This window comes from Hyperolius riggenbachi, chromosome 9 (genome assembly GCF_040937935.1).
Source record: "Hyperolius riggenbachi isolate aHypRig1 chromosome 9, aHypRig1.pri, whole genome shotgun sequence".
In the NCBI taxonomy this organism is placed as follows: domain Eukaryota; kingdom Metazoa; phylum Chordata; class Amphibia; order Anura; family Hyperoliidae; genus Hyperolius; species Hyperolius riggenbachi.
This window is the reverse complement of record NC_090654.1, coordinates 141,487,328-141,631,506: the sequence shown is the minus strand read 5'-3', so window position 1 is coordinate 141,631,506 and position 144,179 is coordinate 141,487,328. Positions and strand designations below refer to the sequence as shown.

Below are 144,179 nucleotides of genomic sequence, written 5' to 3'. Positions count from 1 at the left end.
TGAGGGAAGGGGGGGAGATGTCCACCCTTCCCCACTGTGCCCATAGCTCTCCCTCTTCTCTGCGCTGCTCCCCTCCTGCTGGCCGCAGGGGCACGCGGCCAGGGGGGGGGGGGGGGCAGCAGGCGACCAGGGTTGGGCAGATGCCCGAATTTGCCGTATGTGCGGACGCCCATGACTGCGTACTCTGTAAAGTGCTGCAGGAGATTTCGAGGAGGAAGGGGGTGGGCAATGGAAATAAATGCGGCCACTGATGGTACAATTTCCTGAATCAATCTCCAAAAATCGGCCGAGAACAATGGGAATGTGATGCGGAATGTGTCACACACATCCTACAAACTACCTTTTTAAGGGAGGTACAACAAGTGAGGGAGAGAGGGGGTTAAAGAAGCAGCAGAGTGAGTTGGGGAAATGGAGGACAGTAAGAAGTGTGGGAAAGGCAGGAGGTGGACACAAGAGAGGGCCAAAAAAAAAAGAGAGAAGGACGGGTGGGAGATAAAGAGGTGGAGGAACAGACTGTGAGGAAAGGCAGAAATCACACCAGGGCAATCTTCACCAGCCCCGTTTGGCAGGAACATCACAAACACAATTATGCTGCACAGTACAGGAGAAAGGGGGGCAGAGCACATGCTGGAAGCAGAGAGAGGACAGGAAGTATTCAGTGTAATAATCTTATCTCTATGTTGTCCAGAGCTGCCTCTCTCTGCTCTGGGAACTTCACACACACGGCTATCAGCTTCCCCACAGCTGTGCTCATCTCCTGCTTCTCTGTGTCACTCGGCTGCAGCAGCTATGCAGACTCTTGTTCTCCTCTCCCACCCCCATCAGCCCCAGCGGCAGCAGCAGGGCTCCTCAAGCCAATCAGGAGGGAGATGTGAGCATTGCCTACCTGGCGACGTAAGCAGCAGAGAGGTGAATGGGACGCAACAAGCGTCTCCTACTACTGTATGCGCTGGCGACCAGCTAAATCATCGCCATGGGAAGGAGCCAGGACGTGCTCAGACCTGGCTGGGAGGGAGAGGGATTTTCTAAATTATGCGCCCCCTGGGAGGTGAGTGACAAAGGGCGCCTATAGCAGCTGCCCTATGTGCACGCCTCCAGATCCGCCTCTGCACACTGACACTCAGAGTCAGCAGCACAGCAGAAATGCAGTAATCTGACACACAGACAGTACTACTCTAACAACACTGCAGTACTAAATAACTACACAATAAATCCCTATGCCCTTAACTATACTGTGTAGCTAAGGCAATAGCATAGGCCTGGCCTATGTGCACAAACAGCACACACAGACACAGACACCTAACTAGCAGAGCCAGTGGCGTAGCTAAAGAGGTGTGGGCCCCGGTGCAAGTTTTACATGGGGCCCCCCCAAGCACTCTATACATAACAATTTATACGGCGCACCAAAATCTGCCAAGGACAACCCCAGTGTCAGAGGTGCAAGTAGGGGATGGGGAACAGTGTGTTAAGGATTACTACTATTCAAAGCATCTATAGAAGTGATTTTTACCAGCACAGGACCAATAAAGAGCTAATACTGTGATAGAGGTTGGACCCTTCGGGGCCCCTCTGGCCCAAGGGCCCCGATGCGGTCGCTACCTCTGCACCCCCTATTGCTACGCCCCTGAGCAGAGCTGCTGCAGGCTGCAGCAGAGACTGTCACAGCTCACAGACAGCAGAGACTGTCACAGCTCACAGACACACACACTAACTACAATCACAATACAACACACTACTACTAGCTAAACAACAATCAAACAGTTTTATAGTACAGGTGGTAAGGTGTAAAAACGCTGGGTTTAACACAGTAATGCACTTGCTTCAGCCAAACACACTGGAGTGTCTCTCTCAGTGGCAGTCAAGCAAAGACAAGATTCTCATCATGGCCCCCTCCTTATATACAGGAGGGACTGGCCAAGGTTCCCGTCTGTGACACTACTATTTCAGTCTTGTCCATAATTAGTTTTAGGAAAAGGGAGGACATGAAAGAGGCGATTGCATTGAGACAGTCAGGGACACGAGCTGTTAAGGTGTCCAAGTCAGGTGCTGAAATGTAGATCTGGGTATCACCAGCGTATAGGTGATATTGGAAACCAAAGGAGCTGATGAGTTGACCAAGACCATATGTGTAGATTGAGAAAAGGAGAGGTCCGAGGACTGAGCCTTGGGGAACTCCAAAGTGGAGAGGAGGTGGTGCCAGAGTAGGCAACTCTGAAGATCCTATCTGAAAAGTAGGAGGAAATTCAGGAGAGAGCAAGACCCTGAATGCCCATGGATGAGAGGATTTGGAGAAGTAGGGGTGGTCCACTGTGTCAAAAGCAGAAGAGAGATCTTGGAGGATAAGAATAGAGTAGAGGCCTTCAGATTCAGCAGTCGCCAGGTCATTGGTTAGTTTAAGTAGGGCAGTTTCAGTTGAGTGACTAGGGCGGAATCCAGATTAGAGGTTATCAAATTGGCAGTGTGGTGACGGACTAAGTCAGTATAGACGTGACGCTCAAGTAGTTTTGAAGAGAAGGGGAGGAGAGAAATAGGTTGGTAGTTGGGCAAAGAAGAGGGGTCAAGAGAAGGTTTTTTGAGTATAGGTGTAATAAGGGCATGTTTGAAGGAGGATGGAACGATGCCTCTGGTGAGAGAAAGGTTGAAGAGGGAGGTTAAGGCAGGTGAGATGGTAGAGGATAAGTGAGTAATGAGGTGAGAGGGCATGGGGTCAAGAGGGCATGTAGTGGGACGTGATTTCGAGATGAGAGAGGAGACAATGAGTTTGGTTAGTGGTGAGAAGGTTGTCAGGGAGGATGTAAGGTTTGGGGAATGTATGGAAAGAGGAAGCTGCTGGTTAAAGTTTTTTCGAATGTTGGTGATTTTATCACTAAAGAAGGAGACAAAGTCCTGGGCTGAGATGCAGGGAGTGGAAGGTGTAGGTCGGAGGAGGGAGTTGAATGTAGCAAAGAGTAGATTAGGGTTGTGGGAGTGTGAGGAGATTAGTGAGGAGAAGTATGAATGTTTGGCTGCTGTAAGGGCCTGTCTGAGTGTGTGCAAAGCCTCTTTGTAACCGTGAAAATGCTCTGGCAAGTTATTTTTCCGTTCAACTATCCGGGAGTGATGTTTTAGTAGTTTGAGCTCCTCGTTAAGCCAGGGTTTTTGAAGGGCCCGGCGTCGGTAGACCGTGGAAGAGGGAGCCACAGAGTCAATGGCTGCAGTTAAGGTGATGTTATAATGATCTGCTGCTAGTTTGGGTCAGTAAAAGAGGATAGAGTAAGTAGAGGATGCAGAGAGGATGATAGTGATTGCGGAACTTGTGTACAGAAGTGTGTCGTGGGGATATGTAGGGACTGGATGTAAGGATGTTGAATTTGAGTAAGTTATGAGCAGACAGTGGGAGGGAAGAGTTGATGAGTTTGGATAGGGAACAGCAACTAGTGAAGATTAGGTCGAGTGTGTGGCCGTATCTATGGGTTGCAGTGGTGGGCCAAAGTGTGAGATCAAGGCAGGTGGTAAGTGACAGGAACAAGTGGTCAAGGTAAAGACTGGTTAGAACAGGGGCGCGATAAATTACAGCAATTTGGAGGTGAAAGGGGGAGTAGACATGGACTGAGTGGGCTTCAAAGGATGAGAAGCAGAAAGAAGGGGCAACAGGGAGGGGGCTGCATGAACAGTTTTGAGAAAGGATGATGCCTACACCTCCACCATGTTTGTTACCAGATCTGGGGGTGTGGCTGAACTGTAGACCTCCATATGACAGTGCAGCAGGTGAGATAGTGTCTGAGGGGAGTAACCATGTTTCAGTAATTCCAAAAAAGGTAAGGCCATTTGAGATAAAAGGGTCATGGATGTGTTCCAGATTATTACAAACAGAACAGGCATTCCATAAGGCACCTGCTATGGGAGGGGGATGACTGGGGGTGCAACATATGTGAATAAAGTTAGTTGTAGGAGAAGAGCTGTGGGGTGTGCGAGGCAGGTGGGGAGTAGAGGTTTGTCTGTGGAGAGGCTGTGGCCCAGGGTTAGGTGATATATCACCAGTTGCAAGTAGGAGGAGAAGAGAAAGTGTCAGCAAATGAGAGTGGGATTTAAATGTTGCCTGGGAATGTTTGGAGGTGCAGGGAGGAGAAAGAGTTTTTAGGAGAGAAAGAAATTCATTAGAGGCTAAGAAAGGTGAGGAGAGCAGGGAGGGTGAGATGCAGGGGCGTAGCAATAGGGGTTGCAGCGGTAGCGACCGCATCGGGGCCCTTGGGCCAGAGGGGCCCCAAAGGGCCCTCCCTCAAATGCAGTATTAGCTCTCTATTGGTCCTGTGCTCATAATAATCACTTCTATAGATACTTTGAATAGTGGTAATCATTAACAAACTGTTCCCCATCCCCTTCTTGCACCTCTGACACTGTAGTTGCCATTGGCAGGTTTTGGTGCGTCGTATCAATTGTTATGTATAGAGTGCTTGGGGGGCCCCAATGTAAAACTTGCATCGGGGCCCACAGCTCCAAAGCTACGCCACTGGTGAGATGAGTATGTTGTGTGCTTGTAATAGATAGTGGAGATGCCGCCGCAGCGGTGAGCAGCATGTCGGCTGCCTCCGCGTCTCAGACGGCGGCCTTAGCCGCGCAGTTACATGGTGGGGTTTTGCCTGGTCCATCAGTTGCACATAGACTGAGGGCTACGCGCGCGCACGCGCGCCAGGACCTTTATGCGATTAGAAGGGGAGTCAGCTGATCGGCCGGTCAGCTGACTCCAGCAGTGCTCCTGATTGGTTGAGTGACTGGGGCGGCGCTCTGGGGCGCTCTCAGTATATATAGGACATGTCTGTCAGTAGCTCCTCGTCTGCTGTTGCAAATGCTACGTGTTAGCACTCAGACCTTAGTCAGATCCCAAAGTGTGCTAGAACCAGCAGGAGCTGGGGATCCACACTTAGTCAGATTCTGTTGATAGCTAAAGTACTAATTGAATTGTATTATTTGTTATGACCTTCTGCTAGCCTTGACTACTCTTCTGCTTACTGATTCTGTGCTTCTGCCTATCTGATCCTTTTGCCGACTCAGCCTGAACAGTACTCTGATTTAAGCCTTCTATCTTTGTACCGTATCTGTCCGTTTGTTGCCGAATCTGCTTGTTTGACTCTCCTGCCCTCACCAGTGAGCCTAGTCCCTGGTGAGGGATTCTCTGTACAGCTTAATCACCTGCTCCTCAGGTGACCAGTAGCTGCAGTACAGTCTTAATCACCTGCTCCTCAGGTGACTGGTAACTACGGTACTGTCCTCATTACCTGCTCCTCAGGTGATTAGGAGTTGCAGTACAGTCTTGATCTCCTGCCCCTCAGGTGATCACCTGCTGCAGTACAGTCTGAATCACCCGCTCCACGGGTGATCAGTATATGTTCTTACTGTGCACCACCCGCTCCTCGGGTGAACTGATTACTAGTTCATCTGCATCTCCAGCTTGCTGGAGTGCTTATCCCTGTGTTCTATAGACAGGGCCGGCGCTACCATTAAGGCAAAGGAGGCAGCTGCCCCAGGGCCCCAGAGCTTGTAGGGGCCCCCAGTGGCTACAAGAGGAAAAATTTTTTTTCAAATTGGCCTTATAGTTTGAGAAAATCGATTTTAAAGTTTCAAAGGAAAAAAAACACATTTAAAAACCTGTTGACTTTAATGGTTAATAGCAAATGCACCTTAAAGCGGACCCAAACTAAAACATTTTTTTAATAAAAAATATTTAGTTGCACCACTCTGACACAATCACAGATAAATAAACACTCCATCAAACCTATGATAATTTCAGTGCATGCTTTTCACCCTTCTCTTTTCATAGCTAGGGTTATACTGGGGGCAGCCATTAGCAATTCCTCCATTGCCGGACACCATCTACTCCACCAGTTTGCCGGAAAAATCCCGGCAATTTGAAAGGAAGGGAGGGGTTCCTCCAACAAATGTAAAATATTTAATATTTGTCATCATGCAGCTGAAAAAAAGCTGCTATTTATTATTATAATTTAGAAAATAGATTTTATTTCTGAAATCTTGTATTTTTAATTTGGGTCCACTTTAAATGCTAGAAACCCATAATTTGCAGGATATGTTAAGGAGATCATTAGGAATAAGAGGAAAAAACAATTTTTCAAAAAGACCTTATAGTTTTTGAGAAAATCGATTTTAAAGTTTAGAAGGAAAAAAGTATAGTTTTAAATGCGGTAAATGTAACTTTTAGTAGCAAACCTAACGGTAGTGTAATTTTACATGCATCAAACGAAAGCGCAATAAATTTTCTGACGGGGTTTTCAGGGGGTCTATACGCAGCCGCAGCGCTTTGGCCAGGGATCGCTATACAGCCGCAATATGGCTGTATGAAGATCCCTGGCATTTTTTCCTATTTTCCCAATTTTTTTTTATGTTTAGAGTGTTGGAATTTTTTTTTTTTTTAATTATGTGGGGTCCTCCCTCCTGAAACTTTTTAACCCCTTGTCCCCCATGCAGGCTGGGATAGCCAGAATGTGGAGCTCCGACCGATTGGGACTTCACACCCTGACTATACCAGCTGCAAAAAAGGTCCCCTAATGCCGATTTTTGTTCCGGGCCGGGTATATGTTGGGGGGGCCCCCCAGGTTTATTTTGCCCTGGGGCCCCATTGTTGCTTAAACCGGCCCTGTCTATAGAGATATCTCCCTCTACCAGCTTCCCTGGGGGAGTTGGTATCTCTATCTGTATTACTGTTGCACCAAACACCTATCTTTACATCTGGTTGTCCTGTGCCTCGCTATACTCGCATTATTGGTGATTCTGCAGATCACCACATAATCAGGTATAGTATCTGTATTATTGGTGATACTGCAGATCACCAATAATCAGAAAATCTGTTCTTGCTGACACCAATCGTTACAGTGCTACATGGGGAGGGTGCATATAGCTATGCTGCTTACATATGTAAGCCAGAATTCAGAACAAGGAAAAGAGCAGGTTAAACATGCTTGGAGTTCAGATGCTGTTTAAAAATATCAATTATTCCTACCTTGGGTGTAAGCTGTTAGTGTTGTGGCTGGAGAAATCTGGAGAATTTCTGGTGAATTTTGGCTCGAAGACACTTTGAAACAACACTTCAAGCAGACACTGAGGCCTGACACATCAGTGGCCTGACTGAGTGTGTGCTTACATATAGTCTGACCTACTGAGTTGATCACCACACCTCTATCAGTTGGGCCTCATTAAGGAAATTAACACAGCAGGGGAGACTTACTAACATGCAAATTGAACAAATGTCTTTCTGCCAGCCAAACTTACAACCCAGCAAGGAATAAAAGATGTCTGAACAGTATATTTCAATGTGAGACTAATATTTAAACTAGCGTTGTAATTTGCTGCTAACATATAAGAGAGGAAAAAGACACAGGATAGAGATCGAGAGTCATACCAATTAAAAAGAGAGAATGCAGCCTAATACAGGAAATGCATGGAGTTTTCAATCAATAAAATATTGATAATAGATGAAACACCATGCCAGCAACAGTAGCAGTTACTGGTTATCAGTTGCCACTGTACCAGCACCAGTAGCAGCTACTGATTAGCAGCTGTCACTGTGTCAGTAGAAGCAGCCACTCATTTGCTGCTACCACTATGCCAACAGCAACAGCCACTCATTTGCAGCCACTACTATGCAAACCAGCAGCACTCATTAGCAGCTGGTATTTTGATGTCAGCAGTAACAGCAACTCATTAGCAACTGCCACTATGCCAGCAGCAGCCACTTATTGGCAGCCACCACTATGCCAGCTGCAGCCCCACAATAGCAGCCGCCCCAATGACACCAGTGGTAGCAGTAGCCACTCACTAGCATATGAAACTATGCCAAAAAACACTCATTAGCAGCCACCACTATGCCAGCAGCAGTAACAGGCACTGGTTCTCACCTGACACTGAACCAGCAGCAGTAGCAGCCACTGAATAGCGTCCGCACTGTGTCAGCAGCAGTATGCCTGCACATGGAAGGGGACATGCTAACTGGACATGGTATATCGTTTATTTCTTATGGAAGTGTTTTATTTGACAAAATGTAATAGGCATAGTGTAACTAGGGGCAATCAGCAAAAATTGTCTTTCGCCTTAAAGAGAGTCTGAAGCCTATTAACCTTCCTGGCGGTAACCCCTTTGCTAGCTGCGTGTGCACTCCGATCTCCGCTGCTCCATGCCGATTAGCGCCCGCTCCGCGCCGATTAGCCGCCGCTCGCCACGCCGCCCCCCCCCCCCCCCAACCCCGTGCGCTGCCTGACCAATCAGTGCCAGGCAGCACTGAGGGGTGGATCGGGATTCCCAATGACGTCACGACGTCGATGATGTCGGTGACGTCATCCCGCCCGTCGCCATGACGGGGGAAGCCCTCCAGGAAATCTTGTTCTTTGAACGGGATTTCCTGATCGGAGATCGCCGGAGGCGATCGAATCGGGTGGGGGGATGCCGCTGCACAGCGGCTATCATGTAGCGAGCCCTGGGCTCGCTACATGATTTAATTTAAAAAAAAAAAAAAACTGCTGCGCTGCCCCCTGGTGGTTTTTAATAGACCGCCAGGAGGTTTAAAATACTTATTTTTACCTGCTATTTATGTTAAGCAATGTTAGCAGTGCTGAAACGCTGCATTCCTGTGGGCTTTATACCCCCCAAATACCGGGGCAAAATTGTGTGACTTTCCAGGTGCTTTATGCTGTAGCTCTGCCTGTACTGGAGTCTCTTTAAAGAGTTTGGACACCCCTGACATTAGCAGCCACCACTATGCCAGACGCAGCCACCACTTTTCCAGCAGCAGCCTCTCGTTAGCTGCCCCCACTATGCCAGTTGTAGCAGCCACCACTATTCCAGCAGCAGTAAAATCAACTCATTAGCAGCCACCACTATGACATCAGCAGTAGCCCCAGCTACTACTATACCAGCAGCAGCAGCCATCACCATGATGCATGAAGTAGCAGCAGCCACTCACTAGCAGCCAACACTATGCCAGCAGCAGTAGAAGCCACTCAATAGTATAGCCAGGTGGAGAGAGACTGTACATTTTTTTTTTATTATTTATTTGTTTATTGCCTGGTCAGCAGCTGCGAGATGAAGGCGCTGCTGACACAGGTTTACAGGGAGGAGTGTTTGGCGTTGTGTGTGTGGGTGGTGGACGGGCAGGCTTGCTGGCTGCGGGGAGGAGAAGGAGAGAGTGCACGCGTATTTGTTGCCACGTGCACTCCTTCTGGTTGCTCGACAACCATGACGCGAGGCGCAGGGGAGCCGTTAGAGCGGAGGTGATTACCCGCTCTGAGGGAGAGGAAGTGCGCAGTTGTTTTTCGGCGGTGAGGGGAGCAGGACAGGGTATCATGAGGCGGCTGCCTAATGTATAAAAATCTGGCAGCACAGGAGAGAATTCTTTTGTTTAACTCCTCCGCATGCAGCCATCAAGCAATGCAGAATTGACAGGATGGGAGGAAGACGAAAAAAAGGCTTAGGCAGACGTTTATAAGGCAGTAAGATAGATGAAAGACAACCAGTGACGCAGCGGTTATGAAAAGATTCTTTAAATGAGACAAGTATAAAATATAATTACTGTTGTCACTGGGTCAGCCTGACTCAAGAAAAGAGCATAGGCAGTATATTTACAGTGAAGCAACTTAAGTGGTGTTCCTAATCTTGGAGTCTGATGGTGGTGTAAACAGTGGAATGAGTAACTGACTGACCTGTCTATCACTGCCTACTTACCGTATTTTTTGGACTATAAGACGCTCCGGACTATAAGACGCACCTAGGTTTAGAGGGCAAAAATCTGAAAAAAAAACTACTAAATTTGGGGCGTCTATGGTCCAGGGGCATTTTATGGGTCCTTTTCTTTCCAAACTGTCTCTAGCTAAGCTACACTGACCCCTGCTGCTCCAGTAACTACCCTACATTAACCCTTATTGCCCCACCAGCTACACTAACTACTCTACACTTACTCCTGCTGCCCCATTACCTACATTATACTAACTACTGCTGCCTCCCAAAACCTACACTAAGCTACAATGCCCCTACTACCTACACTAAGCCACAATACCCCCACTACCTTCACTAAGCTACAATGCCCACACTACCTACGCTAAACTACAATGTCATCCAACCTACACTAAACTACAATGTCATCCAACCTACACTAAACTACAATGCCTGCCCCCACTACCTACACTAAGCTACAATAACCTCCACTACCTACACCACTAAGTCACAATGCCTGCCCCCAACATGTACACAAATGCATGTTTCATACTCACCAATCCTAGGGGAAAGGCATGCTGCTGGGCTGCTTTTGATCCTGGGCTAATGGTGATGGCGTCCCGGGTCCCCTGCAGTCCGGTCTGTCCGTGCTGTGCTGGCATCTGTGGCAAGTATGCCTCCTGGAGCTGGAGCTGCTGAAAGAACTGGTGTCACGTGGGCAACTCCAGCTGATGGCCCACGTGACTCAGAGCTGCTAATGTCCTCCGCTGCTGATGTCTTCCAGAGGGGCGATAGTGACACAGACCCACCGATGTCCTCCACCGCCGATGTCCTCCACTTTCCTGATGGTGGTAGAGAAGCAGGGACATCGCTGGTGCCACATGCCATTCCGAAGCCGTAGCAAGTACAGGAGTCACGTGGGCAGCTCCAGCTGATGGCCCACATGATTTCGAGCCACCGCTGATGTCCTCTGCCGCTGATTTCCTCCTGCCCAAGCCACTGATTTCTTCCGACGTCCTCTGCGGGCGGTAAAAAAGCAGGAACATCGCTGATGCCAAATGCCTGCCGCCTGCCGAAGCTGCTACAAGTTTCGGAGTCACATGGGCAGCTCAGCTAAAAGACCACGTGACTCGGAGCTACCGATTGCCGCCCCTGCTGATGTCCTCCACCGCTGATTTCCTCTTGCCTGACCCTCCCAAGAACTTGAAGATGCCAGTCAATGCCACTCCACACCAGCCAGCAACACAGGGCACACAGGGATCAAGAGTGCCTGCCGCTCAGCTGTATGGGAGCAGAGCGAACGGGAGGACGTCCTCTGCTGGTGGTAGCAAAGCAGGAACATCGCTGATGCCAAATGCCTGCCGCCTGCCGAAGCTGCTACAAGTTTCGGAGTCACGTGGGCAGCTCAGCTGATAGACCACGTGACTCGGAGCTACCGATGGCCGCCGCCGCCACTGCTGATGTCCTCCACCGCTTATTTCCTCTTGCCTGACCCTCCCAAGAACTTGAAGACGCCAGTCAATGCCACTCCACACCAGCCAGCAACACAGGGCACACAGGGATCAAGAGTGCCTACCGCTCAGCTGTATGGGAGCAGAGCGAACGGGAGGAGGAGAGCCGATACATTGTGCACATGGAAGCATCTGGGGGACCTAATGCTTCACATTCGGACCATAAGACGCAGTGACTTTCCCCCCCCCCCACTTTTGGGGGAGAAAAAGTGCGTCTTATAGTCCGAAAAATACGGTATTTCACACGGGTCCTTTTGAGACTGTGTGAGAAGGAGGAGGATATTTTCTTGTATTTTTACTGTTTTTGAGTCTAAGCATTGCATATAGCCTATGAACTGTGTATGGAACTCTGAAATGATTATTTTGAGGAATAAGTGTGAGTAGATGACCGCTGTATCAGTATTTCACACTTAGGAAGCCCTGAGAGAAAGGGACTGCTGAACCATTCTTTTGTATGATATTTACCTGTCTAATGAACTAATCCGATGCCCTGTCCGCTAAATGCATGTGTATTTTTCCCCTATGGCCTGTATTGTATATTATTATACATTTCAAAGAAAGAAAAGTTTTTTTTCATGCTGTGGAAAAAATGGTTGAAAGTTCCACTTAAAGAAATACTCACCTTCAGAGAGAGTCGTCCAGCTGGGTTCCTGAAAGAAAGAGGAGAAACAATTAATATGGAATACTAACCAGTAGAAATACAGGAGCTTAAGGCCATGGACATAAGAACTATAAATAATGTTTTTTTTCTCTCTTTTTCATTTTGGGAAGGATCTATTGAGTAGTTTTACCTGCAGGAACAAGTGATGGAGTCATTCACTCAATTTTTGTGGTTCCAGCGAATGAATTCATTTACAATTTTTTTTTTTTATTTATTTATTTAGTAACCTTATTAACTTTCTAAATTATTTATTAACTTATTAATTTAGTTTTTTATTTAATTTATTCTCAATAATTTATTAACGTATTAATTATTTTTTTTATTTCACGTATTCTACTTTATTAACTTACTAATTAATTTATTTATTTATCTAACTTATTTCTTAAGAATCTGGATGGAAGACTGAACTAAAAGAGTGAATATTCAGATTTATATACCAGGACAGTATCAAAAAGTGGGATTGCTTACTCTACTATTGGGTATATAAGAGATTTTTGCTGATCAGCAAAATTAGAGGTTTTTTTTTAAGATTTATTTGTGTTAGAGGGGTGTTTTAGAATTGATCTACACTTTATAAATCTTGTACCAGAGTTTATTTAAGCTGGAAGAAGGGTCTAGTTTTGACCTATGTAGTTCAGAGTAAAAAGTGGGTGGGAATTCTGATTAGATACTTAGCAGGTTTTGAGGGTTGGTGTTTGGATATAACTTGTTTTTTAGCTCCAAGAAGCATACCTAGAAGGAAGAAAAGAAGATATTAAGAAGACTGTTGTATTAGAGATTCCATATTGTATAATTTTCATTGGTTGCGAGAAGTAGTTATTTTATCTCTCAAATTTCTTTTTGAATAAAATCTCTTGCTTTTATTGATACTGCATTGGTGTCTGTTGGATTCCTCCAAGGTAGCACTCATTAAACTGGTTACATAATTTTGCCTTAGTCGGCAGGATGGAGGCGGAGTTACAGTCAGAGGGCCAAAGCCCTACTCCAGGAACCAGTGCAGCCGCGGGGGAAAGATCTCATTTAACCCCTTCTGCTTATCATATGATACCTGTCGGACTTTTGGCCACTTATTTACCCAAATTCAACGGCCACAATATGCTGCTGAAAGATTGGATTGAACGGATTCGTAGTGCTGTTAAGGCTTATAAGGTCCCTGTCGAGATTCAACGAGAAATAGCCATCCTAGCTTTGGAAGGGGATGCACGGAAAACCGTAGTGACATCTGAACTTCCTGAACCTGCTGAATTGAAGGCTATTATTGAGATACTAGAAGAAATATATGGAGATCCAGCTGACCTACATATAATGCGTAAGAGATTTATTGATCGTACACAAAGGAGAGAAGAAACTATTCCACAATTCGCTAATGCTCTAAAAGATTTGATGAATGCCTTGACCCAGAAGGAAGTGGAAGAGGAGGAAATTTCTATCGTTGATGCAGAAGCTTCGTTAGTACATCAGTTTTTGCTGGGATTGAGGAGCGAAACTATTAGACAGCACGTTAAGCTCAAATTGGAGAGAAACCGTAAAATTGGATTTCACAAGTTACAGAGTCTTGCGGTGAAATATCAGCAAGAAGAGGAAGCTATACAGGCTACTCCTTTCCAGAGAAATGTTCAAGTACCTAATCTACCAGTCCGGGATCGGAAGGAACTTTGTAAAGGGGAAATAGAGACTTTGACTAGGGTTGTTCAACAATTGACTGAGGAAATACAGAGATTAAGACAAGAAAGGCAATCCTCGTCTAAGAGGGATCCACCTTCAAGAACAACCTACTAGAGAGAATTTCTGTTTATTTGTTGGAATTGTGGAAGATTGTGGAAGAGAAGGTCACATTACAAAGAATTGCTCTTATTACCGTCCTCCCGACCATAGGTATGAGTTAAACTGAATGATCCTGCAGCAGAGGGTCAGACTGTGTAATGGTTAAGGGCTCTGCCTCTGACATGGGAGACCAGGGTTCGAATCTCGGCTCTGCCTGTTCAGTAAGCCAGCACCTATTCAGCAGGAGACATTAGGCAAGTCTCCCTAACACTGCTACTGCCTATAGAGCACATCCTAGTGGCTGCAGCTCTGGCACTTTGAGTCCGCCAGGAGAAAAGCGCTATATAAGTGTTTGTCTTTGTCTTTTGACTGCAGGATACACCAAACAGACCCCAGATAAATGTAAATCACCCTTGGTGAAAGGTATAAGGGCGAAGACTCACAGAAAGTTCCGGAGAAATTGGAATAATGATCCTTTAGCCTTCTGCCTCCCACGTCACGCCAATGGGCGTGGCCGCAGCATCAGCCCCAGGACCGCCTAACGCCAATTGGCGTAAAGTCCTGGGGCTCTGTTTTGCATGAGATTGCGCGCATAGTGCGCGCTCATCTCATGCTCGGAGGGCGGAGCTCCGCCCCGCCCCGCCTTCAGTCTCCGAGCGGCTATTGCCGCTCGGGAGACTGTTAGATGACGATCACGCCGTCTATTTACTAGGTGCAGCGCTGCGATGAGCATCAGCGCTGCACTGGGGACAGCCGTGTGACACGGCTGTTCCCATGGGGGACAAGAGAGCGATCGGCTCTCATAGGCAGAAGCCTATGACAGCCGATTGCCATAATTGGCTGGCTATGGGGAGGGAGGGAGGGAAGACATTTAAAGAAACAGGGGTTTAAAAAAAAAAAAAAAAACAATAATATTTATTTTAACAAAATAAACATGGGAGGAGCGATCAGACCCCACCAACAGAGAGCTCTGTTGGTGGGGAGAAAAGGGGGGGGGGAATCACTTGTGTGCTGAGTTGTGCGACCCTGCAGCTTGGCCTTAAAGCTGCAGTGGCCAATTTTGCTAAAAATGGCCTGGTCACTAGGGGGGTTTAGCCCTGCAGTCCTCAAGTGGTTAAAGATAATTACGAAAGCTTTCATTAAAAAGATAGTGGGTGTAGTGAACTGGTTCAATTGTCAAAGAGGATACAGGTTTATATCCCGAGGTGGCAAGAAAAAAGATGTGTTTGTACACTGGACGGCCATAAGAAAGAACAACTCCAGGAACCGGTTTCGCAGTTTGAGGAATGGGGAGACGGTCTAATTTGATGTTGTAGAAGGAAATAAAGGTATAGAGGCTACCAATGTAACTGGTCTGAATGGTACTCCAGTACAAGGCAGCTAATATGTAAGATATCAAAGACCGTACAGATTCCCCAGGAAGAATGGCGATAACTACTCCAGAATTTTTGTGTGTTATCCGTAGATGATGAATTATGATTCTACAAAAAAACTTAACACATCTACTCGGGAAAACCCTGAAAACAGCTTAGACTCCCAGAAAATTGAAAGATACGGGCAAATTCAAAAGCCCAGTGAAATATCAGAATATAGCCAAAGCGCTTTGAAGAATAGAATTGGAAATGGATTGAAAACCAGTTCCCTTACCCCAACGGCACAAGTGGTGTAAAGAGAAACAGTATTCTGCAGAAACTTTCCAATCAACTAAAGAACTTACAGAAGCTGAAGTAGCTCTGGAAGAGAATGTACTTAACAAATGGCTTAGTTTTGAAAATAATACCGGACAAGAAAAAGTAACCTCTGCTTTGACTGGGGAGGGATCCACAGACACTAATGTAGAGGGGATGGGAGATTTTGAATTTGTTCGAAAATCTACTCGAAGCAACCAAGGAAAATTACATGACAGGTATAAGCAGGATGAATTTCTTTGGTATTAAGAGACGGGTTTGAACAATGATTGTATTGTAGAGGATTACAATCCTTAAGGGGGGGGGGGGGGTTGTAGCCAGGTGGAGAGACACTGTAAATATTTTTTTTATTATTTATTTGTTTATTGCCTGGTCAGCAACTGCGAGATAAAGGCGCTGCTGACACAGGTTTACAGGGAGGAGTGTGTGGCGTTGTGTGTGTGGGTGGTGGACGGGCAGGAGGAGAGAGTGCACGCGTATTTGTTGGTGCGTGCACTCCTCCTGGTTGGTCGGCAACCATGACGCGAGGCGCATGGGGAGCCGTTAGAGCAGAGGTGATTACCTGCTCTGAGGGAGAGGAAGTGTGCAGTTGTTTTTCGGTGGTGAGAGGAGCAGGACAGGGCATCGTGAGCTGGCTGCCTAATGTATAAAAATCCGGCAGCACAGGAGAGAATTCTTTTTTTTTAACTCCTCCGCATGCAGCCATCAAGCAATGCAGAATAGACAGGATGGGAGGAAGACGAAAAAAAAAGGCTTAGGCAGACGTTTATGAGGCAGTAAGTGAACCAGTGACGCAGCGGTTATGAAAAGATTCTTCAAATCAGACAAGTATAAAATATAATTACTGTTGTCACTGGGTCAGCCTGACTCAAGAAAAGAGCATAGGCAGTATATTTACAGTATACTTACAGTGATGAAGTGGTGTTACTAATCTTGGAGTCTGATGGTGGTGAAACAGTGGAATGAGTAACTGCCTGTCTATCGCTGCCTACTTATTTCAAACGGGTCCTGTTGAGACTGTGTGAGAAGGAGAAAGATATTTTCTTGTATGTTTACTGTTTTTGAGTCTAGGCACTGCATATAGCCTATGAACTATGTATGGAACTCTGAAATGATTATTTTGAGGAATAAGTGTGAGTAGATGACCGCTGTATCAGTATTTCACACTTAGGAAGCCCTGAGAGAAAGGGACTGCTGAACCATTCTTTTGTATGATATTTACCAGTCTAATGAACTAATCCGGTGCCCTGTCCGCTAAATGCATGTGTATTTTTCCCCTATGGCCTGTATTGTATATTATTATATATTTTATAGAAAGAAAAGGGTTTTTTTTTAATGCTGTGGATAAAATAGTTGAAAGTTCCACTTAATGAAATACTCACCTTCAGAGAGAGTCGTCCAGCTGGGTTCCTGAAAGAAAGAGGAGAAATAATTAATATGGAATACTAACCAGTAGAAATAGATGATCTGGAATAATTATCTGTTAATTGACTGTTCCTTGATGTTGGGATGATCCTGAAAGAAAAAATGTTACTGACTACAGGAGCTTAAGGCCGTGGACATAAGAACTATAAGTAATTTTTTTTTCTCTCTTGTTCATTTTTGGAAAGTATCCATTGAGTAATTTTACCTGCAGGAACAAGTGACGGAGTCATTCACTCAATTTTTGTTGTTCCAGCCAATGAATTCATTTATTATTATTTTTTATTTATTTATTTATTTAGTAACCTTATTAACTTTCTAAATTATTTATTAATTTATTAATTTAGTTATTTATTTAATTTATTCTTAATAATGTATTAACTTATTAATGTATTTATTTATTTAATTTATTCTACTTTATTTAATAACTTACTAATTAATTTATTTATTTATCTAACTTATTTCTTAAGAATCTGGATGGAAGACTGAAGTAAAAAAGTTAATATTTAAGATGTATATACCAGGACAGTATCAAAAAGTGGGATTGCTCACTCTACTATTGGGTATATAAGAGATTTTTGCTGATCAGCAAAATTAGAGGGTTTTTTTTAGATTTATTTGTGTTAGAGGGGTGTTTTAGAATTGATCTACACTTTATAAATCTTGTACCAGAGTTTATTTAATCTGGAAGAAGGGTCTAGTTTTGACCTATGTAGTTCAGAGTAAAAAGTGGGTGGGAATTCTGATTAGAAACTTATCAGGTTTGAGGGTTGGTGTTTGGATATAACTTGTTTTTTTTTTTTTTTTTTTTTTTTTTTAGCTCCAAGAAGCATACCTAGGAAGAAGAAAAGAAGAAGGTGGTGTTTTCTGAAATACTGCCAGTGCCACGTGCTACATCTGAGAGACAGAGGGAGCTTAGGGAGTTAAATAAGTGGCTGAGAAATTGGTGTAGGAAGGAAGGGTTTGGGTTCCTGGAGAACTGGGCAGACTTTGCAGTCGGCTACAGGTTCTACAGCAGGGATGGGCTGCACCTTAATGGGGAGGGTGCAGCTGCATTGGGGGAGAAGATGGCTAAACGGTTGGAGGAGATTTTAAACTAGGATCTGGGGGGAGGCGGGAGGATAAAGTCTCAATACATAGACAAGATGAGGTAAAAAGACAGTGGGAACCTATCATTATGGAGGGTGGAGAGGGGGGTGGGGACAGTGTAAAGATTAAGGAGGTTGGTAAAAATTCAAGTAGCCAATTTCATGTAAACAAAATTGGTAAATGTGGTGGTAAAAATATAAAGTGCATGGTAACCAATGCTCGGAGCCTTGCAAATAAAATAGACGAACTAGAGTTCATTCTGAATGACAAAGGCTATGACATTGTGGGAATAACCGAGACATGGATGGATGAAAGCCATGACTGGATAGCTAATTTAAAAGGATACAATGTGTTTAGGAGGGATAGAACAGGGAAAAAAGGTGGAGGGGTTTGTCTCTTTGTTAAGAATTCTCTTACAGCTGTCCTCAACGATGAGATGGAGGAAGATTGCGAAGATGTGGAGTCCGTTTGGGTAAATATTCATGGTGGAAATAAAAGTTGCCAATTGCTTATTGGGGTATGCTACAGGCCACCTCTTATTAATGAAGCTGCAGAACTGCGATTACTACAGCAGATTGAAAAAGCTGCAGGTAAAAATGAGGTCATAATTATGGGCGACTTCAACTTTCCAGACATTGACTGGAGTATTGAGGCTACCCATTCTGGTAAAAGCAGCAGATTTCTGGTAGCACTACAGGACAATTACTTGACTCAAATGGTAACTGAACCAACTAGGGGGAATGCGTTACTGGATCTGATCATTTCTAATAGACCAGATAATGTATCAAATGTGCAGGTTCAAGAACATTTGGGAAATAGTGATCACAACATGATAACGTTTGAGCTGGTGACTGATAGGCCACGGGGCAGCGGGACCACTAAAACTATGAACTTTAGAAAAGCAAAGTTCACTCAAATTAGGCAGGCACTAAGTTTGGTGAACTGGGATAATGTACTACAAGGGGAAGACACTGAAGGGAAATGGCAAGCTTTTAAACTTATACTCAATCAATACTGTAGTATGTATATCCCATATGGAAACAAAATGTCTAGGAATAAAAAAAGGCCTCTATGGATGAATAGAAAGGTTAAAGATAAAATGAAGAGGAAAAAGAATGCCTATAAGGTCTTAAAACAGGAGGGGACCGAGGCTGCACTAAGCAATTATAAGGAGTGCAATAAAAATTGTAAAAAAGAAATTAGGCAGGCAAAGATTGAAGCTGAAAAACAAATCGCTAAGGATATCAAATCTAACCCAAAAAAGTTTTACAAGTACATTAACTCTAAAAAAAGAAAGGTTGACTGTATAGGACTCCTAAAGGATGAGGATGGGAACTCAATGGTGGATGACCAAGGTAAGGCAGAGTTATTAAATGCTTTCTTTGCTTCTGTCTTCACAAAAGAAACAGCACTGTTGCAAACTACAGAGGCGGAAGAGTCTCAATCTTCTAACTGTAATATTAAATACTTAACGCAGGAAGAAGTGAAGGCAAGACTAAATAAATTAAAAATAGACAAGGCACCTGGCCCGGATGGCATGCATCCTCGGGTCCTAAGGGAATTAAGTTCAGTTATAGATAAACCCCTTTATCTTATCTTTTGTGACTCTCTTGCAACTGGCAGAGTCCCAGTGGATTGGCGTACAGCCCACGTTTTCCCATTATTTAAGAAGGGCAAAAAATCTGATCCAGGAAATTATAGACCTGTAAGTTTAACATCAGTTGTATGCAAACTATTTGAGGGGTTACTAAGAGATACTATACATGACTTCATAGTAGAAAATAATCTTATTTCTCAGCATCAACATGGGTTTACTAAAGACAGGTCCTGTTTGACTAACATGCTCAGCTTTTATGAGGTAGTGAATGCTAATATGGATATTGGGAATGCTGTAGATGTGATATACTTGGACTTTGCAAAGGCCTTCGACACTGTTCCCCACAAAAGTCTGGTGCAAAAGTTGAGGATGCAAGGACTGGGGAAGAGTCTGTGTTCATGGATAGGGAACTGGCTAATGGACAGAAAACAAAGAGTTGTGGTCAATGGATCATACTCAAAATGGGAGACTGTTAGCAGTGGGGTCCCACAGGGGTCTGTTCTGGGTCCAGTGCTCTTCAATTTATTTATTAATGACCTAGTAGATGCAGTAGTGAGCAATGTTGCTATTTTTGCAGATGATACAAAATTGTGCAGAATCATTAACTCTCAGGAAGATAGTGTCATATTGCAACAGGATCTGGATAGGATGGCTATATGGGCACATACATGGCAGATGAAATTCAATGTTGACAAATGTAAGGTCATGCATTTTGGACGTACTAATGGTCTAGCACCATACAAAATAAATGGGATACAGTTGGGGACATCAAACTTGGAGAAGGACTTAGGAGTACTCATTGACAACAAGTTAAATAATCGTACTCAATGCCAAGCAGCTGCAGCTAAAGCTAACAAAATTTTGGGATGCATTAAAAGGGAAATAAAAACTCGAGATGCTAGCATAATATTGCCCCTGTTTAACTCTCTAGTAAGGCCACATCTGGAATATGGAATTCAGTTCTGGGCACCACATTACAAAAAAGATATTGCAGTTTTAGAGCAGGTGCAGAGACGAGCAACAAAATTGATGCGTGGGATGGAAGGTCTCACTTATCGAGAAAGGTTAGATAAACTGGGTTTATTTAGTCTAGAGAAAAGACGCCTTAGAGGGGATCTAATTAACATGTATAAATACATCAGAGGGCAATATAATACCTTGGCGGATGAGCTTTTTGTCCCTAGGCCTTCTCAAAGGACTAGAGGACATGATCTGCGCATGGAGGAAAAATGTTTTAGCCATTTATTTAGGAAAGGGTTCTTTACAGTAAGAGTGATTAAGATGTGGAATGCATTGCCACAGGAAGTCGTTATGGCAAACTCTATACCTGCATTTAAAGGGGGCTTAGATGCTTTCCTTGCGTTGAAAGACATCCATGGCTACAATTACTAGGTAATGCCTAATGATGTTGATCCAGGGATTTTATCTGATTGCCATCTGGAGTCGGGAAGGAATTTTTCCCTTTAGGGGCTAATTGGACCATGCCTTGTAAGGGTTTTTTCGCCTTCCTCTGGATCAACAGGGATGTGTGAGGGAGCAGGCTGGTGTTGTACTTTATACTGGTTGAACTCGATGGACGTATGTCTTTTTTCAACCAAAATAACTATGTAACTATGTAACTATGTTAGACTGTTGTATTAGAGATTCCATATTGTATAATTTTCATTGGTTGCGAGAAGTAGTTATTTTATCTCTCAAATGTCTTTTTGAATAAAATGTCTTGCTTTTATTGATACTGCATTGGTGTCTGTTGGATTCCTCCTAGTTGGCACTCATTAAACTGGTTACACTAGCAGCCACACTATGCCAGCAGCAGACACCACTATGAAACCAGCACTTTCAGCCGACATTATGCCAGCAGTAGCCACCACTATGATGCCAGCAGTAGCAGCTGCCACTCACTAGCCACCGACACTATGCCAGCAGCAGTAACAGCCACTCACTAGCATCTGCCACGATGCCAGTAGCAGCAACCACCAATATGATGCCAGCAGAAGAAGCCACCCATTACACACTATGACAGCAGCATCCACTCATTTAAAACCACTACTATTCCAGAAACAGACGCTCATAAGCAGCTGCCACTATGCCAATAGCAGTAGCAGCCACTAATTAGCAGCCGCTAGTATAACAGCAGCATTAACAGCCACTTATTAGTAAGGAGACAAAAATAGAGATGGGAGCCCCCAATAGTGTATTACTGACGATGAGTGATGATATTAAGTAATTGAGAGATATATACTCACAAGTATGGGTTGCCGAGGTTCAGGCAACCACTATAAACGCATATGGGGATGTTAGACCTGTCCCCACTCAGGTTTAAGAAGTCGCTCTCTGTAGCAGGAAAAAAGAGTGGGTGTCCACACCCATCCACCAGGTGGATAACAATATGTAGACAACACTACTTGTGTTTAACACTATCACCCCCGGTTTTTTTTACACTAGGGGTCATTAACGCAGAAATTTATAGGGGAGGCATTGAGATTATACTATGTCATTAATCAATAGGAATACCTTCTTCCCCTTATCCATTTGGATAGATATAGTCAGCATATGGGGAAACACATGCTCCCTCTTTTGTTTCTCTCTTTATCTTTGTATGGTTATCGTGTACTCACATAAGATCCATGTTACACCTGAGCTGGATATGGTTGATATGCATATGTTTGCAGCTATGTTTACCATATTTTACTTTATTTTACCTTATCCGTTTTTTTATGTGGAAACCATTGCGATTTCTGTTGCACGATGTGTACTGTATATGCTATTGCATATGCCTTTACTGCATGTATTTCTTTTATTATTTTTATTGCATACGTTTTTATTTCTGTTTGTTACAGCTGCTCCTTGTTTTTTGTATTTTTGCCTGAGGAAGCGGGCTGCGGACCCGTGAAACGCGTTGCAATTTTTTGTCTCGGAGTTCAGATTAAATGTCTTTTGCAATTTGACCACATTGGTTGTGTTGATACTGGGGAGGTAAGTCCACCCTTGCCCCCCATGTTTTATCATTTTTAATATACGGGTCTCCTTTTATCCTGTTGGCGCCTCTGTTACTTCTACACAGCCACTTATTAGTAGCCATCACTATCACTATGACGCCAGCAGCATCCACTGATTAGCAGCTGCCACTATGCTAGCAGCTGCTGCTGCTCATTAGCAGCCACCACTATGCTAGCAGCAGTAGCAGCCACTGGTTATCCGCTGCCACTGAACTAGCAGCAGTAGCAGCCACTGATTAGTAGCTGCCACTGTGCCAGCAGAAACAGACACTCATTTGCAGCTACCACTATGCCAGCAGCAGTAGCCCCACATTAGTCGCCAGTGGTGTAACTAAGGAGCTTGGGGCCTCAGTCTGGATTTAACACAGGGCCCCAAGAATTCTATTGATATGGAGCCCCAAAACCTACCAAGACAGCTGCAGTGTCAGAGAGGTGTAATAAGATTAAGGAAACAGTTTGTTAAGGATTACCACTGTGCAATGCACATATAGAGGTGTTCATTACCAGCATAGCGCCAAAGAAAAGCGAACAAGATGGATCAAGGAGGGTCCCTCTAATCCAGGGGCCCTGGTGCAGTCGCAACCTCTGCATCCCTTATTGCTACATCATTGGCAGTCGCCCGTATGATGCCAGTGGTAGCAGCAGCTACTCACTAGCAGATGTACAAAAGTTTTGTTCTGGGAATCAGTGATTTTTGCTTACCGGTACTCCCCTGCTTGTATTTTTTTATTTCTCTGTAGATTATGTAGACCACAAGACCTCCACTTGGTGTAGCTCAGATTGTTTTTCTTTTTACAAACCCATATAGTAAGGTTGCTGTTAAAAATCAACTTCTGTACATGACCAATCATTAATTTATGTAAGGAGAACAAAACCTAAAACTTGGGCAATGATCTGCAAACTCAGATGGAAGGACGCTGCTCTGCTCATTCCATCTTCTGTGGGGTGTGTACATTCAGGAAAGTCTACCTCAATCTCAATGTAACACAAAAACTTCCACACACCAGAAGAATATGCTGATTAGAAAAATTACTGTATGGAATACAATTAATAGCCTGGTCATTATAATTTCACGCTACTACTGCTTGCTCATTGGATAACAAATATAGAATACAAACTAAATGTTGGTTAGACATTTATGAAGGAGCTGGTGGCCCATCAGTCAATAACACTAATTAGCTGAGTCACACTCCCTTCTAAATGTCTACATATGTAATAAGCATATACATAGCAAAACCATTATGAAATATAACACATCCATGCACAACCACCTTACCCTATACTGCAAAGAGATGTACAGTTAAACAATTGCATGGCTTTAAGTGCAATAAACAGTGTATCAGCAACATAAGTCAATCATAGAAATAAGGTACATGTCATTCCATATTCATATCATAAGGCATTCTGATGCATAATCGAAATGATTTATTGTCAATATAACATCTTGACTCTATCATCTCCTCTTAATGAGGTCATAATCTGTATAGAAGAATACTACAAACTACTATTGTAGTTGTCTTACTACATTAGTGATCCTTGCATATTCGATACTAGCTGATGGCCCGGTGTTGCCTGGGTATGTATTTGGATGGTGTTGGCTCCGCCCACTTTTGTAACCCTAACAATAATTACTCAATGACCTAGTTTTTAAGTTTTGCAGTGTTTGGCATCAATAATTTGCATTGAAATGAAATAAGTCTGATTGGCTGCGACTCCACTCTCTTTTCTGAATTTGAACCTCAGTCACCCAATGACTAACTGTACCCGGTTTGGGGCTTGTGCCATTAACAGTGCAAGAATGGTAGCAATTAAATATTCCCCTTGAAAATAAATAGGTGCATTTTGATTGGCTTTTGTAGGCTCCACCCACTTTTATGAATATTAATTCCAGTCACCCAGTGACCAACTGTGCAAAGTTTGAGAACTGTCAGAATCCGCTCTGATGGCCTTGATTTCTTGAACTGTGTTGTTTCCTATACAACTTGCATAGTGCAGTCCAGGGAAAAGAGGCCTTTCTGTCAGTTTGCAAGGCTGACTGATTTGCATCCACTTATCTTGCAGATCTGCTTGTCTGCTTCCTTTGAAGGTCTAGTATAAATGTCACTTCCTCCCAGAATTCCTGGCTCGGCATAGTTTCTGATTAGGGAAACTTACCTTGGAGCCTCAGCCTCTTTTGTATCTTGTGGCGAATATTCTAGTGTAGTTAATTATTGGGGAGTGCACTTTGCACTTCCTATAGTGCAGTCAGGTTCTGTTTTATTTGTACTGTTTATTCCGGTTCTGTCTTGTCCTGTCCTTGCGATTGTAATGTCACCTGCGGTGGCTGACAGTGAATCGTTTGGTCTCGCTCCTAGATCGCATTCGCCCTAGCGGTAGAGGCGATGGATCTCCCTTGCCTGACTCTTGGAGTATAACCTTATCTGCGGTTGCTACTGGTTACTCCTTCAGTCTGTCTTGTCTAGCACGAACGCTTGCAGTTGTCTGGGGTGAGGCAACCGATTAGCAAGCGTTCGCATTATTTGTCTGAAACAATAAGAGTTGTGTCTGGGCACACCATTCCAAGGTAGGGTGCCTGGTATTGTGGTATAGGCAAACCACCAAAGCATAAGTCCAAAATTCAAATATACCAGCACTCCAGTTTTCTCAAAGAATCACGCTCTTTTATTGAGCTAGCATGTCCACAAACATGACCGACAATTGTTTCGGGGCCTCGCAGGGTCCCCCTTTTTCAAGGCGTATGTGGTTACAATCAAACTTCCAAATGCAACTAATATATATAACACTAATCCCCTATGTCCCCACCCCAAACCATGGTGAAAAGGTGATGTCATCTCCTCTGCTCAAAACAACAACACATATACATTATGTCAAATGTTCCCTCATCTATGCCATTAGTGATTCTACTTTAAACTTCAGTGTACACAGTGCTACTGAGTTATATATATCTACCTGTCCCAGCATCTCCTCGCGGTGCCCCTGCTGTAATCCATGCTGACTGATACCACCATTCAAATGTAAATAACCGTCGGGGAGCCGTTGCCCGTCATGACTGGCAGCTTCACTTGAAACTAATCCCGTATCAGGCTCCGTTCGCGCTGCTGGCCACGCCCATCTGCTCCGTGACTGGTTGATATCATCAAACCAATCACTATGTGGCATTCCATCGCTGCCCGGCAACTGGGGCCGCAAGGAGTCCTGGGATTGACTCCAGCGTTTCTCCCCGTTGCTAGGCTACACTAATGTAGCTCACGTGGGACTGTATACTACGGTGTCTCGTTTGCCTCATGCTGAGGCTACAGCAGTGACACCCAGTGGTAGGAAATATGCATACACCCATAAAGGGAAAACATGTATGTCATAAGTACGTCACACCAACAACGGCAAAAGACTAAAACAACTACAATGTGTCGTTTCAATCAACCTGCCATCTAGTGGGCAAAAATAATTATACACCTGAATGTGGTAAAATCACCTTACCTCAGCAGCACCGTCTTGCCAAATGGCTCAGAGGAAAGCTGGGACAGTAGATGATAATCCTGCAAGGCAGATAAGTACATATAGACAAAGTTATAAGCTGTTGAGAACATTGAAAGGCAAGACATATATTAAAAGGCAAGACATATTAAAAACATTACATCTCCTGTGGACAAAAAACATACTTATTATTACTTTGTGGTGACACCATACACATTTTTATCTTTTTTTTTTTTTTTTTTATCATCATCTTTCTTTCAGGAAACACGTGAGGGGGTTATTTTTGTTCAGACCACCTGGATAGACAGTTCCTAGTTCATGTATCCAGTAGGCCTCTCTTTGTAACAGATGTTTGTCCCTGTCTCCCCCTCTCCTGGGGCACTTTACATGTTCAATGACCTGTCCCTTCAGTTGATAAGCTTTATGGTTATTTTCAATGCAATGGATTGCTACTGGTTTAGTGTAGTCCAATTCTTTCTTCTCTAATGTGGCCTTCCAGGCCACATTCACGTCGCTACGGTGTTTCTGAAACCTTTTCTTAAAGGGCGAAGTTGTCTTGCCCACATATGCCAGTCCGCATGGGCATTTCAGCATGTACACACAGTTGTCTGTATTACAGTTGTAATATTCTTTTATCTGATATTTTTTACCACTTCTTGGGTGCACGAATACTGGTCCAGTTGTGATCGAATTACATATATTACAGTTCATACACTTGTAGCATCCTTTCTTTTGAGATATTTTAAATTCTTTACCATATTTGTTGTATGGATCTGCTTGTATCAAGAGATTTCTCAAACTGAGATTCGACTTGTATGCGAATAGTGGTTTTTCTTTTACCGCCCTAGTGAGTTCAGGATCAGCTTGCAATATATCCATGTTTTTGATTACCGCCTGTTTTACACAGCCTGATGCTTCACTAAAGGTTTGAACAAATGGAATCCCCTCCTTCGTCTTCTTGGATGTTTTCCCAGCATGAATTTCTGTGGCTCTTTCCATGGCCTTTTTTAAGATATGAGCTGGGTAACCTCTCTCATGAAAGCGTTCATACATTTCCTTTAGATGTATATCTCTCTGTTCCTGATTGCTACAGATACGCAGGACCCTAAGAAATTGTGACACTGGAAGTCCATCCTTAAGATGTTTTGGATGTGAGCTTGTGTAGTGCAACAATGTATTTCTATCCGTTGGTTTCCGGTACAATGATGTGCTGAGTTTATTGTCAACGCTGTACACCATGACATCAAGAAATGCAATGTGGGTTTCAGAGGTCTCCGGGTTGAATACTATTCCCTCGTGGATGCTATTAAGAAATTTAACGAAATCATTAAACTCTGTAGAGGACCCCTGCCACAAAACGAAGATATCATCAATGAACCTTGTCCACCATTTTACATGTTCTCTATACATTCGGGATGGATACACAAATTTTTCTTCAATGGCCCCCATGAATAAGTTAGCGAGGGATGGAGCAGCCGAGCTGCCCATAGCCGTACCCCTACATTGTTGGTACCATCGTGATTCAAATTTGAAGCAATTAGAGGTAAGTATCAGTTCAAGTCCATTCACAATGAATTCTGTGGGTACTGTAGAATCTTCCCGTCTCTCCAGAAAAGATTTAACCGCTTGGATACCTGCTTCATTTGGGAAGCAAAAAAAAAAAAAAAAAAAAAAAAAAAAAAAAGATAAAAATGTGTATGGTGTCACCACAAAGTAATAATAACATTGTATGTTTTTTGTCCACAGGAGATGTAATGTTTTTAATATGTCTTGCCTTTTAATATATGTCTTGCCTTTCAATGTTCTCAACAGCTTATAACTTTGTCTATATGTACTTATCTGCCTTGCAGGATTATCATCTACTGTCCCAGCTTTCCTCTGAGCCATTTGGTAAGACGGTGCTGCTGAGGTAAGGTGATTTTACCACATTCAGGTGTATAATTATTTTTGCCCACTAGATGGCAGGTTGATTGAAACGACACATTGTAGTTGTTTTAGTCTTTTGCCGTTGTTGGTGTGACGTACTTATGACATACATGTTTTCCCTTTATGGGTGTATGCATATTTCCTACCACTGGGTGTCACTGCTGTAGCCTCAGCATGGGGCAAACGAGACACCGTAGTATACAGTCCCACGTGAGCTACATTAGTGTAGCCTAGCAACGGGGAGAAACGCTGGAGTCAATCCCAGGACTCCTTGCGGCCCCAGTTGCCGGGCAGCGATGGAATGCCACATAGTGATTGGTTTGATGATATCAACCAGTCACGGAGCAGATGGGCGTGGCCAGCAGCGCGAACGGAGCCTGATACGGGATTAGTTTCAAGTGAAGCTGCCAGTCATGACGGGCAACGGCTCCCCGACGGTTATTTACATTTGAATGGTGGTATCAGTCAGCATGGATTACAGCAGGGGCACCGCGAGGAGATGCTGGGACAGGTAGATATATATAACTCAGTAGCACTGTGTACACTGAAGTTTAAAGTAGAATCACTAATGGCATAGATGAGGGAACATTTGACATAATGTATATGTGTTGTTGTTTTGAGCAGAGGAGATGACATCACCTTTTCACCATGGTTTGGGGTGGGGACATAGGGGATTAGTGTTATATATATTAGTTGCATTTGGAAGTTTGATTGTAACCACATACGCCTTGAAAAAGGGGGACCCTGCGAGGCCCCGAAACAATTGTCGGTCATGTTTGTGGACATGCTAGCTCAATAAAAGAGCGTGATTCTTTGAGAAAACTGGAGTGCTGGTATATTTGAATTTTGGACTTATGCTTTGGTGGTTTGCCTATACCACAATACCAGGCACCCTACCTTGGAATGGTGTGCCCAGACACAACTCTTATTGTTTCAGTATTACTGATAGGCATGTGCATGGAGCACCCACACCTTACCCGACAACCGTATTGAAAAGGATTGTTTATACCTCATTGACGGTCTGCGATTGGGATCGTTCATTTGGCGGAGTGATATATTTATTTGCCACACTGAGTACAGTCTGTGCAATTGGATCATACATTCCTGTGAAGAAAAGGATATATCCCTTATCCAGGATGGAAAGTGAGGGACTTCCTTGTGATTATACACCAGAAGATATAAGTGACATATTATTTCCCAGGAAACCGGGAGGAGGATTTGGTTCAGAGAGCACCAATGATTTAAACAAAGAACTGAAACGACTGAGGAAAAGGAAAATAGACCTTGAATTACATGGAGAGACATTATCAGAGTATTATAGGGAAAAGAAAATTCCAAAAGGTTTTCGCATACCGTTACAACCAACAATCAGCAGGAATAAAAAAGAGTTCTGCGAAAGATGGTGTGCTATGTCCACTCAACACTCCTTAAACTATATGGTCATGATCATTGAAGAAATACGTGTCCTATTGGTTGATATCGAGAAGGAATTGTCACCAATAGAGTTGAAAATTGAGATTGTATCAGCTAGTGATGATAACTTTAAGAAGGATCTTGTGAAATTGGATAAAGACATTGACGACTATACTAGATTCATCCAACAAAAGAAAAGGGACAAGTATAGATTAGTCTGTCTGGATTACAAGGAAGGTCGGGTATACCCATGGTTGTATGGAACACCATATCAAGGCAGGAGAAACCGACCATATCAAAGACCTCAGAAACCTAAAAAACCTAATCCAAGACCGAAACCACAGCATAAACCAAGGGAACCTGACAGTGATATATACACGGAGAATCCGAGTACTGATAGTGATTCAGGAGCAGGTCCCTCACGCCCTTTTCAGGATGCAGGAGGATCAGAAGACCCAGGAGGAGCAGACATAAGAAAGAGACATCCAATGGAAACGAGGACCGGGAACAAATCTGCCCGGTGGTAAATTTGTCCCAGAGAAATCTCCAAGTGAATGAAATAAGTCTATTGTCAAGGGGCCTGTCGTTTTGTCCAACTATGAAGTTTAATGATTTCCAGCTTGAGGTTGATACCTTTAAGTTGGAGAGGACACTCAAAATAAAACAATTCTTTGAGAAACAACCGAAAAAACCAATAAAAGAAAAACCTAATACCAGTCCCTTCAGATTAAAAAGCAAGTTTGTTCCACCGGGCAATTACTCCAGCATTGAAAAATTTACTAATATGATAAAGTATGATACACACAAAAAGATAAAAAATCGTAAAAATCGTCTAAACTTAACGAAGGGGGAAAGGGAAGCCATCAAGTCTCTTAAAGATGACAGCAGTATAATTATCAAACCTGCTGACAAAGGCGGAGCCATAGTGGTGATGGACTATGAGAAATACCGTGAAGGTATGATGATGATGTTGGACGATATTTCAACCTATAGACCTCTACAACAGGACCCTACTGCTCAAATAGCTAATAAATTGAAGGATCTTCTTAAAATTGGAGTATTAAATGACTGGATCACAGATGACGAATTTGAATATATTGATATACAACATCCGAGGAAACCGGTGATCTACGGTCTACCAAAAATCCATAAGGGAACGGAACCATTGAAGTACAGACCAATAGTATCAGGAACAGAATCAATAACTCAACCACTAGCCCAATACATTGATTTTTTACTGCAACCCTTGGTGAAAGATTTACAAGCATATCTCAAAGACACCAATGATTTTCTTGCAAAAATCGACAAGATTGATATCTCAGGAGGTAATATTATGCTATGCACCATGGATATTGGAGCTTTATATACATCCATCCCAAATGAAGCAGGTATCCAAGCGGTTAAATCTTTTCTGGAGAGACGGGAAGATTCTACAGTACCCACAGAATTCATTGTGAATGGACTTGAACTGATACTTACCTCTAATTGCTTCAAATTTGAATCACGATGGTACCAACAATGTAGGGGTACGGCTATGGGCAGCTCGGCTGCTCCATCCCTCGCTAACTTATTCATGGGGGCCATCGAAGAAAAATTTGTGTATCCATCCCGAATGTATAGAGAACATGTAAAATGGTGGACAAGGTTCATTGATGATATCTTCGTTTTGTGGCAGGGGTCCTCTACAGAGTTTAATGATTTCGTTAAATTTCTTAATAGCATCCACGAAAGAATAGTATTCAACCCGGAGACCTCTGAAACCCACATTGCATTTCTTGATGTCATGGTGTACAGCGTTGACAATAAACTCAGCACATCATTGTACCGGAAACCAACGGATAGAAATACATTGTTGCACTACACAAGCTCACATCCAAAACATCTTAAGGATGGACTTCCAGTGTCACAATTTCTTAGGGTCCTGCGTATCTGTAGCAATCAGGAACAGAGAGATATACATCTAAAGGAAATGTATGAACGCTTTCATGAGAGAGGTTACCCAGCTCATATCTTAAAAAAGGCCATGGAAAGAGCCACAGAAATTCATGCTGGGAAAACATCCAAGAAGACGAAGGAGGGGATTCCATTTGTTCAAACCTTTAGTGAAGCATCAGGCTGTGTAAAACAGGCGGTAATCAAAAACATGGATATATTGCAAGCTGATCCTGAACTCACTAGGGCGGTAAAAGAAAAACCACTATTCGCATACAAGTCGAATCTCAGTTTGAGAAATCTCTTGATACAAGCAGATCCATACAACAAATATAGTAAAGAATTTAAAATATCTCAAAAGAAAGGATGCTACAAGTGTATGAACTGTAATATATGTAATTCGATCACAACTGGACCAGTATTCGTGCACCCAAGAAGTGGTAAAAAATATCAGATAAAAGAATATTACAACTGTAATACAGACAACTGTGTGTACATGCTGAAATGCCCATGCGGACTGGCATATGTGGGCAAGACAACTTCGCCCTTTAAGAAAAGGTTTCAGAAACACCGTAGCGACGTGAATGTGGCCTGGAAGGCCACATTAGAGAAGAAAGAATTGGACTACACTAAACCAGTAGCAATCCATTGCATTGAAAATAACCATAAAGCTTATCAACTGAAGGGACAGGTCATTGAACATGTAAAGTGCCCCAGGAGAGGGGGAGACAGGGACAAACATCTGTTACAAAGAGAGGCCTACTGGATACATGAACTAGGAACTGTCTATCCAGGTGGTCTGAACAAAAATAACCCCCTCACGTGTTTCCTGAAAGAAAGATGATGATAAAAAAAAAAAAAAAAAGATAAAAATGTGTATGGTGTCACCACAAAGTAATAATAACATTGTATGTTTTTTGTCCACAGGAGATGTAATGTTTTTAATATGTCTTGCCTTTTAATATATGTCTTGCCTTTCAATGTTCTCAACAGCTTATAACTTTGTCTATATGTACTTATCTGCCTTGCAGGATTATCATCTACTGTCCCAGCTTTCCTCTGAGCCATTTGGTAAGACGGTGCTGCTGAGGTAAGGTGATTTTACCACATTCAGGTGTATAATTATTTTTGCCCACTAGATGGCAGGTTGATTGAAACGACACATTGTAGTTGTTTTAGTCTTTTGCCGTTGTTGGTGTGACGTACTTATGACATACATGTTTTCCCTTTATGGGTGTATGCATATTTCCTACCACTGGGTGTCACTGCTGTAGCCTCAGCATGGGGCAAACGAGACACCGTAGTATACAGTCCCACGTGAGCTACATTAGTGTAGCCTAGCAATGGGGAGAAACGCTGGAGTCAATCCCAGGACTCCTTGCGGCCCCAGTTGCCGGGCAGCGATGGAATGCCACATAGTGATTGGTTTGATGATATCAACCAGTCACGGAGCAGATGGGCGTGGAAAGCAGCGCGAACGGAGCCTGATACGGGATTAGTTTCAAGTGAAGCTGCCAGTCATGACGGGCAACGGCTCCCCGACGGTTATTTACATTTGAATGGTGGTATCAGTCAGCATGGATTACAGCAGGGGCACCGCGAGGAGATGCTGGGACAGGTAGATATATATAACTCAGTAGCACTGTGTACACTGAAGTTTAAAGTAGAATCACTAATGGCATAGATGAGGGAACATTTGACATAATGTATATGTGTTGTTGTTTTGAGCAGAGGAGATGACATCACCTTTTCACCATGGTTTGGGGTGGGGACATAGGGGATTAGTGTTATATATATTAGTTGCATTTGGAAGTTTGATTGTAACCACATACGCCTTGAAAAAGGGGGACCCTGCGAGGCCCCGAAACAATTGTCGGTCATGTTTGTGGACATGCTAGCTCAATAAAAGAGCGTGATTCTTTGAGAAAACTGGAGTGCTGGTATATTTGAATTTCGCATTATTTGTCTGTCGTAATTTTTTCTGTGTTCATTTGTTAGTCAGGGTTGGTACGCTTTGCCACTGTTGCGCTTAACGTGCAGTGGCCGTACCGTTAACGCGCTTGTCTCTGTTGCGCATATTGTGCAGGGACCGCGTTTAGCTAGTTCTTTTGTTATTTTCATTGGCGTTCAGATTGTGGTTATTTGCTGTGTCTTCCTTACTCAGTTCACGCTCTGCCTTTACTCAGTCTTGTGTTTCTGATAGCTAGCTATTGCCTCTCTTGCGATTAGATTTCTTACTCTGGTCTGTTCTGATGTGATATGTCTACCGTCGCTGGGTGGCAACTAGATTGGTAGACATTCACATAGTCTGTCTCTGTTCTTGCTTTCTTCTGAGTTGTTACTTTATATTGCTCAGTGTTGCTCAATCGTGCAATTTCAATCTGGCATCTGTGGCTGTGCAGAGGACTTGTTCTCTGTACTCCACAGCTCCATCTGCTGGTTGGAATTCTCCTCTACAAATCTATACTGGGTGCTTTGCTTCTGTAACTGTGGCAATTTCCTTCTGCTTCAGCGCACATGGGGCTTGATTCACAAAGCGGTGCTAACTGTTAGCACGCCTGTGAAAACCCCCTTAGCACGTCTAAACAAGCTTTTCGCACATAAAACTTTACGCGCGCAAAACTTTATGCGCGTAAAACTTTACGCGCGTACTGCACAGAGCGCAAGGCGCACCACGCGAAGTGCCCATTAAAGCCTATGGGACTTAGCGCGCGTAAAACTTTGCGCGCGTAAAACTTTGCGCGCGCAAAGTTAGCGCGCGATCTGATTGAGAAATCCGATGCTAACCTACTTAGCACCCTGGTTAGCGCGTCTAAAGACTTTAGACGTGCTAAGTAGGTTAGCACCGCTTTGTGAATCAAGCCCATGGTGTGCGCTGACTGGAAATCGCCTGCAGATCATTACAAGAACCCTACCAGTGTAAGAATGGCTGCAGTTTACATTTTCCCAGTGAAATTTGTATTTGTCTCCTCCCACCAATGACCCGGAGTTGCCCGGGTATGTATTTGGCTGGCGTTGGCTGCACCCAATTTTTATAACCCTAGCACAAAATTGCTCAATGACCAAGTTTGCGAGCTTTGTGGGCTTTGACATCAATTTGCGTTGAAATGAAACAAATCTGATTGGCTGTGACTCCACTCTCTTTTCTGAATTTGAACCTCAGTCACCCAATGGCCAACTGTACCCTGTTTGGGACTTGTGCCATTAACAGTGCAAGAATGGCAGCAATGACATTTTCCCCTTTGAAAATCAATAGGTGAATTTTGATTGGCTTTTGTAGGCTCCACCTACTTTTCTGAATATTAATCTCAGTCACCCAGTGACCAACTGTGCAAAGTTTGAGAACCCTACCATTAACAGTGTAAGAATGGCTGCTATTTGTATTTGTCTCCGCCCACTTTTTGGCTATAGGAATAAAAAGTATCCTGTATGTTATTCCAGGTTATGTACTATTTGTGTGCCAAATGTCATTCAAATCTGTTCAGCCGTTTTTGCGTGATCGAGTAACAAACAACCAAATATCCAAACTTTCCCATTTATAATATTAGTAGGATTTTGTATGTTCTTTAGCCCAATCCTTAAAACATCTTGTTTATTTCATGTAAAATACCTGATAGATATCTCTGAATAGGAACTATTTAGCCTTTATTTTTAACATAGAAGCAAAGGACTCCTTAGCAACCATCAAGTGTTTACAGCGCCTATATCACTCCACATTTTTAACAACCTCTATCTTATAACCAATTAAGAAAAAGAGAGAACACCAAGAGCCCAATAGTGTAGTATGTACTGGTAATGTATAATTGGAAGAGTAATAATATTAATTTAATACTCACAAACCAGGGTTACCAATTAGGCAACCACTGTCAAAGCAGGTGGGGAGATTGTCCTCACTCAGGATTAAAAAGTCGCTCTCTGTAGTAGAAGAAGGAAGGTTACAACCTTCCTCCAAGGGTGGACTTGATGTAGATAATAGGATAACAGAGGTGCCAACAGGATTAAAAAAACACTAAAAGAACTTAAAAACCCATCTTGGTAATAGAGGAGGTAGTGGTGGACTTACCTCCTCCAAGCAGAACATATGACTGTGGATTTTCAGTCAAAACAATTTTATTGGATACTCCAAATAAAGTGCAATGCGTTTTGCGGGGGTACAAATCCGCTTCATCAGGCAATAACAGATAGGAGTAAACAGCATCTGCCAGTATCACCAACGCTGAGCGCCTCAGAGGAGCTCAGTGTTGATGATACTGGCAGATGCTGTTTACTCCTATCTGTTATTGCCTGATGAAGCGGGTTTGTACCCCCGCAAAACGCATTGCACTTTATTTGGAGTATCCAATAAAATTGTTTTGACTGAAAATCCAAAGTCATATGTTCTGCTTGGAGGAGGTAAGTCCACCACTACCTCCTCTATTACCAAGATGGGTTTTTAAGTTATTTTAGTGTTTTTTATCCTGTTGGCGCCTCTGTTATCCTATTATCTTATAATCAATTAAACTTAGCTTTATTTTATTCTGAAAATAAACTAGAAGATAAGCTTAAAAACAAGGAACACCAAGAGCCCCAATAGTGTAATATGTACTGGTAAATGGTTACTAGATAGTAAAGATTAATACTTATAAACCAGGGTTACCATTAGGCAACCACTGTAAAGGCAGGTGGGGAGATTTTCCTGACCCCACTCAGGAATAAGAAGTCGCTCTCTGTAGATGAGAAAAAGGGGGTTCAACCCTCCACCCAGGATGGACTCAATATTATGCAGGAGAACAGAGGCGCCAAAAGGATAAAACTAAGCTAAATGAGCTTAAAAACCAAATTCTTGGTAAATAGAGGATGTAGTGGTGGACTTACCTCCTCCAAGTAGACACACAACGACTGTAGTAAAGACAGTCAATATATTTTATTTATGAACTCCAAATATGCAACACATTTTTCAGGTTTGATCCCGCTTCATCAGGCAATAACAAGGGAGCAATAGCATATGTGGTCAGTAGAAGAGCCAGGCACCTCTGTCTGTGCCTGGCTCTTCTACTGACCACATATGCTATTGCTCCGTTGTTATTGCCTGATGAAGCGGGATCAAACCTGTGAAACGCGTTGCATATTTGGAGTTCATAAATAAAACATATATTGACTGTCTTTACTACAGTCGTTGTGTGTCTACTTGGAGGAGGTAATGCAGTTTCTTAACTCTTCCTGCACTGGAAATAATATGAGACACATATCTCTGCTAATGTTCTATTTCTTAGCTGTGCTACACATATAATTCATTATATCATAAGTTTATGATTCCCTTTAAGCCACTAGCAAATAGAACGGGGTTCGCGAACCGAAAATCGGAGGTTCGCGAACCTTCGCGGAAGGTTCGGTTCGCGGAAAAGTTCGCGAACCGCAATAGACTTCAATGGGGATGCGAACTTTGAAAAATAGAAAAAATTATGCTGGCCACAAAAGTGATGGAAAAGATGTTTCAGGGGGTCTAACACCTGGAGGGGGGCATGGTGGAGTGGGATACATGCCCAAAGTCCCAGGGAAAAATCTGGATTTGACGCAAAGCAGCATTTTAAGTGCAGAAATCACATTGAATGCTAAATTGCAGGCCTAAAGTGCTTTCAAACATCTTGCATGGGTATACATCAATCAGGGAGTGTAATTAGAGTTCTGCTTCACAATGACACACCAAACTCACTGTGTAACGCAACGCAAACAGCTGTTTGCATAGTGACGGCCGTGCTGGACTGGTGCGCACCGTGGCCAGAGTGTAGGCCGTGGCGTTTTTCAAGGCCATATGGTCGCCGGGCTGTGGTAGCTCAATGATAGAACAACAGTGACTGTCCAGCTGATCAAATTTGGTCTGACCACAATGAAGCAACGACCTTATTATCTTTACTGTCCCACCCCCACCCGAGACACTCAAATAGCCGGCAGTCATTGCTTCATTGTGATACGCAAGCCCCTTCACCGCGGCAAGGTAATGATCACGAAGGGGGATGGTCACATGTACATGCCTTTTGTTTATTTGTTGCAGCTGCCCGCAGTGCAGCCAGAAAAATTAGGCAGGCATGTACACGCACCAGAAAAATTAGTGTAGTGGCCGCTGCTAGCAGCGGCCTTAAAAATTCAGGAATCCGCCTAGTATCCTGGACTCTGTTGGTGGTGGCGGAGAAGGCAAGCGGCCTGCAGGCAGAGATGCTGTGTGTGGGGACTGACTTAGTCTTCGGTCGTGCAGTAGCCCCCCGTGATCCATTCCTCATTCATTTTGATAAAGGTCAGGTACTGAACACTGTCGTGACTTAGGCGACTTCTCAGTAACTATGCCTCCAGCTGCACTGAAGGTCCTTTCTGACAGGACACTTGCGGCAGGGCAAGAGAGAAGTTGTATGGCAAATTGGGACAGCTCTGGCCACAGGTCAAGCCTGCGCAACCAGTAGTCCAAGGGTTCATCGTTGCTTTTCGCAGTGTCTACATCCACACTCAAGGCCAGGTAGTCGGCTACCTGCCGGTCCAGGCCTTGGTGGAGGGTGGATCCGGAAGGACTATGGCGAGGAGTTGGACTAAAGAATGTCTGCATGTCCGACATCACCCTGAGATCGCTGGAGCGTCCTGTCCTTGCCTGCGTGGACTTGGGAGGAGGAGGGTTACTGCCAGTGATACCTTGATTACGTTGTGCAGCCACATCACCCTTAAATGCATTGTAAAGCATCATCGACAGCTTGTTCTGCAAGTGCTGCATCCTTTCCGCCTTCTGTTGAGTTGTTAACAGGTCCTCCACTTTGTGCCTGTACTGAGGGTCTAGTAGCGTGGCCACCCAGTACAGGTCATTCGCCTTGAGTTTTTTGATACGGGGGTCCCTCAACAGGCTGGACAACATGAAAGAGGACATCTGCACAAAGCTGGATGCAGACGTACTCTCCATCTCCTCTTGCTCTTCCTCAGTGATGGAACGCAACTCCTCTTCCTCCCCCCAGCCACGAACAATACCACGGGAATGTGGAGGAGCAGAAGCCCCCTGTGACGGCTGCCGCGGTTGTTCTTCTTCCGCCGCCTCTTCCTCCTCCACAGAAACACCTTCCTCATCATCACCATCATTAGAGTCTGACTCCTCTCCTTCCCCACACGACTCCTCTTCTTCCTCCTCCTCCTCCTCCCCCCTCTGTGCTGCCAAAGGTGTTGTGGAAACATCGGGTTCGAATGTAAATCGCTCCCACGACTCCTGCTGCTGTAACTGTTCTCGTTCACGCTCCTCCACAGCTGTATCCACCACTCTACGCACAGCACGCTCCAGGAAGTAGGCATAGGGGATCAAGTCGCTGATGGTGCCCTCATCGCGACTCACCAGTTTGGTCACCTCCTCAAAGGGCTCCATGACCCTGCATGCATTTCGCATCAGTGTCCAGTTGTTGGGCCACAACATCCCCATCCTCCCAGATTGTGTCCTTGTACTGTAATGATACAGGTACTGGGTGACGGCTTTCTCCTGGTCTAGCAGGCGAGAGAACATCAGCAGGGTGGAATTCCAGCGAGTCGGGCTATCGCAAATCAGGCATCTCACCGGCAAGTTGTTTCTACGCAAAGTGTGCCATGGCCTTGTAAGAGCGCCTGAAATGCCCACACAACTTCCTGGCCTGCTTCAGGACGTCCTCTAAGCCTGGGTACTTGGACACAAATCTTTGCACGACCAGATTCAGCACATGTGCCATACAGGGTATGTGTGTCAGCTTTCCCGAATTCAACGCAGCAATGAGATTGCTGCCGTTGTCACACACCACGTTTCCGATCTCAAGCTTGTGCGGGGTCAGCCATTGCTCCACCTGTTTGTTAAGAGAAGCCAGGAGCGCTGCTCCAGTGTGACTCTCCGCTTTCAGGCAAGACATGTCTAACACTGCGTGACACTGTCGTACCTGGCATGCAGCATAGGCCCTGGGGTGCTGGGGCTGTGTAGCTGGAGAGGAGATCGCAGCACCAGCCAAGGAGGAGGAGGAGGATGACGACAGCAAAGCGGTGGTAGCAGGTGGAGAGGAGGTGGCTGGAGGCCTGCCTGCAAGCCGTGGAGGTGTGACATGTCGGTCCGCTGCGCAGCCACATACTCCCTGCTTGCTGCCATCGGTCACCAGGTTGACCCAATGGGCTGTGTATGTAATGTAGTGGCCCTGCCCGTGCTTGGCAGACCAGGCATCCGTGGTCAGGTGGACCCTTGACCCAACGCTGTGTGCCAGAGATGACACCACTTGCCTCTCAACTGCACGGTACAGTTTGGGTATGGCCTTTTGTGAAAAATAATTGCGGCCTGGTATCTTCCACTGCGGTGTACCAATGGCCACAAACTTACGGAAAGCCTCCGACTCCACCAGCTTGTATGGTAATAGCTGGCGAGCTAATAGTTCCGCCACGCCAGCTGTCAGACGCCGGGCAAGAGGGTGACTGGCAGACATTTGCTTCTTACGCTCAAATACTTCCTTCATGGACAGCTGGGTACTGCTGTGGGCAGAGGAGAAGGAACCGCTCAAGGGAAGAGGCGGTGTGGAGGAGGGTGGCTGTGAAGGTGCACGGGAGAAAGTGGATGAAGACGATGCACCTGAAGGAGGAAGAGGAGAAGGAGGGTGGCTTGTCTTTTGAGGGGTGCTGCTTTTCCTCAGGTGTTCTTGCCATAGCTGTTTGTGCCTTCTCTCCAGATGCCTTCGTAAGGCACTTGTCCCTACATGAGAGTTGGCCTTTCCACGGCTCAATTTTTGCTGGCAGGGACAACAGATGGCTTTGCTCCGATCTGAGACACACACATGAAAAAATTTCCAAACCGCTGAGCTCCCCTGGGGTGATGGCGCTACGGTGGCATCAGCAGCTGACGTTGAAGGGCATGTTGGCTGGCTGGCCATAGCTGGCGATACATGGCGCCGGACACTGCCCCCAGCTGTTTTGGAGGACGAGCTCCCTCTGCTTCTATCATGGAGTCGTCTCCTCCTACTCCTCTCTGACTCACCCTCTGAACTGTCCCCCTGGTCATCTCCTCTACCGGAAACATATGTGATATCCGTATAATCGTCTTCATAATCCTCCTGGCCAGCTTCGCTTTCCTCAGACACCTCCTCAACTGCACCAACTTTAGGTGGTTCATCATCCCCCTCCTCACACGATACGTCCATACTATCGCCACCTAACTCAGACGTATGAGGTCGTGTACCTGCGCCTTCTTCTTGTTGTTGCAGTAGTGGCTGTGAATCAGTGATTTTACCACCACCACCAAATAACTCCTGCGAAGTGTCAAATGCAGCGGATGTGGTGCTTGTACTAGCGCTGGTGGCACTGGCTGCGGGAGATGAGGTCTTCTGTGTTAAATACTCAACCACGTCCTCACAATTTTGAGAAGTGATGGCACGTGCCTTCTTCTGAGCACTGTATTTTGGGACAGGTCCACATTAAATCACAGCAACACCACCTCGCACAGACCTGCCGGTGCCTGGTGGCCTTCCTCTGGGTCTGCCTCTACCTCTTCCTCTACCTGGTTTGTCCATTTTGTCCATCTCGGGTGGATGCTAGGTATATGCAGTGAGCTGGGTTTACTCAACACAACAGGTAGTAGGATGCAGTGAGCTGGGTTCACTGAACAGTAAAGGTACTTAGATGCAGTGAGGTGGGTTCACTCAACACAACAGGTAGTAGGATGCAGTGAGCTGGGCTCACTGAACAGTAAAGGTACTTAGATGCAGTGAGGTGGGTTCATTTAACACAACAGGTAGTAAGATGCAGTGAGCTGGGTTCACTGAACAGTAAAGGTACTTAGATGAAGTGAGGTGGGTTCACTCAACACAACAGGTAGAAAGATGCAGTGAGCTGGGTTCACTGACCAGTAAAGGTACTTAGATGCAGTGAGGTGGGTTCACTCAACACAACAGGTAGTAGGATGCAGTGATCTGGGCTCACTGAACAGTAAAGGTACTTAGATGCAGTGAGGTGAGTTCACTCAACACAGCAGGTAGTAGGATGCAGTGAGCTGGGTTAACTGAACAGTAAAGGTACTTAGATGCAGTGAGGTGGGTTCACTCAACACAACAGGTAGTAAGATGCAGTGAGCTGGGTTCACTGAACAGTAAAGGTACTTAGATGCAGTGAGGTGGGTTCACTCAACACAACAGGTAGTAGGATGCAGTGAGCTGGGTTCACTGAACAGTAAAGGTACTTAGATGCAGTGAGGTGGGTTCACTCAACACAACAGGTAGTAAGATGCAGTGAGCTGGGTTCACTGAACAGTAAAGGTACTTAGATGCAGTGAGGTGGGTTCACTCAACACAACAGGTAGTAGGATGCAGTGATCTGGGCTCACTGAACAGTAAAGGTACTTAGATGCAGTGAGGTGGGTTCACTCAACACAACAGGTAGCAAGGCTGCAGTGAGCTGGGCTCACTGAACAGTAAAGGTACTTAGATGCAGTGAGGTGGGTTCACTCAACACAACAAGTAGTAGGATGCAGTGAGCTGGGTTTACTGAACAGTAAAGGTACTTAGATGCAGTGAGGTGGGTTCACTCAACACAACAGGTAGTAGGATGCAGTGAGCTGGGTTCACTGAACAGTAAAGGTACTTAGATGCAGTGAGGTGGGTTCACTCAACACAACAGGTAGTAGGATGCAGTGAGCTGGGTTCACTGAACAGTAAAGGTACTTAGATGCAGTGAGGTGGGTTCACTCAACACAACAGGTAGTAGGATGCGTGAGCTGGGGTCACTGAACAGTAAAGGTACTTAGATGCAGTGAGGTGGGTTCACTCAACACAACAGGTAGTAGGCTGCAGTGAGCTGGGCTCACTGAACAGTAAAGGTACTTAGATGCAGTGAGGTGGGTTCACTCAACACAACAGGTAGTAGGATGCAGTGAGCTGGGTTCACTGAACAGTAAAGGTACTTAAATGCAGTGAGGTGGGTTAACTCAACACAACAGGTAGTAAGATGCAGTGAGCTGGGTTCACTGAACAGTAAAGGTACTTAGATGCAGTGAGGTGGGTTCACTCAACACAACAGGTAGTAGGATGCAGTGAGCTGGGTTCACTGAACAGTAAAGGTACTTAGATGCAGTGAGGTGGGTTCACTCAACACAACAGGTAGTAGGATGCAGTGAGCTGGGTTCACTGAACAGTAAAGGTACTTAGATGCAGTGAGGTGGGTTCACTCAACACAACAGGTAGTAGGATGCAGTGAGCTGGGTTCACTGAACAGTAAAGGTACTTAGATGCAGTGAGGTGGGTTCACTCAACACAACAGGTAGTAGGATGCAGTGAGCTGGGTTCACTGAACAGTAAAGGTACTTAGATGCAGTGAGGTGGGTTCACTCAACACAACAGGTAGTAAGATGCAATGAGCTGGGTTCACTGAACAGTAAAGGTACTTAGATGCAGTGAGGTGGGTTCACTCAACACAACAGGTAGTAGGATGCAGTGAGCTGGGTTCACTGAACAGTAAAGGTACTTAGATGCAGTGAGGTGAGTTCACTCAACACAACAGGTAGTAGGATGCAGTGAGCTGGGCTCACTGAACAGTAAAGGTACTTAGATGCAGTGAGGTGAGTTCACTCAACACAAAGCTAGGTATATGCAGTGATGAGGTGGGTAAGTAAACACAACAGGTACTGCAGTATATGCAGTACTGGGTAGTACAATGTGCAGCTCCCTGTCACACACACAGGTAGTCACTGAATGTGCTGGGCTGCTGGCAGTGGTACACACACTATCAATTGCAAGCAACAAAAGTGTCAGTTTGACACACAGAAAAAAAAAAGTACAGCATGAGCTCTGAAAAGAGCTATTGAGGGGTGCTATAAAAGCAATAACAATCAGCCAGGAGCAAGATAAGCAGCCAAGAGCCTAACTAATCTGTCCCTAGAAGAACAAGTCTGCAGCAGCTGTCCCTACTCTGTCTCTAGCAGGCACACGAATGAGGCTAATGGCCGCCGGAGCCTGCCTTATATAAGGGGGAGTGGGGCTCCAGGGCTTAGTGTAGCCTGAATGGCTACAATGTGCCTGCTGACTGTGATGCAGAGGGTCAAAGTTGACCCTCATAGTGCATTATGGGGCGAATCGAACTTACGCAAAAGTTCGCCTGTTGCAGGCGAACGCGAACCCCCAAAGTTCGCCTGGAACCGTTCGCCGGCGAACCGTTCTCTACATCTCTACCAGCAAACAACAAAATAGAAGAGGAATTTTGACAGTACATTCTCACATATTTTTATGTATTTCTTTTTTGTACTTATTTTAAACAGAAGATGAAAAATTATCTCCTAGCAGAAAGCTTAGGAGAAAAAGTGAATTGAATAAGAGCTACTGAGCTTGATGCACAAAATCATGGTAATACTGCCATGCGCAGACAGTGCACAACAATATACTGCCAGCAGCAAGTAGCACGAGTTACGCTATTAGCCCAATCTGCGGTACTGGAGTAGCACAACCGGTGCTATGTTAACGAGCTTTACTGATGGTAATGCTCGTAAGTAACATGGATAACCATAGCAACTGTCATGCTACTTGAATACTGTAGATTGCGCTAATAGCTCCTATTAAGCTCGACATCCAAACACCATTTTACTGCTATAAAAAGAAAAAGTAAAGGTGAGTGTAACAAACACACCAATATTATTTTAATCTAGGACTGCCTAACGCCAATGGGCATCAAGTCCTGGGGCTGGGATATGCAGGAGATCACGTGCAGGCTGCAAGCGCATTTCCTGCTCGGGGGGTGGAGCTCCGCCCCGCCTTCAGTCTCCGAGCGGCAATTGCAGCTCGGGTGACTGTTAGACGGCGAAACTATTTACACAGTACAGCGCTGTGACACGGCTGTCCCCCTGGGACATTAGAGAGCAATCGGCTCTCATAGGCAGAAGCCTATGACAGCTGATCGCCAGGATTGGCTGGCTGGGGGGAGGGAGGGGTGTTCAAAAAAAAAAAGAAAGAAAGAAATAGTGTAAAATAATATAAAAAAAATTAACATAAATATTTATTTAAAAAAAAAATAAACAGGGGCGATTAGACCCCTCCAACAGAGAGCTCTGTGGGGGGAAAAGGGGGGGGGGGGGGAATCACTTGTGTGCTGTATTGTGCGGCCTGCAGCTTTGCCTTAAAGCTGCAGTGGCCATTTTATTAAAAATGTGCCTGGACTTTAGGGGGGTTTACCACTGTGGTCCTCAAGTGGTTAAACAGAATTAATGCCTGCGGGTGATTGGCTGTTGTGTGCATGTGGCCAGCCACTGATTTGATGCTGTCAGTATTTAAACCTTGGTCTGACACTTGCATCTTGCCCGTGATAGCTCTAGCGTGCTAGTTGCTGGGTGCTCTATATTCCTGCTCTTGTTATATTGGATTATCTGGATATTGACCTCTGCCTGTTTACTGGATCTCCCTTGTTTGCTGCCTCAACCGACCTATTGCTTGGATTATCGATAAGACTGTTTGCTGCCTGGTTTTGACCTCGGATACGTTATTGACCTCCCTTCTGCCTTGCCCTCCTGTACTGCGATATATCTGATTACCCGTGTATGACCCTGGACTGTTGCTAGACTTTGCTACTTGTGTTCTTGTTTAGGTCTAAAAACAAGGAACACCAAGAGCCACAATAGTGTAATATGTACTGGTAAATGGTTACTAGATAGAGTAAATATTCATTCTCACAAACCAGGGTTACCATTAGGCAATTACTGTAAAGGCATGTGGGGAGATTTTCCTGACCCCACTCAGGAATAAGAAGTCGCTCTCTGTAGATGAGAAAAAAGGGGGTTCAACCCTCCACCCCGGAATATTATGCAGGAGAACAGAGGCGCCAAATGGATAAAAGGAAGCTAAATGAGCTTAAAAACCAAATTCTTGATAAATAGAGGAGGTAGTGGTGTACTTACCTCCTCCAAGTAGACACACAACGACTGTAGTAAAGACAGTCAATATATTTTATTTATGAACTCCAAATATGCAACGCGTTTTGCAGGTTTGATCCCGCTTCATCAGGCAATAACAACGGAGCAATAGCATATGTGGTCAGTAGAAGAGCCAGGTACCTCTTGTTTAGGTCTGGAAGTTTATTTGCTCACACTGCATTCAGCTACAATACCTTGCACACTTAAAAGGGAATCTGAAGTGAGTAAAATTATTTAAAATAAACACATGACATACTGTAGCTGCAAATGAATATTACATACTAACCTCACTGTCGGTTCCTCTCAGAAGCTCACCATTTTCTTCATACAGTGATCCCTTCCAGTTCTGACAATATTTTGTCAGGACTGAAATATACCAGTTGCTGTCAGTTATATATCAGCAGCTGTCAGTTACAACTGAATGTGCAAGGTAATGTACATGTTTCCCCAAGGTTCAAGTGGTTGATATTACAGTTTACCAGTGTGCTGACCTGGAAGCTGCTATGGGGTACTGGCCATTTTTATAATGGAGGATAGAGAATTCCATTGATCACAGTGCACACATGGGATGCAGGAGAGGAGAAAGAGATTGATGATCAGGCTACATAGGAGGTAAGTATGACCTGTTTATGGTTATTTTGACTTTTTATTTTCAGCTCAGGTTCTCTTAAAGGCCTGGGTGTAACCAAAGTCGGGTAGGTGTTGTCTTCTCACCTCTCGTTCAAGCGGGGACGCGCCACATAGGGTGAAGCGTGTGGAGGGAGATTGGGGCATTGGAGCTGATTCGTGAGTGGATATTCCTACAGGCCTGACATTAATCAACACAGTCCATAAGAATGCTGCTCTAATTGTATGTGCATGTAATATAAACAGCAATAAATAAAACAACAAATCTTTTTAAATGGCTTTTGCAAAATGTATTTTAGTCTTTCCTCTCAGCAGCACAATGTATTACAGCCTACCAGCTCCCATGGCGTTTATATTGCGGTAATAGAGTAGAGAGCTTTTACAAATGATTTATTTTATCTTGAAGAGATATTCATCAGACAGTGAAACAATGAGATTAGGGACATTTAGAGTCATTTCAAATAATTAAAAAGGCATTATTACTAAAATTGATAAACACAAGAGCTTGTTTTTAAGAAGATGGGCGCACTTCATAATTTAACAAAAAATCTTGTGGATCAGCTTCAAGTAGGCGCCCAAACATTGACTCATCCACTAAGGTCTTTTACCTTTCTGAGGTCTGGTGGCAAGCGAGCCCGGATTTACATTGCAGGTGCCTGCCTTAAGGCACAAATGTCCTGGCACCCTAGACTTCGCCCTTCACAAACCTATAAACCCCCGCCGAACTGCACCACATGTATGTTGGCTGTTCCAGCTGTCACTTCTCCCTTAGTTGCCTTTGCTCGTCATAGCTACAGGTGTCCCCTAGTATAGCCAGAGGTGCCCTCAATATTAAGTAGCTAGTGGTGCCCCCAACTGAATAGAGTTCTGGTCAGTGGAACTCCGAGAGCCAGGTGCAGCCCTGTTTCTAGGGGCGTGTGGCATGTGCGGCTGCCCTTAGGGGGGGTACTGTGATGGAGGGGGAGCCGCAGCTGTGGGGAGGGTGGCCTGACCTCTCCCTCCCTTCCTCTCCCCGGCCGCCCTGTTTTAGGAGGAAGTAGAGTGTGTATAAGCGGCTATGCAGAGGTGGAGACCAGCGGCAATTGGAACGCAGGGAGGTGAGTTGTTCTATAGGAAAGGCTTCCTTGCGTTAACTCTGCAGTGGAGGGGTGAGCACGGAGGGTGGCCAGGGAGAGGAAGGGAGGGAGAGGTCGGGCCACCCTCCCCACAGCCACAGCTCCCCCTCTATTATGGGGGAGGACACCTACCTACCGATCTAACCTATATTGTGGGAACCTACCTATCTAACCTACACTGGGGGCATCTACCTATCTAACCTATACTGGGGGAACCTACCTATCTAACCTATATTGCAAGCACCTACCTATCTAACCTATACCAGGGGCACCTACCTATCTAACCTATACTGGGGGCACTTACCTATCTAACCTGTACTGGGGGAACCTTCTTATCTAACCTATACTTGGGGCTCCTACCTATCTATCTTATACTGGGGGTATCTACCTATGTAACCTATACTCGGGCACCTACCTATCTAGCCTATACTGGGGGCACCTACCTTTCTAACTTATACTGGGGGCATCTACCTATCTAACTTATACTGGGGGCACCTACCTATCTAACCTATATTGGGGGTGCCTACCTAGCAAGCCTATACTGGTGGCAACTATACTGGCTACCTATATTGGAGGCACCTACCTAACTAGCCTATACTGGGGGCAACTACCAATCTAACCTATGCTGGGAGCAACTATACTGGCTATCTATATTGGAGGCACCCACCTAGCTAACCTGTACTGGGGGCACCTAGCTATGTAACCTATACTGGGGGCAACTATTCTGGCTACCTATACCGGAGGCACCTACCTGGCTAACCTATACTGGGGGCAATTATACTGGGGCACCTATGTCTGGCTACCTATGCTGGGGGGACCATTAGCTGGCTACCTATACTGGAGCACCTATAGCTGGCTGGCTATCTACACTGGGGGGTACTATAGCTGGCTACCTATACTGGGGCACCTATGCCTGGCTACCTATACTGGGGGGACCTATAGCTGGCTACCAATACTGAGTGCAAATAGACCTGGCTAACCTATACTGGGGGCACCTATACCTGGCTCCTTGGGGGGTGCAATTTTTTACACCCTCGGCCTGGGTACATTTTAGCCTAGAAGCTGCCCTGGCTGGGTGACTCATTTTTACTTTACTTTATACATTTATACTTTGCTCGGGACTCTGCATAGGGAAGGAGGGAGGGAGGCACTTGGGGGGAGGAGTGAACTGCCTTTCCATCATCAGGCGCCTGTATGATTCCGATGCCGTAATTACTCAAATCGGCCAGTAATTACAGGATAGCCGTAATTATGAGCACCACTGCGGGCACACATTGAGAGTGCATGTGCAGAGGAATTTGGCTTCTTGGGGAATATATTCATCTTGCTGCCAGTCAGATTTAAAACAGAGAGTTAAATGGGTAATTGAAGGGAAAGCAAGGCCTGGAGGAGCGTAGCTGAGGAGGGCCACCCATGATAGGGCTAGCCATAAGGACGGGGAGTTAGGGGTTAAGTTTAGAAAAGGGCAGGGTTTTTCCCGGGGGCCTCTGCTAGAAGGGAGGAGCTGGAGTGAGTGGCCTGAGCAGGAACAGGAAGGGAGGAGCTTAGCCCGGGGCTGAAAGAGAAGAGGAGAGGCAGCCATTAGGAGGAAGCTTTGGAAGAAGTGCCTGCCTTACCCGACGAGATGGAGGACGTGGAGAGACTCCTGCAGTTCGTGCGGAGTGAAGCAGCGGCTCAGGGCCCGCAGTGGATCGCGGATGGCGGGATGGCGGGAGGCGGATCCGGCGGGAGGCGGATCGGCGATCCCGCAGGTCGCAGCAGCGCCTGCGTGTCCAGGCCTCCGGATCGGCTGAGCCCAGCCACATCCCCCCGCCGGCGCAGAAGAAGCGGCAGTCCGCCGCTGACTCCGCCTGCGCCCCCAGCAAAAAAGGAAGAGGTCAGAGCGGCAAGGGGGCGAGCGGCGAGCGGGGAGCAGGGAAGTCAGCAGCTGCAGGCACCAGCGCAGCACAGGACGCCAATGGGGAATCCCCAGCTCCAGGGAGCCCAGAGCAGCAGCATGTGGCAGCCCCAGCGGTGAGCCACACGGCCAGCACGAGGTCCCAGTCAGCTCGAGAGGCAGGCCACTCGGGGGAAAACCCAGCGGCTGCCGCAGGGAAGAGGCAACAGAAGACTCAGCAGCCGGCCAAGCGTACAGGTACAGCCGCAAAGGGGAAATCGGCACCTGGGAAGGGCAAGCCCAGCTCTGGGCAGGGTCGTGGGGGAACGGCTGCCAGTAACGGCAGGCAACCCTCTATATCACTCCCACGCCAACGAAGACGGGATGACGAGATGGGGACACGCGGTCAACGTCACGGCAGGCCGGCCGAGGCGGAAAGGCCAGGAACGAGTCACAGCCAGGGGAGTCGAGCGCATGTCAGCCGCAGGGATGCCAGGCGATCCGCTTCACCTGTGGAGTCGGCTTCAGGGGGATCCGAAGGAGATAGAGATCAAGGCACGGCAGCGAGATCAGAGGTTCCGGCTGATCGGGATCGCCATCCGGTGCAGCCAGGTGAGACAGTCTGTGTTCGTGCGTCCAATGTTCTATCTTGCAGTGGTGCTTGTTCGGGATGCAGGGCGGCTCAGGGCACTGGGGTTGGGGGTGGGGGATTAACGCAAGGGGGGCTAGCTCCACCGGGGGCTTCCCAGCCCACGCCGGTTATCGATCCCAATATGGTGGCCCTGATGTCAGCATTTATGCAGACTTTTAGAGATGCGCTGCATCCACCTACACAAAATGCAGCATCAGCGGGGTCGCCTGCCCAAGCTTGGACGGGTGCGGGGGGAATGGCGCAGGCAGTTGCTGCGGTAGAACCTCAGGTAAGCGCAGTGAGCGCACAGTCAGCAGCAGCTAGTGTAACAACGGGAACTGCGTCAGTACAGGTTGGAGCAAGCGAGAATGAGACGGAGTTAGTCCGGCTAGCGGATACGGCAAAGGGGGAGTCATATCTGTGCGTGGGCGGACCACTGGGTTCGCATCTTAAGCAGGAGACTCGTGAGAGGATTTGGAGGGGTGAGTATGGGGAAATATTCTCCCTCCTCCGCTTGAGTAAATTTAATCTAGACCGCGTTAAGCCAGATGAGAGTAAGAAGGAGGAGGAAGAGAGGAGGAGATATAGATTGATTCTGAGGAATTTCGAGAATTGGAGGCAAGCATTTTCGATATTTGCAAGCGTCTTGGGTGAGAAACAGTCGGAGTGTTGCTCGGCGCTGTTTTGTTATCTAGACACAATTGGCGAGGCGCACAGGATGTACGGGGGAAACGCGTGGTTGCGTTATGATGAACATTTTAGGCAGTCGAAAGCATGTCACCCTGCAATAAAATGGAATCATAAAGACATCAACCTATGGATGAGTCTGATGATCCCGGGAACCAGGACTAGCCAGTCCTTTCAAGGGGGGGCCGGTGGTTCAGGAGCATCGGGGCAGCCGGCCAGCAGACGACCAGGAGTGTGCTGGAAATACAATGAAGGAGCATGTAAGTTCGGAAGCTCGTGCAGATTCAAACATGAGTGTTCCTCCTGTGGCGGGAGCCATACAGTCTCCAGGTGCTACCGCCATGGGAAGAGTCGCTCATCAGATGCTGCTGGGAAAAGGGAGGAGTCCGGTGAGGGTGGAAAGGATGGAACAGTTCCTAAGTAAGTATCCGGATGTCGCCATAGCTGAATTTCTTCACCGAGGGTTTTCTGAAGGTTTTGTCATTCCCAGTTTTGGGGTAAGTGGTTCCCATCCCCCGCATCGTAATCTAAAATCCTTTGCAAGTTTCCCAGAGGTGGTATCGGCAAAATTGGACAAGGAGGTAAGTCTGGGTCGCATGGCGGGCCCCTTTTTGCAACCTCCGGTTGAGAATTTAGTCGTGTCACCGTTAGGTTTAGTTCCAAAAAAAGAGCCAAATTCCTTTCGGCTCATACACAACCTTTCACACCCGAAGGGAGCGTCAGTCAATGATGGCATTGACCCGGAGGCAACTTCGGTTTTATATGCGTCATTTGACTCGGCGGTGCGATTAGTAAAGCGGGCTGGCCAGGGGGCATTAATGGCTAAGACGGATGTTGAAGCCGCGTTCAGGTTGCTTCCGGTACACCCAAACAGTTTTCGTTTGCTGGGTTGCTTTTGGGAAGGTCGGTATTACGTCGATTGTTGTCTGCCAATGGGGTGTTCCATCTCGTGTTCATATTTTGAACGCTTTAGTTCTTTCCTCGAGTGGGTGGTCAAGGAGGTTTCGGGTGTGCAGACGGTCATCCATTACTTGGATGACTTTCTGTTCATCAGCGGGAGGGAGTCGGCAGATTGCGCTTATCTTTTGGCAACCATGCGACAAGTTTGCGAGAAATTCGGCATTCCTTTGGCGGAAAAAAAGACTGAGGGCCCGCAGCCGGTAATGAAGTTCTTAGGGATTATGATTGATTCATTGGCCATGGAATGCAGGTTGCCACAGGATAAAGTGGATGATTTACGGTCCCATATCGGTTTGGTGCTGGCCAAGAAAAAGGTGACCCTCCGGGAGTTACAGTCCCTTCTTGGGAAACTGAATTTTGCCTGCAGGATTATGCCAATGGGGGTTATTTTCTGCAGGCGCTTGGCTAAGGCCACGGCAGGAGCACAGCTACCACACCACCGGATTCGGTTGGTGGCGGAGCATAAGGAGGATTTACGCATGTGGCTCTTTTTCTTGGCTGGCTACAATGGTCGTTCAATGTGGATGGAAGATTGCGTAGGTAACCACGACTTGGAGCTGTTCACAGATGCAGCAGGGTCCTGTGGTTTTGGAGCCTACTTCGCAGGTAAGTGGTGCGCGGAACGATGGCCAGACAATTGGGATCAGTTAGGTTTCACTAAAAATTTGCTATTATTGGAGCTGTTCCCGATTTTGGTAGCAGTGGAGTTGTGGGGACCCTTATTGCAGAACAAACGCATTCACTTTAACTGCGACAATCTCGGGGTGGTAACGGCAGTGAATCAATTATCGGCTTCATCCCCACCGGTGATACGGGTGTTGCGGCGACTAGTTCTCAGCTGCTTAAAGTTCAACATGTTTGTTTTCACTGTGCATTTGCCTGGGGTTGAGAATGAGGTGGCTGAGGCTCTCTCTCGATTCCAATGGCAGAGATTTTGGAGCATCGTGCCGGAAGCGGATCAGCAAGGGGCTCTCTGCCCCCGGGCCTTATGGGACATACCCCTCAATGTATAGAAGACTGGATATCCAGAGCGTTGTCAGCTTCTACATGGGCAGCATACGCGGCTGTATGGGGACAATGGAACGAATTGTCCTGGCAGGCTGGAGGCTGCAATAACGACGAGGAGCGGTTGTATCTTTTATTTAATTTTATGGCTTTAAAAGGGGCTTCAGGCATATCAGCAGCAGCGCTTGCAAAATGCTTAGCAGCATTGGCTTTTTGTTTTAAGATGCAGGGTAGTACAGACATTACGAAGGATTTCCGGGTGCGTATGGCCATGAGGGGTTTTAGATCGCAAGTCAGGGTTGCGCAGGACACTAGACGCCCAGTCACTTTCCAGTTGTTAGTTGCGGTGATGGGTACGCTGAAAGGACTTTGTACCTCCCAGTACGAGGTGCGTTTATTTAGTGCTGCATTTGCATTGGCTTTCTTCGGGGCGTTCAGAATCAGCGAATTAGTGAGCAGGAATAGGAAGCACGATGGGGGGTTGACACGCAGCGAGGTGCACCGCACCTCGGAAGGGTTGCAGGTGTTCCTGCGCAGATCGAAAACGGATCGGCAAGGGGAGGGAAGACTGATATCATTGTTTCCTTTGGCTGATTTTACGGCATGCCCGGTGCGTACGGTGGAGAATTTCATGGAAGTTCGGGCAGGAGCCGAGGGGGCATTTCTATGTCATGCGGATGGTACTTCGCTTTCGAAGTTCCAATTCACAGCGGTCTTTAGAAAAGCTTTAGCACGTTTGAGATACATTCCAGCGGAATATGCCTCTCATTCATTTAGGATTGGGGCGGCTACGGAGGCAGCTAGGTGGGGCCTGGGTAACGAGCAGATCAAGCGAATAGGGAGATGGGAGTCATCTAGGTTTTTGCTATATGTTAGGCCGCACCTAGCGTTGTAGAATGAAAATTTTAGTTTGTTCATGATCGAGGTTGTAGGGGTGGTTACCGTTACTTTCCCCAGCACAGTGATTGTATGGTCAGAGATCATCGGCCGGATGACATGGAGACTCGCACGGTCTGTTGACAAGATCAACAGGGCCAGGAGGAAGCTGAATCGAGAGGTTTCAAGATTCATAGTTAATCACGGGGGAGTGGCGGTGAGGCACGTAGAGCTAGAGGAGGATACTTGGCTGTTCTTGAGTGGGGATGGAGTTCACTTAAACGCCATAGGCACCGATTTATGGAATATGGCTTTGAGGAAGGCATCCAGAGGGCTTTTTCGTTGCATGCAGCGCAAGGGTGAGGCATCTCCCTTGCTTGCAGGTGGCGGGGCAAGGTTTCCGGAGAAGGGAGGTAGAACCGGTTAGAGGAATTCACACGGGTGAGTTCCTCATATTAAGAGGCGTCATAACAAAAGGTTTAAAAAGGGGCATGCCGCTGTCCCCGAGTCGTGTTGCGGCTGGGGGCCAGAATATGGCTGCATGCCCGAAGTTTTTCCTGATGGATCTGTTCATCGGTTTAGTTACCTCCGGAACTCCTTGCCTTGCAACGGTTAAAAAGTTTTCTTGTTATACGAAGCATTATGGTTATATTGTTTTACATTAAAATAAGGTTGTAAATTTAAATAAACTCAGGCTGCATTGGCCTAAATTATCCAATGTCAACAGCAGTCCAGAGTGGTTATTGTAGAGTTAAGTAAGGGGGGAGGTAAAAAAGGTATCAGGCCATTATTGGTTATGCACCTATCAAGCAAGGCCTGGAGGAGCGTAGCTGAGGAGGGCCACCCATGATAGGGCTAGCCATAGGGACGGGGAGTTAGGGGTTAAGTTTAGAAAAGGGCAGGGTTTTTCCCGGGGGCCTCTGCTAGAAGGGAGGAGCTGGAGTGAGTGGCCTGGGCAGGAACAGGAAGGGAGGAGCTTAGCCCGGGGCTGAAAGAGAAGAGGAGAGGCAGCCATTAGGAGGAAGCTTTGGAAGAAGTGCCCACCCACCCGCCCTCTTCTTATTGTTTGGAGTTCTTGTCATTGCAGCTGGCGGGGCAAGGTTTCCGGAGAAGGGAGGTAGAACCGGTTAGAGGAATTCACACGGGTGAGTTCCTCATATTAAGAGGCGTCATAACAAAAGGTTTAAAAAGGGGCATGCCGCTGTCCCCGAGTTGTGTTGCGGCTGGGGGCTAGAATATGGCTGCATGCCCGAAGTTTTTCCTGATGGATCTGTTCATCGGTTTAGTTACCTCCGGAACTCCTTGCCTTGCAACGGTTAAAAAGTTTTCTTGGTATACGAAGTATTATGGTTATATTGTTTTACATTAAAATAAGGTTGTAAATTTAAATAAACTCAGGCTGCATTGGCCCAAATTATCCAATGTCAACAGCAGTCCAGAGTGGTTATTGTAGAGTTAAGTAAGGGGGGAGGTAAAAAAGGTATCAGGCCATTATTGGTTATGCACCTATCATGACAGTGAGTTGAACAACTCTAAACAGCAGCATTGTGGAAATGAATAAAGCCACAAGGATAAAAGTTAACTTTTTAAAAAATGGGGGAGGCAGTGGTGGATTTACCTCTTCCAAGCAGATACAAAAATAGGTTGATATTATATCGACAGGCACATTTATTTATATATACACTCCAAAGGGTCAAAGCAACACGTTTCGCAGGTGTGGACCTACTTCATCAGGCAATGGGGATGGAGCATACAGCAACAAGTTTCTATGACTCAGCCTAGCGCTAGTTAGGCTTTTGTCACCTCTACCACCCATAGTGGAAGGGTGCTAACCCCCTTGATTCCACATCTACAGAGAGCGACTTAATCCTGAGTGGGGACAGGTCTAATCTCTCCACCTGCATCTACATTGATTGCCTTATTGGTAACCCATGTTTGTGAGTATAACTTTACATACTTGCCTCTCATTACCCAAATCAATCCAGCACATACTGCACTATATTGGGCTCCCCGTGTTCTCTCTCTTTAGGCGCGTACACACGCACTACAAAAGGAAACGACCCTCCCGCTGGACGGTCTTTAGCCGACAGTATGTGCGTGTGTACGTACTGTCGGCGGACTGATAAGGCTGTCTCTGAACGATCCGCTCAGCGGATCGTTCAGAAACAGCCTTATCAGTCCGCCGACAGCGCGTACACACGCACATTCTGTCGGCTAAAGTCCGCCCAGCGGGAGGGTCAGGCGGATCCGTCGTTTCCTTCTGTAGTGCGTGTGTATGCACCGTTTGTCTCTAAGCAGCAGCGTGTTCTTGAACAATGTGCTATGTTTATTTTATCTTTGGACTTACTTCAGGTACGCTTCAAAGGAGAAACAGCCAGCCTGGAGAATCTCCGACCTCCCAAAGTTGAATTTTCAGTATTCGCTAGTGTGCCACAACTCCAACATAGTAGTGTCTGAACTAGATGAAAACCACAGTAGGTTCAGGTTTCTTTACTCTAGTACCTGTATTGTATCCCTTTGGAACAAATAGAATAATGCTTGAAATATTTAAAAAGTGGAGGTGGCAGCGAGTGATTATCCAATTGTTTGACAACTCAAACCTTTTTTTGACTGTGAACTGTGAAACTCCCTGTTCTCATGAAATGGATTACATGCCATCCATAATTGAAATGGATGATGTGAATGCCACCTTAGATTGTGGCGGTTCTGGTTGGTGTCTCGTTGTCAGCTCAGCTTAGTAGCAGCAGACTGGCCTCTGACAAGCACCAGACATGGAGACCCAATTGCTAGCTTGCAGCATGCACCTGAATGACATGAATCCCTCCCACAAATCTAATTATAAGTACTGGAAACATGATAAAGCTAGGAACATGAGGGGGAGGGCCCTACTATAGGATTACAATCTAAAGGTTGAGTTACAGATAAAGTAGGTGTGGCTGAAGGGGGGGGGGGTGAGATGGGGCTCAGCAGAATGTCTTATGCCGGGTACACACTGAGATTTTCTGGCCGATTTACTGTCAGATCGATTATTTCCAACATGTCCGATCTGCTTTCTGATCGATTTCCAGCATTTTCCAATCAATTTCCTATTAAAGTGAATGGAAATCGATCGGAAAGCAGATCGGACATGTTGGAAATAATCGATCTGTCAGTAAATCGGCCAGAAAATCTCATAGTGTGTACCTAGCATTAGTGCGCTGATGTGGGGAGGATGGGTGGTCCTGAACAGTTCGTTTTTAGATAAAAGGAAGCTAAATGAGCTTAAAAACCAAATTCTTGGTAAATAGAGGAGGTAGTGGTGGACCCACCTCCTCCAAGTAGACACACAACGACTGTAGTAAAGACAGTCAATATATTTTATCTATGAACTCCAAATATGCAACGCGTTTCGCAGGTCTGATCCCGCTTCACCAGGCAACAACAACGGAGCAACAGCACATGTGGTCAGTAGAAGAGCCAGGCACCTCTGACAGAGGTGCCTGGCTCTTCTACTGACCACATGTGCTGTTGCTCCGTTGTTGTTGCCTGGTGAAGCGGGATCAGACCTGCGAAACGCGTTGCATATTTGGAGTTCATAGATAAAATATATTGACTGTCTTTACTACAGTCGTTGTGTGTCTACTTGGAGGAGGTGGGTCCACCACTACCTCCTCTATTTACCAAGAATTTGGTTTTTAAGCTCATTTAGCTTCCTTTTATCCTTTTGGCGCCTCTGTTCTCCTGCATAATATTGAGTCCACCCTGGGTGGAGGATTGAACCCCCTTTTTCTCATCTACAGAGAGCGACTTCTTATTCCTGAGTGGGGTCAGGAAAATCTCCCCACCTGCCTTTACAGTGGTTGCCTAATGGTAACCCTGGTTTGTGAGTATTAATATTTACTCTATCTAGTAACCATTTACCAGTACATATTACACTATTGGGGCTCTTGGTGTTCCTTGTTTTTAGTTCGTTTTTAGGGCTTGCTTAAAGGAAGTAAAGGAAGTAAAGGAGGGGGGCGAGCCTAGTGGCTGGTGGGAGTATCAGAGAGTAGGGGCAGCCCTAAAAAAGTCTTGTAGTTGCGCATGGGAATGAGAAGTGCAGGGAGCTGACCGGCGCAGGTTATGGAGGATCGGAGAGGCAGGCAGCAATGTGCCTGTGGACAGGGTCAGATAGGTAGGAAGGGCAGTTCATGCGGACCGATTTGTAGGGCCAAGCACAGAATTTCAAAGTTAAATCGGATGTAGAGACAGTGAGTGATTTGTCATTGCGGAGGGCTTACATTTGGATGAGTTGTTCAGTCTAGCTGCTGCATTCATGACAGTTGTAGGGGGGCAATAAGGTTTCGAGGGATGATCAAAAAGATTCCTCCGCACACCTTCCATAGGTTAAAACCAGTCCGTTTTATTGAATCATCTTAGAAAGATAGCAAAAATAGAACAGCATGCAAGCTGACGCGTTTCTGACCCCACCGGGTCCTTAGTCGTAGCTAATGTGATACAACACACAGGATCTTAAATACCTGGAGACCACACACCCCTAACCACCGCACACAAACAGGTGACCAACATAATTAAAGGTAAATGCCTCTGGTGGTAGAGGAGTAGGCTCCAGCATATTGTACATAAACATACATGCATACATTAAAATTACATTTAAAAAGACACCATGATGATAGTGGGGACCAACCTACTATCGATTAATTGGCATAACCCCCAAAGGAACAAGATGTGGGGAGGATGGGTGGTCCTGAACAGTTAGTTTTTACGGCTTTTTTAAAGGAAGTAAAGGAGGGGGGCGAGCCTGGTGGCTGGTGGGAGGGAGTATCAGAGACTAGGGGCAGCCCTAAAAAACTCTTGTAGTTGTGCATGGGAATGAGAAGTGCATGGAGCTGAGAGGCGCAGGTTGTTGGAGGATCGGAGGGGCAGGCAGCAATGTGCCTGTGGACAGGGTCAGATCGGTAGGAAGGGCAGTTCATGCAGACCGATTTGTAGAGCCAAGCACAGAATTTCAAAGCTAAATCTGAGGCGGATGTAGAGACAGTAAGTGATTTGTCATTGCGGAGGGCCTACATTTGGATGAGTTGTTCAGTCTAGCTGCTGCATTCATGACAGTTGTAGGGGGGCAATAAGGTTTTGAGGGAGGCCTGATAAAAGGGAGCTCTAATAGGCCAAGTTGGACCTGATGAGGGCATGAATAAGGAGTTTGGTGGTGTCAGGGGACGGGTAGGAGTGGATCCAGGAGATGTTGCGGAGATTGGGTAATGCTGCCACCACTTTTTAAATACACGAGATTGAGCAATCTCGGAAGCTAATTATTCCTAAAAGGAAGAAAACAGATAATTGCAACCTAATTAGCCAAATCAACAATTTATAACAATAAAATAATAATTAGGTAACAAGGGCGAACTGGAATGATAAAATCATTAGTTTTACTATAAAATATACACAAAAATATCCATTGGCACTGGCAGATAAATATATCTGCTCGGTACTCGGTACTCCAGGTCCTGCTGGATACTGGATGGTTGCTCTGGAGGTCTGAATCGTAATGGATAGGATAGAGGTGCCCATTGTGTGTTCTATTTTAGCATTTTAAAATACAAATACAAAATTATATAATATAATATAAAGAGAGGTAATTGCTTACCTCTCCAGAAGATATAGACACTAGTTCAACTGGAAAAAAAGTTTTTATAAAAAAAAGCAATCTGACAACGCGTTTCACGGGTCATGGCCCGCTTCCTCAGGTCAATACAAAATTGTAATGGATAGCGGAGAAGCCGCCGCGTGGTCTAGCGACGGGGCAGCTGTCTCTGCATTCAGGCCGGCGGTTTCCACACAGCAACATGTCTCTGGTTTGCCTGGGCCTTCTAGTGCACACAGATGGAGAGCTACGCGCGCGCGCACGCCAGAAGACAGGACCTTTATGCCAGCAGGAGAGGTATCAGCTGATCAGGATGATCAGCTGATCCCAGCAGAACTCCTGATTGGTTGAGTGGCTGGGGCGGCGCTGCGGTGCGCTGTAGTGTATATAGAACTTACTTGTCAGTTGCTGGTAGTGTTGGGCGAACATCTAGATGTTCGGGTTCGGGCCGAACAGGCCGAACATGGCCGCGATGTTCGGGTGTTCGACCCGAACTCCGAGCATAATGGAAGTCAATGGGGACCCGAACTTTTGTGCTTTGTAAAGCCTCCTTACATGCTACATACCCCAAATTTACAGGGTATGTGCACCTTGGGAGTGGGTACAAGAGGAAAAAAAATTTAGAGCTTATAGTTTTTGAGAAAATCGATTTTAAAGTTTCAAAGGGAAAACTGTCTTTTAAATGCGGGAAATGTCTGTTTTCTTTGCACAGGTAACATGCTTTTTGTCGGCATGCAGTCATAAATGTAATACATATAAGAGGTTCCAGGAACGCTTGGGTTTCTGACACCCATGCAGCAGCACACAGAACAGCAAGCGTGCAGATCCACCTCCAACACCGATCGCCTGGAGAAGATGGTCAAGGACTACATGTCAGATGGCGTAGCTGTGTTGAACAATCCATCTGCACCCTTCAACTATTGGGTATCGAAGCTAGACACCTGGCACAAACTGGCAATGTACGCAATAGAGGTGCTGGCTTGCCCGGCAGCCAGCGTTATGTCAGAACGCTGTTTCAGTGCTGCCGGAGGCATCGTCACAGATCGGCGGCGTATCCGCCTCTCCACAGAAAATGCAGACCGTCTGACTCAAATTAAAATGAATCAATCCTGGATTGGAAACGACTACGCAACACTCCCGGACCCCAACCAAGTAACATGAACAATGAACATCTGTGATGGGTTAGCGTTTTCAGTCCCTGTTTATTGAACCTCTCATCTGTATTACATTTATGACTGCATGGCGACAAAATGAAAATTGCTATCCGCACGCTTCTTGTCCTCATGCAAGGCCTGGGTTGTTGTGTCTCAAAGCGTGGCCTTCTCCTCCTGCTCCACCCTCCTCCTGTTCCATCACGTGTGCTGCTGCTGGGTTAGCGTTACCGGTCCCTTTTCCTGGAACCTCTTATATGTATTACATTTATGACTGCATGCCGACAAAAAGCATGTTACCTGTGCAAAGAAAACAGACATTTCCCGCATTTAAAAGACAGTTTTCCCTTTGAAACTTTAAAATCGATTTTCTCAAAAACTATAAGCTCTTTTTGCTAAAATTTTTTTCCTCTTGTACCCACTCCCAAGGTGCACATACCCTGTAAATTTGGGGTATGTAGCATATAAGGAGGCTTTACAAAGCACGAAAGTTCGGGTCCCCATTGACTTCCATTATGTTCGGAGTTCGGCCATGTTCGGCCCGAACCCGAACATCTAGATGTTCGCCCAACACTACACGTGACCCATTCGGCCAATCACAGCGCTAGCCGAACGTTCGGGTAACGTTCGGCCATGCGCTCTTAGTTCGGCCATATGGCCGAACCCGAACATCACCCGAACAGGGTGATGTTCTGCAGAACCCGAACAGTGGCGAACACTGTCCGCCCAACACTAGTTGCTGGTTGTCTGCCACCGAAGACGACCGGAAGCCTCTGGAGCCGCGGCGAGGGCACCTCCTGCCTGCCGCGGGTTGGAGGAAGCCCCAGGTAAGTGGATATGGATTTTTATTTTTTTAAACGTTTCCCTGAACCTTCCCTTTAAGATTACTCTCCTCAGTATGAAGTGCCCATGATGATAGCAAATAGCTGCTGTTGCACTACTCTGCTGGGTGTGATTCTTATTAGTGATTTCTAGGTTGACCCTTGCCTGACCTTTTGACCTTGCTTTGGATTGGCGCCTGGGTTAACCCTGTATTATTCTTGACCCTCGATTCCATCTCATCCCTTGGTAGTGTGTTTATCTGATCTCCTGTCTATGACCTCTGGATTGTTACTGAATTGCTATTGCCTTCTTGGCCTCACTCTCAATATCCTGCACACATAAGGCATGGGTGTAACTGAGGGCTGGGACTAGTCATCCCTCAGCTGAGTGGGGATGCGCCACATAGGGTGACAATGACAACTATGGAGGAGACTGGAAGCATTGGGATTGGGGTATTGAGACTGAAAGAAGGTGGGAGATCTGCTAGGCCTCACATTATCACAGGCCAATAATATGGAAGATGTTCAGTACCATATTCTACTACTTACTGGAGCCTTCAAACAGCTCACAGAGCTGATCACTGCCCAACAAACTCAGCAAGCCAGCCAAACCACTTCTAGTGCTAATGTTACAGCTCCAGCTCTGGCTGCATTTCAGGTGTCAAGGATGGTCGCAGAATCAAATCTTCCTAAAGAATTCTCAAGCACTAGAAGCTAGTTTAATAACTTCATGAACTGTCTCATGTATTTCTGGGTACGACCTAGTGCATTAGGTTCAGAAACTCAGGATTGCTCTGGTCACTAGGGGATCTTCAGTCATGGGCATTTGGGCCTACCCTAGGAGCACCCAATACTCTCATCATTAGATCAGTTTTTTTAAAGGCATGGATCTACTTTAAGCAGATCCCAATCTCACAACAGCCATACAAATGTTAAGGGATCTATGTCAAGGTTGGCGGGCTGCTGAGGAATATGCCTCAGAGTTTCTCGGGTGGGCCATATCTACCAAATGGAATGATCCTGCCCTTCTGGATCAATTCGTTTTTGGCCTATGAGAACCCATAAAAGACATAAAGGTAAGCCATCCAGTACCAAATACTCTGGAGAATCACTTTGGCTTGGCTATTCAAGTTGACCGACGACTTCATCAATGACAACAAGGGAGACCTTCTTCTGCTTCACCTACCACGTTCACAGAGTCTTATGCCAGCTCAGCTGTTCTTGATGATGTACCTATCCAAATTGGTTCTTCTAAATTGCCAGCCTTGGAGAAATATAGGAGACAAACCAAGGGTTTCTGTCTATACTGTGGTGGTCCTGGGCAAATAGCTTAACTTTGCCCCTGAAAAAGAACTTAGTTACCTGTTATTTTTAAGAATGTATGAATGTCAAGCTTTCCTTGATTGTGGTGCCACTGGTAATTTAATGGGCTTGTCATTGGCTCAAACCTTGGGTTTTCCTGCCTTGAATTTGTCTGAAGCAGTTTTAGTGACAGCTAGTGTTGGGCGAACAGTGTTCGCCACTGTTCGGGTTCTGCAGAACATCACCCTGTTCGGGTGATGTTCGAGTTCGGCCGAACACCTGATGGTGTTCAGCCAAACTGTTCGGCCATATGGCCGAACTAAGAGCGCATGGCCGAACGTTACCCGAACGTTCGGCTAGCGCTGTGATTGGCCGAACGGGTCACGTGTAGTGTTGGGCGAACATCTAGATGTTCGGGTTCGGGTCGAACATGGCCGCGATGTTCGGGTGTTCGAGCCGAACTCCGAACATAATGGAAGTCAATGGGAACCCGAACTTTCGTGCTTTGTAAAGCCTCCTTACATGCTACATACCCCAAATTTACAGGGTATGTGCACATTGGGAGTGGGTACAAGAGGGAAAAAAATTAGCAAAAAGAGCTTATAGTTTTTGAGAAAATCGATTTTAAAGTTTCAAAGGGAAAACTGACTTTTAAATGCGAAAAATGTCTGTTTTCTTTGCACAGGTAACATGCTTTTTGTCGGCATGCAGTCATAAATGTAATACATATAAGAGGTTGCAGGAAAAGGGACCGGTAACGCTAACCCAGCAGCAGCACACGTGATGGAACAGGAGGAGGGTGGCGCAGGAGGAGAAGGCCACGCTTTGAGACACAACAACCCAGGCCTTGCATGAGGACAAGAAGCGTGCGGATAGCAATTTGCATTTTGTCGCCATGCAGTCATAAATGTAATACAGATGAGAGGTTCAATAAACAGGGACCGGAAACGCTAACCCATCACAGATGTTCATTGTTCATGTTACTTGGTTGGGGTCCGGGAGTGTTGCGTAGTCGTTTCCAACCCAGGATTGATTCATTTTAATTTGAGTCAGACGGTCTGCATTTTCTGTGGAGAGGCGGATACGCCGCCGATCTGTGACGATGCCTCCGGCAGCACTGAAACAGCGTTCCGACATAACGCTGGCTGCCGGGCAAGCCAGCACCTCTATTGCGTACATTGCCAGTTTGTGCCAGGTGTCTAGCTTCGATACCCAATAGTTGAAGGGTGCAGATGGATTGTTCAACACAGCTATGCCATCTGACATGTAGTCCTTGACCATCTTTTCCAGGCGATCGGTGTTGGAGGTGGATCTGCACGCTTGCTGTTCTGTGTGCTGCTGCATGGGTGTCAGAAAATGTTCCCACTCCAAGGACACTGCCGATACCATTCCCTTTTGGGCACTAGCTGCGGCTTGTGTTGTTTGCTGCCCTCCTGGTCGTCCTGGGTTTGCGGAAGTCAGTCTGTCGGCGTACAACTGGCTCGAGGAGGGGGAGGATGTCAATCTCCTCTCTAAAGTCTCCACAAGGGCCTGCTGGTATTCTTCCATTTTGACCTGTCTGACTCTTTCTTCAAGCAGTTTTGGAACATTGTGTTTGTACCGTGGATCCAGAAGGGTATAAACCCAGTAATTGGTGTTGTCCAGAATGCGCACAATGCGTGGGTCGCGTTCAATGCAGTCCTAGGCCGAAGAGGTCATAGCCTAGGGTCACAAAAACCTGTTTATTTGGGCAATTTCAATGGTAGTGATGCTGACGTACATAAATCTCAGCCATGGCCGTTAGCAACGTCTGAATTTCACGAAATGTCTCTTGCAGGTAGAAGACATATTGTTAGACTTGGATTCCAAAGATGGGGTCCCTACATCTCTGCAAACCAGAGTTACAGGGGTCCAAAATTGGTAAAATCCCCCATAGGCTTTCATTGCCTCCCTATTTCACTTTCCAAAATCTCACATCTTTTCAAAGGGCAATTGCTCAGCAGTGGCAAATTTTCTAGCATTGTAGGGACCCTTAGGGGGAACATGACTGGTGAGTTTCGGGCCCCTAGGCCGAAGAGGTCATAGCCTAGGGTCACCAAAACCTGTGTATTTGGGCAATTTCAATGGTGGCGAGTCTGACGTACATAAATCGCAGCAATGGCCGTTAGCAACGTCTGAATCTCACGAAATGTCTCATGCAGGTAGAAGACATATTGTTAGACTTGGGCTCCAAAGATGGGTTCCCTACATCTCTGCAAACCAGAGTTACAGGGCTCCAAATTTGGTAAAATCCCCCATAGGCTTTCATTGGGCCTCCTATTTACAGTTCCAAAATCTCACATCTTTTCAAAGGGCAATTGCTCAGCAGTGGCAAATTTTCTAGCATTGTAGGAACTGTTAGGGGGATCATAACTGGTGAGTTTCGGGCCCCTAGGCCGAAGAGGTCATAGCCTAGGGTCACAAAAACCTGTTTATTTGGGCAATTTCAATGGTAGTGATGCTGACGTACATAAATTGCAGCAATGGCCGTTAGCAACGTCTGAATTTCACGAAATGTCTCTTGCAGGTAGAAGACATATTGTTAGACTTGGATTCCAAAGATGGGGTCCCTACATCTCTGCAAACCAGAGTTACAGGGGTCCAAAATTGGTAAAATCCCCCATAGGCTTTCATTGCCTCCCTATTTCACTTTCCAAAATCTCACATCTTTTCAAAGGGCAATTGCTCAGCAGTGGCAAATTTTCTAGCATTGTTGGGACCCTTAGGGGGATGATGTGATGCTGACGTACATAAATCTCAGCCATGGCCGTTAGCAATGTCTGAATTTCACGAAATGTCTCATGCAGGTAGAAGACATATTGTTAGACTTGGATTCCAAAGATGGGGTCCCTACATCTCTGCAAACCAGAGTTACAGGGGTCCAAAATTGGTAAAATCCCCCATAGGATTTCATTGCCTCCCTATTTCACTTTCCAAAATCTCACATCTTTTCAAAGGGCAATGGCTCAGCAGTACCAAATTTTCTAGCATTGTAGGGACCCTTAGGGGGAACATGACTGGTGAGTTTCGGGCCCCTAGGCCGAAAAGGTCATAGCCTAGGGTCACAAAAACCTGTTTATTTGGGCTATTTCAATGGTAGTGATGGTGACGTACATAAATCTCAGCCATGGCCGTTAGCAACGTCTGAATCTCACGAAATGTCTCATGCAGGTAGAAGACATATTGTTAGACTTGGATTCCAAAGATGGGGTTCCTACATCTCTGCAAACCAGAGTTACAGGGGTGCAAAATTGGTAAAATCCCCCATAGGAGCAATGGCTCAGCAGTACCAAATTTTCTAGCATTGTAGGGACTCTTAGGGGGATCATGACTGGTGAGTTTTGCCACTGCTGAGCCATTGCCCTTTGAAATGGTGTGAGATTTTGGAACGGTAAATAGTAGGCACAATGAAAGCCTATGGGGGATTTTACCAATTTTGGAGCCCTGTAACTCTGGTTTGCAGAGATGTAGAGACCCCATCTTTGGAATCCAAGTCTAACAATATGTCTTCTACCAGCATGAGACATTTCGTGAGATTCAGACGTTGCTAACGGCCATGGCTGAGATTTATGTACGTCAGCATCACTACCATTGATATTGCCCAAATAAACAGGTTTTGTGACCCTAGGCTATGACCTCTTCGGCCTAGGGGCCCGAAACTCACCAGTCATGTTCCCCCTAAGGGTCCCTACAATGCTAGGAAATTTGCCACTGCTGAGCAATTGCCCTTTGAAAAGATGTGAGATTTTGGAAAGCGAAATAGGGAGGCAATGAAAGCCTATGGGGGATTTTACCAATTTTGGAGCCCTGTAACTCTGGTTTGCAGAGATGTAGGGACCCCATCTTTGGAATCCAAGTCTAACAATATGTCTTCTACCTGCATGAGACATTTCGTGAAATTCAGACGTTGCTAACGGCCATGGCTGAGATTTATGTACGTCACCATCACTACCATTGAAATTGCCCAAATAAACAGGTTTTTGTGACCCTAGGCTATGACCTCTTCGGCCTAGGGGCCCGAAACTCACCAGTCATGTTCCCCCTAAGGGTCCCTACAATGCTAGAAAATTTGCCACTGCTGAGCAATTGCCCTTTGAAAAGATGTGAGATTTTGGAAAGTGAAATAGGGAGGCAATGAAAGCCTATGGGGGATTTTACCAATTTTGGACCCCTGTAACTCTGGTTTGCAGAGATGTAGGGACCCCATCTTTGGAATCCAAGTCTAACAATATGTCTTCTACCTGCATGAGACATTTTGTGTAATTCAGACGTTGCTAACGGCCATGGCTGAGATTTATGTACGTCAGCATCACTACCATTGAAATTGCCCAAATAAACAGGTTTTTGTGACCCTAGGCTATGACCTCTTCGGCCTAGGACTGCATTGAACGCGACCCACGCATTGTGCGCATTCTGGACCACACCAATTACTGGGTTTATACCCTTCTGGATCCACGGTACAAACACAATGTTCCAAAACTGCTTGAAGAAAGAGTCAGACAGGTCAAAATGGAAGAATACCAGCAGGCCCTTGTGGAGACTTTAGAGAGGAGATTGACATCCTCCCCCTCCTCTAGCCAGTTGTACGCCGACAGACTGACTTCCGCAAACTCAGGACGACCAGGAGGGCAGCAAACAACACAAGCCACAGCTAGTGCCCAAAAGGGAATGGTATCGTCAGTGTCCTTGGAGTGGGAAAATTTTCTGACACCCATGCAGCAGCACACAGAACAGCAAGCGTGCAGATCCACCTCCAACACCGATCGCCTGGAGAAGATGGTCAAGGACTACATGTCAGATGGCATAGCTGTGTTGAACAATCCATCTGCACCCTTCAACTATTGGGTATCGAAGCTAGACACCTGGCACAAACTAGCAATGTACGCAATAGAGGTGCTGGCTTGCCCGGCAGCCAGCGTTATGTTGGAACGCTGTTTCAGTGCTGCCGGAGGCATCGTCACAGATCGGCGTATCCACCTCTCCACAGAAAATGCAGACCGTCTGACTCAAATTAAAATGAATCAATCCTGGATTGGAAACGACTACGCAACACTCCCGGACCCCAACCAAGTAACATGAACAATGAACATCTGTGATGGGTTAGCGTTTCCGGTCCCTGTTTATTGAACCTCTCATCTGTATTACATTTATGACTGCATGGCGACAAAATGCAAATTGCTATCCGCACGCTTCTTGTCCTCATGCAAGGCCTGGGTTGTTGTGTCTCAAAGCGTGGCCTTCTCCTCCTGCGCCACCCTCCTCCTGTTCCATCACGTGTGCTGCTGCTGGGTTAGCGTTACCGGTCCCTTTTCCTGCAACCTCTTATATGTATTACATTTATGACTGCATGCCGACAAAAAGCATGTTACCTGTGCAAAGAAAACAGACATTTCCCGCATTTAAAAGACAGTTTTCCCTTTGAAACTTTAAAATCGATTTTCTCAAAAACTATAAGCTCTTTTTGCTAAAAAAAATTTCCTCTTGTACCGACTCCCAAGGTGCACATACCCTGCAAATTTGGGGTATGTAGCATGTAAGGAAGCTTTACAAAGCACGAAAGTTCGGGTCCCCATTGACTTCCATTATGTTCGGAGTTCGGGTCGAACACCCGAACATCGCGGCGATGTTCGGCGAACATTCGCGAACCCGAACATCTAGGTGTTCGCCCAACACTAGTGACAGCCATTGATGATTACCCTTTGCAACAGGGTTCACCTATTGCTGTCACTCCAGGCACTACGTTTAAGGTGGGAACCCTGCACACAGACATCTGAAAAATGTCTCATTGAAAATTCCCTCTTGACCAGTGATCTTGGGTCTCCCATGTCTTAAAATACATAATCCTCTAATAGATTAGCAATCTGGGCAGTTTAATGGGTGGTCTGCATTTTAGCCCCCCCCCCCAAAAAAAAAACTGTTTGAAATTCCCCTCCTGAGAATTTAGCTAATTGCAAAAAAACTCCCAGAGGTCTATAATGAATTCACTGATGTGTTCTCACCTCAGGCTGTAGATGATATTCTACCCCACAGGCCATATGATCCCATGCATCTCCTTCAGGGTACTATGCCACTACAGGGACAATTCAATCTTACAGGTCCTGAAACGAAGGCTATGAAAGATTACATCAGATAAAATTTGGAGAAGCGACAGATTTCTCCCTCCACTTCTCCAGCTGGGGTGGTGTAACGATTGTGGAATCGTCTCCGTGGTCAGCGCACCAGACGTGCGCTGACGCGGCAGATTTCCTCCACAAGCGTATAATTGAGGACACCCAGGCTAGGTGCTATGCACCCGCATAGGGCAATTCCCACCGGCAGACGGCGCTGTGGAGTGCAGGCGAACACAGCCGCTGCACAGCCACAGATGCCAAATGGGAATTGTACAGATCCAGGACAAGGTACAATCAGGCAGGGCTGGATAGCCCACAGGGAACAGAGCAAAGGAACAGAACCAATGTGTGCCCACCAAACTAGTCACCACCCAGCAACGGCGAACACACAACGGCGGAAACAAAGTAGGAAACGCAATCGCAAGAATGGCGATTGCCAATAGCGACACAAGACTGAGCAGGACAGAGCACCAGGGTAGCAAAGGCACAGCAAATCATACAAAGAGAAAGACAAGGAAAATAACAAATGCTAGCTGAACGTGAACACCGCACTCATTCGCAACAGTGCACGCGTTCATGCGCGGTCTCCGCGTGTTACGCACAACAGAGACAAGCACGCCTAACTAACCAAAGACAGACAAACACGAAACAGAGAACGCGAGCACTTGCTTAACGGTTACCTCACCGAGCCTCCAGCAAGTGTTCGTAGCAGACAAGACAGACACACGAAAACAGGGACAAGCGAGAGATAGGATCCACAGCACTAGCGAAAGTGGCCAGCGGGATCCAGGAAGACAGAACAGAAGGATCCACAGCACTAGCGCTAGGCGAGTGCGATCCAGGCAGACAGTGTAGCAGAACAGAAGGATCCACAGCACCAGCGAAAGTGGCTAGCGCGATCCAGGTACAGAGTAGCAGAACAGAAGGATCCACAGCACTAGCGCAAGGCGAGTGCGATCCAGGGAAGACAGATCAGAAGGATCCACAGCACTAGCGCAAGGCGAGTGCGATCCAGGTAGACAGAACAGAAGGATCCACAGCACTAGCGCAAGGCGAGTGCGATCCAGGTAGACAGAACAGAAGGGGCTACAAGTAACAACCGCTGTTCCGGTTAGCACCCAGACACACAGAACGACTTCCTATCGACCACCGCTGGGACAGGACAGTCGCAACAGACAAACAAACAGATAAGCAATCCTAACTGCACTAAAGAAACTGCCTAGTGCAGTCCCCAGAATTACTTTAAGATAACTTCAACAAGAAGTAGCATGGCTGACACTCTCTAGGAGTGTTTACTACAAACCCTGAAGGAATGACCAGCCAAGGACTGTGGGTAATCCCCACCTTTATACTGCCAGTCATCACAGGAGGCAGGTAGGGGATTTGCATAACGAATGTATGCAAATTCCTCAGCAGCAAGCTGCAGAACTGACAAAAGGTCTCTCTTAAAGAGACCTGCAGAATGCAGACCTGAACAGTGGTCAAAAAGCTGCCTGCCTGCGCAGGCAGCTAAGCGAATTCTCACAGGTGGGGTTTTTCTTTGTTGAAAAAAGGGATGGTACAGTATATATTATAGGGGGTTAAACAAAATCACCATTAAAACAGATATCTGGTATCCCTTGTTGATGATCTGTTTTCTCAAAAGGTGGGTGCATGGATATTCAAAGTTAGATTTAAGAGGAGCTTACAATCTTATCAGCATCAAGCAGGGAGATGAAAGGAAAACTGCCTTTAACACCAGGGATGGTCAGTATGAATATTTCATTATGCTCTTTGGTTTGTAACTGTAAGGCTTGGTGGTGTATTCTCCACAGTCAGCATGCAACACATGAGCTGACGTGGAGGAGGTACACACACTAGCACAAGGAAAGAGGCTATCCCTAGTATAGTGGAGGGGAGGACTGACTCCAAAAGGAGATTGTGGCGCACAGAGCCGGTGCAGATCCGACAGCCACAAACAATACTTTTGCGATAACGTCTCAGCGCAAGGTAGCGCTGAGCGCATAAACCAGAACTGAGGAGATCAGGACAGGTAGACAGAATGAACGCTTGCTAGCTAGCCGCTACTTAGTGACAGCAAGCGTCCACAACAAGACAGACTGGAATGAGGCAGCCAATGCGTTTGCAGCGATGGCGTGCCTCACAAAGACAGGACAGGATAGTCAGGAAATAGCAGGATCAAGATAGATGAACGTAACACAGACAAAAATACAATAAGTATGTTTTCCTAGCGTATTACAATTACAGCTATCAATGAAACTATTTGTAACGTCTGACTAACATATGTATATATCGGCAATGAACCGATACACGACATAAGCAGGAACACTGACTTAGACTGGAGCAATACAGGGAACAGGACTCAGAAGGATTCGCTATCTCTTCGCAGAGATGAACGCAATCCACAAATGGTAACAGAACAGGATTCAGAAGGATTCGTTATCTCTTTGCAGAGATGAACGCAATCCACAAACGGTAACAGAACAGGATTCAGAAGGATTCGTTATCTCTTCGCAGAGATGAACGCAATCCACAAACAGAACCAGGAGCAGGGTAACTACCTCAGCACGGGTGATCACGGTACGCGCAACCTACCAAAACGTGCTGGAAAGCTGACTAACTGCACACAGGATATAAACAGTTCGTGTACGTATACATCAGCGACACTGATGTATCAACGTAACACGAATACAAGGAAAATAATAAACGTGCTGGTATGCATATATATTGGCAATGAACCAATATATGATGCAAAGACCAGCAAAGTATCTTTAGAACAAGAAACACGATCGGGGGCTGAAGCGACAGCAAGACAGGCTTAAACTGAAGCTATGAAAACCCGAGGAGTCCTGCAGGAAGCAGATCTTTATACTGAGGTCATCCAATGGGAGCAGACATGCAGATTCTCACACAGGTGAATGATAATCAGTCACAAGTTGACAGCAGGGAAAGGCAGACAAAGCTATGCAGCTTGCATGAGAAGAGATCAGAACTGCCTGAGCTGCAGCACTACTACTTCCAGCAATACCTGCTGCAGCAGCGATCATGACAGTACCCCCGCCCTTAAAGGCGGATACCAGACGCCTCTCAAAACTGACCTTCCCAAGGAGACAACCTAACTGATAATTCATGATGACCGGGACAGCCCGGCAAGACCAAATTCCAGAATCAGTCATCACAAGACTGGACCCATCAGAACCAGAACCTACAGAACCATGCCCATCAGTACTACAAGTCTCAGTGTGACACCCATCAGAACCATGATTTCCAGAAGAAAGCCCCCCGAAGCTCTCTGAGCGATACCCACTGCCTTCCAGGGACCGTCCAAAAATGCCAAAGCCTTTGCAATGCCCACCGGAACTGTCTTTACCAACACAAAACCAACTGTTGAACCAGTCCAAGGTACCAGGACAAGCTTCCTCAGAGATCTCCAAGAACACTTTAAAGCTCCAAAGAGATCCCAAAAGGTCAGAACGTCCTTTAGGCTCACATGGAGAACTATCAAGAATCCCCATGGAACCTATGGCAATTCCCGAGTCAGGGTTACAAGGACAAACATCAAGATCAGGGCTTTCAGGGACAAGAACCATCTCTGGGCATGCAGGCAGACTGGCAACATCAGAACATGTCTCCCCTAAGGAAGCATCTGAGTACGCTAACACCTTAGACACACTTGGGCATTCTGGCACACAAAGCACATCTGGGCACACTGGTACAAGATAAACTTCTGGGCATGTCAAGGAACTGTGAACCTCAGGGTCAGCCAAGATAGGACCGAAACCAGGACTGGACAAAAATTCATCATGACTAGACTTCACAAGCACTGGACTCTCACTAAAGAATGCAGGAACAGACTTGGATGTCGCTGATTCTAGCAAGGTTGTTAACAAATCAGGTTCAGGGGCATAAACAAGACAGGACAAGTCTTCTGATGTATGACCTGAGCTAGATAGGAATTCCACAACTTCCTCTGGACTGGACAGAGACTCATCTAGTACCTGGGATTGGGGCTCCAAAGTAGCTGCCAAACAAGTCAATATTACAGCATCCCCCACTGAACTGGGCAAATCTGAGGAATTCCCTGGACAGGTAGGGAACTCCGGAATCTCTGCCACACCGGCCAGAGAATCAGAATTTTCCAAGATACCAGGCAGGTTTTCAGGAACACTTGCTAAATCAGACTGAAATTCTGAGACTTCTGTTATTTTGACCAGAGAATCAGAATTATCCATGTTACAGGGCAAGACTTCTGAAACATTCAGAGGACAGGGCTGGAGTTCCTCGGCTGTTACAACACTGGAGAGGGACTCAACAACATTGGTTAAAATAGACTGTGTACAGGGCAAGGTATCTAAAACACTTGCTGACGAGGACAATATTTCAATGGATTCTGCTTCATCAGACAAAGATTCATCAAGTTTATTTAAAGTGGACTTTAATTCTAAGACAGCTGCTAAACAAGTGAATATTGCTGCAACACCCACTGAGGTAAGCAGTGCCTCAGAGTCTTCTGCTAGAGGGTTTGAAGTATCCAAAGTACTGGGTGAAGCATAGGACTCTGCGACTCCAGCTTCACTGGACAGGATCACTGAACAGTCCATATTGCATGGCAAAACCATGGAAGCACCTGCTGGACAGCATAAGGATTCTGTGACCTGAGCTTCATAGGAGAGATCTACTGCACAATTCATGGTACAGGGCAAATTTACTGGAACATTTTCTGAACAAGGTAATAATTCTGCGATTTCAGGTTCACATAGCAGATGCTCTGAGCTATTCACGAAACTAGAGCGAGGTGTAGAAACAGGAAGATCAAGACACAATGTTTGCGCATCTGAATCACCATTCATTTGTAAAATTGGAAAATTCAGATGCTGGGGTTCTGAGGTTTCTAGACAGGATTGCTGGGACTCGGAAACTGATGTAGTGCATCTATTGGCATCTGCTGGATCAGACAGGAGTTTAACTTTATTAACACAGGTAATTTCTGCAGAAGTGTTTGCAGAGGCAGGCAAGATTTTTCTGGTGTCTGTTTCACTGCACAAAGACTCATGAGTACTGGCTAGACTGGACTCGGAAGTCAGCAGGACCTCTGGATTCTCTGCTGAGAAATTTGTGCAGGGCAAGGTTAAGAAAGTATCAGTGGCTTATGTTTTACTGGGAAGTAACACTGAGTTATCCATGGTACAGGGTGGAATTGCAGGAACTTCAATTTCACACAAAAAGAGCTCCGAATCACCTGCTGAATCAGCGAAAGGTGCTGAAGCAGGCGGGTCAGAACACCAAATTTGCGAATTCGGAGTCACATAAAAATCATCCAAAATCAGTTCCCACACATCAATCAAAGGAGCCACACAGTCATACCTACACACACCAGTCTCTATTAGGTTATAGGCTGACTTAATGCATGCATTCAATACCATTTCACTTTTTGCACTGTAAAATTGACAAAATGAACTTGAATCATTCTTCCATTCACAGACCAGGGCTTCCATCTCTCCCCTCTCGAATGGAGGATCCCATGCATACTTAACAGCGAAACATTTAGGCTGATCACAGTTTGCAGATATGATTGTGGCAGGCCCATGTATAGGGTTAATTAGCAGGTGATTGGCAGATTCCTTATTCTTAAGAATCTCCAATACCTGTAGCAAGTGTTGAACTGTAGTGTATGCAAACTTCCCTTGGTTCACAAATAAGTTGATTTGTTCAATACTCTGTAATATCTCCTCATAATCATACTCAGATAATTCTTTTAAACAAAAATCTTTATTTTCCCTAGCCAGGGAGGAAAGTTCATTAGTAGTTTCATAAGTCCATTTAACTCCCCTGAAAGACAATTGCATTTCATTATCTGTTAATGGCAGAATCTCATTATAGGTCTCAGTCGCTAAGGATAACGACTCTGCAGATCGGACACGTTTCTTAGAACGTTTGCGTTTTGCCTTAGACCCTGCTGCCTTTGGTGATTTATTCAAAGCTGCAGGAAAATTATCAGGAACACTCTCTGCTTGCTGATCATTTTTGCAAACAATTGAAGGGGAAGCTGATTGGCCTGCTGCCAGGAGTTCATTTAGAGGAAAAGGCAATGGATCTATGCGCAACCAGTTATGGATCACAAACGCTAGAAATTCCAGCGGTCTCTCTTTCAAATCGGAATGATTGAGAACATCAAATGCCCACTGAAACAATTGCCCTTTAAACAAAATATAAACTAGCTGGAGTGCCCAGGTTGAAACAGAAGTCACTTGGAAATCAGGATTGGCCAGGAACCTGGCACATTCAGAGAAAAACTCATTTTCTGTTTCAGAGTTAAGTTCTTCAAATTTCTTAAAGGAACAGGAACCATAATTAACAGTGTCATACTTTCTGGGAATCCCCCCCACAATGGGGATTGGTAATGGGGTTTTCATAATGTAAGGCTTGGTGGTGTATTCTCCACAGTCAGCATGCAACGCATGAGCTGACGTGGAGGAGGTACACACACTAGCACAAGGAAAGAGGCTATCCCTAGTATAGTGGAGGGGAGGACTGACTCCAAAAGGAGATTGTGGCGCACAGAGCCGGTGCAGATCCGACAGCCACAAACAATACTTTTGCGATAACGTCTCAGCGCAAGGTAGCGCTGAGCGCATAAACCAGAACTGAGGAGATCAGGACAGGTAGACAGAATGAACGCTTGCTAGCTAGCCGCTACTTAGTGACAGCAAGCGTCCACAACAAGACAGACTGGAATGAGGCAGCCAATGCGTTTGCAGCGATGGCGTGCCTCACAAAGACAGGACAGGATAGTCAGGAAATAGCAGGATCAAGATAGATGAACGTAACACAGACAAAAATACAATAAGTATGTTTTCCTAGCGTATTACAATTACAGCTATCAATGAAACTATTTGTAACGTCTGACTAACATATGTATATATCGGCAATGAACCGATACACGACATAAGCAGGAACACTGACTTAGACTGGAGCAATACAGGGAACAGGACTCAGAAGGATTCGCTATCTCTTCGCAGAGATGAACGCAATCCACAAATGGTAACAGAACAGGATTCAGAAGGATTCGTTATCTCTTTGCAGAGATGAACGCAATCCACAAACGGTAACAGAACAGGATTCAGAAGGATTCGTTATCTCTTCGCAGAGATGAACGCAATCCACAAACAGAACCAGGAGCAGGGTAACTACCTCAGCACGGGTGATCACGGTACGCACAACCTACCAAAACGTGCTGGAAAGCTGACTAACTGCACACAGGATATAAACAGTTCGTGTATGTATACATCAGCGACACTGATGTATCAACGTAACACGAATACAAGGAAAATAATAAACGTGCTGGTATGCATATATATTGGCAATGAACCAATATATGATGCAAAGACCAGCAAAGTATCTTTAGAACAAGAAACACGATCGGGGGCTGAAGCGACAGCAAGACAGGCTTAAACTGAAGCTATGAAAACCCGAGGAGTCCTGCAGGAAGCAGATCTTTATACTGAGGTCATCCAATGGGAGCAGACATGCAGATTCCCACACAGGTGAATGATAATCAGTCACAAGCTGACAGCAGGGAAAGGCAGACAAAGCTATGCAGCTTGCATGGGAAGAGATCAGAACTGCCTGAGCTGCAGCACTACTACTTCCAGCAATACCTGCTGCAGCAGCGATCATGACAGTAACGCTCTGAGGGTTTCCCAGGACTTTGTAAATTGTTTTTAAAGACTTCTTGGGTCGTTTTGTTGTTATTGATGTTGATGCTATCTTGATTTACTATGCCTCGTTGTCTGAACATAGAGTGCATGTTGAGGCTGTATTACAAAAATTAAGACAGAACCATCTGTACGCCAAGTTGGAAAAATGTACGTTTTAGTTCCACCAAGTTTCTTTTTTATGTTATGTTATTTCTGATTCCGGTTTGGCTATAGATTCATGTAAGCCTTTTGCAGTCTTAGATTGGCCTCAAACGAGAGATCTGAAATCATTACAATGTGTTTTAGGCTTCGCTAATTTCTATAGAAAATTAATTAAAAATCTGCACTTTGGTGGCTCCTTTAACTGATCTCACTAAAAAGGCCGCTACAAGTCTGTATGGCCTTTAACCTGCAGACAATTTTTTATACACTTAAAAAATTGTGAAACTGTACAAATAAGGCAGACAGACAGTAGTCAAAATCCAGGCAGAAGTCGGTGCAGGCGGCAGATAGTAGTCAAAATCCAGGCAAAAATCAGTAACAGTATGGCAGAAGGACAGGCTGAAATATATATATATATATATATATATATATATGTGTGTGTGTGTGTGTGTGTGTGTGTGTGTGTGTGTGTGTGTGTGTACCCGATAGACTGGAAAAGATATGGACCAGGGGAGAGCTCTTGGATTCCTGCTCATCAAGTGTATGCCAAATTACTAAGGGAATTTCATCCTGATAAAGCTTGGTTAGAGTGTCCAGTGGCCACTCCTGGGGGGATATCGGTGGGACAGTAATGTAAGGAACTTACCTACTGCTTGAGCCCAAAGCAAGTCCGCATTCTCCGGGAGCCAGACTGTGCAGACAGCTTCCGGGTCGGGTTGGCATGGCTTCTCTAGGAGCTGTGCACATATGCCTGCGTGCATGGCTCAAAGTTCCTATAGACAGGTATGCACTGCTCTTCCTTCCTCTTAATCTCTGAGACGGTGCTATTAGTGGTTGGACTGCAAAATTACTGGTGCAGCCAATAGGCTTCTGGGATTGGTGGTCCCATGATGCTCTCTTCCTATTTAAATTTGCTCTGCTCAATATGAAGTGCCTGTGATTGTGAAAAGCTGTCTTTGCACTGCTCGGCTGGATGTGATTATTATACATGATTTTGTCTTTGACCCTTGACTAACCTTTTGACTTTGCTTTGGATTTTCACCTGCCTTGATCTTGTATTATTCTTGATCCTCAATTTTGTCTCATCACTTGGTACCGTATTTCTCTGATCTCCAGTGTATGACCTCTGGACTGTTTCTGGATAGGCTATTGCTTGAGGATTTTGTATCCTACTATGCTGACTTCCTGCTGCTGAATCATACTGGTTTTATTGCAGCATGTATCTGTCTTGTATGGTTCTGGTGGTACTTCTGCCTTCTCGGCCTCAGTCTCAATGTCTTGCACAGGCATGGTTGTAGTCAGCCAACTTCGCTACGCTGGAACTACGCATAGTTTTATGCAATTACGCTTCACCAAACTACGGCTTTAAAATCAAATATTCGCTTCGTATGCATTTCGTAGACTACGCATTAAAATACGCAATTACGTAGTGAGAAGCGTAGTGTATGCGGATGCTTATGCCGGTATGCAGAAAATGTTATGCATTAATTCCTCTTTAAATGCTGATAACCGGAACTCTTCTATGCATACACTCCCCTTTCCAATGCGCACGTGGAAAATTAGATGCGAGTAACGCATTCATAGTTCACTATGCAATACACATGTTAACTATGCATAATGGGCGTAAGCTACGCGTAGCGGTACTTCGCTACGAGTAAATTCGTAAGCGTAGTTTTTAAGCTTCACCTACGAACTACGCTGCCTAGATGCGAACTACAATGCGTAAATTCACACTGGCGTAGTTTCTGCTCATCCCTGGTCTTGCACACATAAGGCCTGGGTGTAACCGAGCACTGGGATGAAGTGTTTGGTCTTCCCTCGGGTTGAGTGGGAACGCACCACATAGAGTGTAGAGTGCGTGCGGAGGAGATTGGGGTATTGATATATTGATATTGAAAAAAGATCTGTTAGGCCTCACCCCCAGTTTTTCTAACCTTTGCTGGTTAGTGAGACCTTCCATTCCTCTAATCAATTTTGTTGCTCGTCTCTGCACCTGCTCTAAAACTGTATTGTCCCTCCTGAAATGCGGTGCCCAGAACTGAATCACGTATGCCAAATGCAGCCTTAATAGGGACTTAAACAGGGTCAGTATTATGCTAGCATCCCAAATTTTTAGTGTATTTTAATTGTATTTGTGTAGATGAAGCTGCTTGAAATTGAATACAATTAATTAAATTGTTGTCAATGAGTACTCCGAAATCCCTTTTCAAGTTTGATGTCCCCATCTGTATCCCGTTTATTTTATATGGTGCCAGACCATTGGTTATATTTTTCCACACTAAATTTCATCTGCCGTACAGTATATGTTGCCATATAGCCATCCTTTCCAGATCCCTATGCAATATGTCACATTCTTCCTGAGAGTTGATAATTCTGCACAATTTTGTATTATCTGCAACATTACTTTCAACTTCATCTACCAAGACCTGTTGGACCCCACTTCTTCTAACAGTCACCTGTTTTGAATATGATCCATTGACCAAAACTCTTTCCTTTCTATGCATTAGCCAGTTCTTTATCCATGAACACAGAATCATTCCCAGTCCTTGCATCCTAAACTTTTGCACCAGACTGTTGTAGGGAACCGTATTGAAGGCCTTTGCAATGTCCAAGTATATCACATATACAGCATTCTCAATATCCAGACTGGCATTCAACACCTCATAAAAGCTGAGCATTTTAGTCAAAGAAAATATGTTCTTGGGAAACCCATTTTCATGCTAAGAAATTAGATTATTATCTTCTATGAAGTCTTCTATAGCATATTTTTGGAGCATACAACTTATGTTAAGCCTACAGGTCTGCAATTTCCCAGGTCTGATTTTTTTTTCCTTCTTAAATAATGGGAAAACGTGGGCTATATGTAAAACTATTGAAACTATCCCACTTGAAAGAGTCAAAAGGTAAGGCAATGGGGTTTTTCAACAACTCCTTAGCACTTGAGGATGTATGCCTTCCTGCCAGTTCCTTATCAGTTTTGATTTTATTCCTGGTTGAACTCGATGGACATTTTAACCACTTTAGGACCCAGCCTTTACCCCCCCTTAAGGACCAGCGCTGATTACTGAGATCTGTGCTGGGTGGGCTCTACAGCCCCCAGCACAGATCAAACATTAGGCAGAGCGACCAGATTGCCCCCTTTTTTTCCCCACTAGGGGGATGATGTGCTGGGGGGGTCTGATCGCTCCTGACTGCGTGTGGCTGGTGGGTGGGGGCACCTCAAAGCCACCTCCACCGCAGGATTCCCCCTCTCCCTCTCCTCCCTCCCTGCCCCGGAGATCGGAGGCTGCACAGGAACGGATCTGTCCTGTGCAGCCTCTAACAAGCTCCTGCATGTCATGTGACAGCGATCCCCAGCCGCTGATTGGCCGGGGATCGTTGATCCAGTACAACGCTGCTACTGTTAGCAGCGTTGTACAAATGTAAACAAAGCGGATTATTTCCGCTTGTGTTTACATTTAGCCTGCGAGTCGCGATCGGCGGCCCACAGACTATTCACAGAGCCCCACGCCGTGAATTGACAGGAAGCAGCCGCTCGCGCGAGCGGCTGTTTCCTGATTAATTAGCCTGCAGCCGGCGACGCAGATGTGCGTTGCTGGTCCTGCAGCTACCACTTTGCCGACGCTCGTTATGAGTGCGCGGTCGGCAAGTGGTTGAGGACCATAAGACTCTCCTGACCATAAGATGCACCTAGGCTTAGAGAACAAAAATGAGGGAAAAAAAACAATATACTAAAATTGCTGTGTCTATGGTACAGGGGCATCTTGTGGAGCTTCTACCCCCAACAGCATTCATAATTAAGTGAAGCCGCTTGAAATGCAAAAAGTGAATTCCCCTAAGCTGCAGAGACAACAGTGTTTGTAACAGCTGTTAAGCTGCTATCACACTGCATCAAACTGTCAGGGAATGAACACTGAAGGTGGACTGTGGGGAGAGCCAAATCAGCATTTTATCAGGCTGCTAAGAGTGGGCCTACTGTCAGTTCACTATACAATGTAACCAGCTTAACCATTACAGGACCCCTCCCTGTTAACAGACCAACAGACATTTTAAAACCTCCCCCATTGCCTCCGCTACCATTCCCGAATGTGCAATTCCCCCCACCACGTTTACCACTGGGACTCACAGGGCCGTGATTGAGGAAAGGGAAGAATCCTTCCCTGAACCAGTCAGAATGCCCATAAGGCAAAGATCGTGGCTTCATCCAAAGCCATAGTTATAGTAGGATTACTTTTTCACTATGTATGGCATGCTATATTTGCATACTGTATATGGGCTTGTAATAAGTGGCGGACGCAAATCTGAAAAAATGCACCTTTATTTCCAAATAAAATATTGTCGCCATACATTGTAATGGGGACGTAATAACTGGGACAAGTGGGCAAATAAAATACATGGGTTTTATTCACAGTAGCTTGTTTTATTTTAAAACTATAATGGTCAACAGGGATGCTCATCCGGATTTCGGATATCCGGGTAACCTGGATATCCGAACTTTTTTATGGTATCCGATTCGGATTCGGATTCCGGATTTTTTTTTAAATCCGAATAGCTATCTGCGGATATTTGGACACATGACACGGATATCCATGGATATTGCAGATATCCGGATCTGAAATCGATTACAAAGTAAAGAACCCTCCTCCTCCTCGTTCATGGATCTTGTCTTCCAGGGATTTGTAGGATGTCAAAAGCAAGCTCACATACATTGGCCAGGAATCGAACCCAGGTCAACTGCTTGGAAGGCAGCTATGCTCACCATTATACTGCCACACAGTGAATGCTTTGCTGTAGGAAAAAGTGGTGTTAAACTTCTTGGAGAAGACTTACATCCTCCCTCCAAAAGACACACATACATCCCCATAAAATCATTTAGCAGAAACTGCATGCACAGTCTCTGTGGCACAATTGGTTGACGCATATGTCTGTTAACCGAAAGGTTGGTGGTTCAAACCCAGACAGGGACGGCCTTTCCTTTTGTGTTCAACAGATGTCCGAAGAGAACCCCAGATAGCCATGTAGATTCATCTCTCTCTCTAGTAGGGATGGTCACGCTTTCTGCGGAATTGTATCATTCCGTTCCGTCAGAACGGAATTGCTTTTTCAATGCGGCGGAATACCGAAATTGCCTGTGAAGTCCTGCCGGTATCTGTTGATGGTTTTAAGCTCAAAATTCAGTTAAATGGGAGAGGGAGAGGGAGAAGGGAGAGAGGGAGAGAGAGAGAGAGATGAATCTACATGGCTATCTGGGGTTCTCTTCGGACAACTGTTGAACACAAAAGGCAAGGCAATCCCTGGGTGGGTTTGAACCACCAACCTTTCGGTTAATAGCCAAATGCGCTAACCAATAGCGCTACAGAGACTGTGCATGCAGTTGCTGCTAAATGGCTATCTGGGGTTCTCTTCGGACAACTGTTGAACACAAAAGGCAAGGCCGTCCCTGGGTGGGTTTGAACCCCCAACCTTTCAGTTAGCAGACAAATGCGCTAACCAATTGTGCCACAGAGACTGTGAACACAGTTGCTGCTATATGATTTATGGGGATGTATGTGTGTCTTTTGGAGGGAGTAAGTAAGTCTGTTCCAAGAAGTTTAACACCACTTTTTCCTACAGCAAAGCATTTACTGTGTGGCATAGTGGTGAGCATAGCTGCCTTCCAAGCAGTTGACCTGGGTTTGATTTGTGGCCAATGTATGTGAGCTTGCTTTTGACATCCTACAAATCCCTGGAAGACAAGATCCATGAACAGTGAGGAGGAGGAGGGGGTGTTTTTAACCTTCTAAAACGGTTTGGAAGCATCTGGAGGACACTTCCGTTTTTTTATCCAGATATCCGAATAGGTCGGATATCCGTGAATAATGCGTCCGGATATCGACGTTTAGACGGATATCTAAAAGGTCAGTTTCGGATATCCGAACCGAATCCGGATATCTGGATATTCAGATCCGGATCAATTCGGATTTTAAAAAGTACTATTCGAGCACACCTGATGGCCCAAAACTGAGAAATAATGAATTGTTTAAATTTTGTTAACATTATTCCTGTTAAAATGCATTTAGAATAAAATAATTCTTAGCAAAAAGTACCATCCAAAGAAACCTAATTGGTGGCGAAAAAAACCAAGATATGGATAATTTCTTTGTGACAAGTAGTGATAAAGTTATTGGCGAATGAAAGGTTGGAGTGCTGACAGGTGAAAATTTATCAGGTCCATTAGGGTAATAACCCTTGGGGTGAAGCGGTTAAAGAAGATAGAGAGTAACAGCTGGCTATTTTCCCCCAGTCCACCAAGAGCACACCATGGGCCAACACTGCTATCTCATCTGTTCCATGCAACACGCCATGCATTTAATGCTGGGGAGGGCATGCTGCCAGGACACGCTGGATAGCACGGCTGTTTCCCCACAGTGCGACCATCCTCCTAGTAGTGGCACTCTCTGTGATTGGCAGCGGTACCGTGGGAGTAATCAGCGGTTGCCTGAAATAACATTGTAGGATAGAGGGCCTGTTTCCCCACAGGGACTGAAGCACTCTCACTCTTCCCGCAGCAGCTCTGTCCATGATTGGCAGCAGTACTATACTTACATCAAAAAAGGGCGCGGGGTGTAAACGATAAGCAGTAATACAGTTTATAAAAATATTGTGTTGTGTTTCGTTTACAAATAATGTTTTACAAATTAATAAATCATTAAATCATGTGTATGAAATCAGCAATTATGAAAACATTAATCTCCCCTGTTTCAAAAGTTAAACTTATAATTACGTTTGCTAAAAAAATGATAATATATGTTTAAACGTTATAATTGTATAATATTGTGAATAACCTTCATTTATCATTTCTTCTTTTAATAAAACCTGAAAATATTGTTTATAATGATGATATACATATAACTACGTTCGTAATAAGTGTTGTAAAACATTAGTAAATATTACTAAAATTTTACTAAAAGTATACCTAACCCTACTCTCACACAGAACCCTCCTTGTACCTATCTCCCTAACCCCTAGACCCCCCTGGTGGTGCCTAACCCTAACACCCCCTGGTGGTACCTAACCTTATGACCTCCATGGTGGTGCCTAACCCTAATCACCCCCTGGTGGTGCCTAACCCTAAGACCCCTCTGGTGGTGCCTAACCCGAACCACCTTCCTAGTGGTGCCTAACCCTAACCAACCCCCTCGTGGTGTGTATTGTACTGTAACTATACCTAACCCTACTCTCACACAGAATCCTCCCTGTACCTATCCCTAACCCCTAGACCACCCCCTCTGGTGGTGCCTAACCCTAAGACCCCCCTGGTGGTGCCTAACCCTAAGACTCCCCCTGGTGGTGCCTAACCTTAACCACCCCCCTGGTGGTGCCTAACCCTAAACACCCCCCTGGTGGTGTATATTGTACTGTAACTATACCTAACCCTACTCTCACACAGAACCCTCCCTGTACCTATCCCTAACCCCTAGACCCCCCTGGTGGTGCCTAACCCTAAGACCCCCCTGGTGGTGCCTAACCCTAACCACCCCCCTTACTTATCACTTTATTACGTGGATAATAATGTTTTACAAATAGTTACTTTAAAAAATAAATTGCAATTTAAGTTACGTACTAATCACTTTATTTTGTGAATAATAATGTTTTACAAACATTAAGGAATAAACATTTTAAATAATTGTATTGTGTGGATAATAATGTTTTACAAATAGTGACTGTAAAAATATATTGCAATTTACGTTACGTACTGATCACTTTATTTTGTGAATAATGTGTTACATACAGTAAGGGATAACATTTTAAACAATGTTTTAGTTAAAAATGATAAATATGTTAAGTACTGTATATTCCTGCGTATAAGACTACTTTTTAACCCTTGAAAATCTTCTGAAAAGTTGGGGGTCGTCTTGGGGGTCGTCTTATACGCCGGGTGTCATTGATGCCGGGTGATACGCCCTACCCCTATCCTGTTACCGCCTCTCAGATCTCCCTGCTGAGGGAGCGCAATCTATTCTTCCATACTGCTCTGATAAACAGGTAGACAAGGAGAGCTGACCAGTCTACTTAAGGAGAGTTGACCAATGCAACAAGTCAATTGACTATATACTGTTATATACTGGGTAACACATACAGTACAGCACCAGTGTCTGTTCATACATAGCACCAGTACATGATTTATTTTTTTCTTAATTTGGTGTGCGTTGGAGGAGGGGTAGTCTTATACGGCGAGTATATCCCAAACTCTATATTTTAACTGTAAAAGTTTGGGGGTCGTCTTATACGCCCAGTCGTCTTGTACGCCGGAATATACGGTATTTTTATAAACGGAGGTAGGTAAAAAAATAAAAATCAATATCCACTTACCTGGGGCTTCCTCCAGCCCGTGGCAGGCAGGAGGTGTCCTCGCCGGCGCTCCGCAGGCTCCCGGTGGTCTCCGGTGGCCGACCCGACCTGGCCAGGCCGGCTGCCAGGTCGGGCTCTTCTGCGCTCCTAGGCCTGGCACTTCTGCGTCCCACGCAGCCGTGCTGACGTCATCGGACGTCCGCCGGGCTGTACTGCGCAGGCGCAGTAGTTCTGCGGAGTGGCGGTGAGGGCACCTCCTGCCTGCCACGGGCTGGAGGAACCTTCCCTTTAAGGCAAGTAGAGAATCAGCTTGGAACACCTTTGACTTGCCTTTGACACATTTGACTCGATGAAGCAAGAAGTAATCCTGCGCTTACCAGCTCAGTTGCTGTTTTCCTCTGCTGGTAGCGCATCTGGGGCTTCTGGTGCCGCCGGCTGCAGCGGCAGGGATGATGTCAGCAGCATGCCTGCGGGGATCCGGTCGCATGATACTCTGACTGAAAATGAGGGCGGACGCATGCGCTGGCAGCGCCGCCCCTCTTATGCTCTAAGGAAGCGGGTCAGCTGAACACACAGGACTCCACCTCCGGTTCCTGATTGGCCAAGCGGCTTGGGGGCGTGTTCTCCTGCTTACCCGGGCTATTTAAGTTCTGTTCTGACACTTGCTCACGGTCTGCTCTAGCTAACACTTCGCAGTGAAGGCTTCAGACAGTTCCTTGTGTGGCTTGAACCGGCAGGACCCCAGGGATTCCATACCAGCTAGCCTATTATAATTATTAATAATATTATTATTACTGATTGTTATACTGTGTTTGACTTCTGCCTGATTCTCTGACTACTCTTTGCCTAACGATTCTGTACCTTTGCCAATCTGATCTGTTGCCGACCTCTGCCTGAACACTCACTGAGCTCTTGCCTGCCGATTTTGTACCTTTGGATATCTGATTGTTGCCGACCTCTGCCTGTTCACTAACCTTGTATTTGCCTGTTGATTTTGTACCGTATCTGTCAGATCTGTTACCGACCCTAATTGCCTGACCATTCTTATTATCTGTACTCAGTGTTAGTGCTGCCTTCTACTGACACTGTCTGTAAGACAATTCCCGTTGAGGGAACGTCTGATATTGTCTGTCTACTACTGCTCACACACTAGCAGATCGTTACACGTTATCCACGAAATGTGTTGTCTTTAGGTTCTTTTTTTACAGTCTATTATTAAAGCAGTTTCTTGCCTTTTTCACTATTTTTTTTTTTGTTTTTTGGCCGGGGGTGTTCCTCCACCCATGAGTCTCAGGGTCTTCACCAAAGAATCTGGGGACTGGCTGCAGATAATGAAGAGTATCTTGCTAAAGGTGCCCATTAATGGTACAATTTTTATGAACAATTCTTACACTTTAGTAAACTGGGAGTGATAGATTGGAAATGATCATAAACAGCTTTACAATTTTATTTTAAATAAGATCAGATACAATCATTCAAATTTGTGGAGCAAATCGATAAACCAGTATTTATGATCAATTATATGATTGCTTTTATATCTTAAGCAACTGCTGCAGCTTTTTCTGTTCCAAAATCGTAAAAAATACTGTTAAAATAGGCTTTATTTGCTGCAGAGAAGTTTCTAGTGGGGTGCCAGCCTGCTCCGTGCTGCACCGCCATGCCTGCCCCATGCCTCCCTGACCATCACTCAGACCTCAAATCAAATTAATTCTGGTATCTGGGGAACATGGCTACTTAATTTATGTATGTAGGGTGCATTTGCCCCTGCACCATGGATTTGCTATGAGACTGAAACCGAAGAACTGGCTCTTCTCTAGTATTTATATAGAGAGATTGGAACTGTAGTTTTATGTGAATGATATACCTTATAGAAAACAAGTGGCCTTGCTCACAGGCTATCAGGAACGGAAAAGCAATTGTTAAAAAAAAACTTTATCGAAATAGTAAACATTGCGTCTTTGGTTATAACCGAAAGACTCATATTTCTCAAAAGAAAGAGAATTAAGCTATTTCTGTTTTTGCAGGAGAGCTATGGGAACTAGCAGAGCACTGTGATTTCAAAGAGGGATGGAATGGTGTACTAAGAGACTAAGAGAGCCATTGAAACTGCACTAGCAATGGAGGTATGGATAGCCTGGAATTACAGAACAAGAGTAAAATAGAAAAAATGCCAGGCACTAGCTGCAGACAGGGCCGGCCTTAGGTTTCACAGCGCCCTGAGCGAAATCTGATTTTTGTGCCCCCCCCCCCCCCTTCATCTGCTTCGTGCGTGCTCAGATCTTTGTGACGCATCACATTTGTATAATAGAAAAAAAATATATTAATAACCACAAAATGGATGGAAAGAGTGCATTATCTTAAATAAACTTAAAAAATGAAGGCTAAAACCTTTCAGGAATATTAATAAAAACAATCAGTGGGACAGTTAGCCCCCCCCCCATTTGGAATGATAGCACAGCATCGACAATTAGCACAACACGTTACTGCCCCAGCGCCCCCCCCCCCCCCAAAAAAAACGCCATCAGACTCCGTATAGGTAGGTAGCCAGGTATAGGTGCCCCCAGTATAGGATCTCATGTGTAACGTTCCCTCAATATAGGTAGCCAAGCATAGGTTCCCCCAGTATAGAAAGTCAATTGTAGGTCTCCCCCATAGGTAGCTAGGCTTAGGTGCCTCCAGTATAGGTAGCTAGGTGTTGGTGCCTTCAGTATAGGTAGCCAGGATTAGATGCACTGCCTTAGTATAGGTAGCCAGCTATAGGTGCCCCCAATACAGGAAGTCAGGTGTAGGTGCTCTCAGTATAGTTAGCCAGCTATAGGTGCCCCCCCTTGGAAGCCGGCGCCCTGAGCGACCGCTCCGGTCGCTCATATCAAAGGCCGGCTATGGCTGCAGATATATGTACACTCAGCAAAGGCCACAGAAGGGGCACAAATCAGAAACCTGTTACATATGTGGAAAAGACTACCATGCATCATCTTGCTGAGTTAAAGACACATATTTCAGTGCATTGCAATACATCACCTATATGACATTTACAATCCAGTGGTGCGTCTTGGTACAACTGGCTCTGGTATGGTATCACGCTGCATGCCATAAGTTACTGGTAATCGGACCTGTTAACAGTAGGAGTGACACATACTTTTCATTAACTGTATGCTTCACTGTACCCGATGCAATGGGAACATAGGTTGCAGCACCACTGTCCTGATTTGTTGCATTGCATCCCAGGTCTATAGTTTCTTAGTTCTTTCTAGTGACTTTCTTGAATAAAAGGGAAACATTAGCTGTACATTAGCCATAAGAAACTGACCCACTTGAAAGAGAACCACAGAAAAAAAGTTAAGGAACTCCAGTGAAAATAATGTAGTAAAAAAAGTGCTTAATTTTTTACCATAATTATGTATAAATGATTTAGTCAGTGTTTGCTCATTGTAAAATCTTTCCTCTCCCAGATTCACATTCTGACATGTATTACATGGTGACATTTTTACTGTGGGCAGGTTATGTAGATGCTCCTAGCTGTTTTGGCTATTAGAGACAGCTGTAAACAGCTAATTCCTGTCTGTAAACATTGTTACATTGTGGCAGTTTGCCCAGAGTACCGCAGTACTCAGAGCTTCTTGTGGGAGGGGTTTCAGCACAAAATCAGTCATACAGCGCCCCCTGATGGTCTGTTTGTGAAAATCATTATATTTCTCATGTAAAAGGGGGTATCAGCTACTGATTGGGATAAAGTTCAATTCTAAGTTGGAGTTTCTCTTTAAAGTGGCTTAACAATAACTGAACTCAACTCCTTTAACAACCAGGGTGGATGCCTTCTGAGCCAGGTACCTTGTCTGTCTTGATCATATTTAAATGTACCTGCACATCTTCCTGTGTTAGACAATTCATGTTGAATGAGGTGGACTGGAAACAACGTAGAGAGGCAAGATTAGAAAAAGGCATCACGTGGTAATGACAGAAGCAAAATATGCATTGAGAATTTTTAGCACCTTGAAAAATGGCCTGCATGTTGAACTTTAGAGTTAAAGCTTTTAAGTTCATTTGCTCTGGACTATTCCCTTCTTAGACAGCTGAAGAACAAAATGTCTAGGAATAAAAAAAGGCCTCTATGGATGAATAGAAAGGTTAAAGATAAAATGAAGAGGAAAAAGAATGCCTATAAGGTCTTAAAACAGGAGGGGACAGAGGCTGCACTAAGCAATTATAAGGAGTGCAATAAAAATTGTAAAAAAGAAATTAGGCAGGCAAAGATTGAAGCTGAAAAACAAATCGCTAAGGATATCAAATCTAACCCAAAAAAGTTTTACAAGTACATTAACTCTAAAAAAAGAAAGGTTGACTGTATAGGACTCCTAAAGGATGAGGATGGGAACTCAATGGTGGATGACCAAGGTAAGGCAGAGTTATTAAATGCTTTCTTTGCTTCTGTCTTTACAAAAGAAACAGCACTGTTGCAAACTACAGAGGCAGAAGAGTCTCAATCTTCTAACTGTAATATTAAATACTTAACGCAGGAAGAAGTGAAGGCAAGACTAAATAAATTAAAAATAGACAAGGCACCTGGCCCGGATGGCATACATCCTCGGGTCCTAAGGGAATTAAGTTCAGTTATAGATAAACCCCTTTATCTTATCTTTTGTGACTCTCTTGCAACTGGCAGAGTCCCAGTGGATTGGCGTACAGCCCACGTTTTCCCATTATTTAAGAAGGGCAAAAAATCTGATCCAGGAAATTATAGACCTGTAAGTTTAACATCAGTTGTATGCAAACTATTTGAGGGGTTACTAAGAGATACTATACATGACTTCATAGTAGAAAATAATCTTATTTCTCAGCATCAACATGGGTTTACTAAAGACAGGTCCTGTTTGACTAACATGCTCAGCTTTTATGAGGTAGTGAATGCTAATATGGATATTGGGAATGCTGTAGATGTGATATACTTGGACTTTGCAAAGGCCTTCGACACTGTTCCCCACAAAAGTCTGGTGCAAAAGTTGAGGATGCAAGGACTGGGGAAGAGTCTGTGTTCATGGATAGGGAACTGGCTAATGGACAGAAAACAAAGAGTTGTGGTCAATGGATCATACTCAAAATGGGAGACTGTTAGCAGTGGGGTCCCACAGGGGTCTGTTCTGGGTCCAGTGCTCTTCAATTTATTTATTAATGACCTAGTAGATGCAGTAGTGAGCAATGTTGCTATTTTTGCAGATGATACAAAATTGTGCAGAATCATTAACTCTCAGGAAGATAGTGTCATATTGCAACAGGATCTGGATAGGATGGCTATATGGGCACATACATGGCAGATGAAATTCAATGTTGACAAATGTAAGGTCATGCATTTTGGACGTACTAATGGTCTAGCACCATACAAAATAAATGGGATACAGTTGGGGACATCAAACTTGGAGAAGGACTTAGGAGTACTCATTGACAACAAGTTAAATAATCGTACTCAATGCCAAGCAGCTGCAGCTAAAGCTAACAAAATTTTGGGATGCATTAAAAGGGAAATAAAAACTCGAGATGCTAGCATAATATTGCCCCTGTTTAACTCTCTAGTAAGGCCACATCTGGAATATGGAATTCAGTTCTGGGCACCACATTACAAAAAAGATATTGCAGTTTTAGAGCAGGTGCAGAGACGAGCAACAAAATTGATGCGTGGGATGGAAGGTCTCACTTATCGAGAAAGGTTAGATAAACTGGGTTTATTTAGTCTAGAGAAAAGACGCCTTAGAGGGGATCTAATTAACATGTATAAATACATCAGAGGGCAATATAATACCTTGGCGGATGAGCTTTTTGTCCCTAGGCCTTCTCAAAGGACTAGAGGACATGATCTGCGCATGGAGGAAAAATGTTTTAGCCATTTATTTAGGAAAGGGTTCTTTACAGTAAGAGTGATTAAGATGTGGAATGCATTGCCACAGGAAGTCGTTATGGCAAACTCTATACCTGCATTTAAAGGGGGCTTAGATGCTTTCCTTGCGTTGAAAGACATCCATGGCTACAATTACTAGGTAATGCCTAATGATGTTGATCCAGGGATTTTATCTGATTGCCATCTGGAGTCGGGAAGGAATTTTTCCCTTTAGGGGCTAATTGGACCATGCCTTGTAAGGGTTTTTTCGCCTTCCTCTGGATCAACAGGGATATGTGAGGGAGCAGGCTGGTGTTGTACTTTATACTGGTTGAACTCGATGGACGTATGTCTTTTTTCAACCAAAATAACTATGTAACTATGTAACTATGTAACTCCTTAGTTATAGTGTAAGTACACTTGCACTTAACACAATAAGGTATGCTTTACAATAATTTGCTTGCTATGCTATGCATGAAATGGTTTAGTGCAGGGACTGCTCAGTGTAGAAAGGGTAATGTGAGTATGTACTTTTTGGATCATGCTCATGTAGCACCTTCTACAACTACTGTTGCTATACTGTAGTTCCACATATGTGGATTTTTAACCTCCTTGCAATTTCAGGAAATCATAGCTGTATGTGGACTGAAGTAGAGAAGTAATTACAAAATTACAGATGTTACATAATTTTGTTTCTATTATTGATTTTTTTAGTGTTTTGAAAAGTGGAGTTACCTTGTAAAAGTAGCAGCACCATCTTTCCTGGTCAGAACCAGTAGTTCACTGATAGGCTGTCTGAATTGGCTCTTTAAGCAGTATTTTTTATTTAAACTTTTATCCTTTTTTTCTGGTCACTGAAAAGCAATTTTTCCTTTTTTATTGTGGCTGACAAGCTGTCTTTGAGTGATGCTCCCGATCTTCATTAGATAAGCTCTATGAAGCTGTGCAGACGACTCCTAGTGCAATCTCCACATCATGCCACTGTGTCAAGGTGATGTATTAGGGCGTCATTTAATATGTCTCTATCAGTTGGGCACAGACCTCCCTGGCAATACAGTTAGGACACAATGACTAAGCATCCACAGCTCCTGCTTGGCAGCTTGTTGGCAAATTGATGTCTGTCTCAGACCTTACGGTGATCACAGGGTTCATTCTCTGGCATGTCTATAAAAAGCAAAAGAAAAACTTATAGCAGCAGAGATACTTGTGCTGTGTGTATTACAGTAGTAGGGTGAGATGGTGACAGGGACTTCTCCTGTGCTGCACGGTGCTACTGTATGTGTAAAATTACAGAACATTCTTTGTGTCTTCAGCGGGTGAAGTAGGTACCTCTGAGCCTGACAAGCATTTGATTTTCACAATCAAATTACTGTATTCTGTTTTGAATGTGGTGTGATCAGTGCATTGGATCTCAATGCAGCAAGAGCTACTACCTTTATCCAAATTGTATTTAACTTTTTTTTCATAATAGGTTGGCCACCAGGTACATGTTGGCCATCAGTAGCTCATAGGATTAGTGTCAAAGTCAGCTTTTAATGTTAGGATAGGAACATGTTAATGCTAAGTTTAAAGTGTCACATTAGAGATATAGTGGTTGATTCACTATAACAAATAGAATGCCTTATCAGAGTTAATATGCCTTATCAGAGTTAATGTGCCTTATCAGAGTTGACGTGCCTTATCAGAGTTAGCGTGCCTTATCAGAGTAGCCTAGCGAGTGCTATGAACTTATGCCTGCTTATTGGCAATGACAAGAGCTCCTCTCATCCTGCCCTGAGCCTCTGTAGGTCCAATTACTTTAAAGGACATTATCCCAGCACTATGAGGTTGATTCAGTAAACAGCGCTATTTCATAACACGCGTATGGCATAACGCTGGGTGCTCTATCTGCACAACGTTACAAGCAATCGCGCTGTCAGCAAGTACGGTATAGCACGCGCTCATTAGATAGCGATTGGTAGTAAAACAATAAAGAGTGTTAGCGCTCAAACGGTATTCTGGGGATATGGATCCGATAAGGTCTCTGAATCCTTTCAATTGCTCACGGTGTCTCCACATACAATCACCCTCAGGCGAGATGCACATAAAAGGGAGAAAAAAGGGGGGGGACAATATATAGTGTGATAACGTTAAACACTATACATAACCTCCACCTGACATGCAGCACACCTTACCCCTGTGTAGCACATATAGAACTTATCTAATGCGCTCACCAGATGTGGTGGCTGCTCAATGACAAACAGCAATGCAGGCCTGTTTCATATATCCACTGGATCGGTACGCGTACGTACGAAAAGGGCGTCGGGAAAAAAGGGCGCGTGGTATAAACGATAAATGGAAATATCGTTTATAGAAATTATTGTGTAGAATTTCGTTTATAAATAGTGTTTTAAGAATTTATTAATCACTAAATAATGTGTATGAGATCGGCAATTCTTAAAACGTTAATCTTCCCTGTTTGTAAAGTGAAACTTATATTTTCGTTTATTAAAAACCCTCCCTGTACCTATCCCTAACCCCTAGACCCCCTGTTGGTGCCTAAACCTAAGACCCCCCTGTTGGTGCCTAAACCTAAGACCCCCCTGTTGGTGCCTAAACCTAAGACCCCCCTGTTGGTGCCTAAACCTAAGACCCCCCTGTTGGTGCCTAAACCTAAGACCCCCCTGTTGGTGCCTAAACCTAAGACCCCCCTGTTGGTGCCTAAACCTAAGACCCCCCTGTTGGTGCCTAAACCTAAGACCCCCCTGTTGGTGCCTAAACCTAAGACCCCCCTGTTGGTGCCTAAACCTAAGACCCCCCAGTTGGTGCCTAAACCTAAGACCCCCCTGTTGGTGCCTAAACCTAAAACCCCCTATGGATAATAATGTTTTACAGACATTAATAAATAAAAAATGTAAAGAAAAAAAATGTAAATTATTTTTTTGGGTGGATAATAATGTGTTAGAAATGTTTTAGAAATAGTGATTTATTATCTTCATAAACGTTATTCGTCACGGGCTCATTTTGTAAACTTAAATCATCACAAACATAGTTATAAATCCTTAAAAATCTCCGGGCGCCGTTATAAATCCTTAAAAATCTCCGGCGCCTTATTTTCCCCGTTCAGCGCCCATTAAACGATATTTATAATGGAAGTGAATGGGGCGCCCTTTTTGTCCACTTGTCTCATGCGCCCAAATCTACTGCTTCCGATCGGTACACCCTCTGTCCTGGCTGCAGTAGATCCTGATTCTTGAATTCACCTCCAAGCTCATAAATATAGAGACGAACAGCAGAACATAGTGCAGTATCTCAGGTTTCCGCGGAGCTAGAGGGCGGCATACGGAGGAGACATGCTACTAACACTTTTGGACTATTAATTTGGTGACGGTGTTGCGAACCGGTAGAGAGAGATTGTAGAAGGGTAGTATAGAGGAAGAGTGCAACATCTGGTGACATTTTTTAAAACAATAAAGAGTGTTGATGTTTTTAATGCACATAATACTTCGCGTTGTTAAAGAATAACATGCATACAAAATGATGTGTTATTAATTTAAATAGTGTGTAATTTAATAGTGTATACCAGTGATCTGCAAACTTGGCTCTCCAGCTGTTAAGGAACTACAAGTCCCATAATGCATTGCAGGAGTCTGACAGCCACAGTCATGATTCATAAAAGAAAATGAGAACAAAGGCGCCAGCAGGGTAAACGTGGATAAAACCTTTAAAACAGGGCCTTGCAGAGGGTCCTTAACCCTCTGGGCGATACAATTAGATCGCCCAGGAGGGGGCGCAGCACTTTTTTTTAAAAAATTTATTTTTTAAATCATGTAGCGAGCCCTGGGCTCAGATGTCACTCAGATCTCACTCAGACCTCGATCAGAGCTGTGACAGGCGACCAGTTATCAATCACAGTGCCGCTGTCAGATGCCAACCAATGTAAACAGCAATTGAAATCACAGGGCAATCATAGATAATAAAAAAACAATCACTAATCAATCAAATGTCAAAAATCAGTGCACAGACAATAGATGTCACTCAGATCTCACTCAGACCTCGATCAGAGCTGTGACAGGCGACCAGATATCAATCACAGTACAGCTTTCAGATGCCAACCAATGTAAACAGCAATTGAAATCCCAGGGCAATCACAGATCATCAAAAACCAATCACAATGCAATCAATGAATAAATCAATCAGATGCCAAAAAACTGTGCACAGGCAATAGATGTCAATCACAGGTCAATCAGACCTCGATCAGAGCTGTGACAGGCGACTAAATGACACTCAGACCTCAATCAGACGCCTTGGCAGGGCCAGTGAGGGGGGTAGTGAGGGTGATCAGTGGCGATCGCGGGTGAGCAGGACCAGGATCATTGTGCTGGCGTGTAGTGCAGGGCTGCCGTTCTCTCTCTTGGTGGTCCTGGAACGCTGTATAATACACATTGTTTACATAACAACGTGTATTATACTCTTTCCATTGGGCAAATCGTATACCAACAGCCCGCCGGCAATGCTTATTGGGCGGCAAGCTGATGACACAGGGGGGCCGCACATCATGCCGGGTGATGCGCGCGCATGTGCGCATCCGATCGCCGGCAAAACAGCGCTCCAGGACCTGACGCCAATTGGCGTTAGGCAGTCCTGGGGCTGCCGCCGTGACCACGCCCGTTGGCGTGGGGCGGTTGTCAAGTAGTTAAAGAGACTCTGAAGCGAGTCTAAATTCACTTTTTTAACTTGTAGTTATGTTAAGAACTATAACCCTTGCTAAACCGTCGCTATCCCGCAGCAAAACGAGGGGTTTATACCCCCCAAATTCCCTCACCTGTGTCCGGGGAGGGCTTCCTCGTAGAGGCAGGGATTATAGCTGTAGATCTACCTCTTGGTGCGTCAATCCCTGCTGATCACCGCCTCTCCCCGCTCCTCTCAATGTTCCTTCACAGAGAGGGGCAGGGGAGAGGCAGAGATCAGCACGGCGATTGACGCGCATGGAGGCAGAGCTACAGCTGAAAGCTCTGCCTCCATGAGCAGCAAAATCCATGACCAAGAAAGTCGGGGATTTTGCAGGGGGGATTTGGGGGGTAGAAACCCCTGTTTTGCTGCAGCATAGCGGCGGTTTAGCAAGGGTTATAGTTCTTAACATAACTACAAGTTAAAAAAGTGAATTTAGACTCGCTTCAGAGTCTCTTTAATTGTAGAGACTGTACAATATCACATTTCCATGAAATCCTCTAAGTAACTGTCACTTCATAACCATACACACACACACACAAAAAAAATTGTTGCAAGCCAACATGGCTGTTAGTTATACTGTAGTGGAAGTCTTGTTTACATTTTTATTTTATACTATTTTACTATTTATTTTATGGATTGTGGAACAAATCAACTGGCTTTCCATCAATTCTTATGGGGAAATTCACTTTAATATACAGTAAGAGTGCTTTGGATTACAAGCATGTTTCCGGAATGAATTATGCTTGCAAACCAAGGTTCCACTGTACATTAATTTATGGTCACAATTAGGCACAAAATTAATGTAAAACTGTTTTCATAGGTGGGGGCTGTGGTAAAAAGAACGGAGAAAAAAACCACAGAGACACCGGGAGCCCCTATAGTGTATTATCTTTGTAAGCTGGTCTACAAGTAAGAGTAATACTACTCACAAGTATGGGTTGCTGATGAAGCAACCACTCAAACGGGCGTGTGGGGAAAGCCCGTCCCTACTCGGTCTTTACGATGGATGGTCGCAGCTCCTTCAGAAAAAAACTTTCTCACCACAGACTTGTGGTAAAAACAACACTCCCACAGTGTGGGATGTTGAACATAGGAAATAAAGGGGTAGGAGGCGCCCTTGATGTATAAACAGCAATTCTGCAAATAACGTTTTATGTAAAATACAATATAAATCGCCTACCTTATGAACGATGACTTCATTCAGTAGGGGAAGTAAGTAGGTTTATTGGTAAAAAGCACTTAGGACAACGTCTTTCGCGGCACAAACCGCTTCATCAGGTCAAAATACAGTGCTAGTCAGTAGGTACGGATAGTATGGGCGCCATAGGTGTTTAATGTTAGTGAATCATAAAATAAAGAAATGTCAGCAGTAATGTAAAAATGTAGATACATTATGTAGATGTAATGTAGTTGTAGATACAACGATATCAGTGCTTAAAAAAAAAGATGTTTTAAAGAGAATCTGTATTGTTAAAATCGCTCAAAAGTAAACATACCAGTGCGTTAGGGGACATCTCCTATTACCCTCTGTCACAATTTCGCCGCTCCTCGCCGCATTAAAAGTGGTTAAAAACAGTTTTAAAAAGTTTGTTTGTAAACAAACAAAATGGCCACCAAAACAGGAAGTAGGTCGATGTACAGTATGTCCACACATAGAAAATACATCCATACATAAGCAGGCTGTATACAGCATTCCTTTTGAATCTCAAGAGATCATTTGTGTGTTTCTTTCCCCCATGCACTGAAGTTTCAGGCTGCTCTTTTCTTCTTGCAAACAGCTTTGCCCTTGTTTGTAATTCCTCAGTATGTGAAAGCCCAGCCAGCTCAGAGGACGATTTATCCAGCTGATTAGAGCAGCTTCTCTCTTCTCTCTTATCTAAATAACACACAGGCAGTGTGCATAGAGGGGCCAGAAAGGGTGAGTTCATAGCAGAACCACAACACTGAAGAACTTGGCAGCCTTCCAGACACAGGCCGACAAGTCTGACAGGGGAAAGATACATTGATTTATTACAGAGACTGTCATAGTAGAAAGTGCTGCAGTTAGCCAGAACACATTAGAATAGCTTTTGGAACATGTAGGATGATAAAAAACAGGATGCAATTTTTGTTACGGAGTCTCTTTAAGTAGAGATGGCCCGAACCTCCGATTTTAGGTTCGCGAACCGCGAACTTCCGCAAAAGTTCGGTTTGCACGTACTTTCGCGAACCGCAATAGACTTCAATGGGGAGGTGAACTTTGAAAACTAGAAACATTTATGCTAGCCAGAAAAGTGATGGAAAAGATGTTTCAAGGGGTCTAATATCTGAGTTTTTGCATGGATGAGAAGGATAGATGCCAAAATTCCCAGGGAAAAAATCTGGATTTGACGCAAAGCAGCGGTTTCAGGGCAGAAATCACATTAAATGCTAAATTGCGCGTCTAGCGAAAAATGGCGCCGGCAAAAAAATGGCGCCCCCTTCTGCCCGATATATGTTTAAAACGATATTTATCGTTTTAAAATGTTAAAAAATGGCGCCGACCTTTTGAACGAAATTTATCGTTTTAAAACTTTTTTTTGTCCTGCCTGAACGATATTTATCGTTTTAACCCCTGCTTTGCTGCAGTTTGGAAAATATCTGCCCGCCACCTTTAATGTTTAATAGCAAAGCCCCCTTAAAAGCTAAAAACACCAAATTTGCAGGGCATGTTAAGAAGAAAATTATAAACAAGAGGAAAAAATTTTTTTGCAAAAAGACCTTATAGTTTTTGAGAAAATCGATTTTGAATATTCTTCTTCTGACGGTGGGAAAATTAAACGCCCGCCGACTTTAGCGGTTAATAGCAAAGCCCCTTTAAACGCCAGAAACACCAAATGTGTAGGGAATGTTAAGAAGAATAGTGGGAACACGAAGAAAAAAATTGTTCAAAAAGACCTTTAGGTTTTTGAGAAAATCGATTTTAAATCTTCAAAGAGGAAAATGTATCTATTTAAATCGCGCAATGACATTTCCGTGGAAACAAATCCCGCCGACTTTAGCAGTTAATCGCAAAGTCCCCTTAAATCCTAGCAACACCAAATTTGCAGGATATGTTAAAAAGATACTGGGAAGCATTGTTTTTTAAAAAAAAATTGAAAAATTGTATTTATTTTTTTTTTTTTTTTAATTTTTGGGATATGTTCAGAGAGTGGGAAATTTTTTGAAAAAAATGACATGGGGTCCACCCTCCCGAGCCTCTGTAAGCCGACTGGGGCTTCGCACCCTGAGCTATACCAGCCCGCATGGTCCATGGTATGGGGGGGCTTTGGGGGGAGGGGCGGCCAAGCCTTCTCCTCCCCCCCGGAGCCCTTGTCCAATCCATGGACAAGGGGCTCTTCCCCACCTCTGGTGCCCCAGGAGGAAGTGGGGGCGATGACTCCCGGGGGGGGGGGGTTCATGGTGGCATCTGGGAGTCCTCTTTAACCACTTGAGGACTACAGTCTTTCTAACCCTTAAGGACCAGGCACTTTTTTTCCACTCAGACCACTGCAGCTTTCACGGTTTATTGCTCGCTCATACAACCTACCACCTAAATGAATTTTGGCTCCTTTTCTTGTCACTAATAAAGCTTTCTTTTGGTGCTATTTGATTGCTCCTGCGATTTTTACTTTTTATTATATTCATCAAAAAAGACATGAATTTTGGCAAAAAAATGATTTTTTTAACTTTCTGTGCTGACAATTTTCAAATAAAGTAAAATTTCTGTATACATGCAGCGCGAAAAATGTGGACAAACATGTTTTTGATTAAAAAAAACCCATTCAGTGTATATTTATTGGTTTGGGTAAAAGTTATAGCGTTTACAAACTATGGTGCAAAAAGTGAATTTTCCCATTTTCAAGCACCTCTGACTTTTCTGACCCCCTGTCATGTTTCATGAGGGGCTAGAATTCCAGGATAGTATAAATACCCCCCAAATGACCCCATTTTGGAAAGAAGACATCCCAAAGTATTCACTGAGAGGCATAGTGAGTTCATAGAAGATATTATTTTTTGTCACAAGTAAGCGGAAAATGACACTTTGTGACAAAAAAAAGAAAAAAAAAAAGAATCCATTTCTTCTAACTTGCGACAAACAAAAATGAAATCTGCCACGGACTCACCATGCCCCTCTCTGAATACCTTGAAGTGTCTACTTTCCAAAATGGGGTCATTTGTGGGGTGTGTTTACTGTCCTCGCATTTTGGGGGGTGCTAATTTGTAAGCACCCCTGTAAAGCCTAAAAGTGCTCATTGGACTTTGGGCCCCTTAGCGCAGTTAGGCTGCAAAAAAGTGCCACACATGTGGTATTGCCGTACTCAAGAGAAGTAGTAGAATGTGTTTTGGGGTGTATTTTTACACATACCCATGCTGGGTGGGAGAAATCTCTCTGTAAATGACAATTTTTTCATTTTTTTTACACACAATTGTCCATTTACAGAGTTATTTCTCCCACCCAGCATGGGTATGTGTAAAAATACACCCCAAAACACATTGTACTACTTCTCCCGAGTACGGCGATACCACATGTGTGGCACTTTTTTGCACCCTAACTGCGCTAAAGGGCCCAAAGTCCAATGAGTACCTTTAGGATTTCACAAGTCATTTTGCGGAATTTGATTTCCAGACTACTCCTCACGGTTTAGGGCCCCTAAAATGCCAGGGCAGTATAGGAACCCCACAAATGACCCCATTTTAGAAAGAAGACACCCCAAGGTATTCCGTTAGGAGTATGGTGAGTTCATAGAAGATTTTATTTTTTGTCAAAAGTTAGCGGAAAATTGATTTTTATTGTTTTTTTCACAAAGTGTCATTTTCCACTAACTTGTGACAAAAAATAAAATCTTCTATGAACTCACCATACTCCTAACGGAATACCTTGAGGTGTCTTCTTTCTAAAATGGGGTCATTTGTGGGGTTCCTATACTGCCCTGGCATTTTAGGGGCCCTAAACCGTGAGGAGTAGTCTGGAAATCAAATTCCGCAAAATGACCTGTGAAATCCTAAAGGTACTCATTGGACTTTGGGCCCTTTAGCGCAGTTAGGGTGCAAAAAAGTGCCACACATGTGGTATCGCCGTACTCGGGAGAAGTAGTACAATGTGTTTTGGGGTGTATTTTTACACATACCCATGCTGGGTGGGAGAAATAACTCTGTAAATGGACAATTGTGTGTAAAAAAATCAAAAGATTGTCATTTACAGAGGTATTTCTCCCACCCAGCATGGGTATGTGTAAAAATACACCCCAAAACACATTGTACTACTTCTCCCGAGTATGGCAATACCACATGTGTGGCACTTTTTTGCACCCTAACTGCGCTAAAGGGCCCAAAGTCCAATGAGTACCTTTAGGATTTCACAGGTCATTTTGCGAAATTTGATTTCCAGACTACTCCTCACGGTTTAGGGCCCCTAAAATGCCAGTTCAGTATAGGAACCCCACAAATGACCCCATTTTAGAAAGAAGACACCCCAAGGTATTCCGTTTGGAGTATGGTGAGTTCATAGAAGATTTTATTTTTTGTCACAAGTTAGTGGAAAATGACACTTTGTGAAAAAAACAATAAAAATCAATTTTCCGCTAACTTTTGACAAAAAATAAAATCTTCTATGAACTCACCATACTCCTAACGGAATACCTTTGGGTGTCTTCTTTCTAGAATGGGGTCATTTGTGGGGTTACTATACTGCCCTGGCATTTTAGGGGCCCTAAACCGTGAGGAGTAGTCTTGAAACCAAATGTCGCAAAATGACCTGTGAAATCCTAAAGGTACTCATTGGACTTTGGGCCCCTTAGCGTACTTAGGGTGTAAAAAAGTGCCACACATGTGGTACCGCCGTACTCAGGAGAAGTAGTATAATGTGTTTTGGGGTGTATTTTTACACATACCCATGCTAAGTGGGAGAAATATCTCTGTAAATGACAATTGTTTGATTTGTTTTACACACAATTGACCATTTACATAGAAATTTCTCCCACCCAGCATGGGTATGTGTAAAAATACACCCAAAAACACATTATACTACTTTTCCTGAGTACGGCGGTACCACATGTGTGACACTTTTTTGCAGCCTAGGTGCGCTAAGGGGCCCAACGTCCTATTCACGGGTCATTTTGAGGCATTTGTTTTCTAGACTACTCCTCGCGGTTTAGGGCCCCTAAAATGCCAGGGCAGTATAGGAACCCCACAAGTGACCCCATTTTAGAAAGAAGACACCCCAAGGTATTCCGTTAGGTGTATGGCGAGTTCATAGAAGATTTTATTTTTTGTCACAAGTTAGCGGAAAATGACACTTTGTGAAAAAAAACCAATAAAAAATCAATTTCCGCTAACTTTTGACAAAAAATAAAATCTTCTATGAACTCGTCATACACCTAACAGAATACCTTGGGGTGTCTTTTTTTCTAAAATGGGGTCACTTGTGGGGTTCCTATACCGCCCTGGCATTTTACGGGCCCAAAACCGTGAGTAGTCTGGAAACCAAATGTCTCAAAATGACTGTTCAGGGGTATAAGCATCTGCAAATTTTGATGACAGGTGGTCTATGAGGGGGCGAATTTTGTGGAACCGGTCATAAGCAGGGTGGCCTTTTAGATGACAGGTTGTATTGGGCCTGATCTGATGGATAGGAGTGCTAGGGGGGTGACAGGAGGTGATTGATGGGTGTCTCAGGGGGTGGTTAGAGGGGAAAATAGATGCAATCAATGCACTGGGGAGGTGATCGGAAGGGGGTCTGAGGGGGATCTGAGGGTTTGGCCGAGTGATCAGGAGCCCACACGGGGCAAATTAGGGCCTGATCTGATGGGTAGGTGTGCTAGGGGGTGACAGGAGGTGATTGATGGGTGTCTCAAGGTGTGATTAGAGGGGGAATAGATGCAAGCAATGCACTGGCGAGGTGATCAGGGCTGGGGTCTGAGGGCATTCTGAGGGTGTGGGCGGGTGATTGAGTGCCCTAGGGGCAGATAGGGGTCTAATCTGATAGGTAGCAGTGACAGGGGGTGATTGATGGGTAATTAGTGGGTGTTTAGGGTAGAGAACAGATGTGAACACTGCACTTGGGAGGTGATCGGACGTCGGATCTGCGGGCGATCTATTGGTGTGGGTGGGTGTTCAGTTTGCCCGCAAGGGGCAGGTTAGGGTCTGATTGATGGGTGGCAGTGACAGGGGGTGATTGATGGGTGGCAGTGACAGGGGGTGATTGATGGGTGATTGACAGGTGATTGACAGGTGATCAGTGGGTTATTACAGGGAAGGACAGATGTAAATAATGCCCTGGCGAATTGATAAGGGGGGGTCTGAGGGCAATCTGAGCGTGTAGGCGGGTGATTGGGTGCCCGCAAGGGGCAGATTAGGGTCTGATCTGATGGGTAACAGTGACAGGTGGTGATAGGGGGTGATTGATGGGTGATTGATGGGTAATTAGTGAGTGTTTAGAGGAGAGAATAGATGGAAACACTGCGCTTGGGTGGTGATCTGATGTCGGATCTGCGGGCGATCTATTGGTGTGGGTGGGTGATCAGTTTGCCCGCAAGGGGCAGGTTAGGGGCTGATTGTTGGGTGGCAGTGACAGGGGGTGATTGATGGGTGATAGGTGATTGGCAGGTGATTGACAGGTGATCAGTGGGTTATTACATGGAAGGACAGATGTAATTAATGCACTGGTGAATTGATAAGGGGGGGGGGGGGTCTGAGGGCAATCTGAGCGTGTGGGCGGGTGATTGGGTGCCCGCAAGGGGCAGCTTAGGGTCTGATCTGATAGGTAACAGTGACAGGTGGTGATAGGGGGTGATTGATGGGTGATTGATGGGTAATTAGTGGGTGTTTAGAGAAGATAACAGATGTAAACAATACATTTGGGAGGTAATCTGACGGCGGGTTTGCGGGCGATCTAATGGTGTGGGTGGGAGATCAGATTGCCCGCAAGGGGCAGGTTAGGGGCTGATTGATGGGTGGCAGTGACAGGGGGTGATTGATGGGTGATAGGTGATTGGCAGGTGATTGACAGGTGATCAGTGGGTTATTACAGGGAAGAACAGATGTAATTAATGCACTGGCGAATTGATAAGGGGGGGTCAGAGGGCAATCTGAGCGTGTTGGCGGGTGATTGGGTGCCCGCAAGGGGCAGATTAGGGTCTGATCTGATAGGTAAAAGTGACAGGTGGTGATAGGGGGTGATTGATGGGTGATTGATGGGTAATTAGTGGGTGTTTAGAGGAGAGAATAGATGTAAACAATGGATTTGGGAGGTGATCTGATGTCGGATCTGCGGGCGATCTATTGGTGTGGGTGGGTGATCAGTTTGCCCGCAAGGGGCAGGTTAGGGGCTGATTGTTGGGTGGCAGTGACAGGGGGTGATTGATGGGTGATAGGTGATTGGCAGGTGATTGACAGGTGATCAGTGGGTTATTACATGGAAGGACAGATGTAATTAATGCACTGGTGAATTGATAAGGGGGGGGGGGGGTCTGAGGGCAATCTGAGCGTGTGGGCGGGTGATTGGGTGCCCGCAAGGGGCAGCTTAGGGTCTGATCTGATAGGTAACAGTGACAGGTGGTGATAGGGGGTGATTGATGGGTGATTGATGGGTAATTAGTGGGTGTTTAGAGAAGATAACAGATGTAAACAATACATTTGGGAGGTAATCTGACGGCGGGTTTGCGGGCGATCTAATGGTGTGGGTGGGAGATCAGATTGCCCGCAAGGGGCAGGTTAGGGGCTGATTGATGGGTGGCAGTGACAGGGGGTGATTGATGGGTGATAGGTGATTGGCAGGTGATTGACAGGTGATCAGTGGGTTATTACAGGGAAGAACAGATGTAATTAATGCACTGGCGAATTGATAAGGGGGGGTCAGAGGGCAATCTGAGCGTGTTGGCGGGTGATTGGGTGCCCGCAAGGGGCAGATTAGGGTCTCATCTGATAGGTAAAAGTGACAGGTGGTGATAGGGGGTGATTGATGGGTGATTGATGGGTAATTAGTGGGTGTTTAGAGGAGAGAATAGATGTAAACAATGGATTTGGGAGGTGATCTGATGTCGGATCTGCGGGCGATCTATTGGTGTGGGTGGGTGATCAGATTGCCCGCAAGGGGCAGGTTAGGGGCTGATTGTTGGGTGGCAGTGACAGGGGGTGATTGATGGGTGATTGACGGGTGATTGACAGGTTATCAGGGAAGATAGATGCATACAGTACACAGGGGGGGGGGGTCTGGGGGGGGGTCTGGGGAGAATCTGAGGGGTGGGGGGGTGATCAGGAGGGGGCAGGGGGCAGGGGGGGATATAAAAAAAAAAATAGCGTTGACAGATAGTGACAGGGAGTGATTGATGGGTTATTAGGGGGGTGATTGGGTGCAAACAGGGGTCTGGGGGGTGGGCAGGGGGGGGTCTGAGGGGTGCTGTGGGCGATCAGTGGGCGGGGGGGGGGCAGATCAGTGTGTTTGGGTGCAGACTAGGGTGGCTGCAGCCTGCCCTGGTGGTCCCTCGGACACTGGGACCACCAGGGCAGGAGGCAGCCTGTATAATACACTTTGTATACATTACAAAGTGTATTATACACTTTGTATGCGGCGATCGCGGGGTTAACATCCCGCCGGCGCTTCCGTACGGCCGGCGGGATGTTACGGCGGGTGGGCGGAGCCAGTTGTCGGGGGAAGCGCGCGTCATCAATGACGCGATCGCTCCCCCGGCATGCCTAAAGGACGCGCCGCCTGAAGGCGTATTGCGGTCCTTTAGGCGTCCACTTTGCCGCCGCCCATGGGCTGTGGGCGGTCGGCAAGTGGTTAAGAAGGGGAACCCAGATGCCTGCCCCCCTCCCAGGAAAAATGAGTATAGGGGTGCAAAGTACCCCTTACCCATTTCCATAAAGGGTTAAATGAAATAAAAACGCAACAACGAGAAAAGTCCTTTAATGTTCTAAATTAACCAGAAATAATTACCTGTACCTTTAGAAAAAACTGCCACACCAATTAGGTCCCACGACAGTATCCTCCATCTTGCGATCTTCAGAAATACTTACCTGTACCTTTAAGAAAAAATCCTATGCTATTATCCTCGGAAAAGGTCCCGCGCTATAATCTGTTATGTCCCACGACGACAGTATCCTCTGTCTTGCGATCTTCAGAAATACTTACCTGTACCTTTAAGAAAAAAATCCCACGTCAATTAGGTCCCACGACAGTATCCTCCATCTTGCGACCTTCTGATACATCTTGATTGAAGATCTCCGCCGCCCCGACGCCACACATGCCGCCCCCCGCCGCACTGCTCTCAGCTATACTTAGTATAGCTAAGAGCAAAAAAACATCTTTAAATTTTAGCTCCAATGGTTCCGATTGGTTCCTTAAAGAGACTCTGTAACATTAAAAAGATCCCCTGGGGGGTACTCACCTCGGGTGGGGGAAACCTCCGGATCCTAATGAGGCTTCCCATGCCGTCCTCTGTCCCACGGGGGTCTCGCCGCAGCCCTCCGAACAGCCGGCGACTGTGCCGACTGTCAGTTCAATATTTACCTTTGCTGGCTCCAGCGGGGGCGCTGTGGCGGCTTTCCGTTCTGAACTACACGGAAATACCCGATCTCATTCGGGTCCGCTCTACTGCGCAGGCACAGGAAACTTGCGCTTGCGCAGTAGAGCAGATCCGACGGCGATCGGGTATTTCCGTGTAGTTCGGGGCCGACAGCTGTCAGAGCGCCTGCGCAGGAGCCAGGAAGGTAAATATTGACGTCACCGCTGCACGGACTCCACGGAGGGCTGCAGCGAGACCCCTGACGGATGGAGGACGGCGTGGGAAGCCTCATTAGGATCCGGAGGCTTCCCCCACCCGAGGTGAGTACCCCCCAGGGGATCTTTTCATGTTACAGATCCTCTTTAACAGACCAATGGGGATCAGGAGGATCCCCATTGGTCGATAAGGAACCAATGGGGAGCCTTGGAGATAAAGTTTAAAGATGCTTTTTTGCTCTCAGCTATACTAAGTATAGCTGAGAGTGCGTCTATACAGACGCATTACCACTGGCTGCCGCTGCTCTCCCTGCCTCTCTCAAACCTGTCACCCTCACGCATGCTGGCACCCATGGGTGCATTGGGTGCCAGCATGGGTGAGGGTGACAGGTGGGGGGAGGCAGGGAGGGCAGCGGCAGCCAGTGGTAATGCATCTGTATAGACGTACTCTCAGCTATACTTAGCATAGCTGAGAGCAGTGCGGCGGGTGCGGCGTGTGTGGCGTCGGGGCGGCGGAGATCTTCAATCAAGATGTATCAGAAGGTCGCAAGATGGAGGATACTGTCGTGGGATCTAATTGGCGTGGGATTTTTTCTTAAAGGTACAGGTAAGTATTTGTGGTTAATTTAGAACATTAAAGGACTTTTCTCGTTGTTGCATTTTTATTTCATTTAACCCTTTGTGGAAATGGGTAAGGGGTACTTTGTACCCATATACTCATTTCTCCTGGGAGGGGGGTGGGCATCTGGGGGTCCCCTTCTTAAAGGGGACTCCCAGATGCTACCATGACCCTCCCCCCAGGGAGTCGTCGCCCCCGCCTCCACCTGGGGCAAGGTCCATGGATTGGACAAGGGGCTCTGGGGGGGGGAGGGGGAGGCTTGGCCGCCCCTCCCCCCGGAGCCCCCCCCATACCATGGACCGTGCGGGCTGGTATAGCTCAGGGTGCGAACCCCTTACCCATTTCCACAAAGGGTTAAATGAAATAAAAACGCAACAACGAGAAAAGTATTTTAATAATCTTAATTAACCACAAATACTTACCATGGACCATGCGGGCTGGTATAGCTCAGGGTGCGAAGCCCCAGTCGGCCGGGGCTCCGCATTCTGGCTATCCCAGCCTGCATGGGGGACAAGGGGTTACAGAGGCTTGGGAGGGGGGACCCCACGTCATTTTTTTCAAAAAAAATTTCCCACACTCTGAACATATCCCAAAAATTTAAATAAAAAAAAAAATAAATACAATTTTTCAATTTTTTTTTTAAATAATGTTTCCCAGTATCTTTTAATTAAAATGATAAATATCGTTCAGGCAGGACAAAAAAAAAAGTTTTAAAACGATAAATTTCGTGCAAAAGGTCGGCTCCATTTTTTAACCTTTTAAAACGATAAATATCGTTTGATAATGTAAGTGAATGGGGCGCCATTTTTATCTAACAGTGCTGGGCGCCATTTTTCACTGACCCGCTAAATTGCAGGCCTAAAGTGCTTTAAAACATCTTGCATGTGTATACATCAATCAGGGAGTGTAATTAGAGTACTGCTTCACACTGACACACCAAACTCACTGTGTAACGCACCGCAAACAGCTGTTTGTGTAGTGACGGCTGTGCTGGACTGGTGCGCACCATGGCCAGAGTGCAGGTCGTGGCAGTTTTCAAGCCCATATGGTCGCCGGGCTGTGGTAGCTCAATGATAGAACAGTGACTGTCCAACTGATCAAATTTGGTCTGTGCACAATGAAGCAACAACATAATTATCTTGTGTGTGCCCTCCCCCCCCCCCCCCCCCCGAGACACTCATATAGCCGTCTGTCATTGCTTCATTGTGATACGCAAGCCCCTTCATCGCGGCAAGGTAATGATCACGCAGGGGAATTGGCACATGTCCATGCCTTTTGTTTTGTTGTTGCAGCTGCAGTGCAGGCAGAAAAATTAGGCAGGCGTGTACACCTGGAGTCCTGGACCCTGTTGGTGGTGGAGAAGGCAGTCAAGCAGCCTGCGGGCAGAGGTGCTGTGTAGGGAGCGACTTAGTCTTGGGGCAGGCAGTCACACGGCGTGCAGGCAGAGATGCTGTGTGTGGGGACTGACTTAGTCTTAGGGCGGGCAGTAGCCCTCCAGGATCCATGCCTCATTCATTTTGAAGGTGAGGTACTGAACACTTTTGTGACTTCTCTTCTCAGTGACAATGCCTCCAGCTGTTCTGAAGGTCCTTTCTGACAGGACGGTTGAGGCAGGGCAAGACAGAAGTTGGATGGCAAATTGGGCCAGCTCTGGCCAGCTCTGGCCGGCACACCCAGTAGAGATGTCGCGAACCGCCGATTTTCGGTTCGCGAACCGGGTTCGCGAACTTCCGCAGAAGGTTCGGTTCGTGGAAAAGTTCGCGAACCGCAATAGACTTCAATGGGGAGGCGAACTTTAAAAAATAGAAAAAATTATGCTGGCCACAAAAGTGATGGAAAAGATGTTTCAAGGGGTCTAACACCTGGAGGGGGGCATGCGGAGTGGGATACATGCCAAAAGTCCCGGGGAAAAATCTGGATGTGACGCAAAGCAGCGTTTAAGGGCAGAAATCACATTGAATGCTAAATTGCAGGCCTAACGTGCTTTAAAACATCTTGCATGTGTATACATCAATCAGGGAGTGTAATTAGAGTACTGCTTCACACTGACACACCAAACTCACTGTGTAACGCACCGCAAACAGCTGTTTGTGTAGTGACGGCCATGCTGGACTACTGCGCAACATGGCGAGATTGCTCTTCCCAGAGCCAGGACAAGGTCCTCCAGCACCCAAGGCTGAGACCCCAAAGTGCGCCCCTCCATCCCCCCCACCCCAGCTGTCACACACTGATTGCTATTACTAAGAGGTGCCCCAGGGCCCCCAATACCTTAATCTCTAGTTATCTGGCTTGCAGTCACGGCCATGTATCCCCTTTTCTTATTTCTCTCTGCTTCAGACACAATAGGGGAATGATAGCTGAGTGAGTTGTGCGCCCCCTCCTACACTGCACCCTGAGGCTGGAGCCTCTCTCGCCTCTGCCTCGGCACGGCCCTGGCTCTTCCTCACTCAGTGATGTCAGGTAATGTGTGACTTCCTTCTCAACTTTCCATGGCATTGTTAAAAAGCTTACGTTTTGTTTTTAAATTACATTTTCTACTTGCTGTGTACTTGTTCAGTACCGCTACAATGAGAATCCTGTGGAGGCGGGCAAGTCTGCCATTGTGACCCCGGGTAATGGCCGGGGAATGAGGGGTTTGAATCCGGTGTGGAGCCTGAGCAATGGCTACCACTACATATCCAAGGAGGGCAGCGGGCAGGCATGCACGCCCGCTCGCCCCGAGGTAGTAACCAAAAATAACAATACAGGAGGAGGACTTTCGAGGCCCTGCTGTGTATTTGAAATGAATGTACTTTAAATCCTTTAACGAGAACCAGTTATGGCGGGCAAAGATGACACCACATTCCTTTCACGGGAATCATATGGAGGCGGGCAAGTCTGCTATTTGTGACCCCGGGTAATGGCCGGGGAATGAGGGGTACAGTAAAGGTACTTGGATGCAGTGAGGTGGGTTCACTCAACACAACAGGTAGTAGGATGCAGTGAGCTGGGTTCACTCAACACAACAGGTAGTAAGGATGCAATGAGCTGGGTTCACTGAACAGTAAAGGTACTAGGATGCAGTGAGGTGGGTTCACTCAACACAACAGGTAGTAGGATGCAGTGAGCTGGGTTCACTCAACACAACAGGTAGTAGGTATATGCAGTGAGCTGGGTTCACTTAACACAACAGGTAGTTATGTGCAGTGATGAGGTGGGTTAAGTAAACACAACAGGTAGTAGGTATATGCAGTGAGCTGGGTTCACTCAACACAACAGGTAGTAGGTATATGCAGTGAGCTGGGTTCACTCAACACAACAGGTAGTAGGTATATGCAGTGAGCTGGGTTCACTTAACACAACAGGTAGTTATGTGCAGTGATGAGGTGGGTTCACTCAACACAACAGGTAGTAGGTATATGCAGCGAGCTAGGTTCACTTAACACAACAGGTAGTTAGTTATGTGCAGTGATGAGGTGGGTTAAGTAAACACAACAGGTAGTAGGTATACGCAGTGAGCTGGGCTCACTCAACACAACAGGTAGTAGGTATATGCAGTGAGCTGGGTTCACTCAACACAACAGGTAGTAGGTATATGCAGTGAGCTGGGTTCACTCAACACAACAGGTAGTAGGTATATGCAGTGAGCTGGGTTCACTCAACACAACAGGTAGTAGGTATATGCAGTGAGCTGGGTTCACTCAACACAACAGGTAGTAGATATATGCAATGAGCTGGGTTCACTTAACACAACAGGTAGTTATGTGCAGTGATGAGGTGGGTTAAGTAAACACAACAGGTAGTAGGTATATGCAGTGAGCTGGGTTCACTCAACACAACATGTAGTAGGTATATGCAGTGAGCTGGGTTTACTCAACACTACAGGTAGTTATGTGCAGTGATGAGGTGAGTTAAGTAAACATGAAAGACGCCATCTGCACAAAGTTGGATCCAGACGTACTAGCCACCTCCTTTTGCTCTTCCTCAGTGACGTCAGGTAAGTTCTCCTCCTCCCCCCAGCCTCAAACAATACCACGGGAATGTTGAGCAGCACAATCCCCCTGCGACGCCTTCTGCGGTTTTTCTTCCACTGCCGCCTCCTCCTCCAAAGAAACACCTTCCTTATCATCCGAGTCTGACTCCTATTCCCCACACGACTCTTCCTCCTCTTCCTCCCCCCCCTCCCTCCTCTGTGCTGCCGCAGGTGTTGAGGAAACATCTGGTTCTGATGAGAATTGATCCCACAACGCTTCCTCCTGTAACTGTTCCTGTTCACGCTCCTCCACAGCTTGATCCACCACTCTACGCACGGCTTGCTCCAGGAAGTAAGCGTACAGGTTCAAGTCACTGATGGTGCCTTCACTGCGACTCACCAGGTTGGTCACCTCCTCAAACGGCCGCATGAGCCTGCATGCATTTCGCATGAGTGTCCAGTTGTTGGGCCAGAACATCCCCATCTCCCCAGAGTGTGTCCTTCTACTGTAGTTGTAGAGGTACTGGGCGACGGCTTTCTCCTGTTCTAGCAGGCGAGAGAACATGAGGGTCGAATTCCATTGGGTCGGGCTATTGCAAATCAGGCGTCTCACCGGTTGTTTTTCATAAATCTGTTGTTGATAAAAAGCTGACAGTATCTTGTCTACTTCAAGGAGGCGAGTCCACCACCACCTCCTGAGGAATTTTAAACTTTTTAGTACCTTTTATCCTGCTGGCACCTCTGTTCACTCTTATATTACCAATATCCACCCCTGGTGGAGGGGTCGATCCCCATCTCTTTTTTCTTGATCTACAGAGAGTGACTTTTAATCCTGAGTGAGGACTAGGGTGAGGACAGGTCTAATCTCCTCACCTAAAAAATCTGAACACATATGGGTACTCAGGCCACCTTAATATGCAAATTATCAAAATTTTATTAATATAGGATCAAGGACAGTAATTACTCAATAAATCACATTAGGACAAAACACACATAATTCATAATTAAAATTGCGTAAGCAAAGCTGTTATTTAGCCATCAATCAGCCGCTACAATAAATATATCCACATGATAATGCTTAGGGAAAAATCATCCATACATCACAAGCATGCCGCGCTTCCATACTGGTGCCATGCGCTATGGAAATTTGGTAAAAGGCATTTATAGGCTAAAGGTGTCCACAAGGAGAGGAGATTTTGATGAGGTGCTGTACTGCAAAGAAGCATCATGGATCTTTAAATTAAACACGGTGGCACCACTGGGCTTAAATGCCGAACTGGACTTGACTCCATTTTTGAGGATCCAGAGGTATAATTAATGGTGTGTGGTATGCTTGGATCCGCAATGGATGAGTGGTGCTATGCAAAAAAGTGCCAAACACTGAAAATCAAGAATTAAAGAAGTAAAATTTATAATCAGAACAGGGATCCCTATGTGTAAATAAATTGATGGCAATCATAAATGACACTGCTTTAGTGACTTTATATGTATATATCTTTGAGACAGTGGTTGCAGAATTTTTGGATCTATTTTCATTATAGATGACTCTGCGTGGCAGGATGAACTATAGACCTTACATCTGATATATGAATGGCTCTCTCTGTACGCCATCCCCCTCCTAGACATGTGGAACCATGGATCCTCGATGGTGCAGTGGCCCCCTTTAAGATGAAACTATGACGTTTGCCCTGTTAAGCGAAAGGGTACTGATTTGAGGCTGATGCGTGGATATGGAACCGTCAAACCCATCCCACTGCATGCCGTGCAATGAGTCACGGTGTATACGTGGAGAGAAGGCGGGCCTTTGTGGACTACTCTTAATGAGCTTTTGCGTTCATCAAAGCCACACCCTGATGAAGCGTCACAAGTGACGCGAAACGTCGGTGGGCGGAGCCACACAGCCGGGTCCTTGCTGCGCTTCCGTGTGTGAGCGCATGGAATGGCGTTCCGTTCTTCCTGTAGGTCCGGTCGGAACACAGCAGCTAACTAGACTGCTAGGATTAAGACACCACAACTATTGAGGAGCACGAGCCGAGATGCGGTGCATCATCTATCCAACCACCCCACTGTGGAATCCAAAACGACACACAGGAGTCTGGTGACAGGACGGACGCTAGTAAAACTATATGGTGAGACCCACCCTTTACTCCTCACTGATCAATATATGAACTGCATCATTCATGGGGGAATGAATTCCTGTTAGCCCCTAGGCTCACCTATTTGCATACGAACAGTGGACTACAACGGGAACTTGAAACCCTGGTTTCAGGAGAAGGAGATAGAAAGGGAAGGGGGGCCCTCCGCCATATATACATACACTTACCAAATTTCCATAGCGCATGGCACCAGTATGGAAGCGCGGCATGCTTGTGATGTATGGATGATTTTTCCCTAAGCATTATCATGTGGATATATTTATTGTAGCGGCTGATTGATGGCTAAATAACAGCTTTGCTTACGCAATTTTAATTATGAATTATGTGTGTTTTGTCCTAATGTGATTTATTGAGTAATTACTGTCCTTGATCCTATATTAACCTGCTGGGCGGTCTGGACGAGCACAGCTCGTCCAGTACCGCCGGAGGCTGCCGCTCAGGCCCTGCTGGGCCGATTTGGCTGAAATAAAAAGCAGCACACGCAGCCGGCACTTTGCCAGCCGCGTGTGCTGCCTGATCGCCGCCGCTCTGCGGCGATTCGCCGCGAGCAGCGGCGAAAGAGGGCCCCCCTAGCCGCCTGAGCCCTGCGCAGCCGGAACAAAAAGTTCCGGCCAGCGCTAAGGGCTGGATCGGAGGCGGCTGACGTCACGACGTCGGCTGACGTCGATGACGTCACTCCGCTCGTCGCTATGGCGACGATATAAGCAAAACAAGGAAGGCCGCTCATTGCGGCCTTCCTTGTTTATTCTGGGCGCCGGAGGCGATCGGAAGATCGCCTCCGGAGCGCCCTCTAGTGGGCTTTCATGCAGCCAACTTTCAGTTGGCTGCATGAAATAGTTTTTTTTTTATTAAAAAAAAACCCTCCCGCAGCCTGCCTGGCGATCTTAATAGAACGCCAGGCAGGTTAATAAAATTTTGATAATTTGCATATTAAGGTGGCCTGAGTACCCATATGTGTTCAGATTTTTTAGGTGTAGTTAAAAAATAGGGTTGGCCCCGCCCAGTATCTTTCATTTGGGTAAGATAGCAAATTGTTACAAGGACTATATCCACAGGCACTATCTTGCCTGTCGACTCTCTATTTCTTACTAATCTCCTCACCTGCCTGTACAGTGGTTACCTAGGAGGTGACCCACTTGTGTAAGTATATACACTATATACTTTTCAATTCCAACCTATTGTTTTGCTTACTACACTATATTGGGCTCTCGGTGTCCCCACTTTTGTTTATCAGTAGCTGAAACTGGCCGCAGTATAATACAGTGTATATATATATATTCTCCTTGTCTTTGCATACAAGATTCAACTTTTTTCACTTTTTATTTCATCCTAATTTTTTCCTGAGCCTCTGATTGGCTGTTCAAAATAAATTACACAACTGCAATATTGGCTAAAAAAAAACTGGTTTGGCAGATATCTCCCCGTTAAAATCTCTCAGGCAGAGGGAAGTAAATATAAATCTGTGTGAGTAGGGAGGGGGGAAAGCTTATTGGAAGTCCTGAAGAGTCTGGATACAGTATTATTGTCCTCAGTATTATTGTCCTCTGATAACAGAGCTGCAATGAATGGAATATTGCACTCAAATCGCTCATTGTTTGCAGGGGCATAGTTAAGGAGCAATGGGCCCCAGTGCAAGTTTTACATTGGCCCTCCCCCCTCCCCAAGCACTCTATATATAACAATTGATGCAGCACACTAAAACCTGCCAAGGACATCTAAAGTGTCAGATGTGCAAGAAGGGGATGGGGAACAGTTTGTTAATGATTACTACTGTCCAAAGCACCTACAGATTACCAGCACAGAACCAATAAAGAGCTAATACTGCAGTTGAGGGTTGGCCCCTTGGGGCCCCTCTGTCCCAAGGGCCCCAGTGCAGTTGCAAGCTCTGAAACCCCTATTGCTATGCCACTGATTGTTTGTCTAAAGCACAGGTGTCAAATTCAAAGCCTGCAGGCCAAATCCAGTCCTCCACATCATTTTGTGTAGTCAAAGTGTACATGATTATAAACAGTAAAAGAAATGAGAAAACGGAAAATATTAACCTGTGCTGTTTTCTTGTGCTTGTACCGTCAGCTTCTGACATTTTTCATGGAGTTGACAGGCCATAGCAGATGTATGCATATGTAACGTTTTGGGGCTTGTGCACATGCATGCATGCACCTTTCCTATATCCCATTGTGATGAGCTGTATAAGAATAGGGGACAGGTCTACAGCTGGCACATCTCTACCACCCATCAGCATGGGAATCCTACAATACATTTTTAAATACCAGATTACTGTGAGTACATTCATGGAAGAAAGTATGCAGCACATGTTGTTGGTTCTCTCCATTTCCTTATTTTGCTGCAGATGATGGTACGCTGCCTGCCTTCCCATTCAGAGGAGAACACCAGTGATGTGGCCACATTCAGGTATGACACCTGCCATTTTTCGGCTACCTAGACTTTACTCTTGTTAAATCTTAACAATTTGGCTTAACAATTTGTAAAGATATGTGATAATTCATATGCCCTTATACAGCTTATCCACTGATCTAGAGTAATGTTAATATTGTCTGTTTGTGTTAAATAAAGTTTACTCAGAGAGCAAAGAAAAGGGGAAAAAAGAGAGAGAACAGTGTGTGCCCCTGAGAGAAATCAAAGCATGGTATCCGTGTGCAATTTATCCTCCATCAGAGATCTGCTGCAACTCACAAGACAAGACAAGGAAGCAGCATCAGTCTGGCCATCATTTAAATCAAAATGGCAACACCCTTTGAAGGAGTATAGCACCGCTGGTCTAAAGAATGGGCTTGCTCTCCGAGCCCGCACCAGACCAGCTGGACTGCAGTGATTTTCTTAAGGTGCCCATACATCATTTAGCAGACTGATGAATTTTCAAATTTGATCATTTTAGCAAATTAGAGGGAAATCAGCGCCACATGTCTGCCGGTCAATGTTTGGTGGCAGAAATCAGTCAAAAGCATTAATCAGACCTGCTGTAAAATTTAGTTTGCAAGTGCTGGCTTAGTGTGCATTGCTTTAAAATCTCATCTGTCCGCTGGCATGATTGCTGGCCTCCCCCATCGTCCTCGCCATGTCTGGCATCACCATGATAGCCTGTACTACGTAACCTGTACCGCAAGGCACCAGGTGTGTGTGATGTCACATGCATCTGGTCAGGGCCGGTTCTACACTCTTTGCTGCCTGAGTAAAACTTTCGAGGATGCGCCGCCTCCTCATTCAGGACAACAGTGCCACCTCCTCCCTTGTGCTGTGCGAGTCAAATGAAACACTGCTGTTCTCCCGTCTCCCCCCTTCTCACTCATTGCCAGACTCCTCCCACAGCTCAATAAGCTGCTTTTCCCCAATAATGGCCTCTTCACCTCGCTCTCCTCTCCCTTCTCCTCCTCTGACGGTATGCTGTTACAAAAATGCTTCCCCTGTAATCTCTGCGCCTGATGCATATGTTTCACCTTGCTTCATGAGAGAACCGGCATGGCACCAGGTGCCGCATGGTGCGGACCACGTAGTACAGACTATTGTGGTGATGGTAGACACGACTGTGATGGTGGAGGCCAAGAATTGCACTATCACCAGTGGACAGGTAAAATTTTAGGGAACACGGGCACAGGGGGAGGGGGACATTTTTAGACTTGAGGAGCGACCAGCCAGGTGGCAGTGGTGGAGGTACTAGGCCAATTTCTGATAGATTGGAAATCGATCTGTGGTGTATGAACAGGCAACAGACCCCTCTTTGGTCTGATGAGCATTAGATCTGTCTCATGGTCAATATGCTCATACATCGACTTATGCATGGGCACCTATACTGTGCTTTATCTACATCCAGTGCTAATCCAAAGCACTGATCTGCGTGCTCAACAGTATTATAAGGTTCTGAATACAGATATGCGCTCTAGTTTTTGTTGAAGACGTCAGTGTTTATTTCATTTTCCAGAAAACACCTCTCTGCAAGAGATCAAATGAACATCGATATAAAACTCTACTTGGCCATGAAAGACGAATCAATATCTCCCGGCCAGTTCTTATTAAATCTGCTTTGGTTATGTAATGCCACGTTGCTGCAAGTTATAAGTCGGTATGAAGCCAAGAGTATTCATCTCCCAGTCTATTTTTCCTTCCTTGTATGTGAATCAAGTTTCTAAAAGGAAAAGTGCAATAACTACATAAATATGCCAAAGCAACCAAAATCAACCCTAATCAATAATACAGTTATAATTTACTACTACAGCCTCACTAAAAAGTCCTGAGATCATTTTAGCTGTCTGCTGTTTATAATAACTTGCCTAATAACAGGAGTATGTAAACATATACCCAGGGGCGTCTCTAGCCATTTTGTCACTCCAGGCGAGAAATCCTGTGGCACCACCCCCCCCCCCCCCCCGTGATTGCCCCCAGTCCCATACCCCGCACCCCTCATGGTGAACACCACTCCTGTGGTGAACCCCACCCCCAAGACCCCCGAAAATCATAATGCAGCAGCGTTTCACCAGAAAATGTACTTATTGCGGCATGGGTTCACCAGAAAATAGTTGTTATGCAGCAGAGCGTTTCACCATAAAATATACTTATTGCGGCATGCACTCACACACACCACACACAGTACACACACACACACACTATACACACACACACACACACACACACACAGTACACACACTGCACACAACATACACACTATACACAGTACACACACACACACACACACTAGACATGCACAGCACAGTACACACACTATACACACACACACACACACAGTACACACACTGCACACAACATACACACACACACACACACACAGTACACACACCACACACCACACACACACAGAGAGCACACACACACACACACACACACACACACACAGAGAGCACACACACACACACACACACACACACACACACACACACACACACACACACACACACACACACACACACACACACACACACACAGAGAGCACACTATACACAGCACACAGTAGACATACACTATACACATACAGAGATATGAGGAGTGGAGTGAGACTGAGAATAGCCTGAGATGGAGCAGTTTATCTGTATTGCAGTCCCACATTACACAGAGACTAGTTGCTGGTAATAGGACTGCTGTCCCTGCCAATCTCTTACACAAGTCAGCAAGCAGCCCTCCTGGAGTCTAGGGACTGTCAAAACTTTTCAACCTGTTTAAGACCTTATCTGCACATGCAGTCATTATAACAATGGAGAGAGACCAGACAGATTTTTTCCCACTGACCCTCCAGACGAGTTCTACATCATGCTGTGTATATTTACCAGCTAGCCTGCCCTCTAATTGCACTTTTATCAGCTAGCCTAGTATTTTACATTGCCTTACATCAACAAACCTGAATACAGCAGACACAGGACCAACCCTAAATCATTGAATGAAAGGCGGCCTGGGGGGAAGTCAATGCCTGGCTGCTACACAGTCTCTACATCCACGCAGTTAGCAGTAGCAGAGAGAGAGGGACTGAATTCTCAGGAGTTGGACTCAGGAGCTGATGATGCTGTACTCCTCGGATCCCTGACTAGGATGAGTGCCTTCTCTCACTGACTCATTCATTACTGTGGTTCTTTGAATCATTGAGCTGAAGTCCAGTCAGCCCCGCTGCTGCTGTGTAAACTGACACCTGAGTCAGCTGAGAGGCATTTCTTCTCTCACTACTCAGTGCAGAAGCGCCCTTGCCTCTTCCTGTCGCCTTAGGCGGAAATTTATAGCTGCCTAATGGCTCGGACGCCTCTGCATATACCACTGTACCCAGGGATGTAACTGTAGCTGGCAGGGTGCCCCCGTAGAGATCTGTTAGAATCACCCCTACTCCCCCTGGGGAGAGGGGTGGCACAGACCAGGAGCTAGTGGGCCCGGTCTTGTGCCCAATGTAATAATGCAGAAGCCCCAGCAGTTTCTGTCCCAGTCTACCTCTTCACACTTCAGTGGAGCAGCTTGCCCCACCCTGCATGTGTATCCTGGGCTCTGCTTGTAGGAGGAGGCTGGTTAGAGTAAGTGCTTGGTTCGGGGAATAGTGTGTATATGTGGCTACCTAATACTAAATGACACCTCTAACTGCCTAATACTGGGGAGCACCTCTGGGTACCCAATATTGGGCAACACCACTGAATAGCTAATACAGTGGAACCTTGGTTTGCGGGAATCATTTGTTCTGGAAATCTAAAGTAGGGATGGTCGGAAATTCCTATTTCCGATTCAGCGGAAATTCCAATTTTCTGTTTTCCTATTTTCTGATTTTCTGTTTTCCTATTTTCTGATTTTCTGTTCTTCCGATTTTCGAGGAGTTTTTTATTAGTCATTTTTTGCACCAAAGAATGAACAGAAAAAAATCGAAAAAAAAAACAGAAAATTGAAAAACGGAAAATCAGGCTAGTGTTTGGACTAAAAATTAAATTTTTAAAAAATGTTTCCATTTCAGAATAATCACACCAACAGTTTTCACCTTCTCGTTAAGCTTCTTGCTAAGGACCTGTTTCTACTATATTCAAATATGCAGTGTTCCCTGCATGCAAGCTAGACGGGGAAATGCTACTTATTCCGACACCAGCATACCATCCGAAGCGCTTGCCTGTGTGATTATGGACAGCATGCTGCAGTTTTCTCTAGCACACATCCAAAGCACTGCCTGTCACAGCTAAAGCAATCCGGCTGCTGCTTCACAGCATCAAGGGTGCTTTGTCCAATTAGGAAACAGCTGCAGCATCCAGTGGAAATACAGTAAGCCAATCTTCCACCTCAGTCTCTCACTCTGCTATGCTACTTCTGCCTGACTCACAGAGCACAAAGCTCGCCTGCTGTGAGTGCTCTTGTGATCTTGCAGTGGCGTACAAAGGGGGAAGCACAGAGAGTGTCCCGCCCTGGGTCTCAGCATGTGTGGGGGGGGGGGGGGGAGGGCTGGCTGGGGGAGTGACAACCGGCCTCCCTGCAGCTGGAGTGTCCCCCTTGCTATTAACTCACCTGCCTTCTGAAGTCCAGCGATGTCAGACTTTCTGTCACCACTGGACTCTAGTGATGATCGTAAAATTACGATATCGCAAAATTTCACATACGCCCAGTGTTCTCCCCAGGCTCTTTTAGCCGGGTGCTCCACCCGGCTAGATTTGGTGACCACCCGGCTGTCATCGGCTCAACTTCTCACCTCCTCCTATGCTGTAAGCAGAGTTGCCCTGCATTTTCATCTCGCCCCACCCGGCTACTTTTTCATGCCACCCGGCTACTATTTTATGCCACCCAGCTGGAAAAAAATTCTGGGGAGAACACTGCATATGCATACATGTAATTACGATTTGCAAACAATTGATTTTGTAGTAATTTGTGATTTTGCATAAACATTTGTGTAATTTTGCAAAATTTTGCATAACTTTGTGCCGATTTTTGGAGGTTAATAGCAAAGCCCCCATACATGCTACTGACACCAAAAAATGTTTTTTTCCAAAAAGACCATATAGTTTTTGAGAAAATCGATTTTAAACTGTCATTTTTCCTTGCATTTTTAAAAATCGATTTTCTCAAAAACTACAATGTCTTGTTGAAAAATTCTTGACTTGTACCTAATATTCTCCTTAACATATGTACCAATTTTGGTAGCAATAGCATGTATGGGGGCTTTGCTATTAACTGCCAAAGTCGGCACAAAATTACGCAAAATTATAAAATACTATTTTTACCTACTAAATCAATTACAATTTTTCCTGAAATTTCACATTACGATTACGATGCGTAAATACGAATTTCGATGCGAATTTTCACACATGCGAAATTTTGGCCCATCACTTCTGGACTCCCCCCTATCGCTGGTATCGCTTCCTACAAGCGTGTAATCACGTGATGCAGGAAGCGGTGCCAGGCAGTAGGGGAGAGCTGAGCAGTGACAGGAAGTCTGCAGACATCAGTGGATTGCAGAAAACAGATAAGATAAAAGCACGTCTTCTGCTGTGCGCTATACTCTGCAGGGTCGATTCTAGCAACAATGGAGACCCATGGGCAAAATTAACTCAGGGCTCCCCCAACAGACACCCCTGATCAAAAAGCGGCATTAGGGGCACTTTTGTTGCAGCCAAATTTCAATCTTGGGCTCCTAAACCAACTGCTCACCTGCCAGTCACCTCCCAACTAAAAGGGAACCCAAAGTGAGAGGTATATGGAGGCTGCCATATTTATTTCCTTGTAAACAATGTCTGTTGCCTGGCAGCCCTGTTGATCTTCTGCCAAAAGTAGTGTTTGAGTCAAAATCCTGGAGCTGAGTCAGAATACCTGCTGCTGCATGCTTGTTCAGGGTCTATGGCGTAAAGTATTAGAGAGTAGATGTCGCGAACCTCCGATTTTCGGTTCGCGAACCCCGTTTGCAAACCTTCACGGAAGGTTCGGGTCGCATAAAAGTTCGCGAACCGCAATAGACTTCAATAGGGAGGCGAACTTTGAAAAATAGAAAAAATTATGCTGGCCACAAAAGTGATGGAAAAGATGTTTCAAGGGGTCTAACACCTGGAGGGGGCATGGCGGAGTGGGATACATGCCCAAAGTCCCAGGGAAAAATCTGGATTTGACGCGAAGCAGCGTTTTAAGGGCAGAAATCACATTGAATGCTAAATTGCAGGCCTAAAGTGCTTTCAAACATCTTGCATGGGTATACATCAATCAGGGAGTGTAATTAGAGTTCTGCTTCACACTAACACACACAACTCACTGTGTAACGCACCGCAAACAGCTGTTTGCGTAGTGACGGCCGTGCTGGACTGGTGCGCACCATGGCCAGAGTGTAGGCCGTGGCTTTTTCAAGGCCATATGGTCGCCGGGCTGTGGTAGCTCAATGATAGAACAACAGTGACTGTCCAGCTGATCAAATTTGGTCTGACCACAATGAAGCAACGACCTTATTATCTTTTGTGTGCCACCCCCACCCGAGACACTCAAATAGCCGACGGTCATTGCTTCATTGTGATACGCAAGCCCCTTCACCGTGGCAAGGTAATGATCACGAAGGGGGATGGGCATATGTACATGCCTTTTGTTTTTTTCTTGCAGCCGCCCGCAGTGCAGCCAGAAAAATTAGCCAGGCATGTACACGCACCAGAAAAATTAGTGTAGCGGCCGCTGCTAGCAGCGGCCTTAAAAATTCAGGAATCCGCCTAGAGTCCTGGACCCTGTTGGTGGTGGCGGAGAAGGCAAGCGGCCTGCAGGCAGAGATGCTGTGTGTGGGGACTGACTTAGTCTTAGATCGTGCAGTAGCCCTCCGTGATCCATTCCTCATTCATTTTGATAAAGGTCAGGTACTGAACACTGTCGTGACTTAGGCGACTTCTCTTCTCAATAACTATGCCTCCAGCTGCACTGAAGGTCCTTTCTGACAGGACGCTTGCGGCAGGGCAAAAGAGAAGTTGTATGGCAAATTGGGACAGCTCTGGCCACAGGTCAAGCCTGCGCAACCAGTAGTCCAAGGGTTCATCGTCGCTTTTTGCAGTGTCTACATCCACACTCAAGGCCAGGTAGTCGGCTACCTGCTGGTCCAGGCGTTGGTGGAGGGTGGATCCGGAAGGACTATGGCGAGGAGTTGGACTAAAGAACGTCCGCATGTCCGACATCACCCTGAGATCGCTGGAGCGTCCTGTCCTTGCCTGCGTGGACTTGGGAGGAGGAGGGTTACTGTCAGTGGTACCTTGATTGCGTTGTGCAGCCACATCACCCTTAAACGCATTGTAAAGCATCATTGACAGCTTGTTCTGCAAGTGTTGCATCCTTTCCGCCTTGTGTTGAGTTGGTAACAGGTCCGCCACTTTGTGCCTGTACCGAGGGTCTAGTAGCGTGGCCACCCAGTACAGGTCATTCGCCTTGAGTTTTTTGATACGGGGGTCCCTCAACAGGCTGGACAACATCAAAGAGGACATCTGCACAAAGCTGGATGCAGACGTACTCTCCATCTCCTCTTGCTCTTCCTCAGTGATGGGATGCAACTCCTCTTCCTCCCCCCAGCCACGAACAATACCACGGGAACGTGGAGCAGCAGAAGCCCCCTGTGATGGCTGCCGCGGTTGTTCTTCTTCCGCCGCCTCTTCCTCCTCCACAGAAACACCTTCCTCATCATCACCATCATCAGAGTCTGACTCCTCTCCTTCCCCACACTACTCTTCTTCCTCCCTCCCCCCTCTGTGCTGCCGCAGGTGTTGTGGGAACATCGGGTTCGGGTGTAAATGGCTCCCACGACTCCTGCTGCCGTAACTCTTCTCCTTCATGCTCCTCCACAGCTGTATCCACCACTCTATGCACGGCACGCTCCAGGAAGTAGGCATAGGGGATCAAGTCACTGATGGTGCCCTCATCGCAACTCACCAGTTTGGTCACCTCCTCAAAGGGCTCCATGACCCTGCATACATTTTGCATCAGTGTCCAGCTGTTGGGCCACAACATCCCCATCCTCCCAGATTGTGTCCTTGTACTGTAATGATACAGGTACTGGGTGACGCGTACGTACAAAAAGGGCGCCCGGACAAAAAGGGCGCGGGGTGTAAACTCTAAATAATAATTAATCATTAATAGGGTTTATAAAAATAGTGTGCTATATTTCATTTACAAATAAGGTTTAACAAAATTATAAATCATTAAATAATGTTTATGAAGTCGGAAATTGTGAAAACGTTATTCTTCCGTTTCTAAAGTTAAACTTATAATTACGTTTATGAAAAAAACAATATATATGTTTAATTGTTATAATTCTATATTATTGTGAATAACCTTCATTTACGATTTGTTCTTATAATAAAATCTGAAAATATTCTTTATAACAATGATATAAATATAACTACGTTCGTAATAAGTGTTGTAAAACATTAGTAATTATTACTAAAATTTTATCAAAACTTTACCTAAGCCTACTCTTAACAGAACCCTCCCTATACCTATCCCTAACCCCTAGACCCCCCCTGTTGGTGCCTAAACCTAAGACCCCCCTGTTGGTGCCTAAACCTAAGACCCCCCTGTTGGTGCCTAAACCTAAGACCCCCCTGTTGGTGCCTAAACCTAAGACCCCCCTGTTGGTGCCTAAACCTAAGACCCCCCCCTGTTGGTGCCTAAGTAACCCTCCCTGTACCTACCCCTAACCCCTAGTCCCCCCTGTTGGTGCCTAAACCTAAGACCCCCCTGGTGGTGCCTAAACCTAAAACCCCCCTTTATTATGTGGATAATAATGTTTTACTAATTGTGGATGCAAAGAATATTTTGCAATTTACGTTACGTACTGATCGCTTTATTTTGTGAATAATGTTTTACAAACAGTATGGGATAAAACTTTAAATAATCTTTTAATTAGTTAAATAAGATAAATATGTTTAGTATTTTTATAAACGTTATTCGGCACGGGTGCATTTTATAAACGTAAATCACCACAAGCACACTTATAAATCATTAAAAATCTCCTGGCGCCAGTTGTAAACGTTATTTATGTCCTGTGCCCTTTTTTCCTGCTCGGCGCCCATTAAACGCTATTTATTATTAGAGTGAATGGCGGCGCCCTTTTTGTCCACTAGCGGCATGCGCCCTTTTTTCCCGGTTCCCTGGGTGACGGCTTTCTCCTGGTCTAGCAGGCGAGAGAACATCAGCAGGGTGGAATTCCAGCGAGTCGGGCTATCGCAAATCAGGCGTCTCACCGGTAAGTTGTTTCTATGCTGAATGTCCGCAAAGCGTGCCATGGCCTTGTAAGAGAGCCTGAAATGCCCACACAACTCCCTGGCGTGCTTCAGGACGTCCTCTAAGCCTGGGTACTTGGACACAAATCTTTGCACGACCAGATTCAGCACATGTGCCATGCAGGGTATGTGAGTCAGCTTTCCCAAATTCAACGCAGCAATGAGATTGCTGCCGTTGTCACACACCACGTTGCCGATCTCAAGCTTGTGCGGGGTCAGCCATTGCTCCACCTGTTTGTTAAAGGGATACTGTAGGGGGGTCGGGGAAAATGAGTTGAACTTACCCAGGGCTTCTAATGGCCCCCCGCAGGCATCCTGTGCCCGCGTAGCCACTCACCGATGCTCCGGCCCCGCCTCCGGTTCACTTCTGGAATTTCAGACTTTAAAGTCGGAAAACCACTGCGCCTGCGCAGCTGCATCCTCGCTCCCGCTGATTTCACCAGGAGTGTATTGCACAAGCCCAGTATGGTCTTTGGTCTGCGCAGTATGCTCCTGGTGCCATCAGCGGGAGCGAGGACACGGCAATGCAGGCGCAGTGGTTTTCTGACTTTAAAGTCAGAAATTCAAGAAGTGAACCGGAGGCGGGGCTGGAGCATCGGTGAGTGGCTGCGCGGGCACAGGATGTCTGTGGGGGGCCATTAGAAGCCCCGGGTAACTTCAACTCATTTTCCCCCGACCCCCCTACAGTATCCCTTTAAGAGCAGCCAGGAGTAGGGGCATAGCAATAGGGGTTGCAGAGGTTGCGACCGCATCGGGGCCCCATGGGGCCCTCCCTCAAACACTGTATTAGTTCTCTATTGGTCCTGTGCTGGTAGTAATAACTTCTATAGATACTCTAAATACTTGAAATCATTAACAAGCTGTCCCCCATCCCCTTCTTGCACCTCTGACACTGTGGTTGTCCTTGGAAGGTTTTGGTGCGCCATATCAATTGTTATGTAAAGAGTGCTTGGGGGGCCCCATGTAAAACTTGCACCGGGGCCCATAGCTCCTTGGCTACACCACACAGGAGAGCTGCTCCAGTGTGACTCTCCGCTTTCAGGCAAGACATGTCTAACACTGCGTGACACCGTCGTACCAGGCATGCAGCATAGACCCTGGGTTGCTGGGGCTGTGTAGCTGGAGAGGAGATCGCGGCACCAGCCAAGGAGGAGGAGGAGGATGACGACAGCGAAGCTGTGGTAGCAGGTGGAGAGGAGGTGGCTGGAGGCCTGCCTGCAAGCCGTGGAGGTGTGACAAGTCGGTCCGCTGCGCAGCCACGTACTCCCTGCTTGCTGCCATCGGTCACCAGGTTGACCCAATGGGCTGTATATGTAATGTAGTGGCCCTGCCCGTGCTTGGCAGACCAGGCATCCGTGGTCAGGTGAACCCTTGACCCAATGCTGTGTGCCAGAGATGACACCACTTGCCTCTCAACTGCACGGTACAGTTTGAGTATAGCCTTTTGAGAAAAATAATTGTGGCCTGGTATCTTCCACTGCGGTGTACCAATGGCCACAAACTTACGGAAAGCCTCCAACTCCAGCTTGTATGGTAATAGCTGGCGAGCTAATAGTTCCGCCACGCCTGCTGTCAGATGCCGGGCAAGAGGGTGACTGGCAGACATTTGCTTCTTACGCTCAAATACTTCCTTCACGGACAGCTGGGTACTGCTGTGGGCAGAGGAGAAGGAACCGCTGAAGGGAAGAGGCAGTGTGGAGGAGGGTGGCTGTGAAGGTGCACGGGAGAAAGTGGATGAAAACGATGCACCTGAAGGAGGAAGAGGAGAAGAAGGAGGGTGGCTTGTCTTTTGAGGGGTGCTGCTTTTCCTCAGGTGTTCTTGCCATAGCTGTTTGTGCCTTCTCTCCAGGTGCCTTCGTAAGGCACTTGTCCCTACGTGAGAGTTGGCCTTTCCACGGCTTAATTTTTGCTGGCAGAGACAACAGATGGCTTTGCTCCGATCTGAGACACACACGTGAAAAAATTTCCAAACCCCTGAGCCCCCCTGGGGTGATGGCGCTACGGTGGCATCAGCAGCTGACGTTGAAGGGCATGTTGGCTGGCTGGCCATAGCTGGCGATACATGGCGCTGGACACTGCCCCCAGCTGTTTCTGAGGACGAGCTCCCTCTGCCTCTATCATGGAGTTGTCTCCTCCTACTCCTCTCTGCCTCCCCCTCTGAACTGTCCCCCTGGTCATCTCCTCTACCGGGAACATATGTGGTATCCGTATAATCGTCATCATAATCCTCCTGCCCAGCTTCGCTTTCCTCAGACACCTCCTCAACTGCACCAACTTCAGGTGGTTCATCATCCCCCTCCTCACATGATACGTCCACACTATCGCCATCTAACTCAGACGTATGAGGTGGTGTACCTGCACCTTCTTCTTGTTGTTGCAGTAGTGGCTGTGAATCAGTGATTTCACCACCACCACCACCAAATAACTCCTGCGAAGTGTCAAATGCAGCGGATGTGGTGCTTGTACTAGCGCTGGTGGCACTGGCTGCGGGAGATGAGGTCTTCTGTGTTAAATACTCAACCACGTCCTCACAATTTTGGGAAGTGATGCCACGTGCCTTCTTCTGAGCACTGTATTTTGGGACAAGTCCGCATGAAATCACAGTAACACCACCTCGCACAGACCTGCCGGTGCCTGGTGGCCTTCCTCTGGGTCTGCCTCTACCTCTTCCTCTACCTGGTTTGTCCATTTTGTCCATCTCGGGTTGATGCTAGGTATATGCAGTGAGCTGGGTTTACTCAACACAACAGGTAGTAGGATGCAGTGAGCTGGGTTCACTGAACAGTAAAGGTACTTAGATGCAGTGAGGTGGGTTCACTCAACACAACAGGTAGTAGGATGCAGTGAGCTGGGTTCACTGAACAGTAAAGGTACTTAGATGCAGTGAGGTGGGTTCACTCAACACAACAGGTAGTAGGATGCAGTGAGCTGGGTTCACTGAACAGTAAAGGTACTTAGATGCAGTGAGGTGGGTTCACTCAACACAACAGGTAGTAGGATGCAGTGAGCTGGGATCACTGAACAGTAAAGGTACTTAAATGTAGTGAGGTGGGTTCACTCAACACAACAGGTAGTAGGATGCAGTGAGCTGGGTTCACTGAACAGTAAAGGTACTTAGATGCAGAGAGGTGGGTTCACTCAACACAACAGGTAGTAAGATGCAGTGAGCTGGGTTCACTGAACAGTAAAGGTACTTAGATGCAGTGAGGTGGGTTCACTCATCACAACAGGTAGTAATATGCAGTTGTGATGAATAGCGGAAAAGCCGCAGCATGTTCTAACAGTAAGGCGGCTGATTCCGCGTCTGATGCGGCGGTTTGTCCGCGTCAGCATGCGTCTGGGTTGTCTGGAACTGGTGGTTGTGACGAACAGCCCCGTCTCGTCTAACTTACTCCAGTACCATCAGGGATTAATTGCCTCCAATGGCTTGTAAGACTGTGAGCAAGTTGACGTTAAAATAGCGGTTGCTGGGTCGTCAGGTAATAATGCGACAACGGGTGCCAATCTTGTCTAATCTGACACCGTTACCATTCGGGGAATAGACACATCCGATGGTTTGTAATAGGGTGAACAGAGTGACGCCGAAGATTGGTCGCACCGCTGCCGGCAATGTGACGTATGCGCAGTCACCCACCAATTCCTGTTCCCTTTGCTGCAGTTTACCATAAAGCCTCAGACCCTGAGGGAATCCTGAAAGCAGTCTGAACTGCAGGCAAAGTAACCTTTTGGATTGGTTGGCGAGTCCACACACAGTCCAATTTCGATTGTATATACAATCGATACATTCTGTGCTCTCATATAGAGGCCTGGTCGCTGCCAGCCTGCCACCAATCCGCAATAAAAGCGTGCGAATGCGCCAATTCTAACTCTAGCTAAATCCTGTAGGAAAAAGGGTTAATTAGACAACCTTTCTAGAGATAGCAAAACTAACAATATTTAATATCAAAACAGTTATGGTAACATGTCTCTCTGAAGATGTGAATTCTTTTGGCGGAGATTTGTTTCAGAACAGCATTTTTAAATCGTTTATTTAAAGAAATAATGCAGAACAAAATATAGCAATATAAACAAATGGATACAGAAATAATAAGGGTTCAATATGAAAATAATAGCTGATTACAGTCTGAGCAGTTTGTCAATTTACCGTGTCCTTTGCGGTAAGCAGTGGTGCTCAAATACCCCTTTTAAAAATTCGAATTTGGTCGAATTCGAATAGTAAATTATTCGAGGTCAGTCGAATATTCGAGTCGAATATTTTTTACTATTCGATTCGACCTCGGACTTCGAGCTCACTATTCGAGTCGGTATTCGAGCTCACTATTCGAGCTGACTATTCGAATTGGCCCAAAATAGCTTCCAACACTTGTTTTGAGGGTGAATGATGCAAGAAACATCTTTTTTTCCAAGTAACAACAGCAAGTGATTATGTGGGGATGTTCCTTTAAAAAAAAATGTGGAAAGAGAAGTTGTGTCCTTAATTTGGTTCAGTAGTGTAGTGTTACTGTATATACTTGTTCTTCTTCTTCTTTATCTTTCTTAATCTTCTTCTAGATCTTCTTCTTCTTCTTCTTCTTCTTCTTCATCATCTTCTTCTTCTTCTTCATCTTCATCTTCTTCATCTTCTTCTTCATCTTCTTCTTCTTCTTCTTCATCTTCTTCTTCTTCTTCATCTTCTTCATCTTCTTCATCTTCATCTTCTTCATCTTCATCTTCTTCATCTTCATCTTCTTCTTCATCTTCTTCATCTTCTTCATCTTCTTCATCTTCTTCTTCTTCTTCTTCATCTTCTTCTTCTTCTTCTTCATCTTCTTCATCTTCTTCTTCTTCTTCTTCATCTTCTTCATCATCTTCTTCTTCTTCTTCATCTTCATCTTCTTCATCTTCTTCTTCATCTTCTTCATCTTCTTCTTCATCTTCTTCTTCTTCATCTTCTTCTTCTTCATCTTCTTCTTCTTCTTCTTCATCTTCTTCATCATCTTCTTCTTCTTCTTCATCTTCATCTTCTTCATCTTCTTCTTCATCTTCTTCTTCTTCATCTTCTTCTTCTTCTTCATCTTCATCTTCTTCATCTTCATCTTCTTCTTCTTCATCTTCTTCTTCATCTTCTTCTTCATCTTCTCCTTCTCCTTCTTTTTCAATATCGTCTTCTTCTTCTTCTTCACGTATTTCTCTTTTCAAATTTTTTTTTAAAGAAATGCAGCTATTTTTGAGCGTAACAAATAGCTGGTGGGCGCACGCATGTTGGAAGCGCCATTGTATGTGCTCCCTGGCAGTGGAAACACAAAGACAGCAGGAGGTAAATTCAGCAGCAGGAGGAGGAGGATGAGTGTGTGGCAGCAGGCAGTCAATGAGGCAGGCAGCTCGCCGTGACATAATAGCCCTGGTACCTAGCGGTGATACCAGGGCTGTAAATAAACACAACAGGAGGTCCCAGACAGCGGTCGTGCAGCCCACATTGTGTCCAATACACAACTGGGACAACACAGTTTTCAACCCGGGCACCTCAGAAAAATTAAACCTTTTTTTTTTTTTATTGGTTTTTTTTGGTTTTGGTTTTACAACCAATATAGCTATTGTTTTGACGTAATAGCTGGTGGCAGAGTGGCAGCAGAAGGTAATTCTGTGTACCCTGGCAGTGGGAAACACAGACAGACAGCAGCAGCAGGAGGAATGGAGGAGCAGTGTGAGCAGCTATTGTTGTGACGTAATAGCTGGTGGCAGAGTGGCAGCAGACGGTAATTCTGTGTACCCTGGCAGTGGGAAACACAGACAGACAGCAGCAGCAGGAGGAATGGAGGAGCAGTGTGAGTGTGGCAGCAGGTAGGCAGCGTGACATAATAGCCCTGGTACCTAGCGGTGATACCAGGGCTGTAAATAAACACAACAGGAGGTCCCAGACAGCGGTCGTGCAGCCCACATTGTGTCCAATACACAACTGGGACAACACAGTTTTCAACCCGGGCACCTCAGAAAAATTAAACCTTTTTTTTTTTTTATTGGTTTTTTTTGGTTTTGGTTTTACAACCAATATAGCTATTGTTTTGACGTAATAGCTGGTGGCAGAGTGGCAGCAGAAGGTAATTCTGTGTACCCTGGCAGTGGGAAACACAGACAGACAGCAGCAGCAGGAGGAATGGAGGAGCAGTGTGAGCAGCTATTGTTGTGACGTAATAGCTGGTGGCAGAGTGGCAGCAGACGGTAATTCTGTGTACCCTGGCAGTGGGAAACACAGACAGACAGCAGCAGCAGGAGGAATGGAGGAGCAGTGTGAGTGTGGCAGCAGGTAGGCAGCGTGACATAATAGCCCTGGTACCTAGCGGTGATACCAGGGCTGTAAATAAACACAACAGGAGGTCCCAGACAGCGGTCGTGCAGCCCACATTGTGTCCAATACACAACTGGGACAACACAGTTTTCAACCCGGGCACCTCAGAAAAATTAAACCTTTTTTTTTTTTTATTGGTTTTTTTTGGTTTTGGTTTTACAACCAATATAGCTATTGTTTTGACGTAATAGCTGGTGGCAGAGTGGCAGCAGAAGGTAATTCTGTGTACCCTGGCAGTGGGAAACACAGACAGACAGCAGCAGCAGGAGGAATGGAGGAGCAGTGTGAGCAGCTATTGTTGTGACGTAATAGCTGGTGGCAGAGTGGCAGCAGACGGTAATTCTGTGTACCCTGGCAGTGGGAAACACAGACAGACAGCAGCAGCAGGAGGAATGGAGGAGCAGTGTGAGTGTGGCAGCAGGTAGGCAGCGTGACATAATAGCCCTGGTACCTAGCGGTGATACCAGGGCTGTAAATAAACACAACAGGAGGTCCCAGACAGCGGTCGTGCAGCCCACATTGTGTCCAATACACAACTGGGACAACACAGTTTTCAACCCGGGCACCTCAGAAAAATTAAACCTTTTTTTTTTTTTATTGGTTTTTTTTGGTTTTGGTTTTACAACCAATATAGCTATTGTTTTGACGTAATAGCTGGTGGCAGAGTGGCAGCAGAAGGTAATTCTGTGTACCCTGGCAGTGGGAAACACAGACAGACAGCAGAAGGGCAGTACACAGCAGCAGCCCACTGTAGGTGTGAAATGTGTGGCTGCAGGCGACGTAATAGTCAAAGTGAACCAGGCTGGCTTAGTGAGCAGGAGCCAGGAGGTGGTAAAGGGTGGTAAGGCACATTAACGATGGTACTAAGTTCCGGCAGCCAGTTCATGTCCCCCTCTCGCCGACAACAGGGGCCAGGAACTCGCCTTCCACCCACGCCTGGTTCATCTTGAGAAACGTCAGTCTGTCCACAGACTTGTGAGACAGACGTGAGCGTTTCTCGGTGACCACGCCACCAGCTGCACTGAAGCAGCGCTCGGACAGCACGCTGGAAGGGGGGCAGGACAGCACTTCCAGGGCGTACTGCGCCAGCTCGCTCCAGATCTCCATGCGCTTGACCCAATACTCCATGGGATCAACAGGGGCATCGCTGTCAAGCCCGCTGTAGGACCCCATGTAGTCAGCCACCATGCGGGTCAGGCGCTGGCTGTGACCGGAGGAGGATGCTGCTGCATGCATCTCCTCTCTAGTCACTGCTGCCGGAGCCTCTACAGTCCTGTAGAGCTCGTGGCTGAGAGACAGCAGGTCTGTGGGGCGCTTGCTGCTGCTGGATGCAGGCACCTGCTGCTGCCTCTGTGCTGGCTGCTGGACAGTGGGGGTGGAAGGCTGGGGGAAGGCTTCCTCCAAGCGCTCAACAAGGGCCTGCTGCAAGCTCCTTATTTGTTGCGCTGGGTCTCCTCCTGCAGGCGGCAGGAACTGGCTCAACTTCCCCTTGAGGCGTGGGTCCAACATCATGCTGATCCAGATGTCCTCCCTCTGCTTCATCTGGATCACCCTGGGGTCCCTGCGCAGGCACGTCAGCATGTGCGCTGCCATTGGGAAGAGGCGGGCCACGTCTGCTGGCACATCGACGTCAGTGCTGTCCTCCTCATCCTCCTCCTCTGCTGCCTCATCCTCTCTCCACCCCCGCACCAACTCAGCTGCACTGCGCTGATCCCCCTCATCAGCAGCCAGGTCAGGGACCTCCACCAAGTCCTCCTCCTCCTCCCCCTCAGAGGTGGACTGTGCAGCTGCTTGCCGCTCCTGCTGGTCCAAGGCTGCCGCTCCCTGTGCCAGCAAAGCATCGAGTGCCCTGTTCAGCAGAGAAACCAGGGGCACCCACTCGCAGACCATAGCATGGTCCCTGCTCACCATGTTTGTGGCCTGCAGGAAGGGAGCCAGCACTAAGCACACCTGCTGCATGTGCCTCCAGTCATCATCGGGGACGATGGACGGGATGTTGCTGGTCTTGTCCCTTCTCTGAGCTGCGGAAACAGTGGCCAGGGCAAGGTAGTGGTTGACAGCGTGCTTCTGTTCAACCAGACGCTCCAACATCGCCAGGGTGGAGTTCCAGCGAGTCGGAACGTCAATGATCAGCCGATGGCGTGGCAGATCCAGCTCCTTTTGCACGTCTTCCAGGCTCGCACAGGCTGCAGCCGAGCGCCGGAAGTGACGCACAACGTTCCTTGCCGTTTCCAGCAGCTCGTCCATCCCCTGGTAGGTGCGCAGGAACTTCTGCACCACCAGGTTCAGCACGTGGGCAAGACAGGGGATGTGGGTCAGGTTTCCCCTGTCTATGGCAGCAACCAGATTGGCCCCATTGTCGGACACCACCTCTCCGACTCTGAGGCCTCTGGGGGTCAGCCAAATCCGCTCCTGCTCCTGGAGTTTGGCCAACACGTGGGCTGCCGTCAGCTTGGTCTTGCCAAGGCTGACCAAGTGCAGCAGCGCTTGGCAGTGGCGGGCCTTCACACTGCTGCTGAGGCGGGGGGTTTGGCCAGGTGTGGCGGAGGATGGCAGAGGATCGGAGGAACCCGCTGCAGTTCCCCTGACCCTGCGGGGTGGCACCACCCACTGTGTTGCTGCTGCTGCTGTGCCCGCTGCTGCTCTCCCATCCTCACCCCCTTCCACCAAGCTGACCCAGTGGACAGTGAAGGACAGGTAGCGGCCTGTCCCGAAGCGGCTGCTCCAGGAGTCCATGGTGACGTGGACCCTTTCACCAACCGCGTGCTCCAGCCCTCGCTCCACATTGGCCATCACAAAGCGGTGCAGTGCAGGAATGGCCTTGCGGGCGAAGAAGTGTCTGCTGGGGAGCTGCCAGTCTGGGGCTGCACAAGCAAGCAGCGCCCGCATGTCGCTCCCCTCCTGCACGAGCGTGTACGGCAGGAGTTGGGAGCACATGGCCCGTGCCAGCAAGCCGTTCAGCTGCCGCACGCGACGGCTGCTGGGAGGCAGAGCCCTAACCACCCCCTGGAAGGACTCGCTCAAAAGGCTCTGGCGTGCCTTTTTGCTGGCACGGGAATCAGCAGACGGAGCAGAGGAGGCCACTGAGGACTGGCTGCCAGAACAGGCCTCAGTGTCGGCGGCAGGAGTTGCAGAGGGGGGAGGAGCAGGGCGTTTCCGCACTCCTGCTGGTGCTGCTGGAGGAGCAGGAGGGCGGGTGGCTGCTGTTGCTGCTGCTGCTGCTGAAGGCTGTGCAGTGATGGGATTGGTGCCACTGCCAGCACCAGATGCCTTCAGCCTCTGGAACTCCTCATGCTGGTGGAAGTGTTTCGCAGAAAGGTGGTTGATCAGCGAGCTGGTGCTGAACTTCAAGGGGTCTGCACCTCTGCTCAACTTCCGCTGACAGTGGTTGCAAGTGGCGTACTTGCTGTACACTGTGGGCATGGTGAAAAACCGCCAGATTGGTGACAAAAACATCCCCCTACGGCATGGAAGCGCTGCTGCCTGTTTCCCTGTGGTGGTTGGGGGGGGGGGGGGGTCTTGGGTGCGGCTGGTGGTGGTACTGGCTGATGCTGCTGCTGCTGCTGCTGAGCCTGAGACACCAGCAGGCTGTGGGACGCTGCCAATGCTTGCAATGATGCGCCTCCTTGCAAGGCCCACAACCGCATCCTCCTCCTCCTCCTCAGAGCTGCTGAGGACGACATCCTCTGGATGTGTTGGCACCCAGTCTCTGTCTGTCACCGGGTCATCATCATCATGCCCCTCCTGAAACATGTCCTGCTCTGATGATGACCCCCCAAACTCCTCTGCTGATGCATGGATGGGACGCTTGACTGTCGCCACAGTCTTGCTGTCCAATCCCTCCTCCCCCAAAGTGCCCATCAGCATCTCCTCCTCCAAATCGCCAACAACAGCATTCAATTGACTCATCATGCCTGGGGTCAAAAGAGTGCTGAGTGACAGGTCGGCGACTGACGGTGAACTGGCCTCCTCCCCAGGCCCTGCTGGGCGGCTGCTGCGAACAGGGGTGGTGGTGGTGAGGGTGGAGGCCTCGGATGCAGAGCTGATGGCGGGCTGCTCATCCTCCGTCATGAGTTGCACCACAGTGTCTGCATCCTTTTCCTCAATGGGACGTTTCCGACCCGGCTGGAGGAAAATGGGAGCAGGTGCTACACGCTGCTGCTGCTGTGTCTCTGCAGCGTGAGTTGCAGATGCTCCTCCTGGGCGGCGCCCAAGGCGTCCACGGCCAGTGGCTATGGGAGGAATGTTAGCCACTGACGCTGCTGCTGCTGCTGCGGAACTGTGCATGGTGGCGCGCCCGCGGCCGCGGCTTGCCACAATGCTGCTCCCTCTCTTCCTGATTCCCTTGCTGCCCTTCCCCTTGCCCAAACCGCGCTGGCTGCCACTTCCAGACATCTTCAATGTTTTGGGCGTATAGACAAAAGTTTTGTAAAAGGGCGGGTGAAAAGTGGGGTACTTTAATGGAGTGGGTTGGTTGGTGAGGTGACTGAGTGAGTGTCCCCTAGTACAGTAAGTAAGTATTAACAGTCAGGAAGTACAACTAGCAGTTACAATAATCAGTAGTAGTAATCACAAGTAAATTTAGTGTGTGTACACTCAGACAGTGAGTGCACGCACGCAGGAGCTAGTAGCCTATGGACACAGTGACTGAGTGTCCTAGACTCCTAGTACGGTAAGAGTAAGTAAGTAGTAACAGTAAGTAGAACTAACTAATAACAATAATCAATCAGCGATCAGAAGGAAATGGAGTGTGGGTGTGTGTACACTCAGACAGTGAGTGCACGCACGCAGGAGCTAGTAGCCTATGAACACAGTGACTGAGTGTCCTAGACTCCTAGTACAGTAAGAGTAAGTAGTAACAGTAAGTAGAACTAACTAATAACAATAATCAATCAGCGATCAGAAGGAAATGGAGTGTGGGTGTGTGTACACTCAGACAGTGAGTGCACGCACGCAGGAGCTAGTAGCCTATGAACACAGTGACTGAGTGTCCTAGACTCCTAGTACAGTAAGAGTAAGTAGTAACAGTAAGTAGAACTAACTAATTACAATAATCAATCAGCGATCAGAAGGAAATAGAGTGTGTGTTGTGTGTGTACACTCAGACAGTGAGTGCGCACACGCAGGAGCTAGTAGCCTATATGAACAGTGACAGTGAGTGTCCCTACGGGTACAGTAAGAGTAAGTAGTAAGTAAGTACAACTAACAATAATCAATCAGTAATCAGAAGGAAATAGAGTGTGTGTACACACAGACAGTGAGTGAGTGCACACACGCAGGAGCTAGCTAGTAGCCTATAAACAGTGACAGTCAGTGAGTGTCCTACTCCTAGTACAGTATAACTACAATACTATTAGTAAAGGACAGCAGAAATACTGGTATAGATGATGAGAGAAATAAACAGAGGACAGCTGCCCACAGAGGCAAGGCCCCCCTGAGGCCTAAACCTGTAAGCTTGCAGCAGCTGCCTGTCTCTAATGTAACACACAAGCTACTAACTAAAATACAATGTCTATCTAAATAACAACAATACAGGTGTATATGGCAGGTGTAGGTGAGCAAAAACGCTAGGTAAATGAACACAATAGAGCACTTGCTAAGCCAAAGCACAAAGGAGCAGATCTCTCTCTGTACAAGTCTCAGGCAAGCATGGAAAACCCGAACATGGCGGCCGCTATTTATAGGGTAGGGGCTGGCCAGGGTCCCCCTCTGTGATTGGCTGCCGTCAGAGGGCCTGGGAGCCCTCTGATTGGCTCTAAGCACATCAATCTGGGCTATGACGCTATTCGAGCTCGGTACCGAGCTCGAATAGCGCCGGTTTGCTCGAATAGCTCGAATAGTGAATGGGCTATTCGAGTGTTCTCGAATAGCCCATTCGAATAGCTACAGCTATTCGGAGCTCGAATACCGAGCTCGAATAGCTGAAAAAGAGCTCGAATATTCGAGCTACTCGAATATTCGAGCTCTGCTGAGCACCACTAGCGGTAAGTCCCACAGAGATATATAGTCCAATTCTGGAAAGTTCTGTGGAATAGGTATCAATCCTTTTATCATCCAGCCCAAATCCGTGATGGTACAGGATAGCTGGGCCAAAGACTTCCCTCTCTGTCCAGCATTGTTGGTTTTAACTCTTCCTCTGCCAGAGGGCGGAGTTGTAAAAGGAGATGTGTGTTGTATTCCTTCTCCCGCCTTTTGTCATGACAAGCAGAAAGAATAGGAAATAACTGGAATGATCATAGCTCGGCAACAGCCGATCAAAACCTGCAGCGAGTGACACGGGCGCGCTTCTAGCGTTCTCTGTGTCACACAGATACCAAACATGTGCATCTTGGGGTATCCCGAGGCAAATCACACTGTTGCTTGTTTTCGGATAATGGTAGGAACGTTCCGATTGGTTCTACCACACACAAATCATTACTAATTATGGTCTGCTAATTTTGTAATGGCTAGCCTTGACAGAAAACTGATTAATTTAGTAAAGTGTCTGAATGACTTATTCCTTCATATCCAGGTGAATTAAAAGTCATTCTCTCTAACCCTCTAACTCCCCTCAGGCTAGATGTAGGAATGTGAATGGGTCCTAATGAGTTTACGACCCGGCCTGTTTGTCCAGACCTAGCTAGTATCGCCTTTGAAGAAGATTTGTGTGCTATGTGAATGGCTCTGGTTTTAGGGTTTTATTGGGGATCTTCAGGAAGTGTAAACAAGCACTCACATTCCCCCAGTGCAGGGGTTGTGAGATGGGAAAACACTCATTTTCTAACAGCAGGCTAATGAATTTAAAGGGGTACTCCAGAATCGATTTTGTGCGCAATTTACATGCGCTTGCCGCAATGGCGTTCGCGAAATCGTGACAGTGGTGCACATGGGAGGAATGGCGTGGGGGCCGCCGCGTGTTCTGACGGTAAGGTGGCGGATTCCGCGTCCAGTGCGGCGGTTTCCCCGCAGCAACATGTGTCTGGGCTGTCTGGACCTAGTAGTGCACACAGATGAAGAGCTACGCGCGCGCTCCAAGACAAGCTCTTTATACCAATAGGAGGAAGATCAGCTGATCAGGGCGGTCAGCTGATTCCTGTTCAGTCAGTGATTGGTTGATGGGAGCTGGGCGGCGCTGTGGTGCGCTTTACTATATATATCTCCTGCTGTTCAGTTGCTGATTGTCTGGCGTTGCGAATGCCTATGTGTTAGCACTCAGACCTTAGTCAGATCCTTCAGTGTGGTGGAATCAGGAGGACCTGGGAATCCACACTTTGCCAGTTACTGTATATCATCTGTGTTATTCTCTAGCATAGTTCCAGGGTGTTGAGATCACGGCCCTCACACCCCAGACTAGGAATACTGTATATCATCTGTGTTGTTCTCTAGCATAGCTCCAGGGTGTTGAGATCACAGACCTCACACCTCAGACTAGGCCTTGTTCTGATATCTGTTATGACCTGTAGCTTTCCTGACTATTCTTCTGATCTCTGATTTGGTACCTTGCATATCTGATACTCTGTTGCCGACCCAGCCTGTCTGACCTTCTGGCTGTCTCCCCCCTCAGGGTGTCCAGCCTTCCTGCAGGAGTCCCCTGCTCTATAGAGGGGACACTGCTCCTTATCAGTCAGGGACTCCCTCTCCAGGTGTCCTTGACTGCAGTAGAGTCTTCTCTACTTATTGGACCACCTGCTACCCCAGTGGTCCAAAGGTTACTGTTGCACCAAAACACTTACACACTCAGGTGTCTAGAGGTTAGACATATTTGATTATTGGCGATACTGCAGATACCCAATAATCAGGTATATCTGTATTCTTGGGGATACTGCAGATCGCCAAGAATCAGATTCTCTCTCTGGTTGCTGACACCTATCGTTACAGCAGTGAGCTGGGTTCACTGAACAGTAAAGGTACTTAGATGCAGTGAGGTGGGTTCACTCAACACAACAGGTAGTAGGATGCAGTGAGCTGGGTTCAGTGAACAGTAAAGGTACTTAGATGCAGTGAGGTGGGTTCACTCAACACAACAGGTAGTAGGATGCAGTGAGCTGGGTTCACTGAACAGTAAAGGTACTTAGATGCAGTGAGGTGGGTTCACTCAACACAACAGGTAGTAGGATGCAGTGAGCTGGGCTCACTGAACAGTAAAGGTACTTAGATGCAGTGAGGTGAGTTCACTCAACACAAAGCTAGGTATATGCAGTGATGAGGTGGGTTAAGTAAACACAACAGGTACTGCAGTATATGCAGTACTGGGTAGTACAATGTACAGCTCCCTGTCACACACACAGGTAGTCACTGAATGTGCTGAGCTGCTGACAGTGGCACACACACACTATCAATTGCAAGACTGTGCATGCAACAAAAGTGTCAGTTTGACACACAGGAAAAAAAAAAAGTACAGGATGAGCTCTGAAAAGAGCTATTGAGGGGTGCTATAAAAGCAACAACAATCAGCCAGGAGCAAGATAAGCAGCCAAGAGCCTAACTAATCTGTCCCTAGAAGAACAAGTCTGCAGCAGCTGTCCCTACTCTGTCTCTAGCAGGCACACGAGTGAGGCTAATGGCCGCCGGAGCCTGCCTTATATAAGGGGGGTGGGGCTCCAGGGCTTAGTGTAGCCTGAATGGCTACAATGTGCCTGCTGACTGTGATGCAGAGGGTCAAAGTTGACCCTCATAGTGCATTATGGGGCGAATCGAACTTCCGCAAAAGTTCGCCTGGTGCAGGCGAACACAAACCCCCAAATTTCGCCTGGACCGTTCGCTACACACAGGGTCAGGAAGACTGCCAGGCAACTGGTATTGTTTAACCCATTCAGGTTCCGTGGTTTTCACGTGAGAAATGTTCACCTCCCATTCATTAGCCTATAACTTTATCACTACTTATCACAATGAACTGATCTATATCTTCTTTTTTCCGTCACCAATTAGGCTTTCTTTGGGGGGTACATTTTGCTAAGAGTCACTTTACTGTAAACGCATTTTAACAGGAAGAATAAGAGAAAAATGGAAAAATTCATTATTTATCAGTTTTCAGCCATTATAGTTTTAAAATAATACATGCCTCCATAATTAAATCTCACGTATTGTATTTGCCCATATGTCCCGGTTATTACACAGTTAAAATTATGTCCCTATCACAATGTATGGCGACAATATTTTATTTGGAAATAAAGGTGCATTTTTTCCATTTTGCATCTATCACTATTAACAAGTTTAAAATAAAAAAAATATAGAAATATTTCATCTTTACATTGATATTTAAAAAGTTTAGACCCTTAGGTAAATATTTACATGTTTGTTTGTTTTATTGTAATGGTTTTTTTTTTTAATAGTAAACATTTTATTTGGGTAGTTTTGGGAGGGTGGGAGGTAAACAATAGATTTATAATGTAAATGTGTGTTCATTTTAATTTATTTTTACTTTCAGTTGTAGTATTACTTTTTGGCCACAAGATGGCGGCCATGAGTTTGTTTACATGACGTCACTCTAAGAGTAACACACGCTTAGAGTGACGCATCGGGGAGGGAACGGCCAGAAAAGGCACAGCTTCCGAGAGAAGCTGTCGCTTTTTCAGCGGGGGAGAGGAATCAGTGATCGGGCCCCATAGCCCGATACATTGATTCCCTGGCTACCGAATCCGCGGCCGGGAGTGCGCGTGCAGGGATGCTCAGATGTGCCTCATCCACGAATTCGGAAATCAGCGTGGTTGCAAAAAAAAGATCCGCATTCGGCCCCCGCCGCATGCGGATTTTCGTCTGCGTCCACGCAACCACGCGGATTTTTTCCCGTGAATGGCGTAATCACGCGCGGATTCACGCCCGGAGGCGGATTTTCTTTTAACGCTAATAACAAAGCCCCCATACATGCTACAGTCCCCCAAATAGCATGGATTATCGAGGTGATAAGGGGCAACATAACTTCAACATAAAAAATTCCCCCCAAAAAATTTTTTCTAGAGAAAATGGATGTTAAAGTGAAATCAACACTTTAAATGGGGCTATTAATTGGTAATAAGTGGTTTTAAAAAGGGATATACGCGTTAAGCAGTCAAAGAGGTGAAGGCGAGTTCCAATGGCACTTGGCGGCGAAGGTACCGCTGGAGGAGGATGAGTGGCTGACGGCAAAAAGGCTCCAGAGAGGTTTTTGTAATTTTTTTTTGGTTTTTTTGCAGCAATTAGCAATGACATCGCAGCAGAGTTGTCAGTGGACACGGGCAGTGTGAACGCAGAGTGCAGTGGTGGTAGCGACTGAGTCAGGAGAAGGACTATGCGGGCGGTCAGTTCAGCAGCACAGAAGGACCACGGCAACATACTGGTAGTAGTAGTAGCAGCACAGCGTCATAGTGCTGGCCAAAAAATTAAATGCACCCGGCGACCCGAGCAGTGTGAACGCAGAGTGTAGTAGCGACTGAGTCAGGAGGACAAAGCGGGCGGTCAGTTCAGCAGCAGCAGCACAGTAGTAGTAGCACAGCGTCATAGTGCTGGCCAAAAAATTAAATGCACCCGGCGACCCGGGCAGTGTGAACGCAGAGTGTAGTAGCGACTGAGTCAGGAGGACAAAGCGGGCGGTCAGTTCAGCAGCAGCAGCACAGTAGTAGTAGCACAGCAGTGGCGTTCCTACCTAAGGGCGCAGGGGGGCGGGGCGCACCGGGTACCAGTCAGCCAGGGGGGTGTCGCCACGACCCCCCTACACCTGACTAAGGAGGGGAAGAGCAGCGCTAGGAGGAGGGGTGACAGCAGGGATAGCGGCGGGGAGGGGGAAATATCCCCCCCTCCCTCACCTGGGTCCCCTCCTTCTGCCTCTCTTCTCCCCCCAAAAATGCGGGCAGCGGGCCGGTGGCAGTGGGCAGCGAGCAGGCGAGCGCGGAGTATACTCACGTTACTTCCGCGTATCAGCCTGGAACGCTGCGTCACCGTCACGTGCCTCTTCTGCGCCTCCAATCATTGGAGGCGCAGTAGAGGCACGTGACGGCGACGCAGCGTTCCAGGCTGATACGCGGAAGTAACGTGAGTATACTCCGCGCTCGCCTGCTCGCTGCCCACTGCCACCGGCCCGCTGCCCGCATTTTTGGGGGAGAAGAGAGGCAGAAGGAGGGGACCCAGGTGAGGGAGGGGGGGATATTTCCCCCTCCCCGCCGCTATTCCTGCTGTCACCCCTCCTTCTAGCTACACGGGGGGGGGGGGGGGAAGGGGGGGAACTATACTACCTAAACTAGGGGCCACTATACTAGCTGGCAGCTGGGGGCCACTATACTGGAGGCAGCTAAACGGGGGGGGGGGGGGGCACAGGGCACTATACTAGCTACACTGGGGGCATCTATGGGGGCCACTATATTACCTATACTGGGGGGGGGGGGCACCATACCAGCTACAATGGAGGCAACTATACTATCTAAACTGTGGGCCACTATACTAGCTATACTGGGGCGACTATGGGGGCCACTATACTAGCTATACTGGAGGGAAGCTCTACGGGGGCCACTATACAAACTACACTGGGGGCAGCAACACTACCTACATTGGGGGCAGCAGCTATGCTGCCTATCCTGGGGGCAACTATACTAGCTATATTGGGGCAACTATACTACCTTCACTGGGGGCAACTAGCTACCTATACTGGGGGCAACTGCTAGCTACCTATACTGGGGGCAGTGGCGGGGGGGGGGGGGTGCTTAGGGTGCTGAAGCACCCCTTAAAATTCTCCAAGCACCCCCCAGCGTGAACTGACTTTCGGCATCTAATAGACGCCGTATCAGTTCACCGCAGCGGCAGAGCAGGGCTATAGTAAAATGTCCGAAGCCCTGCTCTGGAGACTTTGGGAGTTGCTGGCTGCAGAGGATCGTGGGAGCTGCGCACTGGACGGAGGCCGGAACAGGAGCTCTGCTGCAGGTGAGTAAATGGTTTTTTTTTTCTTTTTAATTTATATTAGCAGCCAGGGGTAGCATTTATGTTCTGGCCAGGTCTGCTACACGATTGAAGTGTTTTCTGGACAGGTCTGCCACACGATTGCATGTATTTTCTGGGCAAATCTGCCGACATGATTGAACGTATTCTCTGGGCAAATCTGCCGACATGATTGCATGTATTTTCTGGGCAAATCTGCCGACATGATTGCATGTATTTTCTGGGCAAATCTGCAGACATGATTGCATGTATTTTCTGGGCAAATCTGCAGACATGATTGAACGTATTCTCTGGGAAAATCTGCCGACATGATTGAACGTATTCTCTGGGCAAATCTGCCGACATGATTGAACGTATTCTCTGGGCAAATCTGCCGACATGATTGCATGCATTTTCTGGGCAAATCTGCCGACATGATTGCATGTATTTTCTGGGCAAATCTGCCGACATGATTGCATGTATTTTCTGGGCAAATCTGCAGACATGATTGAACGTATTCTCTGGGCAAATCTGCCGACATGATTGAACGTATTCTCTGGGCAAATCTGCCGACATGATTGAACGTATTCTCTGGGCAAATCTGCCGACATGATTGAACGTATTCTCTGGGCAAATCTGCCGACATGATTGAACGTATTCTCTGGGCAAATCTGCCGACATGATTGCATGTATTTTCTGGGCAAATCTGCCGACATGATTGCATGTATTTTCTGGGCAAATCTGCAGACATGATTGAACGTATTCTCTGGGAAAATCTGCCGACATGATTGAACGTATTCTCTGGGCAAATCTGCCGACATGATTGAACGTATTCTCTGGGCAAATCTGCCGACATGATTGAACGTATTCTCTGGGCAAATCTGCCGACATGATTGAACGTATTCTCTGGGCAAATCTGCCGACATGATTGAACGTATTCTCTGGGCAAATCTGCCGACATGATTGAACGTATTCTCTGGGCAAATCTGCCGACATGATTGAACGTATTCTCTGGGCAAATCTGCCGACATGATTGAACGTATTCTCTGGGCAAATCTGCCGACATGATTGAACGTATTCTCTGGGCAAATCTGCCGACATGATTGAACGTATTCTCTGGGCAAATCTGCCGACATGATTGAACGTATTCTCTGGGCAAATCTGCCGACATGATTGAACGTATTCTCTGGGCAAATCTGCCGACATGATTGAACGTATTCTCTGGGCAAATCTGCCGACATGATTGAACGTATTCTCTGGGCAAATCTGCCGACATGATTGAATGTATTCTCTGGGCAAATCTGCAGACATGATTGAACGTATTCTCTGGGCAAATCTGCACACATTACGTGTATTTTCACCCGGGTTCACGTCAAATTACAGTTAGCTCCGCCCTCATCCGATCATGGCCACGCCCATTTTTTTTGCCGCGGCGCGCTTTGCGCGCCGCATGTTATAACGCCTCCCATTTTTTGCCCCTTCACCTTTTTTTTTTTGGGGGGGGGGGGGGGGGGGTGTCTTATAATACCCAGCACCGGGTGTCAAATGCCCTAGGTACGCCACTGTAGCACAGCGTCATAGTGCTGGCCAAAAAATTAAATGCACCCGGCGACCCGGGCAGTGTGAACGCAGAGTGTAGTAGCGACTGAGTCAGGAGGACAAAGCGGGCGGTCAGTTCAGCAGCAGCAGCACAGTAGTAGTAGCACAGCGTCATAGTGCTGGCCAAAAAATTAAATGCACCCGGCGACCCGGGCAGTGTGAACGCAGAGTGTAGTAGCGACTGAGTCAGGAGGACAAAGCGGGCGGTCAGTTCAGCAGCTCAGAAGGAGGACCATGGCAACTTACTGGTAGTAGTACCATAACACCAAAAAAATTAACCAAGGTAGGCACTAGGCAGGTAGTAAATGTCTTTATAAAGGCAGGCATAGTTAACAACAGCACATGCAGCAGCCACTTCATGTCCCCCTGTGTCCGACAATAGGGGCCAGGAACTCACCTTCCACCCAAGCCTGGTTGATTTTCAGGAAGGTGAGTTTGTCCACAGAGGCGTGGGAGAGCCGAGAGCGCTTCTCTGTGACCACGCCACCGGCCGCACTAAAGCATCTCTCTGAGAGGACACTGGAAGGAGGGCAGGATAGGAGTTCCAGGGCGTACTGGGAAAGCTCGCTCCAGATGTCCAGTCTCTTGACCCAGTACTCCAAGGGGT

General features: G+C 46.2%; 1 non-coding gene across 1 annotated transcript; it reads right to left on the bottom strand.

Annotated features, from left to right (window-relative positions):
* Positions 1-81,007: 81,007 nt before the first annotated feature.
* On the bottom strand, positions 81,008-81,081 carry TRNAN-AUU (transfer RNA asparagine (anticodon AUU)). The gene has a single exon. It is a non-coding gene; the product is annotated as a tRNA-Asn (tRNA).
* Positions 81,082-144,179: the final 63,098 nt, after the last annotated feature.